We start from the raw sequence: 144,179 nt of genomic DNA on the forward strand, positions 1-144,179 counted from the left end.
CCATAAGTCGGAATCGACTTGAAGGCAGTCCATTTTTTCAGTGACCCCTGAGATGCCAGGCTCACAGAGGAGGGTAAAGAACTCTCTGAAGGACCCCAGGCATGGCCGGATTAAGACGGGCTGAGGCCCTAAGCTACGTCAAAATTCAGAGGGCCCATACCATAAAGAGAAAAGTGCTGGGAAAATAGCAAGGAGGGGATCAGCAAAAACGATGCCTGGTGTGGAACGGGGCTTTAGGATGTGTTGGTAGGCTCAGAGCTTGGAAAAGTTAATTTTTTGAACTACAACTCCCATCAGCCCAATCCAGTGGCCATGGTGGCTGGGGCTGATGGGAGTTGTAGTTCAAAAAAAGTAACTTTTCCAAGCTCTGGGTAGGCTAGCTCCCATTTGAGGTCTGAGATGAGGTTGGGCACCCTGTGGATGATGCAGATAGGCCAGCATCCCTGAAAGGGAAGATGATGGGACTGGGGCATGGTTTGGGGTAGGGAGCTCAGGGTCCTGAATTTGGGTGGTGGGTTTGATATGAAAGGTTATTTAAGCCAAAGTGATTTCAATTACCACAAAACTTCTTAGTGATCTCCATCATATTTTGAGGCCCCTCATAACGTGAGGCCCTCAACTGTGGCTTACTTGACTTGTTCCTAAACCCGGCACTGACCCCAGGGTGCATCACAGCTGGAAATACAGACAAACCAAAAGAAGAAGCAAACTAACACTTAGGGTTAATCGTTTAGCACAAGGAGAAAGGTGGGTTCGTGGTGTTCCATTTTTATAATGAGGAAACGGGACGCTGATGTAGGCACGCACTCATTTCTGACTTAAACCAGTAGCAGTCACTTTAATCGACCATACAGCTTTAGAAAGAAGATGACAATTAAGTTGTGTTGAGATGTGAAGCCGTGAGCAGGACAGAGATCAAACGTTATTGAAGGGGATGAGATTGCAATGGTACAGTTCCCAGAGAGGTGATTACCAAGGGTACCTGAGGAGCTACAATTCTTTAAACGGTGCCCTGTTAGCATTTTCCCACCCATCAGAAGCTGTGTGTTCAGCTGTGAACTATATCTGAGCAACCCAGACATGCGGGGGCGGGGGGGGAAGGAGTCATTTGGTGGGGCTTTCACAGATTACCCATGTGAGTGGCCCACGCACATGACTGGGCCTTCTGCTCGCTGATCAGCAGTTCCTACGTGGCTGGGAGAATGCTGAAAGGGGACCAAAAGATCTCAAGAACAGCATAGTCCTGCAGACGATTCTCCCATACAATGAACACGCCAAGGAGTTGCACCGCTCACAAATGTTCTTGCGCAATCCCCACAAATGTCCATAGGTTAGGGTTGTCCACAGGAAGTTTCTGCTGGATTCAGCCTCTCTATAAACCAACCACCCAGTCTCCACAAAGGCATCAGTTCCCAAGTGGCCACCAGGTTTCAAGGGTTTACCTAAGCATGGCCCAACACCATTTTGAAACAAACAAAAAAGTAGCTTCAGGAGAGGAAAATCTGGAGCAGAGAATCAGGAATCATTTCCTTGAGTACAGCTTCCCTGCCCTGAATGCACATTTCCCAGCATAGGTCAAATGGAGGTCAAATGCACCTTCTGAAACATCTGGTGGTACCGGTGGTGGGTGGGAAGCAGCTGGGAGGTGGGAGTAACCAGCAGAAGTGGCTGGCATGAAACAGGTTAAGGAACTCCACTGTTTCTCCACTCCAAATTCCATCCCACCTCGTGAGACAGCTTTTCTTTTTTAAAAAATGGCATTGGGGCTTTCTATTGTCGTTAGCCTCTTTCACTTCCAACAGAAGGTGGAACTGATCATGCTGATTTTCCTCGCTCTAAGGCTGCCTTGATCCCACGGTCAGTTTCCCCATGTGCACCTGATGTTGCAAGCATCATGTTACTCAAGATAAGACCTTGGAAAAGTTACTTTTTTGAACTACAACTCCCATCAGCCCCAGCCAGCATGGCCACTGGATTGGGCTGATGGGAGTTGTAGTTCAAAAAATTAACTTTTCCAAGCTCTGCGGTCAAGATGGACCAGTCTGTGCATTGACCAAGGTAACATTGCAGCCTGGGGAGAAAGGAAGACTGATGCCTGCCTGCTTCCGAAATCTTAGGAGATGGCACCGACTCAGTGTGGGAAGAAAAGGAATGGCCACTACAGCCTTACGCTGTGCAAATGTGTTTTCAGTGCCACTAGATTGCTAATAGCAAGTTCCTCCATTGTTCTCGCCTCTCCCTCCTCTCCATCACCCACCTCACTGCATAGGATGTGGTGCCCAAATTGTTGCTGGTTCCAGGAGGTATCCTGCATAAATCTAGAACTGGTGATTTTGGAATGTAATGCCTCAGCGACTGGGGAAGAGTGAGATGGAAGTTGTTTCCTTGTTTTCAGTGGGATCTTTGCAGACCTTTATTGAAAAGCATTACAATTTGCGTGCTGATCACAACAGTGGGTCGATGTGGGTGCAATCTTCCAGTTTCATAAAAGACCATTTATAAAGCTGGGAACAAGCATAGGATGTCCCATGCTCCTCCCCTCAGGTGGGTGTTCTTGAAGCCAGAACACCCCATTACATCCAAAATGGAGACGCCTGGTTTCATGTTGGTCGATGATCAGAGCTGAATATCCTGGTGAGCAAACTAACATCAAACTTGCGTCCCCCCATTTTGGATGACGTGGCGAGTTCTGAGTTAAACACACCAGGATCTGAACATGAGGGGAGGGGTGGCGTTGGAGTTTTGGGCCTTCACGCTTGTTTCTGACTTCATAAATCATGGAAGCCATGGTTTACGAAGCAGGGGATGTTACATCCAAAGCAGCCCATTGTCAGGATGTTTCTATATTGCAGTGGAATGTGTATTTCTCTCTGTTGTTTTGGTACTTAAGAGGCTGTGCTGTGTGGATGCTATCCTTATCTGCTGAGCTTCATCGACCACCAACTTAGCGCGGCAGCTAAGATAATGAAAGCAAGGGACAGCAGGGCGACATAAAAACTCTCTCCTAGGTAGCTGAGCAACTCGGCCTTCTTCAAATCATCCTTTCTGAAGCGTTCATTCATTCTCACAAGACACCAGCAACATACTGCTACTAGGGCTGCAAGAAATATGCCTGCAGGGGAAACAGAAAAGAAAAGACAATTAAAAATATGTTAAGGACTGTCTGATCCCCAATCACTGAGATCTTTGGGGGAGTCTCAGCTGGTGATCTCCCATGGCTCAGATGCTCCTAACTCACAACTACTACAAGCTGTGCATTCATTGTGGTGGGCCCAAGCTTGTGGGACTCCCTGCCACCTGAGATTAGGCAGGCAACCTCCTTGCTGAACTTCAGACGCATGACAAAAGCTTCATTGTCCCAGCGGGCATTTTAAGGTAGTGTTCAGCTTTATGAAGCATGTGTTGTATTTTCTGTGCGGTTTATTTTTATGTACATTGCTTAGAAATGCTAATGGTGAAGCGTGGGATGTACATGTCGTAAATAAATAAATAAAATGGCTAGGACAGGATTCTTCCTGTCCATGAGATGGAAGGGATGGAGACAGGGCCGATGATGGGACATGGCTCCTTAGGGCAGCGGCAGAGAGTCCAAACAAGTCTGCTGGTGCCGTTGCTTGCTTTGGCCCTCCTTCCCCTAGCTGTGGGCTTGTCTGATGACAGTGTCTTGGTCTGGAAATATTCTCCCCTTTATTTTGCTATGCCACCTTTCATCCAGAAGGATCTCAGGGCAGTGCACAAGAATACGTGAAACAGCACATAAAATCAAATGGAATGTGGAAATGGACAGCCTTCAAGTCAATCCTGACTTATGGCGACCCTATGAATAGGGTGTTCTTGGTAAGCGGTATCCAGAGGGGTTTTCCCATTGCCTCCCTCTGAAGCTAGTCCTCCGCAGCTGGCTAGGGCCTGCTCAGCTTGCCACAACTGTCTTGTCTGCAACTGCCAGCTGGGGGGCAACTGGGCTCCTTGGGACGATGCAGCTTGCCCACGGCTGCACAGGTGGCAGGGCACATAACCCCTGAGCCACTCAGTGTGTGTGGGATCTTTAGCTGGCCCTTGACACCCAGGAGACACGAGCGGGGATTTGAACTCACAGGCTCTGGACTCCCAGCCAGGCTCTCCTCCCCACTGTACTATACTAGCTATCTATATCAAAACATCAATTAAAAACAATTCAACCCATTAAACAGTTTAGCAGCAAAAAATGTAAACTAAGTCCCATCTACAGTCCTGCACCAAAATGCCTGCATGAAAAGGTGCATCTTTAATTGCTTTCTGTCACTGATGGGGATTGACAGAAGGGAGGAACTCCAGAGGAAGGGAGTTCCGCAGTCAGGGAACCATCATGAAGAAGGCCCTGTCCCATAGCACCATAGGAAGCTGTTTTGCTCTGCATATACAACATACCTTTCCCCTCAGGAATCCTGGGACCTGTAGTTTGTTAAGGGTGTTGGGAACTGTAGCTCTTTAACAGGCAGACTACAATTCCCAGAATTTGGGTTTGTGTGTGTGTGTGTGCATTGAATGTGCCTTAAAGGTATGGTGTGTAGCCAGCCTTATACTGAGTTAGACCATTGTTACATCTTGCTCAGTATTGTCAACCCTGACTGGCAGCAGCTCTTCAAGGTTTCAGGCAGGAGTATTTACCAGCCCTACCTAGAACTGAACTTGGGACCCTCTGCATGCCCAACAGATACTCTACTGTGGAGCCACAGCCCTTCCCCAAACATTGAGCCAAATCTGCCATTATCAGTATACTGAGCCTGCAAAGCTTGTTGACATCACTATGAAATGGGCCTTCCCCAAGGAGTGCAAGGCCCCACTGGATGGATATGGGAGGAGGTGGAATATTTGGCCCTTATGCCATTTAGGATGTACATACTGTTATCACCTTGACTTGGATATCCACACTATACAGTTAAAGCACATTAATGCACATGGCTTCCTCTAAAGGTTCCTGAGAACTGTAGTTTACTCCTCACAGAGCTACAATTCCCAGCACGCTTAGCAAACTACAGTTCCCAGGATTTTTTGGGTGTGTGTGTGAAGACATGTTTTTTAAATGTTTGTTAAAAATGCACTTTAACTGTATGGAGTGGATGTGACCTTGGGCTTGGTAGCAAACAGACTCACTTAGCAGCACTTCAGCGCATTGTGGGAAATGAAAGTGGCATGTGGGTTCTCAAATTTAGCTGTTGTTGCCAGGTAAATTCACAGCCTGGGAGACAGGCACCTATAGGGAGGCACCAGCGTTTGTGTGTGCTTGCGTGCATCGTGTGTGCGCATGCATGCTCTAAAAACTGGAGCTGGCCCTGGATGCAATATATGGGCAATATGGCACTGCTTTAATGCATCCAGCCTAGGAAGCCTGTACACGCAACCATAATATTGTAAATGCTTGTCTCTGCTACCACAAAAGACTAGAGCTCATTTCGAATGTGCCAATTTAATCTCAGCACACAAAAAAGAAAAACAGCCCTAACCCTTGCAGCATTGAACACCAATGATCGTGTTTTGAATAAAGCCTTACACAGAGTCAGACCTTTGATCTATCTACCTCAGTATACTGACTGGCAGCGAACAGGAGTCTGTTCCTAGCCCCAGTGATATCATGGAGGGGAGCACAGCTCCAGAAACTTTTCAGAGCAGGAGCGCTGACATAATCTGCTGGAATGTCAGCGAAATTTATCCGCTCTCTTTGCTGTGGGGAGTGAATGAGGTGATAACGAGGCTTTCAAGTTTGTGTCAGATTAGCATAGACTCAGAAGTCAGAGAATGATGCACATAAACAAGCAGGCTGGATACCCCTTCTCTTTGATGGGATTCATACGGCACCCTAGCAGTTTAAATGGGAACACTTCTTTGCGAGATTGTTTGCATTTCTGATTAAAAGCTAATTTTTGGTAAGAGCTTTATGTGCTTTACAAGTTGAACGTATGCTGACTCCCTGAGATCCATGGAGCTTACTTCCAAGTTAGTATGCACAGGATTGCAGTCATGATGATCCTCATAAATTGGGTATTGTGCTAAGCACTGCTGTCCTTTGGGTGTTTGTAACTAATACTAATACTAATACTAATTTAAATGCTGCTGCTTGCATTTTTGGACTCTCCTTGGAGGTGTGGCTATGGCGGTTGCCATCATGAGCTCCGACACTCCCAGATTTATCCCTCCACCGCTGCTCCAACTCTACCTGGAAATGCCAGGGACTGAACCTCAGCAGTGATAGCTGGTGCCCTTTAAGACTGGTAGGGCAGAAGGCAAGGAGTCAGAGCCAACTAATTCTAGCGTTGTCCCAATCCTCCTCCCAGCTAAGTTTGCCAAGGGCAACACTGAGAGTCTTAAGGTTCAGGAGAAGGTGGCCTTTTGGGTAGCCTGGTCCCAAGTTGTTTGTAGCTTTAATCAGTTTCTTCCTGCTCACTGTGCAATTGGGATCATGAAAAATAAATAAACGAACAACTGCACAGGCTAATTAGGAACTGGTCAGGAAAGCTGTTGCCATGCCGGGTACGGAAAGAAACTAACTAAAGGGACCGAAGCTAAGAAGCAGACGTTGCTTTAAAAGAAACATGCAAGGAGGAAACTACTAATTAAAGGGCCAGTTGCAGGAAGAAGCCGGAGCTTCACCGAACAGAAGTTAATTCATAATAATAAACATATAGTTGGAATCTTGCCCATTGGGATGGGCATTGTCAAATTTTAAGGGGAAAATAGCGCCCTATGAAGTGCTGCGTGTGAAGCCCCTGTTTTCATTCCAGTTCCACTGACTGCAGAAGATAACAGCCATGCTAAAAGTCCTTGGAAGAAATGTCATGTTCCAGCTCACATACTTGTATGGAAGCAGATACTATAAAACAAACACCCTCAGTCTTCTGATGGAAAATTTACTTCATGGATTTAAGATAACACTCATTCTGATTAGATTTAGAAAGCCTTTGCTTGGGCTACTTTGATGCGATTCCTTTGTTTTCCAAGAGTATAATGGAATGTTGCATATGCATTTATAGGGGGTTGTGTGTGTGTGTGTGTGTGTGTGTGTGTGTGTATATATATATATATATATATATATATATATATATATATATATATATATATATATATATATATAAGACAGTTTAGAAAGCAACAGAACTTCACTCAAGCTTGCTCTGGATCCCTATAACGATTCCGTTAATCACCTAATATATATATATATAAACATAATTGTGATTAACCAAACAGAGGTTTTTATTATATTAACAAAACATTTCAGCTTCCGCCTTCATTGGCACCACATGGCCTGAACCTGGAGGACAGTACCAGCACCACTGAGCTTCTGCAAATGAAGCCCCTCTGAGCATTCCATCCTCAAAGCTCTATAACTGCCACCTTGGTAACAGCATTTGTATGTTGGCAGCTGATGAAGGCGGAAGCTGAAACGTTTTGTTAATATAATAAAAACCTCTGTTTGATTCATCACAATTACGTTTATATATATATATATGAAAAATGAAATGGGCTGCCTTCAAGTCGATTCCAACTTAGGGTCGGTTTTCATGGTAAGCGGTATGCAGAGGTGGTTTACCATTATATAGAGGTCTTTTGTATCTTTAAAAGTTGTGCAGGGGGAAGGGAGAATTCCACCTTGTGGTTTTTCCCATTACAGAGTTGCAAGAACACCTGCACTTGGCTGACTTTCTCTTCTCCTAAAGATACAGGATCAGTCTCAGGGATTGAACCTGGCAACACTAACTGCTGTACCTTCTGTTTGTGGATGCATGTGCAATGATTGATTGATTGATTGATTTTTATTTACGGTCATAGACCAAACTGGCATGTGCAATGCAGACCCAGGTATTACACCCATGACTTTTGTTCTCCCACTGATGTCTAAATTTCGATTGTAAGCTCTTCAGAGATTTGGCTTTTGCATGTCTTGTGCCCTGTTCAAGGATGGTGCATTATCATCAGCAACAACCACTACAAGAACAAATGGTAGCTGCAACAAAATATCGCAGCATAGAATGTTCAGGGTTCAAACCAGCCAGCCATGCCCTCTTCTAGGTTTTTCCATTGCACCCCCCACCCCAGTTTTCCTCCCCCCTCCAACAGTCACTCATTGTTTTGTGACAACTGAGCATGCTCAGTCATCACTGGCAGGGACAAGGCAGGCAAAGGCTGCTCTCTGCATGCAAATCAAAGATCCCTCACACACATGATCAATTATGGGTTGAAGCTGCCATATATAATGTCAGTGTTAGGTGCAGAAGAACAGACAAGTCAATGTACAGACTAGACAGTTACCTGAAGAAACATGTAGGAAAGTGGCAACAGCCATTTGGTGCTTGCCTAGGATCTCCATCTCTATGAAAGCCAGGAGAAAAGCCACAAAGCCAAAGAGCATGCTGATGAAACAAGTGCTGATGAGCAGCGGGACAAATATATTGTTGGAAAATAAATGAATTTTCTCTGTTAGAACAGAAAGGAGAAGAAAAGTCACATGGAAAACTGCAGTCTCTGTTGAATTCACATCATATCCGCTCTACCAACATAATCAATTGGTACTAAGAACATAAGAACATAAGAACATAAGAAGAGCCTGCTGGATCAGGCCAGTGGCCCATCTAGTCCAGCATCCTGTTCTCACAGTGGCCAACCAGGTGCCTGGGGGAAGCCCGCAAGCAGGACCCGAGTGCAAGAACACTCTCCCCTCCTGAGGCTTCCGGCAACTGGTTTTCAGAAGCATGCAGCCTCTGACTAGGGTGGCAGAGCACAGCCATCATGGCTAGTAGCCATTGATAGCCCTGTCCTCCATGAATTTGTCTAATCTTCTTTTAAAGCCATCCAAGCTGGTGGCCATTACTGCGTCTTGTGGGAGCAAATTCCATAGTTTAACTATGCGCTGAGTAAAGAAGTACTTCCTTTTGTCTGTCCTGATTCTTCCAACATTCAGCTTCTTTGAATGTCCACGAGTTCTAGTATTATGAGGGAGAAGAACTTTTCTCTATCCACTTTCTTAATGCCATGCATAATTTTATACACTTCTATCATGTCTCCTCTGACCCGCCTTTTCTCTAAACTAAAAAGCCCCAAATGCTGCAACCTTTCCTCATAAGGGAGTCGCTCCATCCCCTTGATCATTCTGGTTGCCCTCTTCTGAACCTTTTCCAACTCTATAATATCCTTTTTGAGATGAGGCAACCAGAACTGTACACAGTATTCCAAATGCGGCCGCACCATAGATTTATACAACGGCATTATGATATCGGCTGTTTTATTTTCAATACCTTTCCTAATTATCGCTAGCATGGAATTTGCCTTTTTCACAGCTGCCGCACACTGGGTCGACATTTTCATCATGCTGTCCACTACAACCCCGAGGTCTCTCTCCTGGTCGGTCACCGCCAGTTCAGACACCATGAGCGTATATGTGAAATTAAGATTTTTTGCTCCAATATGCATAATTTTACACTTGTTTATATTGAATTGCATTTGCCATTTTTTTGCCCATTCACTCAGTTTGGAGAGGTCTTTTTGGAGCTCTTCGCAATCCCTTTTCGTTTTAACAACCCTGAACAATTTAGTGTCATCAGCAAACTTGGCCACTTCACTGCTCACTCCTAATTCTAGGTCATTAATGAACAAGTTGAAAAGTACAGGTCCCAATACCGATCCTTGAGGGACTCCACTTTCTACAGCCCTCCATTGGGAGAACTGTCCGTTTATTCCTACTCTCTGCTTTCTGCTTCTTAACCAATTCCTTATCCACAAGAGGACCTCTCCTCTTATTCCATGACTGCTAAGCTTCCTCAGAAGCCTTTGGTGACGTACCTTGTCAAACGCTTTTTGAAAGTCTAAGTACACTATGTCCACTGGATCACCTCTATCTATATGCTTGTTGACACTCTCAAAGAATTCTAATAGGTTACTGAGACAGGACTTTCCCTTGCAGAAGCCATGCTGGCTCTGCTTCAGCAAGGCTTGTTCTTCTATGTGCTTAGTTGATCTAGCTTTAATAATACTTTCTACCAGTTTTCCAGGGACAGAAGTTAAGCTAACTGGCCTGTAATTTCCGGGATCCCCTCTGGATCCCTTTTTGAAGATTGGCGTTACATTTGCCACTTTCCAGTCCTCAGGCACGGAGGAGGACCCGAGGGACAAGTTACATATTTTAGTTAGCAGATCAGCAATTTCACATTTGAGTTCTTTGAGAACTCTCGGGTGGATGCCATCCGGGCCCGGTGATTTGTCAGTTTTTATATTGTCCATTAAGCTTAGAACTTCCTCTCTTGTTACCACTATTTGTCTCAGTTCCTCAGAATCCCTTCCTGCAAATGTTAGTTCAGGTTCAGGGATCTGCCCTATATCTTCCACTGTGAAGACAGATGCAAAGAATTCATTTAGCTTCTCTGCAATCTCCTTATCATTCTTTAGTACACCTTTGACTCCCTTATCATCCAAGGGTCCAATCGTCTCCCTAGATGGTCTCCTGCTTTGAATGTATTTATAGAATTTTTTGTTGTTGGTTTTTATGTTCTTAGCAATGTGCTCCTCAAATTCTTTTTTAGCATCCCTTATTGTCTTCTTGCATTTCTTTTGCCAGAGTTTGTGTTCTTTTTTATTTTCTTCATTCGGACAAGACTTCCATTTTTTGAAAACTGATTGTTTTTTAACTGCCAAGGCCTTCTCCCCTAGAATCAGAGCTTGGAAAAGTTACTTTTTTGAACTACAACTCCCATCAGCCCCAGCCAGCATGGCCACTGGATTGGGCTGATGGGAGTTGTAGTTCAAAAAAGTAACTTTTCCAAGCTCTGAAGACCACTGGGATACCTAGCTCAATACTGTGCATGCACAGAGGCAGTGTTTCCCCAAGGTTCCATTCAGGCAGTGCTCTTTCCCAGCTCATTTACTTGGAGATGCTGGGGACTTAACCTGGGGCCTCATCGCCAGCTCCAGGCATGACTGGGCCGCTGGGCATCCAGGCCCGTGGCGCCATGGTCCAACTCACTCATACAGGCATCGCGGGGCTAATAAGCCCGCCCGCACATCCCACCTATCTCTCTGGTCCCTGTGAATGATGTGCATGCTGTACACGCATGCCTGCCATCAAACAAGATGGCGGCAGGGGCATTAGCCCCTTAAGGAAGCCTCTGCCGCCATCAGCCAAGATGGCAGCCAGGGCACCAGCCCCTTAGGGAAGCCCCCATCACCATCTTGGTTGATGGTAGGCATGTGCGCATAACGCGCACGTCACTCACAGGGACAAGAGAGGTAGGTGAAGGTGTGCATGCGGGCTTATTGAAGCCCACACTGACTATATGGGAGGGGGCGTCTGGGAGCTCCCTCTTTATTTATTTATTTATTTCATTTCTACCCCGCCTTTCTTTTTCATGACTGAAACCCATGGCGGCTTACAGATGGTTCCCAGGCGGTCTCCCATCCAGGCACTGACCAGTCCTGACCCTGCTTAGCTTCAGCAGGGAGCTGGCCTCATGTGCCTTCAGACCATAGCCTCTTTGTGATCCACGGCAGGGTCAGGAGCTGACCAATGGGAGTGCTACTCTCCCACCCTCAGGAGGAGCCCTTCAGGAGCCTTTCTAAGCCACAGGGGCCCTTGGCCAGGGCTCGACCTGGCCACCTTCTCGCACCGGCCCTGTGGGGCCTTCTTCATGCAAAACAGGTGCTCTACCACTGCACTATGGCCCCTTCTCTGTTAATGATGCTCCAGGACCCCTGGGGAACTGAAGTTCCCAGACGCCCCTGGGAAATAAAAAAAAATTACAAAACCACTTGAACTCTGTGGTGTAGATATGAACATAGAGAGCTGCCTTGGGCCACGGACTAGTGAGCCATCAAACACCAAGACTGTCTATTCTGATTGGCAGGTCTTTCCCAGCACATGGCACCTAGATTCTCTCACCTGGAGATGCCGTGGATTGTTAACCCTTGCCAGTCTGCCTACCAAGTCTCAAATATACGTTTAGAGGGTGGAATCCCCTCATTATGAAGCAGTTGAACAGTTAACCAGGAGAATAAATAAAAATAATATAAGGAAATACATCCATCAAAAGCTAGTCCAGGCTGTTTCCATAACCAAGCCAGTTAGAAACATAGGACACTACCCCTTATATTGAGGCAGATCACTTGGCCATGTAGCTCAGTCTTGCTCTTATGGCTGGGGCTAGCTAGCTACACTTTGGGCTCTTGTCAAAGAGCTGCACAGGGAAGGAGATGTTGAGAGGAAGTCCTCCAGCTGCCACTACCACACTAATCCTGCCCCATTTTATTCCTGGACTTGCGCTACGCTGAGCCCTGTGGCTCCACAGAGTGGAGGAGCAGCTACCAAGGAGCCACACATTCATGCATGCTGCTACTTCACAGGATGACGAGGCTAGACCACACAGAACAAGCATGTGCATGAAGTGAAAATGAAGTTCCTGGCTTTTTACTCAAACACACCTATTTTTTATGCAAGACCATTGCGGCATAAAAATGTGGAGAAAGTGGATAGTGGGAAGAAGGTCTGACACCAGGCATGACTGGGCCCTTGGGCACCAGCCTGCCCCGGGCCTGCACCACTGAATGCCCCAACACCCCCTTCCTGATACAGGCGCTGCGGGGCTTAAATAGGCCCCCCACTTACCTCCTGCATCAGTGCGCATGGCTTGTGTGCTGTGCGCACATGCCTGTCATCACCCAAGGTGGGGGTGGAAGCGTAAACTCCTTAGGGACCTCCCCGCTGCCCTCTTGGGTGATGGCAGGCATGCACACACAGTGCGGAGCGTGCACACTAATGTGATAAGTGGGGCAAGCAGGCTTATTTAAGCCCCGCGACATCTGTATCAGGGGGGTGCCTGGGAGCTCCTGCTTTGTGATCCTTGACAGTGTTGGGTTGCTGAGTCCGACAGCCTGACACTGTCGTGGATTGTGGAGCTCCACCCACCCTAAGGACACAGGGGCCACAGGGGCCCTTGGTGAGGGACCAACTTGGCCATCTGCTGGTGCTGGGCCTTGTGGGAAGACCCTCACTCTCTCTATCATCACATTAGAATCCAGGGTCATCCAATGAAGCTGAATTATGGGAGATTCAAGAGAGACCAAAGGAAGTACTTCTTCATGTAGTACAAGAGTCACCAGTCTTTATGGGTCCATGGGCACATTTGCAAACCAGAGAAAGTGGTGTGGGATCACGCACACACACACACACACACACATTTCAGCAAAGCACACACCCAAAGCTGTTCTGTCAGCTACAATAGAAAAGCCTAATTTCAGTGGGGGAAGGGATGGGGAGGGGACCCTGTAGATGCCAGGGAAGGCCTCTGAGGCTCATGTGTGCCTGTGGACGCCACACTTACAACCCCTAAAAGTGCACAGATGAACTATGGAATTCACTGCCACTTGATGTGGTGATGGCTACCACCATGGAGATCTTTAAAAGGGGATTAGACAAATTCATGGAGGGTAATGTAATGCTATCAATGGCAACTAGCCATTATGATGGCTATATATTACTACAGTGGGAAAGGGTTATTTCTTCTAATCTATGCCCCACTTTTTGGCTCCCTGGAGGCATCTGGTTGGCCATGTGAACAGAATGCTGGATTAGATGAACCCTGCAGGACCCCTTTTATGTTCTTGACTGGTCCAGAGGTAAAGAAAAATGCCTACCAAGCCTGTAAGCTACCTTGCCTCATGGCAACCAGTTGGCCTTTATTTGTATTTCTAGCCTGCATGATCCTAAGGCAGGTGCAGGGAACCTTTGGCCCTCCAGATGTTAATGGACTACAACTCCCATCAGCCACTGCAAGCATGGCCAATGGCCAAGAATGATGGGAACTGTAGTTCAGCAACATCTGGAGGGCCAAAGGTTCCCCACATATCTTCCCTACACTGGTCAGTAAAACAAAAATAAGTCCATCTCCTAATAGGATTTAAACTAAACTAATGACACTCCCCAAATTAACTCTGAGCTCCAAAGACCAGCCCAGACATGTATGTTTTTACAATGCTTCCAACCTGGTGGGATCTTTTCTCAAATCCATAAATCAGTTACAACCATAAGAACGCCTGCCAGCTTTCTGAGCGTTTCGTCACCCCTCTAGGAGACACATATCTTATTGATTAATAAATTATTGCCCCTTCATGCAGACTCCCCATTCATCTCGGAAATGGGGTGGGGAATCCTCTTACGTAAGTCGCTGTTGGTGATGTTCTGCCCTTCAAACACGTCCACCTCGTCGGGCACTCCAAAGCTATAGGATATCCAACGCTTTGGCTGTTGGGTGTATGGGTTTTGAGTCACTGCGACCCACTTGAGCAGAGAAATGGCCACACAAAGGCTGGCCAGACTCAGACACTGCATCAGAGCTGCCAGAATACAGTAGACAGTAGCCAACGACAGCTCATGCAATTGCTCATGGACGGAGCGGGCACTCAGGCCTCTGGCTGCCAGGAGAACATTCAGTAGCTGTGTGGGTTGCGGCAGGACATCACCTTCACGTGCTGAGTGACACTCATGGACCTGCTGTGAAGACAAAGGATGGGGACAGTTCCTTATGTGTCCTGCCCACTGTGCCTCTCAGAGCCTTGCCCTGCACAGCTGGCCATCAGCTGAGCACTCTTCCCTACCCATGCTAAATCCCAACTTACCTTGGCCCCACATATTTTTTTTTATTTTTTTATTATTTCAATTTATATACCGCCCTTAGCAGAATAGCTCTCAGGGCGGTGAACAAACAAGATAAAATACAATATATCATAGTAAAAAATCACAAAAACATGATCACACTTTGAGGCTCAACCTGCCTCCATATCCACCCCTCAGCACCGCCCTCAAGCTTCCTTTCCTCCTTTCCTTACCTTCATCTTTCCTAAAGATCCTCACTGTAGGTCATTCTTGTTTTTCTCCACTGAAAAGCACTCCCTCCTCACAACTATAATCCTTGTTTTCCCAGGGCCCCCAGGTCACATCCATACCATACATTTAAAGCACATGACTTCCCCCAAAGAATCCTGGGAACTGTCGCCCTGGGCTCCTACTGGGAGGAAGGGCGGGATATAAATATAATAAATACATAAAATAAATAAATAATAGTTTGCCTTCACTGAGTTACAATGCCCAGCACCCTTGACAAACTACAGCTTCCAGGATTCTTTGGGGGAAGTCATGTGCTTTAAATGTATGGTTGTGGATGTGACCTTAGCTCAAAAAGTTGGCCTTAGCAACTGGCCAACCTTGCCACCTTCACTCTTGGTTACTCATTTAGGGGTATTTGTTTATTTGAAGTATTTCTATGCTACGGTCCTCTCACAAAATGTCAGGGTGGTGTATAGCAACATAAAAACATTAAAAAGCAACACAGAACCGTCATTAAAATGACCCCTGAGGTCTGGATGAGTTTCCAGGTCTCCCAAGGCTCAGGCCCACATAAAGTGGAGTGTGTGAGACCAGCAGTGGTGCCTGGTGGGTTTGGGCATGGTGTAAGGATGCCCAGGATGTCAATGCATGGCAGGTTAGAAGTGGAGGCAGATGGACACGTGGTCAAGCCAGGCAGCACCATTTACATGTGACTTCATGCAGTTTGCCTCTCGTTCTACAGAACGGAGACGAAGGACTGAAACAGGTCCTGAGGACAAGTGTTTTGCTCCTTTCATTCTGGGCCCTGGCCCGGAGATTTTGCTCTGTTGGCTGGCGATCCTGAGAAGGTGGCTCAGCTCCTGAAACTTTGGCTCAGATCTGGAGACCTGGCAAGTGCTCACTGGGGTCCATAATGCCCAAGCCTCCTACCAGCTTCCACCCTCCCAGCCAGCCACACATCTCCCTGTTGTACTTTGTTCCCAACCCTACAGTGACATCAGAACAGGTTGCTTTTAATGCTGTATTTTAAAATTGTTGTAACCTGCCCGGGGACCTTTGGGTGAAGGGCGGGTAATAAATGTTGTTCAACAGCAGCAACAGATTATACGCTAGGCTAGCCTTGCCTAACCTTTGGGCCTGAAAATGTTGATGGACTACAACTCCCATCAGGCCCAGTCAGCATGGCCAATGGTCAGGAATTATGGGGACGGTAGTCCAGGAACATCTGGGAACCCAAGGGTGGTGATAGGCTGTGCTAGGCCAGGAGTGGGGAAGCTCTGGCCCTCCAGCAGTTGCTGAACTGCAGCTCCCATCAGCCCTTGCAAGCATGGCCAAAGGCCAGGAACGATAGGAGTCATAGCTCAACAAGATCTGGAGGGCCAAAGGTTCCCCACACCTGTGCTAGGGACAAGGCCCTGCGAGAGAAGCCCATTCCTCACGCCAGCGGCAGCCTCATTGGGGGCCCTGACCTCACACTTTGGCCAAGCAGCCTCAGGGCCCAGCCTGACCATAGGCCCTTCCTACTTCCTGGTTTTGAAGCAGCTTCCGACTTCATCGCTTCATCCCCCATATCGGCTCAGCCCAGGCTTCAGAAAGGCCGTCACTTAGCTTGCCCCCCGCTCCCTTCACAACCAGAGCCCGACGGGCCAGCCTTCCTACATGCCCAACCAACAGGCTTTTCGGGCCTACGCCTTGGGCCCAGCCTCAACAGTTGCTTCTTAACAGTTCTGTTCAAGAAACGGTTGCATTCTTCAGCCCCCGCCCTCCCCCACTGGCCTCGCGCCTCTGCGCTGGGCAACTCGCCTCGGTTTCCTTCTGCGATGCCATAGCGCCACCCTCCCTTCCAGTCCCATGCAGGTGCCTGCCAGGGTATGTCTGTGGAAGCGACAGCGGCCAGAGAACTCCTGCTGCAAAACAATGGAAGGGCAACTGTTCTATTGGCATAGCCACCAACATTTAGCACGTTAACTATGAGGATGGAGAATCCGGGGCCTGCAGACATTGTTGGGTTCTGACACCCATCGGCCCCCAGCCAGCATGGCCAATGTTCAGGGGTGATGGGAGTTGTAATTCAGCAACATCCGGAGGGTCACAGGTAGGGTTGTCATATTGCCTGGTTAGCTGGGTTTTACCCGGATTCTTTGCATGCTACCCGGTGCCTGGCTAGCCCCTTAGGTGGCCCGGATTCTCAGCTTCAATTTTTTTAAAAAATTAAGTTTCTAGGTGGTCCGGTTCTCCAGATATACATAAAAACGTCAGCCGCCCCTGACTGTTAAATCTTTCTTTAAACAGTACTATAGCACTTCATAGCTTTAACCCCGCCCGTTCAGGATTGCAGCCAATCAGTGAAGCCAGGGTTGTGCTTCAGTTTGGTTGACCTGAGGCAGTGTCTAGGAAACCTCATGGCGAGGCCAGAAAATGGTGGTTTACCCCCATTTATCTGAAAATCTCATAAATTGGGTAAGTATATACATTTCAGTTTCTTTTCCTCTTGTGTGGTCTTCGGCAGTGTTTTGAAAACCTTCCCAATACTTGCTTTTTGTAAAAGCAGTGCTAATCCCATATGCCCAGAGTAAATCCCGTTTAATTCAATAGGACTTACTTTTGAGTAGACATGGTTTTGAATGTGCTGAAAATCAATGGTACTTTAGAGTGAATGTAAAAAAGAATTGTGTTTGTGTTCTGTTTCTCCCCCCTCCCCTCCAGTCCTATTTTAAAGCAAGTAGGCAGGGCTTACTTAGGTATTACAGTTTTTATTCTGTAGGAAAGTAATACTGATTTTTTTTAAACTAATACTGATTTTTCTGCAATGACCAACTGGTTTGACAATAAACTATTATATGGGCTGTATGTATTTATACATCTGCAGTGTGTGCGTGTGCATGTATGGACTCTTTCCAACAACCCTGTGAGGTAGGGTTGGAAGCCAAGGCAGCTCACAACAAGAAATAAAGCCATTTAAAATCCAATAACCATAAAAACAAGTATAAACAGTTGCAAAACAGTGTAAAGTGGCATGATTCGGAATTTTGGGTTGTGTGAATGAAGTTGCTTATCACTTGAGGTTGCATTTCTGTCCCTGTTTGAGTAAGCTCCACTGAATACACTGGGACTTGCTTCTGAATAAATAAACCTAGGATTGCACTATAAATATCTTTACAGTTTGTGTAAATAATAAATATATTTGATAGTCATGCTTATATAAATATTTCTTCATTTATCATATTTTTGGTTTTTGGTTAGGAATCCTGACTGGTTGTGAGATGCTTAGTTTTCTGCCCTACTCATAGGAATCTTGCTGTGGTTGGTATGGTATTGCATTTAAGAAATCATGGTACAAAATGGCCTGAATCAGTATAAGGCAGATTCCTTGGTTCCTAAAAGTGGCAAGAGACTCAAGGGCCACAGTGACTCCAACATTTATTTATTTTTATTTACAACATTTATATACCGCTTTATTGTAAAAAAATCTCAAAGCGGTTTACAGAAAGAATTAAAACAATAAAATTATTGGCAAAAGCGTTAAGGACAGATACTTAAAAGCATTCATAATAATAAAACGAACAATGAGTTAAAAACGGATTTAAAAACACAATAGCTTCCACATGCCTGGAGAGGCTTTCCTCAAGAAAACTGATTTTAGCAGGTGCTGAAAAGAGGCATCTGCCTAATGTCAATAGGCAAGGAGTTCCAAAGTGTAGGTGCTGCCACTTTACAGGACTGATTTCTTACAAGAGCAGAACAAGTACTATGTGGCATCCATAACATGGAAAGCACAGTTTGAACTTGGCCTGGTAGCAAATCAGCAACCAATGCAGATTTCAGAGCAGAGGTGTAATGTGCTGATAGGATCTCACTCATGTCAGCAATCGTGCTGCAGCATTCTGCATTAACTGAAGTCCCCAGGTCAGGTAGTGCTGCATGGGGATTTCTGTGACCTTGGCTGACTGTCTGCTAGGATTTTTTTAGTTTGGGTTTTTGGTTATGAATCCTGACTGGTTGTGGGATGCTGAGTTTTCTGCCTTACTGACAGGAATCTTGTGGTTGGTATGGTATTACATTTAGGAAAGTGATACTGCCTTTTGTGTTGTTTTTTTCCTATTTGCATTTCACTTATCTTTAACCTCACTCCGTTACAGCCATAGAAGCAACAGCAGCATATGGAAGATAATTAACTCCCATTAGTGATAAGAGCAAGAACTTATAATTATTATTTCAATTAAAACAAGAGGCTTATCAGTACTTTGAAGAGGACCAGATATTTATTTTCTTTCTGAGCCCAGGACTGGGTCTTTCATGATGCCCGGGGAGGGGGGGGGAGCAGGAGAGTAGTCGATGAGACAGACATCCTGGCATTGGTAATCTAATTAGCAAGGTATGTGTGGGGTTGTTGCACACTTCCAGGCCCAGTTTCATTTTGAGTATGGAGGCGGAACCTGTGTAGATGTGGTTGATCAAAGGGAGAAGAAATTTTGAGTTAAGCAAAGCTCTGCTTCTGTAAAACCTAAGAAACATACAGATACTGTGAATGTCTGAGTGCCTGCACCAGTGGAATACTGGAGGAACTTGTAAAACTTGCTGCAACAGTATTTAGAACTGAGCATGTGGTGTGAAAGACTTCTTTTCCTAACATTTTGGCTTCTTGTTTTTCTCCACCCACCACATCTTTGAAATATATCGTATATGGTTAACCGTACTGCTGCCCTGACTTACTTTATGTTTGTTGCTATTTTGTGTTTTTATAATGTTTTTATATTGATTGTGTATTTTTATTATATTTGTAAGCTGTGCTGAGCTCTGTTTTTAACAGCAGAAGGGCAGGATATAAATCCTCTTAATCAATCAATAAATACTCCATAGTGTTGGAAACTAGAGTCTAGGCATTTAAGGCGGAAAATGTTGCTTTTAAAAAAAAGATTTCTCACATCTTTCGTTTTCCGTTTTTGGTGGAAATTCCTAGGCACAAAAACAAAACAACTGGACAATCCAAATATTAATATGCAAATATTTGCACAATATGCAAATAATATGCATATATGCAAATAATTTACATAATATGCAAATTAGCCTGTCCGGATTTGTGGAACTGGAATATGGCAACCCTAGCCACAGGTTCCCCAGCCCGGGGTACATATATATATTTCTTTTTTAAAAACCTCAAGAAACTGAGTTGCCTGTCAGCATAGAGGAGGCAGCAAGTGGTATGAAGAAGCTGATTTGCTTGAGATCCTGTAGGTGCCAACCCCCCAAATAAATATAGCAGCCTTCAAATGTACCTTTCCTTTAACAACTACAGAACACAAGGGTGTTTGAGGATGCTGTATCAGTATCCATCCATCCCGTTTATATCGGACCTCTCCAATGCCAAGGATGGCTTAAAATCCAAAATTAAATAAAGCAACTATTACAAAAAAAGACTTAAAATCACCTAGCCACAGTCAGTTAACCTAACCCAGCAGCACTGAACATTTGTTGCACTGTAACTCTCAGGACCATCCACAGGACCCTAGACATGGGAAGGTGCTTTATACTCATCTAGCTGATGATAGTCTACACTGACTGGCAATGGCTGTTGAGGAGTTCAAACAGGGATTGAGCCTGGGACCTCCTGTGTGCAAAAGAGCTGCTCTGCTACTGAGGTACAGCCCTTTGTCACTCCTTCTAGGGTCCAAAGGCTCGGACAAGTAAAAATGAACTGGGCATGTTTAGCCTGGAGAAGAGAAGACTGAGGGGAGATATGATAGCACTCTTCAAGTACATGAAAGGTTGTCACACAGAGGAGGGCCAGGATTTCTTCTCAATCATCTCAGAGTGCAGGACACGGAATAATGGGCTCAAGTTGCAGGAAGCCAGATTTCGACAGGACATCAGGAAAAACTTCCTAACTGTTAGAGCCATATGACAATGAATGGAACCAATTACCTAGAGAGGTAGTGGGCTCTCCGACACTGGAGGCATTCAAGAGGCAGCTGGACAGCCATCTGTTGGGAATGCTTTGATTTGGATTCCTGCATTGAGCAGGGGGTTGGACTTGATGGTAGGGTTGCCATATTGCCCGGTTAGCCGGGTTTTACCCGGATTCTTTGCATGCCACCCGGCGCCCGTTTAGCCCCTTAGGTGGCCCGGATTCTCAGCTTTAATTTTAAACAAAATTAAGTTTCTAGGTGGTCCGGTTCTCGAGATATACATAAAAACGTCAGCTGCCCCCCAACTGTTAAATCTTTCTTTAAACAGTACTGTATAGCACTTCGTAGCTTTAACCCCGCCCGTTCAGGATTGCAGCCAATCAGTGAAGCCAGGGTTGTGTTTCAGTTTGATTGACCTGAGGCAGTGTCTACTCTAGAAAACCTCATTGCAATGCCAGAAAATGGTGGTTTCCCCCCCATTTATACATTTCAGTTTTTTTTCCTCTTGTGTGCAGGAGTCAGATCCTGGGCAGTGTTTTGAAAACCTTCCCAATACTTGCTTTTGTAAAAGCAATGCTAATCCCATATGCCCAGAGTAAATCCCATTGAATTCAATAGGACTTACTTGTGAGTAGACATGGTTATGAATGTGCTGAAAATCTATGGGACTTTAGAGTGAATGTAAAAAAGAATTGTGTTTCTGTTCTAACTCTTTCTGTGTCCTCTCCAGTCCTATTTTAAAGCAAGTAGGCAGGGCTTACTTAGGTATTACAGTGTTTATTCTGTAGGAAACTAATACTGGTTTTTTTAAAACTAATACTGATTTTTCTGCAATGACCAACTGGTTTGACGATAAACTATTATATGGACTGTATGTATTTATACATCTGCAGTGTGTGTGTGTGTGTATGTATGGAGTCTTTCCAACAACCCTGTGAGGTAGGGTTGGAAGCCAAGGCAGCTCACAACAAGAAATAAAGCCATTTAAAATCCAATAACCATAAAAACAAGTATAAATAGTTGCAAAACAGCGTAAAGTGGGCTGTGTGAATGAAGTTGCTTATCACTTGAGGTTGCATTTCTGTCCCTGTTTGAGTAAGCCCCTCTGAATACAGTGGGACTTGCTTCTGAATAAATAAACCTAGGATTGCACTATAAATATCTTTACAGTTTGTGTAACTAATAAATATATTTGATAGTCATGCTTATATAAATATTTCTTCATTTATCATATTTTTGGTTTTTGGTTAGGAATCCTGACTGGTTGTGACATGCTTAGTTTTCTGCTTTACTCATAGGAATCTTGTTGTGGTTGGTATGGTATTACATTTAGGAAAGTGTTATTACCTTTTGTGTTGTTTTTTTCCTATTTGCATTTCACTTATCTTTAACCTCACTCCGTTACAGCCATAGAAGCAACAGCAGCATATGCAAGATAATTAACTCCCATTAGTGATAAGAGCAAGAATTTATAATTATTATTTTAATTAAAACAAGAGACTTATCGGTACTTTGAAGAGGACCAGATATTTATTTTCTTTCTGAGCCCAGGACTGGGTCTTTCATGATGCCCGGTGGGGGGGGGGAGGGCGGAGCAGAAGAGTAGTCGATAAGACAGACATCCTGGCATTGGTAATCTAATTAGCAAGGTATGTGTGGGGTTGTTGCACACTTCCAGGCCCAGTTTCATTTTGAGTATGGAGGTGGAAACTGTGTAGATGTGGTTGATCAAAGAGAGAAGAAATTTTGAGTTAAGCAAAGCTCTGCTTTTATAAAACCTAAGAAACATACAGATACTTTGAATGTCTGAGTGCCTGCACCAGTGGAATAGTGGAGGAACTTGTAAAACTTGCTGCAACAGTATTTAGAACTGAGCATGTAGTGTGAAAGACTTCTTTTCCTAACATTCTGGCTTCTTGTTTTTCTCCACCCACCACATCTCTGAAATATATTGTATATGTAATGGTTAACTGTACTGCTGCCCTGACTTACTTGTTTGTTGCTATTTTGTGTTTTTATTATGTTTTTATATTGATTGTGTATTTTTATTGTTTTTATTATATTTGTAAGCTGTGCTGAGCTCTGTTTTTAACAGCAGAAGGGCAGGATATAAATCCTCTTAATCAATCAATAAATATTCCATAGTGTTGGAAACTAGAGTCTAGGCATTTAAGGCTGAAAATGTTGCTTTTAGAAAAAGATTTCTCACATCTTTCCCCAGTTTTTGGTGGTAATTCCTAGGCACAAAAACAAAACAACTGGACAATCCAAATATTAATATGCAAATATTTGCATAATATGCAAATAATATGCATAATATGCAAATTAGCCTGCCCAGATATGTGGAACTGGAATATGGCAACCCTACTTGATGGCCTTATAGGCCCCTTCCAACTCAACTATCTATGATTCTGTGATTCTTTGTAGAGTAAGTGTGGGGAATCTTTCGCCCCCAAATGTTGCTGAACTACATGAGCCCCAGCAAGCTGGGCCAATAGCCAGGAGATGAAGGCCAAATCGCGTGATGTATTAGTTCCCCTCTATTCAGCACTGGTTAGGCCTCATCTTGAGTACTGCGTTCAGTTCTGGTCTCCGCACTTCAAGAAGGATGCAGACAAACTGGAACAGGTTCAGAGGAGGGCAACAAGGATGATCAGGGGACTGGAAACAAAGCCCTATGAGGATAGACTGAAAGAATTGGGCATGTTACCTTGGAGAAGAGAAGACTAAGGGGAGATATGATAGCACTCTTGAAGTACATGAAAGGTTGCCACACAGAGGAGGGCCGGGATCTCTTCTCGATCATCCCAGAGTGCAGGACACGGAATAATGGGCTAAAGTTGCAGGAAGCCAGATTTCGACTGAACATCAGGAAAAACTTCCTAACTGTTAGAGCCATACGACAATGGAACCAATGACCTAGAGAGGTAGTGCGCTCTCCAACACTGGGTGCATTCAAGAGGCAGCTGGACAGCCATCTATCGGGAATGCTTTGACTTGGATTCCTGCATTGAGCAGGGGTTGGACTTGATGGCCTTATAGGCCCCTTCCAACTCTACTATTCTATGATTCTATGAAAATGTCCAGCTTGCATGATAAGGCCTCCAATATGGAGGGCACCCTTATGTTTGTTGGGAGGGGGTTCCATAAACAGGATACTGCCACAGAGGAGGATACTGCCACCAAGAGGCTGCCTTGACATACAAATCTACCACCAAATCCTTTAATTTTGAAAAAAATTATTTATTTATTATTTGGGCAGGAGTCCAGGGCAGCAAACAAAAGTACTAAAAACACTTTAAAACATCATAAAAACAGACTTTAAAATACATTAAAACAAAACATCTTTAAAAACATTAAAAAAGCTTTCAAGATCTTTAAAAAAAGGTTTAAAATGTATTGTTTTTTAAAAAAGTTTAAAAACATATTAAAAAGCAATTCCAACACAGAAGCAGACTTGGATAAGGTCTCTACTTAAAAGGCTTGTTGAAAGAGTAAGGTCTTTAATAGGTGCCGAAAAAATAACAGAGATGGCGCCTGTCTAATATTGAATTTCATGTTTAATATTTAACCCCAAAAAATGACAAGGAAATTTGATTTTGTGTGACTCGGTCCAATTTTTGAGCAAGGAAACACTAAAATCCAAACAATCCAATAGGGATTTTTTGGCAGACATTCTTTGTTTTTAAGTATATACGTTCAGTACCCCCCCCCCATAGGCAGATGTAGTGAGAAAAGGTGTATAATTGTTTTAACTAAATACGTAGTTTGCGGGAGGGGGGATGACTATGAAATGGAAGTAAACCTGTTAGAACAGCACGGGACTAAGGCCACATCCATTCCATACATTTAAAGCAACATTAAATCACTTAAAAAGCCATTTTATTTATTTAGAAAAGTATTATTCATGAATTCAAGCAATACTGCTGACAGTGAGAAAGGGGAGTCATGTGCGGTGACAGTGACCAGAAAGCAGCATTCAAGCCTGGCCAGATTATTCTGTAATCTTAAAAGGGGGAGTGGCAGTGACTACCATGAAGGGACCTGCACTTCTGAAATTGCCACAACACTACTGTTCATGAGAGAGTAAATCCCAGTGTTTCTCACCCCTCTCCCTTCCAGCAACATTCACTCAACATTCGGTAGCCACTGATCCTGTTCAGTCCTCTTGAAGTTTTCCCTCCCCCACCCAAGTTTTTTTTAAAGGACTTCTGCAAATTTGAGAGTTTGCCCAAGCCTGCTGTCTCTTTTTCTCTCGTGCTGCAGGCAACATTGTTTTAACTACATACCTAATGACACTCAGGGCTCATCCAGACGACTGCAAAATGTGTGACACACCCGCTATGTGTGTTCATTATTTTTCGGTCATCCAAATGACGTCTTGCGCTGTTACGCATTTTCGCGGGTTAAATCCGCTCCTTGCAATACCAGCAAAAATGCGATTTGCTGTTTAAAATCGGGAATCATCTGCTGGGCCTTCAGGAGTTAGGATGCAATACCACGGACTTTATAGCTGATGGGCGGTTCTTGGGCGTTTCCCTTTATCCCTTCTCATTCCAGCCAATCACGTATCTGCACTTTTGCGCATGTGTGAGAATAAGCCCAGGGAAATTGAACCAATCATCGCAATGGTGGGGTGTTGGGGGGGGTCTGCAAGTACTGCACAGATGCATTTTATTTTTTGCCAGCCTGCAAACTGGGCAGCCGCTCTGGGTGAGATCTGCAATGCACAGCAAGCGAGAAAGGGGTGGTGATGGGTTTCAGCCTGTCCCGGTAAACTTTGTCAATTTCATTCTGCTCCCTGGGGTTTTTGCTTCAAATCAGAAAAGCATACATTAGTTTAAGTGTAATATCGCAAATGCAAACAAGAAAAGGGCTTCTGGCCCCTTTCAAGCCTGCTCGGAAAGCTTTGTCAATTTCATTCTCCATGGGAAGGAAAGGGAGCTCAAGGCTGCCTGGGAACTTTCCCCAAATCCCCTACTTGCAAGAATCTGCTTGGTTTCCCAGTAGTAACTGCAAGGCACATTGCAGGCTCTGGTCTTGGTGGCCTTGAATGTAGGGGTGGTTAGCAGGGAACGGGAAGGAAGGGCAACCTGCCTGCTTCACACTTGCCCTCAGCTCAGAGCACTGGCAAACTTCCAGGGCAAAGGAGATTGGCACAGACCTGGCCCTGGACTCCACGCTCTACCTGGCTTTTAGGAGCAGTTAGGTTTTTTCCCCCTTTTCTCTCCCCCTTCTTCCCTTTTATTTTGCCCCTCTTAAGGATGAAAGGAGGGTTTTTTGCTCTCTGCAGAGCTGCAGAGCTGCTGCTAATGCCTGCTGCCAGTGCTTGTTAATTTCACACTTAAGTGGAAATTGTTTCAAGGGAGCAGATACATTGTATCCAAAACAAAATAGTTGCAAAGCATAATAATCAGATCCCTTTATGTCCATTTTGCAGAACTGCTGCTGCTAGCTGCTGCTTGTTAATTTCACATTTAGGGGGAAATTGTTTCCATTGCTCACTCACCCTCCTCTAGCTCCCTCGCTCGTCTTCCATTACAGCAACTTAAATTCAAATTTCCCGCTCTTGCATCCAAGCACCTGCGTGTGCTTCGGTGCAGGGAGCACACGTCATATTCTGTGGACCAATTGGCTCATAGGGGTGGAGTTAGAGGTTGGACTTTGGGGAATCCGGAAATAATGTTTGATGTGTGGCCGAAAAAACAGCGGTTTTCTGGACATTTTAAAAAGTAAAAAAAACAGGCAAAAAAGAGGGGGGGAAACAGAAGTGAGGACTATCCAAGCACAACGCGAATAGGCAAAATGTGGATTATCCAGGTGAGTTTGGATGAGCTCTCAGTGTTAACAAGTGAAATTGCAGGGATGGCTGTACCACTGTATGCGGAAGAAATCATACTTTTGAATGCTGTCTTACATTACAACAAAGCTCTTGTGCCTGCAGGGTGAGGGCTAGTTTGAAAGGTTTTCCTTAACATGCTACAGGTGCATGTGTTTCTATTTTAAAGTTTTCAGGGAGTTTGCTCAAAAATGGTATCTTCATTCTGGAGCCTCAAGTGAAGCAATCCAGAATGCTACCATCTCATTCAAGGCTCACTAGACTACAACCTGCCTTTCCATATGAAAATTACCCTCTCCTTCAGGACTGTCCGTTTTTTTCGACTGGGATCACCACTGTGTGCCAAACCCACAGAGAATGTTAACGCAGCTAATTACCATTGCTCTTTTGCTGATACTTCACTTTGGGTATTACGACCACTACTGGTGACTGAAAACTTTTGTTGCTATTCAAAGGCACAGGCCTTTCTTCCTGACCTTCAGGGTTGAACCAGCCCAGCAGACCCCGGCAAATGCTGAAGTACAGCAGAGCTCTGTATAAGTCAGAATGAGAGCCAGAAAGCTGGCAGCCCCAAAGCTCTAAAGCAGCTTTCACCAACCATGCACCCTCCAGATGGTTTGGATCATTACTCCCATCAGCCCTAACAGGGTGTATGTGTGGTGCATGGGTGGGACCAAATGCGGCCCTCCAGCCCTCTCCCCAGCCACATCCCTTCTTCTCAGCCGACACCTCTCACCGGCCCTTTTTCGCCCTTTCCTTGAGTATTTTTGCCCACTTAGAACTGATTATGAATTTTGCTTACCTGGATAGAGGGAGGTATACGAGTGTGTGTAGAAAGCAGCCTACTATACAAAGGTACAATCTGCACATTGGTTGCTCAGTTTACTTTTGCCCGTGGACCTGCTCACGACTGGCATGTGGCCCCTCCAGAAGGCAATATGGCCCCCCGGCTGAAAAGGGTTCCCCACCCCTGATGTAGTGCAACACAGTTGGGGTGGAGGCTACAAGTCTTCTGTCCAAAGTCTTGACTGTTTAGCATATTTGTTTTTTTTCTTTCTCTCTCTCTCTCTCACACACACACAGTTTGTTAATTCATTCTTGAGCAAGACTGAATAACTTAATCAAAAGACTTCAGCAAGCATCTGTTCCCATTGTAGTCCTACTGTTTCAACCAAATGTTTTAGAACAAGCAAATATGCACTTGCAATTAGAAAGCCTCATTTCTACAGTTTTAAAGTTCCAAAATGAAGTCGCACTGCCTCTGACGAAAGAGGTATGTGTGATGTTCCTATATTAATGTATATATGGTAAGTGTTGGTTGTTCAGAAGATACATGGTAAGTGGAGTGAAAGAGGAGGGGGAGTGAATGGGCAGTAGAATGCTAGATGATTGGCTGAGTGTTTAAAATGGCTGAACATATAAAAGGAAGAGTGAGAGTGGTGGTGGATGAGGTGAACTGAGTGGGTTGCTTGGTGGGGTTTGGAGAGTTGTTTGCCAGGAGAGAGTGGAGAAGGAGGGGGGTGGAGTTCGGATTAGTATTGAGTAAAACCATATGCTTATGTGCCTTAAGAAGAAATCTTGTTAATCTTGTTAGCTTTGTTATCTTTAATAAATACTTAATTTGGTTTACCAAAGGCCTGATCCTTGGTTGGGGTTTCACAGACCAGAAGGGAGGGTAAGGTAATGACCAAGGCTGAAGGGGAACTGTAACAAATGGTGGCAGCGGTGAAGAGAATAACAATACCAGTATTCAGAGTCTCTGGGAATACTAGTATTAGGACGTGACTGGTGGTTGCCTAGCAGGGGGATCTGTTGAGATCTGTGCTAGAGCGGGGAGAGAAAAAATAAAAAAGGACAGTCCGGACTGGTGGAGTCCCTGGTGGTGCCTAGTGACAGGCAGTAGCCACGCGCAGGTAGGAACCTGACAGGGAGAGCCAGGGAAGGGCGTCACAGGTGGTGGCAGTAGCGGTGGGATACGAACAACAGAGAATCCAGATACGAACCAAAGAGAGTCCCAAAGACACGTGGTGACAAAGGAGACTACGTCACAGGTGTTGGCTGTAGCAGTGAGATACGAATACTAGAGAATCCCTAACAGTGGTGTGGCACACAGAAATAACAAAACAATATTACTTGTGAGAGTGACTGGCAAAGAGTGTGTGGCAAAGAGTGAGTGACCATGGCTGAATATATAAAAATGAAAAGAGAGGAGCTGGTGGAGAAGTGCATAACATTCAATTTACCTCACGAGGGTAAAGGGGTAGATGAATTGAGGGTAGCACTTATAGGATTTGCTACTGCCCAGCAAAAATAACCTGTCAGAGAAGAGACCCCAGAAGGATATTTAAGCAATCCCGCTTATATAGAGTACTTGAGAGAGAAGTTAAGATGGGAGGCTGAGGAAAAAGACAAGCAGAGGGAGTTGGAAGCTGAGAGATTGAGGATGGAAGGTGCAGAGAAGGAAAAACAGAGGGAGTTGGAAATTGAGAGAATGAGATTGGGGTTTGAGGAGAGGGAGAAGCAACGAGCATTGGATGCTGAATTACAAGTAGAAAAGTTAAAATTTGATAGAGAGAAATTTCACTCTGAGGAGACAAGGAAAGACAGAGATGGAGCAAAAATAAAAATTACTCCAAAGGACTTTGCTGTCTATGAGCCTGGTCAAGATCCTCAAATTTACCTCAGCACCTTTGAAAAAGCAGCTCAGTTGTGGGGGCTACCTGAAGATAAATACATGCAGTATTTATCAAGCCTGATTAAAGGGGAATTGGCTGAGGTATACCAATATTTCCCCTCAGACAGGCCCGTCACCTATGCTGAATTCAAAGAAGCAGTGTTTAAAAGATTCAGACTGGGGCCTGATTATTTTAGAAAGCTTTTCAGAAACTGCCAGATACAGACAGGGAGGTCTTTCGTGGAGCTGGGGGCAAAACTGATGGACATATTTGGGAAATGGCTGACAAGTGCAAAAGCTCAGTCTGTGGAGGAGGTGAAAAACCTCATGATATTGGATCAATTATACCATCAGTTACCACCAGAAATAAGGCTCCTGGTCAAAGACCGTTCTCCTACATCGGTGCAGGAGGCCGCAGAGATGGCGGATCACTTCGCCTCCAACAGAACTGGCTGGGTGGGGAAAACATCAAGAGATTTTAAACCCAGACCATATAATGCTGGCAGAAGGGATGTGGTACCACAGCGAGTGAGTCCTCCAATAAAATCTGAAGGGCACAGGACACCCCAGAGTGGATCTGTGTACCCTAAAAGTGAGGAGAAATTATGCTACAAGTGTGGTAGACCGGGGCACCTACGTTTTCAATGTGAGGTTGCCAACCCCATTAGTAATCCTGCTTAGACAAGGGCAGTGAAAACAGAGCCCAAGGCTTTAGAAACAGCGAAAAAGGTTCAGTTCTGCCAGATAAACTGGACAGAAGTAACAGACCTTGATTCAAGTCTGAGAGAGGAAGTGAGTGTACAAGGGGCAAATTATTGGGCATTGCTTGATACTGGTTCCGCTCAGACATTACTGAGGCCAGATTTAATAAAATCTGAGGTAATATTACCTCAGGAAACTGTGACTATCCAAGGAGTGAGGGGTCAACCAGAAAGTTTGCCTGTGGCCCTGGTGGAAATGACTTGGAGAGGCTGAGAGGGCCGATATAAAGTCGGCATTAATGCCCAGCAACAAGAACCAGTAATACTGGGAAGAGATGTAATGGGAGCCCAAGGAAAGATATATGTAGTGACCAGACAGCAAATTGGCAGAGAAAAAGAAGCCATATTAAGGGGGGCTGAAACAAACAGGGTGGAATCTGTTAACCAGCCTCAGGTCACCATAGCAACCACTAGCAGGCCTGCTGAAGGAGACAAACTGTATCAAGTGGTCTCTGGGGAAGAAGCAGATCAATTCAGGGAAGAGCTGCATAAAGATACCAGTTTGAATCAAATAAAGGAACAAGCCCTGACCCAACAGATTCCTTTCACTGACAAACTGAGGAATCAAGTTGTGTGTGAAAATGGGATTTTATATAGACTGTGGATGCCCGCTGAGAGAAAGGATGAATGTGAACCAGTGAAGCAATTGATAGTACCTAGCAAATACAGAACCAGATTGCTAGAGGTAGCCCACGATGTCCCATGTGCAGGACATCTGGGAATAAAAAAGACCAAGAGGAGATTGGCGGCACACTATTATTGGCCAAACATCTCCAAAGATGTAAAACAACATTGTCTATCTTGTGGAATATGCCAAAAGGTGGGAAAAAGTGGAGTAAAGACTAAGGCACCCTTAAAGCCCCTTCCTATAATTGGACAACCCTTTTATAGAGTGGGAATAGATTTGGTGGGCCCTTTTTCCAAACCCACAAGGCATGGCAAGAAATATCTAGTGGTGGTGGTGGATTTTGCCACCAGGTACCCAGACGCAGAAGCACTAAGATCTGTAGAAGCCCCTGTAGTGGCAGAGGCTTTATTAAAAATCTTTATGAGGCTGGGTTTCCCTCATGAAGTGCTGACGGATCAAGGCAGTGTATTCATGGGAGAAGTGATGCAATGTATGTGGAAATGTTGTGGTCTAAAACATCTAAAGACCACTACTTACCATCCCGCCACTAATGGGTTAACAGAGAGATTCAATGGCGTTTTGAAGGGCATGATAAGAAGCTATGTTCAAGATCACCCACAAGACTGGGATGAACGTTTGGGATGCTTCTTATTTGCATATAGAGAAGTCCCTCAAGAGTCAACAGGCTTCTCACCCTTTGAACTCATGTTCACTAGAAAAGTGAGGGGACCTTTGGAACTATTAAAAAATTCATGGGAAGGAACCCTGGGAGAGTACAAAACATCTGTAGTAGATTTTGTATTGGAATTCCGCAATAAATTAACATCAATGATGGAGGTGGTAAAAAAGAATTTGAGTCAAGCACAGGAGAAGCAACGTTACTGGTATGACAGAACAGCCAGGGAACATGTGTATGATGTGGGAGATATGGTTATGGCGTTCATACCCAGGAAACATGACAAATTACAGGCTAACTGGGAAGGACCATATACCATCAGAGAAAGGCTTGACACAGTGACGTATGTAATCACCACAGACCAATTAAACAAAAGCAAAGTGGTTCATGTAAATATGTTGAAGCCTTACCATACCAGGGATGTACAGGTGTTGCAAGTTACCTTATTCCCTGAGGGAAGTGGGCCTGAACTTCCAGATTTGGTACAGGAAAGCAAAGACAAAGGAGGGGTAGATCAAGTGGAATGGTCAGAGGAGGTGAAGGAGGAAGTAAAAGAAGAGATTCTGAGAGTTTTGAAAACCTATAGGAATCTCTTTAGCAACAAACCTGGCCGAACCAGTATAGTTATACATTCCATTGATACTGGAGATCATGCCCCAATCAGATCTGTTCCGTACCGTGTGAATGGGAAAGTTTTGAATGAGATCAAAAAGGAGGTGGAAGATATGCTGGAATTAGGAGTGATCAGGGAATCCATCAGTCCCTGGGCCTCAAGTATTGTCCTGGTTCCGAAAAAAGATGGAACGACAAGGTTTTGCATTGATTATCGGCTAATCAATAAAATTACTGTCCCAGATGCGTATCCTATGCCCAGGGTAGACACAATGTTAGAGTTATTGGGGGCAGCAACCATTATTTCTACGTTAGACCTCTGTAAAGGATTTTGGCAAATGGAACTAGACGAGCAATCCAGAGCCAAAACTGCCTTCAGTACACCAGATGGGTTATATGAGTTTGTGACCTTACCCATGGGACTAAGGAACTCACCAAGTTCATTTCAGAGGCTAATCAATACTGTGTTGCGAGGCATGTCAGATTTTGCAGTGGCCTATATCGATGACGTGGCCATTTTTAGCAAGTCGGTGCCTGAGCATGTCCAACACCTGACAACAGTATCGGAGGCCTTAAGAAAAGCAGGCCTCACAATAAAAGCTAAGAAATGCCAGTTTGGACTAAAGGAAGTAATCTATTTAGGACATAAGGTGGGGAGTGGGAAAATCACCCCCTTATGGAGCAAGGTGGAGGCAATACAAGTGTGGCCGATCCCCTTAACCAAAAAACAAGTAAGGGCATTTCTGGGTGTGGCTGGATTTTATAGGAAGTTTGTGAGAAATTTTGGGGAAATAGCAACCCCCTTGCATGAATTAACAAAGAAAAAGTGTTCTGAGCGTGTGGTATGGACGGATGAATGTCAGAAGGCTTTTGATCTACTGAAGCAAGCCTTGTGCCAAGGACCCATATTAATAGCACCAGACTATGAGAAACCATTCATCGTGGCTACAGATGCGTCAGACCTGGCGCTGGGAGTCGTCTTGCTACAGGAGAGAGAAGGCACCAGACATCCAGTGGCGTACCTGAGTCGCAAGCTGACGCCGAGGGAGAAAAACTATTCGTCAGTCCAGAAGGAGTGCCTAGCGGTCGTGTGGGGACTGAACAAGTTGCGCCCATACGTGTGGGGACGAAGATTCACAGTGACTATGGATCATCGGGCCTTGTTATGGTTGCAGACTATGAAAAACCATAACACTATGCTGCAGAGGTGGTCCTGGGCCCTACAGGACTATCAAGTGGACTTCCACTTCATAAAAGGCAAGGACAATGTACTGGCCAATGGACTTTCCAGGCAAGTGGCTGGGACTGCAGTGACGTGACCAGACGGAGAGACAAAGAAAGACATTTTCCCCATAGAGACTTTTATTTGTTAACGCGACGTATAAATCCTGGAACAGGAATAATACTCTGCCGTTGTTTAAGGGGGGGAAAATGTGATGTTCCTATATTAATGTATATATGGTAAGTGTTGGTTGTTCAGAAGATACATGGTAAGTGGAGTGAAAGAGGAGGGGGAGTGAATGGGCAGTAGAATGCTAGATGATTGGCTGAGTGTTTAAAATGGCTGAATGTATAAAAGGAAGAGTGAGAGTGGAATCGGGAGGGAGAAGAGAACTGAGTGGATTGCTTGGTGGGGTTTAGAGAGTTGTTTGCCAGGAGGGAGGTGGAGTTCGGATTAGTATTGAGTAAAACCATATGCTTATGTGCCTTAAGAAGAAATCTTGTTGACCTTGTTAGCTTTGTTATCTTTAATAAATACTTAATTTGGTTTACCAAAGGCCTGATCCTTGGTTGGGGTTTCACAGACCAGAAGGGAGGGTAAGGTAATGACCAAGGCTGAAGGGAAACTGTAACAAATGGTGGCAGCGGTGAAGAGAATAACAATACCAGTATTCAGAGTCTCTGGGAATACTAGTATTAGGACGTGACTGGTGGTTGCCTAGCAGGGGGATCTGTTGAGATCTGTGCTAGAGCGGGGAGAGAAAAAATAAAAAAGGACAGTCCGGACTGGTGGAGTCCCTGGTGGTGCCTAGTGACAGGCAGTAGCCACGCGCAGGTAGGAACCTGACAGGGAGAGCCAGGGAAGGGCGTCACAGTATGCAGTTTAGGAGTGCTCTCAGAGCCGTATTTGTCCACGGAGACTCAGCGGCCTCTGTTGGTGCAGAACTCTCATCAGCTATGGCTGGTGCGTTGTTTTCTGAGCAAGGATAAAGCGGCCACTGTGGCTTATGGAGTGGTAACCTCACATTTAGAGTTTTGCGATATGCTATAGGTGGGGTTTCCCTTACGGCTGGTCCAGAAGCTGCCCCAGTGCAGAATGCTGCTGCCAGGGTGGCGAGTGGTGTCTTGTGCTAAGGATCTGCATTTGGCAGCCTATTAGGCACCAAGCCAGTTTTAAGGTCATGTTACTAACATAAAAGGCCTTAGGAAACTCAAGATCAGGTTACCTGAAAGCCCGACTTCCCCTCTGTTGCCCAGGAAGGGCATTAAGATACACAAATTGAACCTGGTTAGTCTTACAATAGCCTGATGATGTGGTGATATGGAAGTGGGCTTTTTCACTGGTGGCACTGGTGCTGTGAAGTGCACTCCCTGCTGGAATATGAGACCACATGTGTAATGGCATATCGTTGGCTTTAGAAGATGGAGGTGTTGGCATAGATTCTCTTGATCTCTTGGCCCGAGCCTCCTGTGTTGTTTTAATGGGATTGTTATGTATGTTAATTATGGTGCATTTTATTATTCTGTATTCTAACAACGTTGTGCAATTGGTTTTTATGTTTTATAAACTGCTTAGAAGCCATCTTGGCATTAAGAAATATATAAATGAACAACAACAACAATAGGAGACTTTACCCATTCCATAACTATGCTTTATTTTCCTCCTATCCATAAGAGATTGCCTTCTTATGCCACCCCCTTGGCTTCAGGTTGTAGGTTGATGAGAGAATTGCTTTGTTGAGCCAGTTCCATAATGGAGACACGTCCCCTCTGGCGAATAAACTCAGCCACGGCGGTCATCTCCTTTGGGGTGATGTAGATGAACTTGCCTCGATCATCGATTACGCCTACAGACAAGGCCAGACTGGAATTAAACTCCAAAGCCTGCAGTCACATCAGTGTCTTTCCCTAATTAGGATTTCTTAATCAGCCCATCTCTAAATGTTTGGGCTGGCCTACAAGATAGAAATACTAGGGCTGTAACTTTTAATTGATTAATTGGTGCTATTAGGATCTCATTAAGGTGTCTCACTAATGGGGTGTGTGTGTTTTACTCTTCTTGGCAGGTTTTCCTGCACCACTTCATCATCGCCAGCCAAGGGTGGGATGGGATCTCTTGTCCAGGGTATGCCACACTGAAGGAGGGGTACAGGAGCTAATAGCTCCCAACAGAAATTCATTCAGCCATGTCTCTCAGCATTCACCTGGTAGCCACTAGCAACAATTAATTCCATGCAGGTGAGTAAGCAGTCTGAAGCCCCCTCCTCCCCACCCACTACAGAAATGCAGTGGACTGCTAAGGAGACAAATAGAAATGTTTGTAGGCTAGTTAATTTGGGGGGAGGGGGCTTATTTAACAAGGCTGAATTCATTGACAAAAATGTAGATGATCAATCACCTAAAAATAAATTAGTTGGCAGACTAATACGGACAAAATATTTAAGAAAAAACAGGCTATACAAAGCAGATGCTTAAAAAACTTCATGCCCTACTAAGAAGAGTCCTTTTGGCTCAGACACACGGTCTGTCTAATCCACAAACCTGTTCCCAATGGTGGCCGTCAAAAGTTTTATTGGGAAGGCCACAGCAGAGCACAAAGGCTCCTGCCGTCTGCCATCCTGCCAAACAACTGGTGTTCAGAGGATACGTTTATTACATTTCCGGCCTGTCCTCCACAGATCTCAAGGCACCATACATGCTTTACCCTACTCTACCTCTTTATCCTCACAACCCTGTGAGGTAGGTTAGGTTGAGATGCAGTAACTAGCGTAAAGCCACCCAAATAAGCTTCACGGCTGAGAGGGGATTGGAACTGGGGTCTCTCCAGCCCTAGTCCATAACAGCACATTAGATTGGGGGTGGGGAGTGGATCTCCCCCCCCCCCGCAAGTTGAGTTTGATAGCGGTCATCAGATGTGCACTGCGCTTTGCAGGCCCCAAGAATCAGCTGATCTTTGCAGCTTGCAAAGCCAGGGTCACATTCCTCTGCAAGCACCACTGGTAAGCTGATCGGCAGCGCCTGTGAAACAGCAGCAACCTTTTGGCCCAGTCAGGTCTTTACCTGGCAGGTGGACATGGCTTGGCCAATTGGGGAGCCAACTGTGGACCAGTTGGGAAAGCCTGGCCGCTTCCCCACCACTGCTTTATATATGCAATTTCTATCTCCATGGGGAAAGCTAAGGAGGAAGCCCCTCACAGTTGTTATGCTTCCCCTCCTGTACTGCCATCTATCCCAAAAGCAGTGAAAGGCCCAGTTGATCCCAATCTGCCACATGGGTGAGCATCGGGAAGGTGAAGGATGCTCTTGAGTGGCCTCTTTTCCCCCTTTACACCCCCATCCTACCCACCCGCAAGAGCCCCCAGTCTCATTTAGCTTCATTTCCTACCCATCTCCATTTGGTTCCAGGCCATTTTTATCAACTGACGACCATCAAATGCGAGTTTTCTAACCTTAAACTTCGCATTCCGTTTTGTTATTTTGAACCCATCTGCAATTTTTTTTACCCCAACAGCTGACATTTTCAACATTGGGGTGTTACTCGGTTGAAACTGCGGCCAAATATTAAAAAAAAATCAACCAAAGATGGTGCAGCTATATTGTCATTCAGGCATCTGTTTCAATCTAAACAAGGCGATGAAACCCCAGAATGTTTTCCTTGCTACCTGTTAGCGTTCCATCTGCCATCAGGTCTTGTACTCTATTAATTGCATCCTGTTGAGGGAAAACAAACCGTTGTAAGCAGCAAATCTCATATCTCCAGGTGCACTGGCAAGTTTTCAGACGACACCACAACATGCCAGCCTTTCCACAAAGGCCTGGCAAGTGTTTGTTTTAGAGGACATTCCGAAAGAAGAAAAGCCGGCTAAGAGCATAGGAAGTGACGCTATACCAAGGTAAACCATTGCCCCCGAGGTGGCTGGTGGCTCCGTGTCAGTGGAATCTACTCCGGGTTTTAGTCTGAACTTCCAAGGAGCTGTCCAAGGTGCTCCACTGCATTGCCCCAATTAGCTCAGTATTGTCCATACTTAATGACAATGGCTTTCCAGGGTTTTAGACAAGGGTATTTCCTAGCCTGAACTGATGCTTGGGACCAAAGCTGGGGCCTTCTGAACATAGGAAGTGCCTGCAGAGTCAGATCATTGTTCCTTCTAGCTCATCATTGTGTACGCTCACTGGCAGTGGCTCTCCAGAGTTGGGGAAGGGCTATAGTTTTATTACTACTGTTTGAGATTTTAATGTTTTAATGTATTGTATGTTTTTATTCTGTACGTCGCCCAGAGTGGCTGGACAACCAGCCAGATGGGCGACTAATAAATCTAATAAATAAATATTATTATTTGATTTATATCCTGCCCTTTCTCCTGGCAAGAGCCCAGGCAGTTCAGAGGCAGAGAATCTGCTTTGCATGCAGAAGGTCCCAGTTCAATTCCCGGCATCTCCAGATAGGGCTGGGAATGTCACCTGCCTGAAACCCTGGAGAGCGGCTGCCAGTCAGTGTAGACAAGACTGATCTAGATGGATCTTACTCAGCATAAGGCAGCTCCCAATGTTCCTAGTTTCAGACAGGGACCCATGCCAGCAAGTGCTGGAGATTGAACGTGGGACCTTCTGCATTTCTCTTTCTCATCAAAAGAAATTAAAAGTGACGCAGGAATGTCTCAAAAACATTAAAAAAGGGCAACTCTGTGTCAAATTCTCCCATTACATGTAGGAACCCTTCCTCTGTGTTGTAATGTCACACAGTGGTGCATTTCCCTAGCTAATGTCACGGGATGCTGCTAGTGGGGAAATGCAATCCTGATGACACCTTCACATGAGTGGGGCCCTCAGTCGAGGGGACTGGGGCGGTGGTGTCACATTCAACAGCATCCCCGTGTCACTGTTGCTCTGCCTACGGCCCCACTTGCAAACATGTACCTGTGTCCTTATGCCCAGATGCGAGGCCAGGTCTTCCAGAAGAACTACTTTGGCACTCTACGAGGAAGGGAGAAAGATTTGAAATTAGTGAATTAAAAGGTGAACATTTAGCTTTTTTTTTTTTTACACTAGCTGCACTGAAGTGCACTCATCTGTGCATTTATTTTATTTTGTTAATGTAACACATTTATAACACTGAAGATATAGATCAGCCTCCCCCAACTTGGTGCCCTCCAGAGGTTATGACCACAACTCCCAGGCTATGGTCTGAAGGCACGAGGCCAGCACTCTGCTGAAGCTAAGCAGGGTCAGGTCTGGTCAGTGCCTGGATGGGAGACCGCTTGGGAACCATATGTAAGCCGCCTTGGGTTTCAGTCATGAAGAAGAAAGGCAGGGTAGAAATGAAATAAATAAATAAATAAACTCCCTGTGATCACTGGGGCTGATGGGAGTTGTAGTTCAAAACATCTGGAGGGCAACAGGTTGGGGAAGGCTGATCTAGAGGGCAGCAAACTTTTGCGATACCTGATAAGACAGCATCCAGATTTTGGAGAGTTTTAATAACCAACCTTAAAGACATATCAGTGACTGTTAACCCCAGATCCAAAGTTTTGTCTCCTTATTTTTAGTGAGAAAAAAAGCACCTGTAAGCATACTAACCTCTCCTGTAGATCCAACAGGAGCTAGGATAATACTCTCAAGACGCTGGTAGGCAATAACGAAACCTCAGGGCCCCTCCAGACTGAGGTGGCTTTTTGTTTGTGGATGTATTTGGCAACTTGTCGTTGACCCAATAACAATGCATTAATGGTGGATTTATGCAGGAATGTTCACACATCATTCAGCTTTATTCGTTCTGTGATGCTTTCCCCAATGTTTCTGCATGATTGTCATCTAGAGGGGCACTCCAGCTTTATAGCACAACAAAAGCATGACAAAAAACCAAACTGGAACGTTTGTTGTATAAACAAATTACAGGACATGCACTGATTGGAAACAAAGCAATACATTTGTCCTGAAATATTTGCAGGTGCAAACCGTAAGGAAACTGTGACAGCGTATAACCACCCCATACCATCAAGAGAACAAATCATCATGAATGCAGAACAAAAAGGACATCTGGAGGGGCCTGAGAAAACCAAATAGCTGAATAAAGCTTGGAAATGACTTAAAATGGGTTAACTTGACATCAATCTGTACAAATTTAGACAAAAAATTGTCAACAAATATGGAAAAGAAAACAATGGCCCAGACTGGAAGTGTTCAATGTACATCCCAATTCCAAAGAAAGGGGATCCCAGGGAATGCAGTAATTATCGAACTATTCCTTTAATATTCCATGCAGGTAAAGTAATGCTCAAAATCCAACAACAAAGGCTCTTACCATATATGGAGCGAGAAATGCGAGATGCCCAAGCTGGATTTAGAAACGGAAGAGGCACCAGAGATCATATCGCAAACATACATTGGATAATGGAATGGACCAAGGAATTTCAAAAGGAAATCACCCTGTGCTTTACAGCAAAGCCTTGGACTATGTAGGTCATGAAAAACGATGGAATGCTTTAAAAGAAATGGGGATGCCACAGCATCTGATTGTCCTGATGCGCAACCTATACTCTGCACAAGAGGCTACTGTAAGGACAGAATGTGGAAAAACTGACTGGTTTCCCATCGGAAAGGGTGTGATACAGGGGTGTATTTTATCACCCAATTTGTTTAATCTATATGCAGAACATATCATATGGAAAGCGGAAATGGACCAAGATGGTTTGAAAGTTGGAGGGAGAAATATTTTAAGATATGCAGACAATACCATACTCTTAGCAGATACCATACTCTTAGCAGAAACAGAAATCAGTAATGATTTGAAATGAATGCTGATGAAAGTTAAAGAGGAAAGCACAGAAGCAGGACTACAGCTGAATGTCAAGAAGACTAAAGTAATGACTTCCGGGAAGGGTGACTTCGCTTGTGCCTGCTTTTGGGACGGGCTCCCGCCTCAAAAGAAGCTTATTCAGATATAAATCAGTCAGAACATTTTTTTTTTTGGACTGATGAAATTTCTCCCGGGCAGGCAGAAACGTACAGATCAACCTCAAAGCCTGTTTTTGTTGGGAGGACTGGATTTCATTAATTTATGAGATAAGGTCCAGCCAACAATGCCGGACGGACTTCCTAACAAGCTCTATCTGCTTAAGCGATACGTTTATCTTTTCTTTAAAGAGAGAACGGACTAACAGGCAAGCACCCTTCTTTCTATTATTTTTTTTACTTGGTTTAAATTGTTGCAGCAAAAGGAGATTTGTCAGATTGATCGGCTTTGGACAACTTCTGGGTGAGATATAGCTCTTCTCTGTTATTCACGAAATTAACAGCTTATCTCTGTTTCTGTCGCAAAAAGCTGTCCTGGAAGTGCATTCTAAAGATAATAAACAGAAGAGGGATTTCTATTCCTGATTTCTATTCCGAGGAATATTATATTGTCTGGGACTATTCTCTTTTTGGTCTATTTTATTTTGACGAATCTGCTTCTTCACGACGCCACTAACTGTTTTGATGCTGGGAACTAAATTTGTTTTGCATTCTTGAACATAGAGAGATAAGGCAGGTTGCTCTGTTTATACTGTGATGTCATCAAGCCCGGAATATTAACCCAATTGTTGCTGAAATAAGAAGTGGTTCTTCTTTATTTTTGTTTTGCTTTGTTTTTGTGGTTTTAAAAATGGCAATCAAGAAAGTGGCTGAGAATCTGGAAGTAATTATGTTTCAGAAAATAATGGATGAGATTGAGATAACGAAACAAACCCTGCGACAGGGTAGTAAGGAGCTGAAAATTGAACTGAGCAAAATGACGCAGGAGCTTAAAGAAATAGGGGATCCTGTGAGAGAGGAGAATGAGATCAGAGATGAGAAAAGAAAAAATAAAGGGAAGATACAAGCCCTGGAGATTGGAACAAATGTGGAATTGGAAAAAGATCTGGAGTTTATGGATTTTAGAAATAAAATCTACTGTTTGGAATTTAACGTTATCTCTGAAGAAATTAATGAAGATATTAGAGATAAAGTTATCAATGGCTTGGATAATCTTCTGGACTGGAATGATGTGATGGAGCTTGATATAGAGAAAATCTATGGAATTAACTGCAGCCATGTGACAATGGAAAAACTCTTAAGAGATGAGCCAGTGCATTTTGTAAAAAAGAAGAACACAGATATGACTTTACAACAGTATTTCAGCAACTTATTCAGAATGGATGGCAAGAAAATATTTGGGATAGAGGAAATTCCCATCAGACTCTTATTATATGACTATGGCTACAACAGCAAGATTATTATGGAATACTGATAATGGAAGATTGGACACTGAAATTACTGGACTTAACAGGACTATTGAAGATGGAAGATGGAACTAATAGGGATAATGGAATAATGGCTATTGAAATTATTGGACCTAACAGATTCTGATGAGATGGATTAATCGAAATGTTTATTTGGACTATGGTTATGACAATAAGATTATTATAATTATTAACAAGATGGATTAATTGACATGTTTATTTGGAGAAAAATTGATAGATATATTTCTTGAATTGAAACCTCTCTTTGACTTTTTGTGGAAAGAATAAAGTAATGTTTATGAGATTTGATGATTAATTAAGATAACTACTGGAGGAAAGTGATTTTATAATATGATTTAAGAGACAGGATTGTTATATATTGTAGACCTATAACTGATTTGATATGTGACAAATGGGAAGTCAACATTTTATTTTTTTTTGTTTAATCATTTTTGTTTTGTTTTGTTTTTTGTCTTTGAATGTTTTATGATTTTGTTTTCTATGTTTTATGAAAATTTGAATAAAAATTATTGTAAAAAAAAAAAGAAGACTAAAGTAATGACAACAGAACATTTATGTAACTTTAAAGTTGACAATGAGGACATTGAACTTGTCAAGGATTATCAATACCTTGGCACAGCCATTAACCAAAATAGAGACAATAGTCAATAAATTAGAAGAAGGCTAGGACTGGGGAGGGCAGCTATGAGAGAACTAGAAAAGGTCCTCAAATGCAAAGATGTATCACTGAAGACTAAAGTCAGGATCATTCAGAACATGGTATTCCTGATCTCTATGTATGGATGTGAAAGTTGGACAGTGAAAAAAGCGGATAAGAGAAAAATCAACTCATTTGAAATGTGGTGTTGGAGGAGAGTTTTGTGCACACCATGGGCCATGAAAAAGAGCAATAATTGGGTGTTAGAACAAATTAAATCAGAACTATCACTAGAAGCTAAAATGATGAAACTGAGGTTATCATACATTGGACACATAATGAGAAGACATGATTCAGTAGAACATACAATAATACTGGGCAAAACAGAAAGGAGTAGAAAAAGAGGAAGGTCAAACAAAATGGATTGATTCCATAAAGGAAGCCACAGACCTGAACTTACAAGATCCGAACAATGTGGTTTACAACAGATACTATTGGAAGTCGCTGATTCATAGGTCACCATAAATTGAAATCGACTTGAAGGCACATTACAACAACTTGACATTGTATCAACACACTTCAAACACTCTCTGAAATCTGGAGGCCAGTGGTTGATTATTTATCTGGTGGTCTAATGGTCCAGGTTTGTATTACGGATGACAGGTAGACATGATTAGCAAACTGTGTTTTATTTACAGTGTATAAGATTTGGATTTTACCTTTTTCTTCTATATTACACATGCAGAGTACCTCTGTATTATTTTATGTCCTAATAAAATATTTGATTATGAACACATGAAGTCAAATCATTGGTCTATATAGTGCAGTACCGTCCATCTTGCTGGCATTCATATGAGAACCAGCTTCTCCCTTGTCTTTGCTGCTTATTACAGACCATGGTATTCCCGATCTCTAGGTATGGATGTGAAAGTTGGGCAGTGAAAAAGGCGGATAAGAGAAAAATCAACTCATTTGAAATGTGGTGTTGGAGAAGAGCTTTGCGGATACCATGGGCCGCGAAAAAGACAAATAATTGGGTGTTAGAACAAATTAAACCAGAACTGTCACTAGAAGCTAAAATGATGAAACTGAGGTTATCATACTTTGGACACATAATGAAAAGACATGATTCACTAGAAAAGACAACAATGCTGGGAAAAACAGAAGGGAGTAGAAAAAGAGGAAGGCCAAATAAGAGATGGATTGATTCTGTAAAGGAAGCCACAGACCTGAACTTACAAGATCTGAACAGGGTGGTTCACGACAGATGCTCTTGGAGGTCGCTGATTCATAGGGTTGCCATAAGTCAAAATCGAATGGAAGGCACATAACAACAACAAACATAGCACACTTTTGTTTTGTTTTGAGAAGCTCATCACACAGCCTCACTGCAAATGGGATCTCATGCCACATTAGAAGAGCCTCCCCTTGGATACAAGGCATGTGCCAATTGCTCATCTTGTAGCAGGGTGGGGTAGGATTCGTCTTTTTCATAGTATTATTGGATGAGCATTTTTGGAATTTTATCTTTACAATGGATGTAACTTGCTCGGAGACTTGCCCCCGAATGAAAATAAATGCAATAATTTATGTATTTAAAGATCACCATTATCACCACCTGCTTAAAACGTACTTCTTTGCATAGGTGTTCCCTGGCCATTAACAGTGGGCTGGCATAGGCTGCCAATTGCTGCAGAGGCTGAATTATTTGGACTTTATATTTTTGTTTTAACCTTTTGTTGCTTACGATATATTTTATTACTATTTGTGCACTGCTTGGAGGTTTTCCAATACACATAAAGCAACATAAAAGTGCTTTAAATAAATATATAATAATTTTTTTAAAAAAGTTTGTTGTTGCCCCAAGAGGGGAGAGGGCATGTCTGTTCGATTCCCTTAAAAAAAAAAAGAAGAAGAGTATCTGGGGGAGAAATCTAGAATCCGGGTTTTTATCCTCAGGTTGGGGTGAGCAATTTTATGCCTTCTACGTTAAATTTTCCCCTTGTAGTCCCCTTTAGTGCCACTCCCTATATATATGTATATGTGTGTGTGTGTATATATATATATATAGTATTTTATGTATTTTAATATATTTTAATGTTTTGTCATTTTATTTTTGTAAGCCGCCCTGAGTGCCCTATTACAGGGTAGAAGGGTGGGATAGAAATATTTTAAATAAATAAATACATAAATACATGTACAGCAGCTCCCTTGTGTTAGCTTTCACAAGCCATAGCAAAAGGGGTGGAGAGGGTGCCTAAAATACCAAATGTTTCCTGTTTGCCCTGCCAAAATTCTGATTTTTTTAAAAAAATATATAAAATATATACTAATACTAAGTTTACAGTTTACTTCTAAATCAGCATACATTAAAATTACAACTTTAACGTAATGCAGCACAAATGTAGTATTTTCTACAATCTTTTTTAAAAATATGTTAAGGAAAGCTTTGAAGGACTGGGCCCCTCCCCTCAACCTGGAATACACAGGCATACTGCCCCTGAATATGGAGGTTCCAGCCATCCCGTACAAAGGGGTCTTAATTGGACAACCCTTTGCCTAGCTACTCAAAATAAGTCCTGCTAAGTTCAGTGGGGCTTATTCCAAGGTAAGTCTGCACAGCACTGTAGCCTAATTAATTTTTAAAGTCATCTGAGCTAGTAGCCATACGCATTTTCTTTTGATCATGAATTCTAGACGTTAATAGTGCATTTTACTTTGATGATTATTCACACATTTACTTTTCTTTGTGAGTTACTGCTATCTATCCTGAGCTCCAAAGGCAACATTGGCTAAAATTATATAAATAATGTGAATAGCAGCTTAAAAAAGGAAAAAGAAATGGAAATAAGCCTGTCAACATCTAATCTGATAAAACCCAACCCTTCAAGTCCCCTAGTTATGAAGTCAGATACAGCCAAGCTAGAGAACTGAGTATTATGGACTGAACTTACTGAACTGGAACCAGTCCATGAAAACCAGTTCTCAGAGCTTGGAACTGCGAGGGTTCTGCATATCTTCTTTCAAAAAGGATATGGGATAAAACACCCAGGCCAATAATACGGACCTGCTGTGCCAGGCAACAGCTTTGCCAGGGCCAACATCAGAGCAACATAGTCACGATCCTCTGCACTCCCAGTGCCACAAAGTCAGCTGCATAAAAAGAGCTGCAGAAACAGAGGCTAATGTGGAGACACTGCCAGGTTGCCAGCATCCATAGAAAGTCCACTTCCACCTAGGAATGGGGGTCCGTTGGCCGATGATGGTTTGAAAGCATTCCATTGATCTAACAGGCTGGTGTCAATTTGAGTCTGTTCTTTGTCTGCTAGTCGCTGCTTTTACTGATCCGACTTTTCCCTCACAAAAAATATTGATATCAATAGCGATATTTTTAAAGGAAATATTGATAAATAAAAGGAAACAAATACAATTATTGTTCTTATTGATATTTTAGAGGTGAAATTTTTTTTTAAAAAAATCTGTTTTTGAAAATGGCTGCAGAAAATCACCACATAAAAACCCAAACAGCAACGATAGAGAATAAGCAAATTAACTGAAAATTAGGTACCAATACCAAATTGCGTAGAATTCCAGCACACCCCTATTTCCACCCACCAATCATGGCACTGCACTCTGATGATGCCCCCACAATACCTGTGCAAGGAAAGGGCCAATTGGGACACAGCTACTAGGCGGAACCCACAGTGCCTCCTCTATCAGAGGCCATGGCCTGGCCGTTCAGAGGGCAGCAACTGATGCCTACTGCTGCCACCAGCACCAAGTTTCCTCCTCCTAGGCAAGAATGTGAAGTCCTTAGAAACCCAAACATAGTCGCCAGCAGCCTCCAAACAGCCACTGTTTTTGCCAGAGAAAAAGTCAAGGCCACATAAGGAAGGAACTGGGGACTTTCAGCTATGCAAAGGAAGATTGTACATCTGACCAAAATGGGGCATGTATGGTTTCACAGCAGGCTTATTATTACACAACTAAGTCTTGATGCACCCATTATGTTCCTTTGCAGCTGCGTCCACCTGCCAGCCCTTAGATTCACTCAGATTCCTGCTATCTCCGTTCATTTGTCCTCCCAGCACCCGATCACATGTGTAGACACACTTGGCACTCATTTACTAGGCTGCAAAGATGCAGCATTTAGTACCAAGTGTATGCCCTGCAAATGCAGCTTGGGCTCAGTGGGCTTGCAGTCAACAGATACAGATCCAAGTTCAATGAGGCAGAGTGTCAAGGAAAGCCAATGCAGTTTAGTGCCCCTTACTCAGTGGTCATGCTGAGTAATGAACACCAGCAATCTGTGATACAGATGCGGTGTAGATAGCAACTTTCACTAGACACATTCTCTTTGGGTCATATTTGCCGCCCTGGGCTCCTACTGGGAGGAAGGGTGGGATATAAATAAATATTCTATGCTAATCCTACTCAGCGTAGACCCACTGAAGTTAAAAGACATGGCAGACTAGTTTCACTAATTTTAACGGGTCTACTCTGAGTGGGCTTTAGCTGAATACAGCCCCTTTGGATTACAGCAAAATGCTTTGATTGCTCAGCAACAGATCTGTAGCGCCAAAGGATTGTATTTATTTTTAAAAGGAAAGCGTAGAAAGAGGGAAGAGTGACATACCTTAATGTATTCAAGAAGTTCTGTTAGGAAGCTACGGGACTAGGTAGAGCAAAAGAAATTATTATTAATCAGATACTGCTATAGTGAGAAAGCAAAGAGATTATAAAACCATTCTGCTCTGTCTGCAATTCCCCCAAAAGGTGGTGTCAGTACAAAAAGATCCCCACTGCTTAAACATACTCAGCCCTCTCTGGGCTATGACTGGGGGTTAGGAATGACTGGATGGATACTTCCACTTTTGGAAAAACTTCCTTCTTGCAGCTAACCACCCACCAGCGTCTCATGGATTTTACTGAAGTGGCTTAAAAACCTTCCCACCACAGAGAGCCAGGTGAAGCATTCTTGCTTCTACGTGTCATGAAATCGGCTCAAATAACTCCTGGGGGAGATTCGCAGATGGTCACATGGGGAAATATCCTGCATTCAGTTAGAAACTGATTGTGCCTGGGGCTTCCTCCCAGAACTCCTACACGGCATCACCTCCACCACCCTCTTCAATTTTCTCTATAAGACCCACCGCTGAAACGCTCTGTGTAACTGCATCTCTGCACATTCATCACTTCATTACTGTTCCCCTTCCACCCTCTGTGAGCTCCTCAACTGGTGAAAGTTAGATTGTAAGCTCCTTGGGGCTGGGACTGTTTCCATATATTGATTTGTATAGAGCCACATGTACATTATTGCAGGGTTGGCAGAAGACAAATCTGTATCTACTGGTAGATTTCTCAATGATTTGCAGTGGATCGGCAACGGCTTCTGATTCCCAATCACAAACGTTTAAAAGCTTCCACCCTGCTAAATTAGGTTGCTGATGAAGAGTGCTGGGGGGGGGGGGAACCAAATATGGTTGTGGTACTGATCACAAATTCCTGGGCTGAGTATATGCTCAGAAACATCCTGTTTAATTATTACTGTATGTCTATCTACCTAAGCTGCTATTTTGGACCAGGCTCTGGAGGGTGGACCTTGGGGTTCTAGTAAAAACCAATGTAAATTCTGCAAGCCCTGCCTTGATTACATTAATGGCACTAGACATATAGTCATTTAATTGCCTATTGGAATCAAAACTCTGATCTGCAAAGACTGGGGGTTTTCTGTGTTTGATTTTTCTGTGCTTGTTATACAATCATCTGCTTTTAAAAAATATTAAAAATTATGTTAGACAGACACAGAAGACCGCAGGAAAATCTAACAGGCATTTTTATGGACAGCCATTTTTAACTATTGCATGTACATGCAAACATTCTTGTATTCCACATTAAATACATACAAAAGAAAGGATACCATCCTGGGGGCTGTCTTTGTAGCCATTAATTTGGATCAGAATCTATAGCCTAAAAGTGTCTGTCAGTGTAATCCTATACATATCTATTCAAAAGTATTTACCAGTGAGTTCAATGCAGCAGGATTGCAGCCTAAGTGCTAAAACTGCAATAGTTATAATGCTCCTTATTCATTTAGTTTTTGCATGCCTGATAGGACTCTATAGGTGTTTAGAAATATGGACCAAAATGCAAGGGATCAACCACAAAATGAGGAGGTATAAACCTACTCTAGATTCTAACATTGTGCTCTTGAGATATTTGCAGTTGATCCTAGTGATGGTACTTTTGTACCAAATTTCCTCATCCCTACCCCAAATGCCATTTGCTAAGTACTAAAAATCATCAAAGATGCCAAATCACAGGCCACCACAACACTGCAGGATATCACCCCACACCCTCGCGGAGAGAGAGAAGCACCTTTACTAATTTGCTGCAAGGAACTTAGTAACAGTGGGGATTTCGATATTAAATAGTCAGAGCTTTAGGTACCAGAAATGTGACAACATGATCCCTCACCACTTTATTTTATAAATATATTTAGGTGAAATCCAATGTAGTCATACTCTTGAGTAGACCCACTGTAATCTATGGATTTAAGTTTCTGAGTAGCCTCCTGAAATCCACTGATTTCCATGGGTCTACTCTGACTACACTGGATATCACCCTTTGTAAATACGCTATACAGAAAGGACCATCACTTGACCTACAAGTATGTAAGCTCCTTGGGGCAGACACTGCCCCTCCCTTCAAAGTGAAGTGCTTGAAGCTGACAGAAATGGATAAGCTGATGGATTTGGTACATAAGAAAAATGGAAGCATCCATAATGTAAACTTTACTGGAAAGGGGGTCTGACTTTGTAAACTACTGGAATGTGAACTATGGAAAAAATAGACTTGAAAGAACTTTATTTCTGTAAATCATGAAGTAAGAATAAAAGAAAAGAAAAAATGGCCGTCATGTGAAGTAGCTGTAGAAAGTTTCCACACATTGAAGATTCTGCTTTGCTTCTAATGGAGGAAACCATCTCCTGCCCTGCCTTCCAGTACATTCTGTTCAAGTTCCACCCAAGAGCAGAATTTAGCCTGCAGTATTGATGGGCTGCAACAATCAACATAAAAGAGACTTTGGCTGACATTATACCTTTTGTTTAATGATTCAACAGGAGTGGCGACTGAATAACTAAGACTTGACAGAGCGTGGGAGTTGAATTCGGAACATTCTGTATTCCTAATGCTTTTTAAAATCAACATATAGCCTCACAGAAACCAGCTCTGAGTAGGGTTGGACATTTGGCCAGTCCAACCCCCCCCCCGGGCCAATTTGGTCAATCAAATATTATCAAAGTAGTGCCAAGTAATTTTAAAGTATTTAGTATTATGACAGTAACAAAGAATATAATCCTCAACAGGTTTGAATCTTAATTCCAAACAAAAAACAAATCAGATAGCTGTTATTGTGGAGTAATACTGCTAATTTTAAAAAACATGTAACTATTGGGTTATATTCAACTAAGTCCTTCTCACAGTAGACCCACTGAAATGAATGAACCTACTTTCAATGGGTCTACTCTAAGTAGGACTAGCACTGAATACCATCCATTAATTTTATTGTGGAATAATAATGTTAATTTTTAGAAATATGTAATAATTAATTTTATTATGGAATAAAACTATCAATTTTTAAAAACACGTATTTCTTTATTAATTCATTCTACCGCATCCTTTCTTGAAGGAGCGCTGGGAGAATTATATAGCCCTCACCCCCAGTTTAACCTCCAACAGTCCGGTAAGATAGGTTAGGTGAAGACTGGCCAAGCATCACCCAATGAGATTCTGATCCTGACTTATTTGCTGATTTGTTAATTGACATTAAGGCAAGGTTTCCTGATTTGGACATAATGAAGAAATCTGACTTCATGCAAATGCGGATCTTCATGAAGAAGCTTGTATGCAAGGGAAATATATGCTTATTCTTTTCTCCCGAAATCCAGATTTATTAAGCCTGGAATGATTTTCCAAACTGAGGCAGTGGCATTCTTGGAATATCTGATAATATTTGACTGCGGTCAAGTGATAGGTGGTCAATAAACAATATTCGACTGATCAACCGATTGACATGCAACTCTAGCTGAGAGTCACTCTGGACAGAATTGATCGATTTTGTGTATCTTTGATTTTAGGAAGTTTAATTCTTCCTAACACGCCTTAACCCTTCATTGACTGGGATCTTTCAAATATTATTCTGTGCCCATCTAATGATGCCATTTCCTTCGGCTGAAGTGGAGTAACTCTCTCTCTCTCTCTTATATGACACACACCCTTCATGCCCGTTTCACTTGGAAAAGAAATCTCCCAAGCCCCAAATTCTTTGGGTTGAATCCATCCCAGTCTGCATCTGTATCGGAACTGCTTTTTAAGATGCTTTTAAAATGTTTTTAAATACGTTTTCAAGATGCTTCTAGAGTTTTATCGCTTGTTGTTGGCCACCCTGGGCTCCCTTTGGGAGGAAGGGCAGGAAAGAAATGTAATAATTAATAAACAATGGGTCATGCTCCGAACAGACTCACTGAAATCAATGGGTGCAACTAACTTAAGTCCATTGATTCCAATAGGTTTGCTCTAAGTATGACTTAGCTGGATTCAACCCTTTGCATCTACTGCTCAAGGCAGCCCTCCAGCTGACCCTCCAGCCCCTTGCATCCGCGCCCAGCCGAACCTACCTCCTCCTCTGTCATGGCTTCATCCAGCCCTTCTTCTTCCACCACAAAGCTCTCCTTCAGCTTCAGATATTCCTCGTGCTCCCGCTCCTCCTCCTCTTCTTTTGCCTTCTTCTTTTCTTCTTCCTGCAAGGTGGGCAGAAGAGGGTGGGGGGAGGCAGAACTGAACTATTTAATCCTGCCACTTGGATACATCTCAGGGTGGCTTATGCATCATCGGACATTAAAGCAACAGCAACAAATGAAACTGATTGCTACAAAACCAAACTGAAAGTCGACAAACTGCAGACAACAGTGTTAAGATCAAAACTCACAGGGAAGCAAGAATCTACCTTGCACTCAGTCTGACCACTGGGCCCATCTAGCTCAGTGTTGTCTACCCTGACTGGCAGCGACTCTCCAAGGTTTTAGGCAGGGAATCTTTCCCAGCACTACCCGGAGAAGCCAGCAATAGGACCTGGGATCCTCTGCACTCAAAGTGGATGCTCTGCCACTGAGCTATGGCCCTTCCTCAAAATCTCCCCTGAAAACAGCACTTGGATAAATCTGTTTTCAGCAGCTGAAAGGTGAGTAAGAGGCCAGGCCACTTCAAAAAGAAGAAAAGTCAGGCAGTCGAAAGAGCTGTGGCTCAGGGGTAGAGCACTTGCTTTGCGTGAAGAAGGTCCCAGGTTCCATCTGCAGCCTCTCAAGGTGGTGCTGGCCCTGCTTGAAACCCTGGAGAACCGCTGCCAGTCGGTGTAGGCAATACTGACCTGGATGCAGCAAGGATCTGACTTGATAAAAGGCAGCTTCCTAGGGTTTACTGTCTCATAACGCAACACCTGCTTACCTTGCTAAAGAGACCGTACGCGAAAGCCCCATGAGGAGAGGCAAACAATGGAGACGGCTCCAGGGAATGCCCCTCCGATTGGCACTGCTCATTTTACAAGCTGCCCCTTGAGCAGTTCTGCTTCTGGAACTGCTAACCCACATGCGATGGCTCACACTGAAGAGGAAACCCACGGTCTTATACAGCACACAGTTTTGCCAATTTGCATAAGCCCATCTCATGAGTCACAGAGAATAGCAGTCCCCACCCCTCAAACCAAGATATCCTTTTCTCAGTTATCAGATTTGACCACAGTCTGGTGCCAGATCACAAGTTAATTTCTGTAATCCACAAACATGCAACCTCTCTTCCAATCAGGAGACCAGTGTGACTTAATGGACATGATTAATCTGTGAAATTCGTTGCCACAGAGTGTTGTGATGTTCAGCACCACAGATTATCTTCTAACTTACTTTTTTTAGAGGGATCGTTAGAAAAACAAGTCTATTAACATATATTAGCCACAACAGGCAAGGACAATCATTGTGTTGTGTAGTGGCTAGTGCTGGACTAAGAGAAAGGAGGCCTGGGTTCAAATACCCCTCAACCATGAAGCTTACTGGATGACTCTGGGCCTTTTACTCTCTCTGATTAACCTCATAAATATTGGGTGGTATTCAATGCTAGTGCTACACAGAGGAGAGTCATTGAAATGGATTATCTTAAGGCTCATTAATTTAAGTGGGTCTACACCAAGTAGGACTTAGGTGAATACAACCCATTTTATATATAAAAGGGTGGTGGGGAGGGGATGGCCATGCATTCTGCCTCAAACTCCTTAAGATCCGGGCTGGCCCTATGACCTTCCAGATACCGTTGGGACTCCAATTTTCATCAGCCCTAGCCAGCATTGCCAATGGTCAGAGACGATGGGAGCTGCACTCCAGCAACATATAGAGAGCACTGGCCTCCAATCTTGTAGACCATCAACATCTGGGGACCCAACTCCCATCATCCCTGAGCACTGACCATGCTGTCTGGGGATGATGGGAGTTGTAATCCATCAACATCAAGGTTGAAGACCAGAGATCTAGAGGGCAACAGGTTCTCTATCCCTGCCTTAGAGGAAAGGTAGGAAATAGAATAAACCATGTATTGTGGAAGGGAACCTACCTGTGGCCCTCTAGATGTTGTTGGACTGCTACAACTCCCATTATCCCTGATCACTGGGATACGCTAGCTAGGGCTGATAGGAGCTGGAAGTCCAGCAAGAGGAGGGCACCAGGTTTCCCAGCCCTGCCATGAACAAGGAAGTTCCCCTTGTGCAGTTCTGCTTCCGCACTTCCTAGAGGCGTCTGCTTATGCAGACCTTTGATGTAACGAGAGCAAACTCATTCTTACAGCAGGGACCGACTGGGCCTTCAATAGTCATTCAATGAATGAATAAAACTTTGTTGTTTGAACCCGTAGGATGCCATATTAATAATACAGCAAACAACCCATTGAATACATCTGGCAATTCCAACAAAAATAAATGTAACTGAATGCCTAGCTTTCCATAAGTCAACTACCTACCAGGGCTGTGGAGTCGTAGTCGTAGTCGTGAGCAATTTTGGGTGTAGTCGGAGTCGATAGAAATGTACCGACTCCGACTCCTTCATAAATGGCAAATGTATATTAACTAGTAATAAATTTACTGTAGTAAAATGGTAGCACAAGGCATTTCATCACCACCATGTGAATCCAGAGCTTGGAAAAGTTACTTTTTTAAACTACAACTCCCACAAGCCCGATCCCTGGGGCTGATGGGAGTTGTAGTCTAAAAAAGTAACTTTTCCAAGCTCTGGATTCACGTGGTGGTGATGAAATGCCTTGTGCTACTATTTTACCACAGTAAATTTGTTATTACAAGTTAATATACATTTGCCATTTATGAAGGAGTCGGAGTCGAAGTCGGACAGTAGAAAAATAGAGGAGTCGGAGTCGAAGATCTGGCATACCAACTCCACAGCCCTGCTACCTACCATAACCAATGGTGGTATTTTGAGATCTTTTTTCCAGCCCGGCTAGTTGAGAACTTAAAAACGAAACACCATCTGGAGATGCCAGACTGTGATCCTGGCGCACCCTGCATACGTACCACTGAGGTACAGTCCTTTGTAGCTGGAGTGGGAGAGAGAGGAGCAAGGGGCCTTTGAGTAATTGCCACAGGCCCATCACATTTGACAAGCAAGGCAGGGGCAGGATGTTCTAACCTTTTCAACCACTCTCCCTTCTCTCTTGCTTCCCCTTTCTCCTTGGCATCCATCATGAAGGGTATAGCCTCAGGCTTACTCAATCCAAGTATGGCTGTGCTCCTGTTTGCTCAAACCAGGCTCTGAGGATGAGGCGAGGCACTTTTCCCACATCCAGAATTTGTGTTTGGAATGGGGGTGAATAAAGAGAGCCAAAATATTGACCTGGTTTGCCCATGCTAAGCCATGGTTTGTTTAACAAACCATAAGTTAACCATGAGTTGTCCCACAGATGATTAAACAAGCCATGGCTCATTTCTCCAAAGTTTGGCCTGTTCATTGGCTGCCCTTGCCTCGCGCCTTTGTAGCTTGGTGTCTGGGGTGCAGTGGACAAACAAGCCATGGTGAAGGAAGGGTGGTGAACGCAATGCCAACCCATAGCTGAAACAAACCAAAGTTTGTCAGCTTAGTGTCATGTGCGAAACTGTGCCTTCCTGCAACTCTGGAGCACCCTTACGGAAGGGGAGAAGGGGCTCTCATCCACCCACCACCACTGGAATCCCTATCAGTGGTGGCCAGGCCATCAAACCCAACAGGAAGCATAAAAAACCATGCACGCACCCCTCTGCATAGCCTGCCATGTATTCTGTTTCTCCGTCACAACATGTTGGGGAGAGGGCTGAACTCTGGTAACAGACTCGTGTATACATTATCTAGCTTGTTGTAAACCGCCCAGACAGCTTCAGCTATGGGGTGGTATACAAATGCAATCAATCAATCAATCAATCAATACATTATCTAGCTGCAGGATCAGTTTCAGAGTTAAGTTGTGACATACAGTATACACATAGGCACCAAAATCCTATGTCTTATAAAACTGATATAATGGGCTGTAGCTAACTTAATTCTACTCAGAGTAGACCCAATGAAATAAATGGACCTAAATTAGTCATGTTAATAATAATAATAATAATATATCCTGTCTTTTTCCCAGAACTGGGACTTAAGGCAGCCTACAAAAATTAAAACAAATACAGTTCAAAACATAAAAATAAAACATACAAAAGTAAATTAAAATGTAATTAAACTAACTATATAATTAAAACCAATTAAAACATAGTGATAAAGAAAACCACAAAATACAAACCAGTAAAAGCCCCTTGCTTCAGGGCACGGTGAGAGAAGAGAGGAAATTGGCACTGCCAAGCTTTGGGTTTGTTTTGGGCAGAAGCAGCACATGCGGATGCCAAGTAACCGAGGGAGCTGGACACCAATGGATGTTCTTTGAGCACATAAAGAGGTTCTGGGCCATGTTAGTCAAGAGACCTTTTCGCCCAAGGTGTGGAAGTTTGGGAAGGAAGGAATTCAAGAGCATACCATCTCAAACCTTTATTTAGTAGTGAGCCCTTACTTTAGTGTTGCCCCCAATCCTGCAGAGGTCAAGGACTGGGACTGAATAACCAAGAGAACGCTAACACAGTGCGCAAGTTTAGGCAGAAGGGTTGACGTGCCATTTCCTTTTGGGGGGGGTGGGGGTGGAGGAGCACGAGTGAATATTTATTTTTATACTGCTTAATGCCAAAATAGGCTTCTAAGTGGTTTACAAGCTATAAAAACCTATTGTGCAATCATTTAAATAAACATCTATAATTAAAATATTACAACTGAGGCTCCAAATATCTGAGACACTGCCTCCTTCCCTGCAGACTCTCTTGGGTGTTAAGATCAGTAGTTCCACTCCCCTTTGGGAAGGATGCACCAGCCCACAAGAATTCCCTCCCCACGGCTGCACATCTGACAGTCTGCATCATATGTTGAAGATGCACCTTTTTACCCTGGCCTTTGACACCTGAGAGAGATATTTTTAGGATCCCCCCATTCTTGTGACTGTAGTTTTAAACTGTTTTTCATGTTGTATTTTAAATTGTTGCAACCTGCCCTAGGATCTTAGCGTGAAGGGCAAGTAATAAATCATTTTTTTATATTACTGCAACTATGACTACTACTACGACGACTACTACTAGCAGTAAAACAATCCCATTGAAAGAGGAACTGGGAACCTGTGCTGTTAGACACCAGCTTCCACCATCATCCCTGACCAACGGCCATGCTGGCTGCAGCCGAAAGGAGTTGGAGTCTTAACAGCATCTGCAGGGCCACAGATGTTCCCTATCCCCATTAGGGGAAGGGCTGTAGCTCAGTGGTAGAGCATCTGCCTTGCATGCAGAAGGTCCCAGGTTCAATCCCTGGCATCTCCAGATGCTGGAAATATCTCCTGCCTGAACCGCTGGAGAAACCACTTTCAGCCAGTGTCAGTCCTCAGCTACGTGGACCAATGGTCTGACCCGGGACAAGGCACCTTCCTGTGTTTCTATCCTTACCTTAAAACAAGCCAATTAAAACAGGAGACTCAGGTTGCAAGATGAAGGGGATGCCTAAGGAATCTGTTAAGAGTCTTACCTCTCAAACTGAAAGCCACATTCAGAGGTTATTGATTTAAATTTGGGCTTGCTTGCAGAAACAGGGAACGTGTGTAATGCAAAGGAACGGCCGTGCCAGCAGAGGAAGGCAGGGTGTTTTTTTTACAGCAAAGTGTTGCAGGCCGTGCACGAGAAGATGCAGCTCTGCAACGTGAGATCTTTGCTCTCGCTGATAAGGTGTCTGTGGTAAACCATATCCTCCACCCAAAAAACTCCACAGGCAAAAAGGGAAATTCCCAGGGCCGCACAAGGCTGAAGCAAAGAGCACTTGCAGGGTGGGAGCATCTATTGGGGCCGCTGGGACTTTTGAGAGGAAACAAAGCAATTTATAAATATATTTTGGGGGGTTTCAAATGCTAGAAACACTTGTGGGGCACTTGCACTGTGTGTGAGTACATAAATGCCCCAAATTGACACCCCCTCCCTCTAATAGTCTGACTACAAAAATGCAATGTTTGCTGTGAGAATAATATAAGCCCAGCCTAGAAAATAAGTACAAAATAATTACTTTTTTATTTTAAATACTAGACTTTTGCCACTAGATGGGAGAATGTTTCAAAATTAAGAACGCTGGTGAAAACAGCGGTAGCACATCCTTTGCCAAAGAATGGATACTCATCACACCACCTTTAGCATCTACTATGTGCATGTTTTCTCAGGTGGAAGCCTCACTCAGTTGTGCAGGGACAGATACGTTTGTCAGTTTCAATTTATCTCAGTTTCTCATTTTTCCAGTTTTAAAATTCAATTCACATTTCCACCTTTGCATTTTTTTAAAAAAAATCCTCATGAAAAGTTGGCAGGATTTTAGTGAGAATTTCTCCTAACAACACATTTTTGTATGCAGTTTTAACCAACATACACATTTTCGCAAGCAAACAAGATTGAATTTCTTCCTCACCCCTAGCTATATGGGATTCACTCAGAAGTAAGTGTGCATAGGAGGACTGCAGGTTAAATGAGGCCATGTCCCAAGATTTCAGAATATGAGAGGCCCACAGGAAAAAAGGGCCTCCTTATATTTCAGATCATGGGCACTCAGAGCAAGAACCAGAGCTCTAGGACAGATTGATCTACAGATTAGCTCCCAGGCTAGTGTCCTGAAATCCTACATTAACCTTCTATGGCTCTGCCCACTTTTCTCATCCCTTGCATCCCAGCGTATTCCTGCCCCATGAATGATGGGCAGCCCTCTAGCTCCATCAGCCTCAAATGTCTGAAAGTCCCCTGATCCCTTTAATGTCACCTGTTTTCTTCCTCCTTTGCTGCCTCCCATCTCAAAAACTCCCTACAGGAATATCCATGGGGTGCCTCCAGGCTCTCTCAATATTGCAGGAGGGATTCAAGTGCGTGCCTGAATTTTAGATTTGCCCAATGAAAGCACATCTCTGCCCTATTGCAGTAAAGCCACCTTTAAAAAGAAGAATCAAACTTTTTGCAGCTTGGAAAAATGGAACTGGACTGCCTTCAAGTCGATCCCGACTTATGGCGACCTTATGATTAGGGTTTTCATGGTAAGTGGTATTCAGAGGTGGTTTACCATTGCCTCCCTCTGAGCAGCTTGGAAAGTGACAGGGAAATGCATTGAAAAGTGCGAGATGAACAAACAATTAACAGGCAGATGTGCAAACACGCGCAAACAAATCAGGATGAATGCAGGACAAATATTTATTGCTGTATAACCACCTCCCTAAACAAACCAGAATGAATGCTCAATGAAGACCCAAAGTCTAACCACTGTGTCAGCTTTGTGCAAACAAATCAAGATGAATGCTAATTAACAAGGTCATCAGGTCAACAGCCAGATGCAGTGCTGCAGCCTCTCCCTTCAATTATCTCCTTAAAGTTCACCTGCTTCATGAAGCGTTTGCCTTAACTCCATATATATCCTCATCCCCAAATGAAACTAAGGTTGTAATCCAATACATATTCACTCAGAAGTAACCTCCACTGAGTTCAATGGGATTTACTCTCCAAGTATGTGTGTCATGGATTGCAGCCTATGGCTACATACACACCATGTTTAAAACATTTGAATTCCCCCAAAGAATCCTGGGAACTGTACTTTGCTAAGGGTGCTGCGAATTGTAGTTCTGTAAGGGGAAAATTACAGTCCCCAAGATTCTCTGGGGGGAAAGCCATGTGCTTTAAATGTACGGTGTGTACACAGCCTAAGTCTAAGGCTTAAACACATTTACTAGGGAGCAAGCCCCACTGAAAACAGCAGGATCTACTTCTGGGTAAACATGATTAGGATTGCACTGGCAAGATGTATAAATGAACTTTTTGCTCTCCCCTCCTCTGTTGCCTCCTCCTGTGTCAATTCTAGACTGGATGCCTGTTGGGGCAGGCACATGTCTTTTAGTAAAAGGTAACTACAGCTCACTAAGAATATCCTTTGTTTTGGACATTTTAATCAGGCAAAACTTCTCCTTCAGAAATAAGATCTTGCAATCAAGACCTCTCCTTTTATGAGCTTTCATTCTCCTACAATTTTTTTAAAAAAATGTTCCCATTCTTTGCTAAAAAAAAAACCAACCCACTGCTCCTGGTCTATGGGCTGATTTTTCAAATAAATAAACAAATAAACTTCAAAGTTTGGCTGACCCTAAGTACGAAACAGAAACTTCTCTTTGACACTTTGCTACTGGTTGGCCCCTCCCTTCTTAGTAGGAAGCGGCAAGGAATCCAAACTTTGCACTGCAAAGAGCCACTTAAAGGCTTTTGCAAAAGTGAACAAAGAAAGAGGAACTTAGAAATATATTTCTTTTGCTTGGCAACAGGGGATTTTGTTTTGTTTTGAGGAAGATAATAAAATAGCACAAGACAAATCAATGCAAAGTTGCAGAAGGGCTCAGTCTGAAGTAAAAGATTGCTGCAGAAATTTAGGCAAAGCAAGCAGGTTTGCCAGATGAAAGGATTCCTCACTTCATCACCAGCTACCAGCTAATCCAGCATCTCCTCTATCATGCAACCTTCTGTAGTTTGCATCCCGCTAACTTAATCTGTTAAAATCACAACCCTAGAGGTAGAGGACATGTTTTGCTCACAGAATGTCCCTGGTTCAGTCTCCGGCATCTCCAGAAGACTCCTCTGCCTAAGGCCCTGAAAAGCTTCTGACAGCTGCAGTATTGTTCGTTGGGATGATTTCCGCACTGCTTTCCCAGTACTGGGATTAGAACACGGGGAGCCAAAACTGATTCCATCGGCCGCAGCCAGCAGGACCAATTCGCAAAGATGATGGAGGGTGTAACCCAGCAACATTGGCTACTGCTGGCTTTGAACAGCCAACTGTCTGATTCCATGGCGCTACCCTCTCCTATACAGTACACTGCATGCATACCATTTCATTTATTTATTTATTTAATTTATACCATCTCTGCTATCTTTTCGGTGCCTTTTGAAGACTTTTCACTTTCGACAAGCCTTTTGAGACTTATCCCAGTCTGCGTCTGTGTTAGAACTGCTTGTTAATATGCTTTTTTAAAATAATAATATGTTTTAAACCTTTTTTTAAAATATGTTTTTTAAACTTTTAAAAAATGTTTTTAACGTTGTTTTGTTTTAATGTATTTTAAGGTCTGTTTTATGATGTTTTAAAGTGTTTCTAGCGTTTCTGTTTGCTGCCCTGGGCTCCTGCTGGGAGGAAGGGCGGGACAGAAATCAATAATACATAAATAAATACCCCGCCTTTCTTTACATGAGAGAAACCCATGGCGGCTTACATATGGTTCCCAGGTGGTCTCCCATCCAGGCACTGACCAGACCTGACCCTGCTTAGCTTCAGCAGGGAGCTGGCCTCATGTACCTTCAGACTAGTCCTGCAGTCTTGCTAGGGTAGAGAAAGAGAGAGAAAGAGATATGGACCAGAGATATGGAAGAGCTTCATGGTAAGGGGAAGACCAATATATCCTATTCATCAACCAGAGACGTTGCAGGGAGCTTGCTTCTCCCCTCGCTAGCAGAAAGAACACAGAGAGTTTCAACTGCTAGTTGTCCTGGGGACTACAAGAGGGAACCATCCTCTGACCCTATCGGCCAGAAGATTATGGGCTGTTGGACGGTCTGAGCGCACACGCGGCCTTTTTGTTTTCTGTTAAGATGTCTTGAGGATCATTCATTCTGGGCGGAAGGGTGGGATATAAATTTAACAAATAAATAAATAACAAAAGTCTGGGAATATAATAATAACTGGATCTTGAACCAACAAACCTCCAACGGAAGGGCAGGAAGGAGAAGTGCACAGGCACACAGGAAGTTGCCTTGTGCTAAGTCAGACCACTGGCCTAGCTCAGTATTATCTACTCTGACTGGCAGCGTCTCTCCAAGGTTTCAGGCAGGGGACATTCCCAGCCCTGCCTGGAGATGTCAGGGATTGAACCCTCCTGTGTGCAAAGCAGATGCTCTACCCCTCAGCTATGTCTCTTCCCAGCATATAAGGAAACGGATTGGGAAACGAGCAGCCGTTGCAAATATTAACAGCAACAGCTGATCATCATTGTGAGCCAAGTGTTACTCCTCACTAGCACGGGAGGGATTGTTCATTTGTAAGGCCGGACTACTCAGAGCATGTGCAGAAATACTTTTCTATACAGGCTTCCACGCTTCATCCTGCATAAATAGCCAAGCGCACCCGGGGCTCTGCTTCGAAATACATCCCCACAATTTAGACGATTTTACAGTTTAATAAGTAGTTCTTGACTGTCCTGCCCAAAAGCAATCCAAAATCATGCTTGAGCTCTGTAAAGCCCACAGGTATCGTTCTAGTTGGACCAATGGTCTGACTCATTATAGGGCAGCTTCCTTTGCCCCTATGATCTTCACATTGCAGAGTGGGACAGGGGTGGTGGCACGGAGCCACCTCTAGTGAGTCCACGGCCAAGCTGAGGTTTGAACAGGGGACATGTGTTATATGGGGGGGAGCCTCAGTTAAGGAGTAGAGCATCAGATTTGCATGCAGAAGGTCCAAGGTTCAATCCCTGGCATCTCCAGTTAAGGTGGGAGAGACCCTGGTCTACACTGACTGGGAGCGGGGAACCTTTGGCCCTCTAGATGTTGCTGAACTGCAACTCCCATCATCCCTTGCTACTTGCTGGGGTTGATGGGAGTTGTCGTTCAGCAACATTTGGAGAGCCAAAGGTTGCTCACACCTGGTGGGGACAACACAGAGCTTGGAAAAGTTACTTTTTTGAACTACAACTCCCATCAGCCCAATCCAGTGGCCATGCTGGCTGGGGCTGATGGGAGTTGTAGTTCAAAAAAAGTAACTTTTCCAAGCTCTGGGACAACACTAGCTGGACCAATGGTCTTACTCACTAGAAGGCAGCTACCTGTGTCCCTAATGTGTGTGTTTCTCAGTTCAGTTCAAGGTTTAAGTGCTAAAACGTTCCATTCAAATGTAGTTTGCCGTTAGTCAACTTCTATGCAATGCAGTCTCTGTCTGTCTGTCTAAACAGACACCCACACAGGAAACCTGAGGTATCCTACTGGTGAGGCTAGGGTACAGGCCCTACTGCAATGATGTGGTGAAGGCTGAGCTGCGAGCAGGAAGTGCCCAATCCTACTGCACCTCCCTCATAAACCCGCTAGATGGTCTTACACATCCCACTCTCTCTCAAGCCTCCCCTCTCCCCACCACCACTTTGCAATATGAGGACAATAAGAATGACTTTGTTTTATTTAACAAAAATGTATATACCACTCAATTGTGCAAAAAACCCCAACCCCAACTCCAATTGGTTTACAAGAAACATTTAAATTATCAATAAACATAGTTAAAATCAAGTAATTAACAACATTTTAAAAACGATTAAAACAGCAGTAAACTAAGAACAAAGATTAAAACACATCAAACTTCTTTGACTCTAGATAGGCTTGCCTAAAGAGAAATGTTTTAAGCAGGCATCAAAAAAGAATACAGCAAAGACACCAGCCTGCCGACATTCTTTACAGGGCTGTAAACGTTAAGTAAGAAGCATAGTGGCAAATTAAGAAGTGCAGAGTTCCTTCATGGTAGTCACAGACACCGCCCCCTTTTTTGCTGTGGGGTTGAGAATGAGATCCTTGTTAATGCTTTCTCCCACAACCACAGACATCCCTAGGAGCCAAAAAGCATGAAAGGGGGGAGCGTTGGCTACTGAGAAGAGTCTTCTCTGGGGCTGACTCACCTCTGTTCGCTCTGATTGGTTCCAATCAGCAGGAACAGACAAGGAAGCATGTTAGAAGTCTCTTCTCAGTGGCTAACACACTCCCCTTTTGTGCTGATTGGCTCATGGGATGCTGGAGACATAAGCACCCTGCTGGGATCCTGCTCTCAAAAAAGTAAGGGGTCTATGACCCCCTCAAGACCCTGGACCACTACACCCCTGTAAGTATGTTGAGAGTACTATGAAGTCTCTATAGCTTCATAAATTTATATGACTTTATGAAAAATTAGTGCCTTTTCATGTTTCCCCATTTTTTTTTACCTTTTTTGTAAAGACTGTAAGCCTGTATGTTGTTTTTCAATCTGTGTGCAGTACTTACAAAACATTAGGTGCTTTATAAATAATAACAGCAATCATTGTTATTAGCGTCTCCCAACTTATAAATTGGCACTGTTACACGTAATACTCATTCTGCACTTGTAAGAAATGCACCTACAGTTTGCAACTCCCTGCCTATTGACATCAGGCAGGTTCCCTTCGCTGTATTCTTTTTGGTGCTTGCTCAAAACTTTTTGTCTAGGCAAGCCTATCCAGACACATAGATACTGATGTCTCCTTAGTTTACTGCTAATTTTAATTGTCCTTTAAATGTTTTTAACACCTGTTTTTAATGATAATTTTAATATTTCTTGCAAACTGAGTAGAGCTTTAGTTACAATCAAGCTGCATGCTGTATAAATTGTGTTAAATAATTAAATGAACTGCTTCTCCAGTTGTAAGCAAAGTGCTTTTTTAAAAAACCTACAAGAAAATAAGAGGAGCCAAATGCCTCTACTCCAGCATCATGTTCTCACAGTGGCCATCCAGATGCCTCTGGGAAGACTGCAGGCAGGATCTGAGCGCAATAGCGCTGTCTCCACGTGTGGGTATCGTGTAGGTAGAACACAGCCATCATGGCTAGTAGCTATTGATAGTTCCATCCTCCATGAATTTGTCTATATCTTTTGAAGCCATCCACGTTGGTGGCCATCACTAATTAAAATTATGGCATTTTTAATGTTTATATCCTTGCCTTTTCTTTGGAAAGCTCACAGCGGCATACTGGCAGGTTCCAATCAGTCTCCCATCTGGGCACTGACCAGCCCAGACCTGCTTAGCAAGGTCGCTGTATCAGACACCTTCAGACCAGGCCCCCACATGGGATTTTTCTAAATTCAGAGCACATCCGCATGAAATGCCCATCCCCCAGGCCAATGACAAATCCCACCTGCTTCTCCTCCTCCAGGCGCAGCCGTTCCTCCTCTTTGCGCCTCTCTTCCTCTCGCTTCTGCTCAAGCTTCTTTCGTTCCTCACGTTCTGCTTCTTCAGCCTTTGGAAATTGGGGAGATAAGCCAAAAATTATTCTCCAGTAGTTCATACATAAAATGTATCTATTTACTATCAGCAGTGGCAGCTGGTACCTCCATGTCAGTGAGGCAGTGGAATCTGCTCCAGGTTTTAGTCCAAACTTTCAAGGAGCTGTCCAAAGCCCGGGACGGATTCACTACCCCACTGACATTGGAGCCACCAGTCTACACTGAAAGATGTTGTTGGACTCCAACGGAAGCTGAAGCACCTTTGACAGCTCCTTGAAAGGTAGGACTAAAACCCGGAGTGGATTCCACTGCCTCACTGACATGGAGCCACTAGCCACCACCAAGTCAGTCTGTCTGTCTCTCTAATCCACACACACACAAAAAGTATTTATATACCACCCTCTCACAGAACATCAGGATGGTGTACAGAGAAACAAAAAACCCCTATTTAAAAGCAATACAGAACAATCACTAAAATGACTGGCTACTCAAGAAAAATTTTAAACAACTGCATAGGCCCGTTGACATAAAGAAGGCTTCAAGGGACACCTGAAAGTCCAAAGTAAGGATGCCAGTCTGAATCTCTGCTGGAACAGTATTCCGTAGCATGGGAGTCGCAACGCTAAATGCCCAGCTTCTGACTGAGGCCAGCTGGGCCTCCACAATGCAGGGGACAACTAACAGTGCTCCTCTAGATGATCTCAGTGAGATCATGTACAATATAGAGGCGAGAGGGGAGAGGACAGAGGGCTATGAGAGCTTGTGTAGAAACTAGCCTCTGTACAAAAGTAAATTTTATATTGCTCCTCCCAGTTTTGCTTCTGGCTCCACCCACCACTAGCATGTGGCCCCCAGAAGGTTGCCAAGAAGGGAATGCGGCCCTCTGGCTCAAAAAGATTTCTGTAAAGAGGAGAGATTTTGGCTCAGTGGTAGAGCACTTGCTTTTGCAAGGAGAAGGTCGCAGGTGCAATCTTGGCATATAATAATAATAATAATAATAATAATAATAATAATAATAATAATAATAATAAAATAATAATAAAATAATAAAATTTTATTTGTGAGTCGCCTATCTGGCCGAATTAACGGCCACTCTAGGTGACGTACATGTACATGATAAAATACAATAAAAACCAATGAAAACCACCAACAATAATTAATATACCAATATTAAAAGCAACCCACCCCAGAGGTCCCATAGGCCTGCCCGAACAGCCAGGTCTTTAAGGCCCAGCGGAAACCTATCAAGGAAGGGGCATGGCGGAGGTCAAAAGGAAGGGAATTCCAGAGGGTGGGGGCCACAATCAAAAATGTCCGCTCTCTGGTCCGGACCAGCCTGGCTGTCTTAACTGGTGGGACCGAGAGAAGGTCTTGTGTGGCTGATCATGTCCCGTTAAAAAAGAACCGAGAAGCAGGTGATATGGAAGAACTTTTTCGGCCTTAGATTCTGGAGTGCAGGTTAATTCAGCTTCTCAGCCTTCCTTGGAAAAGTTGATGAGGCGAGTCTATCCTTCTGGACATCCTGTGATTTTATATTGGGTGGAACAACAGTTATCACACTTTGGGCACCTCTTGTAAATTAATGGTGTTTATGTACTTTGGCATACAGGTGAGTGCAACATCGGTGCCTCTTTGCTCCAGTAGTTCATATGTAGAATGTATCTTTCTACTCTCAGCAGCAGTAGCTTGTGGCTCCACTGGAATCCGCTCTGAGTTTTAGTCTGAACTTCCAAGGAGCTGTCCAAGGTTCTTCAGTTCAGACTAAAACCTGGAGCAGATTCCACCGCCCCAGTGACATGGAGCCACCATCTGCCACAGTAGAAAGATACATTTTACATATGAACTACTGGAGAAAAACTTCAGGTTATTCGGGTAGCATGCTTGCTTCTGCATACAGATAAGGGGGATTTTTTAAAAGCGGTTAATTACAGTAAGTTCAGTGCTGCTAATGTTGGTAAGCAGCCTTGCAAAAACCTCAGGGAGGAGTGAATATTATTATTATTATTATTATTGATCCCATCCTTCCTGCCATTTTTAAAACAAACAAGCCAACCAAATATCTTCAGAATTAATAACTTTAGAGTTGTTCACTTACCAATGTTTGAGTGAACAGGACAGTATTTAAATTCCACCAAAGTGTTAATAATGAGGAGAGCAGATGAACCTCACCAGAGAGAGCATTCCATAAGGGGGCCCGGATGGCATTCAGCACCAGCAATGGGGCTTTCCTGAGATGGCTTCCCGAAGGCCTGAGACAGTCGATCCTGGGCGAGGCTATCTTTTCAGCCAGAGACAGGGAAGGCAGGCTGGAGGCAGCATGTGGCCCTCCACGCTTCTCTGTCTGGCTCTTGGAAGTCTCCCAAGGCCAGATTTTACCTTTGCACAGCAGTCTGGTTTCTACACACATTCACAAACACCCGTATCCTCCACTGAGGCATTATCAGCGCTCAAGGACACATTCCGGCCAGGCAAAAGCACTCAGGGTGGGAAGCAGAGCCAGGCGGGGGTTGGCTGGGGAAGAGCCGGGCAAAAGCACTTAAAGATGAGGTCAAGCAGTGGTCCCCAAATCCCCCCCAACCAACCTCTAGGAAATTGATGAGGGTCTTAGTGGACCACTTAATGGTTTTTCTGCCCCACTGCAGCTAATGCAGCGTCCTAAATGCTGTACGCTTCTTAACTGTATTTTTGCAGATTACATCATGGACCACCTGAATGCTCACAGACCACTGGTGGTCCATGCAGCAGACAGTGCAGGAACCCCTGATGTAAAGCAAGGGCAGTGAGGGGCGTGGCCTAGAAGAAAGGGGTGTGGCCTGGGGAGAATCCTGGAGCGCTGCGTTTGGCCTCTGGGCCTGAAACCCTCCCCACCGCCACCACTTCACAAGCTGCAGCGCACACTCACCTCTCGCTGAGCTTTTCTGGCTTGCTTCTCCTCTAACTTGCGCTGTTTCTTTGCTCCAACCTTCCCAGAAAACTGGGGTTCAGCCCCTTCAGCGTCATCGTTCTCCTCTGCATAGCGATATTAAATTATCAAAAATTAAAAAAGAAAATGAAAATGAGAGAGAGAAACATTATCAAAGGGAGTGACAGTCTGGGTTGTCACGTTTTTGTGTGCTTCAAAGATGCCCAATATGAGAAACTGAACTGGTATTGAGTATGGCCCTACCTGGGTGAGAGTCGGGGAGCGAGTGGTTGCACCAGATGCTATGTATTTTGTGGGTCAAGCATTTGTTCCTTATGGTGGGTTGGCTGGAGATAAGTTATCTGTGTGGTTTGTGGGAAGGAATCAGAGTGGGATTTAGACATGGAGGACTGCTAAGGACATATTTGGGAGGGATTATTGGGGGGGGTGCAGCTCCAAGTATAGTTGTTTTAATTAGTTTACTAATGATGCTGTTTTGGGAGTTTGTATTTTGTATTTGATTCTTAACTCATAATGTTTATTTTTAAGAGAACATTTTTATTTTTCTGTTAATTATGCTGTTTTGAATGTGTCTTTTATATTTGGCCTGAATTTGTAATGTTTTCTTCTAATATTTTGTGATGTTTTGTTTAATGTTAAAACTGCTTTGAGATTGTTTTCCAAATAATATAAAGCGGTATAGAAATGACTTAAATAAATAAAGGGATCACACCACAGGAGGCCAATCGGGCTGATTCCTACCTGTCTTTTTTTTTTTTTTTAAACACCTTCTTAAGTCTTTCTTGGAGGCTGGAATCTAATGCTGTTTGTGTTGTGAACAATTCTGGCTGAATTTAGGCTACTTACATATGCTAGTTATTAACTGTTCAGCTAGTTCAGTATACTTTTATTGTAAGCTTTACTCAAAGCGTTTTAACATACAAAATATTGGGAGTCTGGTTGCACACAGGCATGTCAGAAGATGGCAAAGACAATGAACTGAATCAGGCAACCAAGAAAACTGAAACTCCCATTCATCCCTACAGGACATTTATTTATTTATTTTATTTATACCCTGCCCTTCCTTCCAGCAGGAGTGCAGGGCCGCAAATAGAAACACTAAAAACACTTTAAAACATCATAAAAAGACCTTAAAATACATTAAAACAAAACATTAAAAACATTTTAAAAAAACTTTAAAAACATCTTTTTAAAAAAGGGTTAAAGATATTAAAAGACATATTAAAAGCAATTCTAACACAGACACAGACTGGGATAGGTCTCAACTTAAAAGGCTTGTGGGAAGAGGAAAGTCTTTAAAAGGCGCCGAAAAGATAGTAGAGATGGCACCTGCCTACTATTCAAAGGGAGGGGATTCCACAGGGCAGGTGCTGCCACACTAAAGGTCCGTTTCCTATATTGTGCAGAACAAACCTCCTGATAAAATGGTATCTGCAGGAGGCCCTCACCTGCAGAGCGCAGTGATTGGCTGGGTATATAAGGGGTAAGATGGTTTTTCAGGTATCCTGGTCCCGAGCTGTACAGGGCTTTGTACACCAAAACTAGAACGTTGAACTTGACCCGGTAGCAAATGGGCTGCCAGTGCAGTTCTTTCAGCAGATACCCTGCCCCAGTGAGCAGTCTCACCGCTGCATTTTGCACTAGCTGCAACTTCCGGGCCAACCTCAAGGGCAGCCCCACATACAGCGCATTACAGTAATCCAGCCTACAGGTTACCAGTGCGTGCACAACAGTGGTCAGGCTATTACGGTCCAGAAACTGCTGCAGCTGTCTCACCAGCTGAAGCTGGTAAAAGGCACTCCTAGCCGCTGAGGTCACCTGGGCCTCTAGCAATGAAGATGGATCCAGGAGCACCCCCAGGCTACGGACCTGCTCTTTCAGAGGGAGTACAACCCCATCCAAAGCAGGCAACTGACATGAGACTCTTGAACATGCTCAGGAGAATCTGGGCAAGTTTGGAAGAGTCCAACGAGTCCTCTCTGCTGCTGTCACCCTACTACTCTTTCTCAGTGTTAAGTTGGCTTGAGAAGTGGAACGGGAGGACTGGCAGGGAAGGCTGGCTGGCCTGAATTTGGAGGAGTTTGCACCTGGCTCATAAACAGAATGTGGCTTCCTCAACTGAAGGAATTCATATCCTGAACCCCCGATTCTAAAATATTGCAATTTGTAACCTGCCCCACTGTGAGGACCACTTGTGTGTTATGAATTTGGTTATGTGTTCTAGTCCAGAGATTCTCATGGTTGCAACAGAAGCCCAAGGTGTGGCTTCTGTGTGTGCGCGCGCATTTGTCTGCTGAGGATGAAGGATGCATTTGTGTGCGATTCTGACTCTTGCAGGGTCTGAGTGTGAGGGGCCCTCACTTTTGCCATTGCTATCATCAGATGACTCCACAGTGCAATCAAAAAGGTAGGCTGCCACTTACTTCCAAATGAGATCCTTATGCAACACTAAACCATGGTTTAGCTTGGCATGTACAAGTCTTCTGCCTTCCCTGTCCTCTACCAGCACAGCCGTGAGGAGATGGGAGGCACTTGCTTCCATTCTCAACTAACTAATGTTTGTTACGGCAAAACCAGGAACTGTGGTTAGTGTTAACTATGATTTATCCAACTGTAAACCAAGGTTCAAAGTTGGCTTGTTGAACAACCTGCGGCCAAGTGAAAATGTGTGGCGCCTCTGTTGTGGCAGAGTTGGAAAAGCAAGGGGGGAGTGTACAAGCCCAAGGCTCATTTATGTAGCATTAAGCCATGGATGGGGAAGTGGCCCTTCAGATGTTTGATTCCAGCTCCCATCAACCCCAGTCAGTACAGCTAATGGCCAGGGATTGTGGGAACTGCAGTCCAACTATATCAGGAGGGCCACAGATTCCCCTTCAATGCACTAAACAATATTTTGAATTCATTACTTCTGAATGCAGTCAGAATATTTTTGCCTTCGTGATATATTTGGCAGTATCAAATAGCCATGGTCAAATAGCAGGCATTCAACTAACAGTATGTGGCTGGTCAACTCAGAGGTGTCTCAAGGCTAAGGCAGCCTTGACTCATTCAACGATAGTGCACTCCTTCACTGAACGGAAAGATTCAAAGCAAGCAGCACTGTGTCTCCGAGATTACTTCAAGGGGCTTGTAATTTGACAGAAATAATAAGCAGCCTGGCCTGAAAACATCAAAAGCACTTTTCTGCTTTCATTCTTCACACTTCAAAGAGATGCACCCCAAGTTGAAAAGTTCAGGGCTGTCAATTTACCATCTGCACGCCGCTAAAATGCAATCATGAATTCAGCGGGTGCGCAGGAAAGGCAGATCAAACACAAAGTTCTACCACTTTCAAAGTGGAAAAGCACAGTCCTCTTTCAAAGAGGAAAGGCATTCAGGGGTTGCAAAGCTTATTATGTGCTACCAGTTTCACAGCAAACAAAACATCCTTGCTTTGAGCAGTTATGAAATTCCCACCGATGGGGAGAATTGCAGGCCATATGAGGGGCCACTGATTCAGTGCAGAGCCCAGACATGAGAGATGTAGGACCCAAACATACTGAGGGGCCATAAACACAGTGATAAAACACATGCTTCCCGTGAAGGTGGCCCTGGGTTCAATCTCTGCCCAGTTGAGGTGTGTCTCAGCGAGCAAGGCTAGGAAAGACCTCTGGAAAGGTAATTTCAAGAGGAATAGATGGCTAATTTAGGGGTGCCTTACAGATGCTGCTGGGCTGCAACATCCATCATCCCTGACCATTGGCCATGCTGATGCTGATGGGAGTTGGAGTCCAACTACATCAGGAGGGCCACATGTTCCCCATGCCTGGGCGAGATGGATTAATGGCCAGACCAAGTATAAAGCCAACGACATGTTCAAAACACAAAGAAGTCAAACTGAAATGTGGTTAGAAACTAGGGGAAAAGCTCTGTGTAGGTAGGATCATCAGTGAGTGAAGTCAGATTTGTTGAAAAAAGAAACGGACTGCCTTTAAGTTGATCCCGACTTATGGCTACCCTACGAATAGGGTTTTCATGGTAAGCGGTATTCAGAGGGGGTTTCCCATTGCCTCCCTCTGAGGCTAGTCCTCCCCAGCTGGCTAGCGCCTACTCAGCTTGCCACAGCTGCACAAGCCAGCCCCTTCCTTGTCCGCAACTGCCAGCTGGGGGGCAACTGGGCTCCTTGGACTATGTAGCAGGTGGCAGGGCATGTAACCCCTGAGCTGCTCACTGTGGGGGTGATCTTTAGCTGGCCCTTGACATCCAGGAGACATGAGAGGGGATTGGAACTCACAGACTCTGGAAAGGTTAAAAAAGAGAGACCAAGTCTAGATTCTAGATGTGCTGATGCAGAGACAACTTTAATCTCCTGAAGAGAGGGGCATCTAACATAGGAAGCTGCTTCATACGGAACCAGATTAATGGACCATTTAGCTGAGCACTGTCGGCACTGACTAGCAGCACCTCTCCCAGGTTTTCAGACAGGAGTCTTTCCCAGCCCTACCTGGTGACACTGGGGAGTGACCTTGGGATGTTTTGCTTGCAAGCCATGTGCTCTGCCACTAAGCTACGGCCACTCCTCAAAGGGCCAGAGAGTTAGGGATATGGCCCTTCCTATGAATTTCTGTCCAAGCTGCTGTGAGGAGGCTGTATTGATATGAAGACCAGGTGCACTCCCTGTCCATCAATTTGGCTGGGGAGAATCCACCCCCTTCGCTCCAAGGAGTTGTCCATTGCTGATCTACATCGGGGTGACTGTGCTATGCATCGCGCATGGATACGTTTATTACTTTTAACTTAAAAAAAATAACACTGAAATCATACAGAAATGTAACACAATAGTATAACAAATCCATTATTCTAAAAATATTATTATACATACAGTTTAATATATCATTTCATCTAATTATCACAATGGCGACTTTAATAAATTTACAAATCTTAGAATAAGAATAAACGTCAGTAATACCAGTGACCGCTTCCAAACTTGCCTATTGTTAAATTACAATCTTACTTTTTCAAACCTCCCCTAGCAGAAAATATGGATTCACCCGAGCACAGAACTTTATTATTCCAAGAAAAGATAAATAAACACTTTTCTATAAGAAGATTTTCTCACTGTCTGCTTTTTTGATTGCCTGATCCTACTGACCGTGCGAACAAATAAGCTGTGGGATTGAATCCAATGACCTGCCTGTAGGGTTGTAAATATCTCCAAGACACTGCACCAATGCAGCTATAGGGCAACTGCATCAACAGGCTTATCCTGCGGGACCCTGATCTTTGTGTATGAATCCACTGAATCTCTGCTTTGCTTTTATACCATCTTATTGCTTTTAGGCTGTACTTTTCCTTTAACGGATATTGTTTTTATATTGTACATAGTGTCCATCACTTTAAAGAGATTTAAAAAACACTAGACGGCTTAGAAGTGCTTTTAAATAAAACAATCTACATCCAGATGTGGCACGACAGTGGTGTGCCAACCCCTTACACAGCTAGGGCAGGAGTGGCTACAGGGCCGCAGGAGCGGAGCGAGGGCAGGAATGGAGATGACCCATGCTCTGTCCTCAAGGCTTTAAGCCACCATGCTGCATTGACATAACCCACGGCTCCTGATCTACAGTAGCCCAGGGCTCTTCCACCTTGATTCCTTGTGCCCCCATGCATTTGCATTGTTTTTACTGCTGTAGTGAACCCAAAAAGTAAACAACCAACATGGCCAGTCAAAGCCTAATCTGACAAGGAGAAGCTACTCGCATCACTTGCCTTCCATCACCTCCTCTGCCTGCTGTGAGCGTCTCTGAGCCAGCATCCTGCTCCCCATGGTCCTCCGGCGTCGGGGCATCCCCTCTCCCCGCTCACTGGTGTGGGGCTGAGGCCTGCCTGCTGCAGCAGCCACCACATTTTGTTGGTGTTCCTCATCACCTAGAGAAAGAGAACATATCTGATTGTCTCTCAAACGATGACTGGAAAAACACCCCATAAAGTAATCCAAATCATTCCTATTACTACAGAGTTTAGAAGCAAAACACTTAAAAAAAATTCTATATAATGTGCACATATGAAACATGGAGTTAAATGCTTACAGAATTCACAGCTCACTGGCACCATCCACAGGACACAGGGCTATCCTGGAACAGCACAATCCTATGAAAGTCTACTCAGAAGTAAATACAACTGAGTTCAGGTATATGTGCACAGCATGGAGGGGGAACCTGTGGCCCTCCAGATGTTGTTGGACTACAACTCCCATCATCCATAGCTATCGGCTACGCTAGCCAAGGCTGATGGGAGTTGGAGTCCAACATACCTGGCACAGGTTGGCCAGTTCTACTGTATAGCATTGCAGCCTGAATGCACAAGAAAGCATTGCTCAGCAAAGATCAAGAAGGTGGTGCCTCTGACAATCTAATTTTCCTTTCTGCCTATTAAATGAAGAACTCACATGGTAATATTTAGTTGCTGGCTTCAAATAAACCAGGAGTTTGAAATACACCACAAGGTTTCTCAGAGTTGATGCTATCAAGAGAAATGCAAGATGCCCCCAGGAGCAAATTACACCAATACTTCAGGACCTGAGGAGGTACCCAATGCCATTAGCACAAGGATTTCCATTTGCGCAACGGACCATCCCTCTCTTCCCAGTTTCCTCCCCAGATTTGCTCCAGAGAATTGGGGGAAAACTTGGAACAGATTTAGGGGATGCACAGGGAGAGTAGAGTTGGGGGAGGGAAGTTCTGTTGTGCAGCCCAAAGCCCTTGCACAGACCAAACAGGTTTGTTAAATATTGCCCCTAATTAATGGGACAATGTATGTAAAACCCTTTGAACTGGCCCTACTCATCAAAAGACATGATGGAGAAGACTGCCTTATGTGTTCTGTTGAGGGGTAACCATAAAGTAGTGGTGCAGTTAGGTAAATTTAGACTTGTGACTTAATGGGTCTTTTAGATAGGAGCATGTATGATTGTGCTTATACGGCAGGAATTCCTGCTGCAGCACATCAATGCCCATGTGCGTCTGTGGACTGGAAAATTTCCCCACTATCTATTTCTTTGTCCTGTGAATCCCCATCCACAGAAATGTCACCTGAGTAAAGCAAAGGCTTCTACAGCAGATTGGGCTTCTGGGTTTACATTAATATATATTTTAGGCGCTTCTGATCCAGCCATAATTTTAAACATAGCTTGTTATGCCTGCATCTATATTCTACATCTAAAATTCAACAAGCAATTTTACTTTTACTGCTGCCAAGAAGATAAAGAGTATGATTATGATTACTACAGCAGGGCTAGCATTGAATACCACCCTTTATATTGGAATCAATAGAAGCCACAGTGGGGAGTATCCTCTCTCTTTCCCCGTCCCCACCCCCCACTTTAGACAACGTCCCATCATTAGGTGAAAGTCATCGCCCTTCCGTTGTAGGGTTCCCCTCCTGTACAACTAACTTTGGCACTTTGTCCAACATGGACAACTTTGTCTAACTTTGTCCAGAGTAAAAAAAAAATGCAGGCAGTGGTGTTGGCCCCTTACAGCCCCCCCAAAAAACAAAGGTACAATATCATAATACCTTTATGGGTTCAGAATGGCAAGTTATAAATATTTAAATAAATAAATAAATAGAACCAACTAAAATTACAAAGCAGCAAGCTACTTTCTGAGTTCACTGGACTTTTTCTCAGCTCAATGTTAAACCAAACTCTCTCTGAGAAGGGGGTTCCTTATATAATCCTGTTTTTATTTTTAGACAGTATCTTAATTTTTTTCAGGGCACATTTTAGCATGTGTTTTAAATTGTTTTAAATTTTAAAATTGTTTTAAATTGTTTTTAAAATATGTGTTTTAAATTGTATATTTGTTTTAATGTTTTTAATTGGTGTAAACTGCCCAGAGAGCTTCGGCTATGGGGCGGTATACAAGTGCAATAAATAAATAAATAAATAAATAGAGGGACGATGGGAGATAGGAACCCACGAGGCTGCCGTGATCCTTCTACCTCAATACTGTCTACACGGATTGGCAGTGGCTCTCCAGGGATCAGACAGGGGCAACCTGGAGATGCCAGGGAACAGTTTTTCTGCATGCAAAGCACCACTGCACTATAGTCCTTCCCCCAGAGTTATACGCAGATCTCGCAAGTGTAGAGGTGGGCTGAATTGTGCAATTACACTTTAAAAAGAAGAAGCTAACTCCCACATCACATCCTGAGATGCCTGCAATGCCTGATTCAAATACTAACCCAACCCAGCCCGTCTCAGTTTGTGAAATGTTAGGTCTGATGTATGACAGGATGGCTGGGGAGATGTCATTAATGATCTGTCGTGAAATGCCACAAAAAGGCTGCTGGATGAATCCCACAGAAAGGGCCAGATGCTTCTTCTGGTCTCTGTATCCCAATCTACGTGGGGCAGAGTCCAAATGGGTGCCTGCAAAGGGGTAATGTGTCTCTTACAGTTTAGGGTGCAACTGCTTACAAAAACTTACCCCAAGAGTTAGTGGGCAGATGCGCTCCACACCTGATTGATGCGCTCTGAACTGCAGCAACATCCATAGTGCATGTGTGTATGTAATCAGTGTTCTCTGAATGCAAACTAAGGTTTTATTCTTTTCTGTGAACACACCCAATGCAACAAAAGCACAGTAAGATGTGGAGTTGCATGTTCGTAGGCTGCAGGGGACACTGTAATACATACAGGCAGAAACACATATCAAGAATGGCAGCAGTAGCAGCAGATATTTTGCATTAATCTGGATTAAAGTTGATGCAGCCTTGCACATGTCAGGGAATCCCTCTCCTTAGGTATCCACAGTCAGAGGTTTGGGGGCAAGGAAAGGGGAGAAACTCCTTCCTCCTTGTTCTCTTGTGCCTCCCAACATGTTAAGTGCCTGCTGAAATTACCTTTCAGTAGCAGTGGAGGAAAGGCACTTTGCGCATGGTTAGAGGCAGTTATTTCTTTCCTGTGGGCAATAAGTCTAGAGCAATGAAAAACAGGTTCTGGTATGGCTACATCATATAGCACTGAAGGAAACAAGGGGCTGTGGGTATTGACCGGCTTCTATAGTCCAGCAACATCTGAGGGCACTAGAATCATAGACTTGGAAAGGGCCTATAAGGCCATCGAATCCAACCCCCTGCTCAAGGCAGGAGTCCAATTTAAAGCATCCCCAACAGGTGGCTGTCCAGCTGCCTCTTGAATGCCTCCAGTGTTGGAAAGCTCACCACCTCCCTAGGTCATTGCCTCCATTGTCATACTGCTCTAACAGTTAGGAAGTTTTTCCTGATGTCCAGTTGAAATCTGGCTTCCTACAACATAAGCCCATAATTCCGTGTCCTGCACTCTGGATGATCGAGAAGAGATCCTGGCACTCTTTTCAAGCACTTGAACAGTGCTATCATTTCTCCCTTCAGCCTTCTTTTCTCAAGGGTAAACATACTCAGTTCTTTCAAAGCAAGTTTTCCCTAATGTTCAGCCAAAATCTGGCGTCTTGTACTACACTTCCCCTTTACAATACTGCGCTAATGGACAATCGTCAGACTCTCTATTAGGCAGCTTCCTGTGTGAAGGCACCCTGCCCATGGTCAGAGGCAGTCACTAATTCTGAGACGCTTACAGTGAAGCGAAAAACAGGCTATCGGCTGGGGGAGCCACGCTGTGAAAGGCAAAGAGCCCTCGGGCCAGTACGAAAGGAAAAGGCACTTTGCACACGCTCAGAGACACTCTTATCTCGACCTCAAAGGGGGTAAAGCTCTAGAATCGAGGGCAAAGAGTTTTTTTGCTTTTTTTTAAGGCTGCCAAGCTCGCCTGTCCCAAAACCCTTTTCTTTCCCCAACCCCTCCTGGCAGGCGAGAAGCCCCCTCCTCTCCCAGACCACGTAGAGAACTTGTGCCCCGCCCCTCCTACCCGCGCGCGCCTGTCCCCTGACGCGGCTGACGAAGACGAGAAGCGCCACCAGCAGCAGCGCCGCCACGACGTAAAGCACCGGGTCCATCTTTACCACGTGACTTCCCCTCCCTGTTTTCAGCCACGCCCCCTTCTCGCCTTCGACCGCTCTTGGGTATCCGGCCAATCCAGAGCGAGCCCGGAAGCAAAGAAACCACGCCTCCCACGCTTCTACCCGTCCGGAGAGGGCGGTTCCAAAGCCAACCAACAAAGGGAGGGTTCCGAGGGTAGAAGAGAAAATAGTAACATTTTGGTACGGTCCCTCGTGGCGTAGCCTAGCAACCGGGATGGACCCCACACTCTGACAGTTTGTCCCGCCCCGCATTTTTACAGCTGACTAATGGGCTGCCCGCCGGGAAAGGACGTCTTTTCTAGTTCCTCCCCTTGCAATAAAAATAGATTAAGACCTTTATGGACGAGAGCAGTGGCACTATTGGAGAACATAAGAAGAGCCTGCTGGATCAGGCCAGTGGCCCATCTAGTCCAGCATCCTGTTCTCACAGTGGCCAACCAGGTGCCTGGGGGAAGCCCGCAAGCAGGACCCAAGTCCAAGAACACTTCCGGCAACTGGTTTTCAGAAGCATGCTGCCTCTGACTAGGGTGGCAGAGCACAGCCATCACGGCTAGTAGCCATTGATAGCCCTGTCCTCCATGAATTTGTCTAATCTTCTTTTAAAGCCATCCAAGCTGGATCCAAGTTATCTTACCATAGTGATTTGTGTAGGGTATTTTTAAAGGTCCTTTGATATGTAGGGGCCAAGGGGATGGCTAAATAGTTGCGGTGGAGATTTGGGCTGCAATCCAATACACACTTACCTGGGAGTAAGTCCCATTAAACCCAATGGAGCTTACTTCAGAGAAGAGATGTATTGGATTGCAGCCTTGGTGGATTTTGTGTGTTGGGTGGGATGAGTGGTTGCTGGTGCTAGTGGTTGGGAGTTTGGGAAGGAGCTGTAGATTATAACAAGATTATTATTATTATAATTTTGAAACTTTTATTTTCTTCTCCCTTTTATAATTTATCTATATATGTGTGTTTTGATTGTATAAGCTATATGTCAGTACACTGTAAGAGGCATTTAAATTGCTACCAAGATTTTGATTTGTACACTTAAGAATTTGATTTTTAAAAAAAGAGCTCAAGAAACGCAGTAGACAAATTTTGAGGATCTTGGTTAAGTTTTATTGCATATGGGGTTATGTGAGTGAGTGTGTGTGTGTGTACATGGACCACTAGGAAAACTCTGGAAAAGATAACAATTACTAAAATAGAGCAATTAACACAAAATTGACTTCTTTTTATGTAACAATGTGATAAATGCTTCTTTTTCCTTTTTTTGTTGTGTGTTATGTATTATTTTATACTGTTCCAATATTTGTATGGCAAAGAAAAAATAATATATATATATATATTTAAAAAGATCTCTCTCACACACACACATAGCCTCCGAGACGTTCCTTCCTTAAATCAAGTGATAACTGAATAAATATATTTATGAGTTTTTTTAAAAGAGCGCACTTTCCATTATTACATCTGTCACGTTGATGTTGCATGTAATTTGTAAATAAAATCTTTTATTTATTTTCATACTGCCTTTCTATGATATATTCAAGGATAGCTTACAAATATTTATTTATTTAATTAATTAACTAATTAATTAAATATATATTCCGCTGTTCCTCCCAGAAAGAGGCCAGGGCAGCAAACAAAACACTAAAAACATTCTAAAACATCTTAAAAACAGACTTTAAAACATATTAAAACAGCTTTAAAACATATTAAAACAAAATGGCTTCAAAAACATCTTAAAAAGCAACGTTAACTCAGCAGACTGGGATAAGATCTTTCCTTTAAAAGCTTGTTGAAAGAGGAAGGTCTTCAGTAGGTGCCGAAACGATAACAGAGATGGCATCTGTCTAATATTTAAGGGGAGGGAATTCCAAAGGATAGGTGCCACTACACTAAAGGTCCACTTCCTATGTTGTGTGGAACGGACGTCCTGATAAGATGGTATCTGCAGGAGGCCCTCAGCTGCAGAGTGTGGTGATCGACTGGGCATATAAGGGATAAGACAGTCTTTCAGGTATCCTTGTCCCAAGCTGCATAGGGGTTTGTGCACCAAAACCGGAACCTTGAACATGGCCTGGTAGGTAACAATAAACATGATTAGCCAAGTCACAGGATCTCAAAGTGGGCTGTGTATAATGCAAAAAGAAAAATAAATAATCACGTTCTTTAAAAATAGAAGAAATTCACCATATAACTAAACTCCCAAAGGTTTGTGGATTTTTAAACTTTTTTTTTAAAAAAATAAAGCTCTTGAACATACGCTTGTAAAAATAAAATTTAGCAACCAGAACAGAGAAAGAACAGTAGGAAAAAAATTAACAGCCGTTCAAAAGCCCTGAGAAAATGAAGGTTTTTTTTTTTTTTTGGCATGGTGAACAAAAGGCAGCAAGTACGGACCAGGCCAGCCTCTCTGGGGGTCAGTTCCATAAATAGTGGGCATTCCCCACTGATAAAATCCTCTTTCCAGTTGGATCACCCATCTCACCTCAGAGGGCAGGGCACCCAGAGGAGAGCCTCCAATGAAGACTTCTGCTCCCTGGGGAGGCTGATGTGGTGGGTGTAGAACGGATGATCCTTCAGGCAGCCAGGGCCCAAGCTGTGCAGTGTTTTAAAGACTATATACATTTTATGTAAAATCTTAAGCAAGAGATGTAACTTTAAAGTGTGGTGCATTTTTGTTCTGTGATCTCCAATGTTAGTCATCATCCTCAGAGGTGACCCACTGAAATCAATGGACTTAAGTCAACTCTGAGCGTGACTAATTGGACATCACCTTTTTCCTTTGAGTGCAATGGTATGCAACATTTTTACTGGCTGCGGAAGGGGCTTAGCTCAGAGATCTGCTTTGCCTGCAGAAGATTCCAGGGTCAATCTCTGGCATCCCATAACCGGAGGCAGTATGCTTCTTTAGAATCATGGAATAGTAGAGTTGGAAGGGGCCTATAAGGTCATCAAATCCAACCCCCTGCTCAATGCAGGGATCCAGCTTACAACATACCCAACAGGTGGCTGTCTAGCTACCTCCTGAATACTTCTATCCCAGAGGCATCTGGTTGGGCACAGTGAGAACCAAATGCTGGACTAGAAGGGTCACTGGCCTGATCCAGCAGGGTCTTCTTATGTTCTTATTTCCCACCAGAATGGCAAACTTGCAGTCCTTTCCTAATGATACAGATTATCCAGTGCTGTTGGCTTTATCACTCCCTGCCAACCCAACCCACTTAACTGGCCACCATACCACAGTTTAATCAGGATACAGCAGGAACATAGGAAGTCACAGCATTGGTCCACCTTCATTCATTCATTAATTCATTCATTAATTCATTGGCCGTCACTCATGGCCAAGTAAGATTGTCTTCCAAGATAATTTGGTTGGAAGACGCCTGTGCGTGAATTTGTTCTATGTGGGGAGATCAGCGCACAACGATCAACACACAATCTTGACAGAAAAAGGCTTTGATCCAATGGCATGGATACCATGACGATTGGAAGCCTTTTATCTGCTGCAGCCTTCATCCACCTTCACAGCCATTGGAACATACAGGTCCTCCCTTAGCCTGTGTGGGGCCCAGGGCAAAAGCATAGGTGCCCCCCCCACATTCTTTCTCTCTTTCAAACCTCCCGCCCAGAAAAAGCCGGCAAGCGCTGCCTGTAAGTGCGCTGCACAGCTGATGAGCAGGCAGCACAAGGAAGCCACTCAGGCAGGGGATTCAAACCTCCCGCCTGAAAGCATCACGCACATCTGCTTCACAGCTGATGAGCGGAGAGGGGAAAAACCGCTCAGGCACGCAGCTGAAGAGTGGGAGATTCCCCAAGAGCGGGAAGCGGCTGGCGAGACTGCATGGCTTAAAAGGAAAAAACCCGCCGCAGCCCAGCTTTTCATCGCCAAGCACGGGGGCCCCCAAAGTGTGGGGCCTGAGGCAACTGCCCCCCTTCCCGGTGCCTAGGGGCGGCGCTGGTAACATACATGTTGTTATCCTCCGACTGTTCTGCCATTGAGGACATTCTTGGATCGTTCCTTGTCTGGTTCCTCTCCCTTGACCTTACCACCATGGGTGACCCTGCTGGGAGTACATGACTCCTGACGGCATCGCTCACAGGGTTCACTGGAACACGCAAGCCCAGCTCGCCAAGGTTTGAGACAGGATTCTCTCCCAGCCCTAACACACAGTTTTGCAAAGCAATTATCCTAATACAAAGCATTTTTTGTGTTACTTTTACTAATATATATTTTTTTTACTTGGCTGGAGAACTGCATTGCACAATTAGAAGTGTAAATTTAAATGCAAATTGAATTAAATTTCGCCCCCATCCCTACTTGCCTGTACCAATAAAGCTCCTACCTGTATAGAAATTACCTTGGTCGATTATGGTTACAACAACAGAAAGTGGCTAGCATCCAAACCAGGAAAAAATAGAGGGCAAAAGCCAAGATGCTAGAAAAATAGGAATTTATGTGTTCAAACCCGACGCGTTTCAGCTTATAGGTTTTTAGGCCTTCATCAGGGGATTGCAGACTATCGAGAAACTCAAATAAGCAGACCGCTTACACCAATATAAACGCCTCCAGTATCATAATCATTCCCAATCCTTCATATTTCTGTCTGAGGCTCTGCAAAGAGAGGTGGGTAGGCAGCACTGGAGCACTTGGAGATTCTCAGTGTTGTTTGGTCATACCAATATGTATACCCTGTACCAATTTGGTATTTCCAGCCAGCAAGTAGAGGCCTAAAGCAAGCTGTTATAGCCTTAAGTTAATCAATATATATTCAATATGTATTTGTTAGCAAAGCCTGGAGGCTTGTATTCCCCTTTCAGGCCCCAGCATCTTTGGGTATGTCAGATCACCTCATAGCCACCTGCAGTCTAATCTAGGTGTTTTAATGAGGATATGATGGCTTGCCCAGTATGATGCTGGGAATGTATCTTGTTAAGTGTAAAGGCATCAAAGGAGCCCAATTAGGCATAGGTTCAAGTATATGTTTATTAGTAGGCAGTTTATAGTTGGCTTGCCTAGTATGATATTGGAAGGCACCTTGTTAGACTTCAGAGAGTCCTGATAGGCATAGATTCAAGGATACAATGGATGGGTCGAAAGGACGGTCAATGAGCAGATAGTGCAGCTGTGGCTTGTTAGTACACAAGTCAGGTAACGGTCAATGATAAAGTATAAAGATGATAGCTATGAAGTTTGCCAAGGGAGGATACTAAGGTGCACCTGGAATGATACTATAGTTTTTAGCAATTAGTTTGCTTTGAAGATGTTCTGTGAAAAGATCAGAACAGCCAATTATATGTCATAATATGTTACTTCAAAGTGTATAATCTCATTAATCATATATGTAACCTCATGTGTATACCAATGATATGTGCCAAGATTTATGCTATATAACCATGACCTGTGCCCAGTATGGGTGTTCAGTCTCTGACGTCCACTACTGCAGAGCGGTGGGACTGATCCACTTTTATTGGGCTACTTGGCTGAATGCTGTAAGTTACTCAATAAATTTTAACTCTTTGTAAGCAAACCTCTTGTCTGCATTTCATCTCTGGTAATCCAAAGCAACCCTGAAGGTACACACAATATGATTCACAGCAGCATTAATGGAGAGGTATATATATCTCCACTTGTACATTTTTCTCTTTAAAGAGAAGTACATGATTACATACCTCCACTCCTCTGCTTCTTTGTAAGAAAGCCTGCTGCTTGTTGCATAAGTGGTAAAGAATGAAATCTTACTTTCTAGTGAATACACAGCCTCTTAGTATGGTTGATCTTTGTTGATGTGAGCACAGCCTCTCTTCCAGGAAGATAGGGAGAAATAACTGGAATTCACTCTGTATTCATGGAGACCAGGCATGAACCTAACAGTTAAAGAGATTTGCTCTTACCACCAAGAGTGGCAGCAGGATAGTTACTTTAGTAGAACTAGCTCAGAAGTCACAAAGGAGGAAGCAAGATCTCAAGTTCAGCAGAGCAGGGGCTTCAAGACTGTTGTTATTTTGGGTGGGAGTCACAAACTGGCATATTCAGGTTGCACAATTGGACTTGGTTTGGAGCTCATACACAACATACACACACATCAAACCTTTTGTGGCAGGGAAAGTGTTAGGAAAATGCACGGGAAAGTGTAGGATAACATTTGCTTGTTGCAACATCGTCTAACCTTCCCCTAAACAAATCAGAATGTATATCAATACATGACAACATTATCTAACCCTCTCTGCAAACTTTGCACAAACAAATCAGGATGGTGAATACTCAGTAAACAAGTCATCTGGAAATGACCATCATGGGGCTGCAGATCAAGCAAAAAACAACAACCCAAAACAGAAAAGGGGGTAGGGGAAGATACGGAGACAGAAGGTGGTTGTTGGGTGAGAGTGGAAAAGCTCAGTCTGCCAATTGTAATTAAATGGAAAGAAAGAGTGCTACTTAAAACTTATTTAGGTTAGGCCTAACTATGTTTGGCCTTATAGAAGAGACTGCTGGATCAGGCCAGGGGCCGATCCAGTCCAGCATCCTGTTCTCACAGCAGCCAACCAGATGCCCATGGAAAGCCCGCTAGCAGGACCTGAGTGCAAGAGCGCTCTCTCCTCCTGCAGCTTCCGGCAACTGGTTTTCAGAAGCATACTGCCTCTGACTATGGTGGCAGAGCACAGCCATCATGGCTAGTAGCCACTGATAGCCTTATCCTCCATGATGTCGTCTAATCTTCTTTTAAAGCCATCTAAGTTGGTGTCCATGTGGGAGTGAATTCCACAGTTTAACTATGCGCTGCACCAATTCTGTTGGAACTACAACTCCCATTATCCTTGACCAGTGAGTAAGCTGGCTGGGGCTGATGGGAGCTGTACTCCAAAATATCTGGAGAGTATCATCAGGTTGGCAAAGGCTGCCCTGTTGTTACTTTTGGGGGTTTTTTTGCTAAGGAGCTGTCTGCAATTTTTGTCTTACCACTAGATGCCACTGCAGTTCCAAACATGATGAATAACACAAGGGGAGATACTTAGCCCCCTGATATAACGTAACATTTTCCTTCATTTTCTTCCATGACCCCAAAGACATGCTAGGAAAGTCTGGGTAAGGTAGGATGCATTTCCTAAAATACTCAGGATACAAACAATCCTTTACAAGGATTGACTGAAAGAACTGGGCATGTTCAGCCTGGAGAAGAGAAGAAGACTGAGGGGAGATATGATAGCACTCTTCAAGTACATGAAAGGTTGTCACATAGAGGAGGGCCAGGATCTCTTCTCGATCGTCCCAGAGTGCAGGACATGGAATAATGGGCTCAAGTTGCAGGAAGCCAGATTTCAACTGAACGTTAGGAAAAACTTCCTAACTGTTAGAGCCATACGACAATGGAACCAATTCCCTAGAGAGGTAGTGCGCTCTCTGACACTGGAGGCATTCAAGAGGCAGCTGGACAGCCATCTGTCGGGAATGCTTTGATTTGGATTCCTGCATTGCGCAGGGGGTTGGACTTGATGGCCTTACAGGCTCCTTCCAACTCTACTATTCTATGATTCTACAAAGCTGGTGCTCCAAATATTCTTGTAGATACTTAAAAAAAAAGTTACCAAATATAACCTACATGAGCACCCCAGTCCACAAACTGGTTATACTGAAAACAACAGCAACAACCCAGATTTATTTTAAGGTTTCTCATGCAAAACAGGAATGCAAGAAACCAGCAAGTGAACATAAGTAACTTCCCTTGATTTCCAGTAGAACTTACTCTGGCATATTGTATAGCTTGGCACTGCCTACACCAGTCTTCCCCAACCTGGTGTCCTCCAGATGTTTTGGATTACGGCACCCATCACTTGGCTGGGGCTGATGGGAGCCGTAGTCCAAAACACTTGGAGGGCACCAGGCTGGGGAAGGCTGGCCTATACCACAGGTTGGAAAAGTTACGTTTTTAAAACTACAACTCCCATCAACCCCAGCCAGCATGGCCACTGGATTGGGCTGATGGGAGTTGTAGTTCAAAAAAGTAACTTTTCCAAGCTCTGGGCAGATGCTATTGGAGGTCGCTGATTCACAGGGTCGCCATAAGTCATAATTGACTTGAAGGCACGTAACAACAACAACAACAACAAGCTCACTGACAGCCAGCACAGTGCTTTCACTGGTCTGACTTGGTCTACGGCAGCTTCCTTTGTTCTTATGGGAATCCAGGGACCCATTGTATTGATAACCTTTATCAATTTGATATTCTGTAAGTCAATAAAACCGTTAACCAGGCAGTCATCGAGTTATGAGAATGGGTACCTAATGGTCAGCCACTCCAAATGGGGGCAAAGGAGGGCTGCGATCTAGCTCCTTCTTAGCAGGTAATGATTCAGGTATGAAAGCAGTACCCTCTTGGCCAGATGTTGTATTTTCCATGTGAAACATCCAGTCCAGCGTATATCCTGCAAAATTGTATTGGAGCATTTACTATTTGGAGTCAACAAGGGCAACTCTGGCAGCTACAAAGCCCTGAGTGAGGCTGAAAGACTTACATTTCTTTATTTGTGTAACCTGTTACCTGTAGCACCTAATACAGATTTATTCAGCCTTCAGACTCCATCTTGGAACTCAGTCTACAACCTGACCTTAGAGCTACAACATCCAGTCTCAGTTTTGTATTTTCCCCTGTTCCTCCCTACCACCACCACCATTTTGGGTAACATCTTGCCTGTCGAAGAGTTCTGAAAAACTCAAGAGCTTGCGACTCTTTGATGCTATTTTGGTTGGCTTTCACAAAGGTACTGCCAGAGCTTGGACACTTTATTTTTTTTTGAACTACAACTCCCATCAGCCCAGTCCAGTGCCCATGCTGGCTGGGGCTGATGGGAGTTGTAGTTCAAAAAAGTAACTTTTCCAAGCTCTGCATCTGCTATAAACCACCCTGTTCAGATCGTGTAAGTTCAGGTCTGTGGCTTCCTTATGAAATCCATCTGGACCTAATTCAAGGTGTTAGTCCTACTATATTAAGTCCTGAATGGCTTGGGACCCAAGTATGTAGAAGAGCACCTTCACCAGTATCAATCGTCTTGGACCCCAAGATTGGCAGGTGAGGTCTTGGTGGTGGTGCCACCACCAAGCACTGCCTGGTGGTGCTGATCTGTGACAGAGCCTTTTCAGTGGTGGCTCTCTGTTTGTGGAATACCCTCCCCAGTGAGGTGCATCCGTCCCCAACATTAATGCCTTTTAGGAGGAATTTGAAAACATTCCTGTTGACTCAGGCATTTGATGGTTGAAGGAGACCGTTTCTGGCAACCCAGATGTCACTCCATGGAAAAACGTCTCTATGGTGCGGCCGCATCTGGAATACTGTGTACAGTTCTGATCACTTCAACTCCAAAAGGATATTGTAGAGCTGGAAAATGTTCAGAAAAGGGCAACCAAAATGAGTGGGGGATTGGAGCAACTCTCCTATGAGGATTGAGGAACGAGTTGCAGCATTTGGGGCTTTTTTGTTTAGAGCTGCCTTAAACCTTTGGGACCCCAGATGTTGCTGGACTACAGTTCCCATCATTCCTGACCATTGGCCATACTGGCTGGGGCTGATGGGAGTTGTAGTCCAGCAACATCTGGGAACCCAATGCTTGGGAAAGGCTGGTTTAGAGAAAAGACGAGTGAGGGGTGACATATCCACTTCATTTATGAAGACAGAGGGAAAAGAAAGTTACCTGAACCACTGGAGGTGTGCCTCTATTAGATACTGTTTGCTAGGGAACACAAGAGGGGAGAAAGCTGTTGCCCTCGTGTCCTGCTTGTGAGCTCCCCATAAGTATCTGGTTGGCCACTGTGAGGACAGGATGCTGCAAGACCTCTCCTTATGTTCTTAGGTGTTTCTCAAGAGCTGCTGGGACTGAATTGGGAGCCGTTGGGGCGCTGCCTGCCCCCGGGTGGTGAGCCACTACACACTGCAGCATCTGCCTAGGCAGCTTAGTATACTCAGGAGCTGGATTGCGCCCACCCACCAAGGCTGTTAATTCGATTGGCCTGTACAGGAAGGAATATAAAAGTGCTTCCTGCTCCAGTTAACCCTTGCTTGGCCATACAATCATAGAATAGTAGAGTTGGAAAGAGCCTATAAGGCCATTGAATCCAACCCCCTGCTCAAGGCAGGAGTCCAACTTAAAGCATTCCCAACAGGTGGCTGTCCAGCTGCCTCTTGAAGGTCTCCAGTGTTGGAGAGCCCACCATCTCCCTAGGTTATTGCTTCCACTGTCGTACCGCTCTAACAGTTAGGAAGTTTTTTCTGATGTTCAGTTCAAATCTGACTTCCTGTAACTTGAGCCCATTATTCCATGTCCTGCACTCTGGGATGATCGAGAAGAGATCCTGGCCCTCCTGTATGTGGCAACCTTTCAAGTACTTGAAGAGGGCTATCTCCCCTCAGTCTTCTTTTCTCAAGGCTAAACATGCTCAATTCTTTCAGTCTCTCTTTGTAGGGCTTTATTTCCATTCCCCTGGTCATCCTTGTTGCCCTCCTCTGAACCTGTTCCAGTTTGTCTGCATCCTTCTTAAAGTGCGGTGTCCAGAACTGGACGCAGTAGACAAGATGAGGCCTAACCAGTGCCAAATAGAGGGGAACCAATACTTCACACAATTTGGAATCTATACTTCTGTTAATGCAGCCTAAAATAGCATTTGCCTTTTTTGCAGCCAAATCACCCTGTTGGCTCATATTCAGCTTGTGGTCAACAACGACAACGACAAGATCCTTCTCACATGTCGTATTGCTGAGCCAAGTATCCCCCATCTTATAACTGTGCACTTGGTTTCTTTTTCCTAGGTGTAGAACTTTGTACTTATCCCTGTTAAATTTCATTCTGTTGTTTTCAGCCCAATGCTCCAGCCTACCAAGATCACTTTGAATTTTGTTTCTGTGCTCCAGAGTATTAGCTAACCCTCCCAATTTTGTATCCTCTGCAAATCTCGTAAGCATTCCCTGGTCAACGAGGTCTAAAGTGTTCTCCACGCTGTGCCAGAAGTGCCAACCTCCTTTTTGTGGTCCGCTTTGCAGGCTGTGAAAACAGAGCAGCATTTTCGGCAAATGTTTTGGGGAGCAGAACTTCTTAAATTTTCCAGCAGCTGAAAGGGCTTATCTTGGCAAGCAGTGGCAATGGAGCTCAACTGCTGTTTGTATAGACAGAGCTGCCAATTGGCACCCTGGTGGGCTGCCTTGCTCACTCACAGTGCCTCTGGAAGGCTGATGTGTCGTGATGCAGTGCCATTTCATTGCTGGGGAGGGAGGAAGAAGGCAGGCCCCAGCAGGAGGAGGATGTTGGTCAGTAGTGGCCAGGGGCACAGTCATACGGGATTGCAGAGGGGCCGTAGACCCCTTTCTTTTTTGGGAGCAGGGTCCCAGCCAGGTCCCTATATAGAAGCCAAGCAGCATGAAAAGGGAGCGTGTTAACCGCTGCGAAGACTCTTTGTCCCTTTGTGCTGATTGGAGCCAATCTGAATGAAAGGAGGCGAGTCAGCCCCTGAGAAGACTCTTCTCAGCAGCTAACACACAGTCTCCCCTTTCATGCTGATTGGCTGATAGGGACATCTGTTGTAGCCAGAGCTTGGAAAAGTTACTTTTTTTCAACTACAACTCCCATCAGCCCCAGACAGCATGGCCACTGGATTGGGCTGATGGGAGTTGTAGTTCACAAAAGTAACTTTTCCAAGCTCTGTCAGAGTGTGGACTCGCAAGGCAACAGGGAGAGCAAGGGAGGTGAATGAACGTGGATAAGGGGATGTGGCTGTGAAGGGGTGTGGTGTGACTACCCTGAAGGGATCCTGCACTTCTGAATTTGCCACTATTATCTGTTTATTTATTTGATTTATAACCTGCCCTTCCTCCCAGCAGGAGCCCAGGGCAGCAAACAAAAGCACTAAAAACACTTTAAAACATCAGAAAAACAGACTTTAAAATATATTAAAACACAACCATACTGGTAGCGCACTGTATGGTGGGACAGAGCCACCCTCCCAGCGCTGGCATTGCTGCATCTTACCACAACGGGTCGGTGCAAAGCAGGACGGCGGCAAGGTCAGAGGGGCGTGGGCACACTGCCATGCATGCTGGATCCACATTGTCCATGCCCCTGCGCAGCTGCAAACTCCCCGTCTCCCTGCCCCAGCTCTGTCCAGGGTTGCCAGGCTCAGGGCCTGAGAGTGATTCTGTGTCTTTAAGAGAAGAGAAAATTCAGCCAAGTGCAGGTGTTCTTGCAACACTGTAAAGGAAAAAAACACAAGGTGGAATTATTTCTTCCCCCTGCACAACTTTTAAAGATACAGAAGACCTCTTGGAGGCTGGGCCTGGCAACCAAGATGTCTTCTGTATCTTCTTGTGGTGTTTCCCATTACAGTGTAGCAAGAACACCTGCACTTGGCTGACTTTCTGTTCTCCTAAAGATACAGAATCATTCTCAGGCCCTGAGTCTGGCAACCTTAGTCCAGCTGAGATGCAGCGACGACAGTATCAGGAGGGCGCAGCCATGTTGCTCCTCTCCAACACATGGGCTGCTCCTGTAGCTGATCCTTTGAGATCTCTCCTGATTGGGACCACCCGCAAGACTGCCAGGAACCAAGTGGTTTGGGGAAATGGAAACCTGCATATCTGAAACCTGCAGTTGGCTAGCTTAAAAGGGTGGCTGGGTGGGAATCCCCCTTGTTTGTGCATCCATATTAGTCCTTTTCGTGAGCACATGAGTAATGAGCAACTGACAGTTGTTGCCCAGGAAAACTGATGATATTTCAATAGGGTGGTTGAAGAGAGAACCGGGAGTTCTGTGCATGGCATGCAGGTGGCAACGATATCTGCAGATAAGAAGGGCCAATCTGTCCGTTTGCAGAGTGCTTTCCAGCCTGGCTGTTTGTATGAGGTTCATACAGCTGAAATGGCTCTTTTTTGCGCCCACAGCTAAACAAACCTCCATTAAGTCCACCCACGTGTGTTTGCTTTTCAGCTGGAGCGGCTTGTTTTTGTAGGTAACTTGGGAGAGCTAGAAAGTGGTGTACCTTTGATGGGGTATACCACCTCCTTCCCCCACCCCACTCCTCTTCTTGGGGGGGGGATTGAAAGAGCACATTGCTTTAAAAATGGTGAAAACTAAGGGATGTTCACTGCTGCCCTGCAATTCTTGCGACACTTTAGATGGCCGCCAGCTCAGAGGATTAGACTAATTCTTGGAGTATTAGGCTAAATCATGAATGATAAGGCTATCGGTGGCTACTAGGCTTGATACCTCTGCTCTGCCTCCACGGTCGGAGGCCATAGGCTTCTGCATACCGGTTGCTGGAAACAGCAGAAGAGAGCTCTTGTGCTTAAGTCCTGGTTATGGGCTTCCCATAGGTATCTGGTTGGCCACTGTCAGAACAGCACGATCCAGCAGGACTGCTGATAGACAGGATAGCCACAACTTCTATGGGAGACTCATGTGTTGGAAGGCTGAAGCTGGACGCCACCCTGTTCTCCCAAAGAAAGAATTTTGTTTGATTGTTGAGTCCAGCCAGTGTGACTGCAACTCTGCCAATGCTTCTTGCATGCCTAGACAGAGAGGAATGTGTGACTGTGTAGAAACTAGACTACAGCGCAAGGGTAAAATTTGCATTTGTTGCTCCGTCCACTTTTGATGCTGGATGTATCCACCACTGGCATGTGGCCCCTGGAAGGTTGCCCAGAAGGTAGTGTGGCCCTTGGGATGAAAGGTTCCCCACCCTGATATAGATACTGAACCAGAGGCATTGGCGGAAGAGGAACCCATTGTGCCAATGCATTTCTGGCCCAAGGAAGTCATGTTGCCCTCTTCTGACTGAGGTCTTCAGCTCAGACGCTCATTTCCTATATTAGTGTTCAGATGCTGTTTCCAACAGTGTATTGCGTTGCCACTTATGTGCTTCTGTCCCAGAACACACTGTGGACACAGTTCCAGGAATAGAGATCCAGGATTAGAGAGAGGGAAAGAATAGTACCACATTGCAGCTGGTGCAAAATGCAGCGGCGAGACTGCTCACTGGGGCAGGGTATCGCCAACATGTCACCCCGCTGCTGAAAGAATTGCACTGGCTGCCCATTTGCTACCGGGCCAAGTTCAAGGTTCTAGTTTTGGTGTACAAAGCCCTATACCTGAAAAACCGTCTTACCCCTTATATACCCAGCTGATCACTGCGCTCTGCAGGTGAGGCCTCCTGCAGATACCATCTTATCAGGAGGTTCATTCTGCACAATATAGGAAATGGACCTTTAGTGTGGCGGCACCTACCCTGTAGAATTCTCTCCCCTTAAATATTAGGCAGGCGCCATCTCTGCTATCTTTTCGGAGCCTTTTGAAGACTTTCCTCTTCCCACAAGCCTTTTAAGTTGAGACCTATCCCAGTCTGTGTCTGTGTTAGAATTGCTTGTTAATATGTGGTTTTTTAAAATAATGTTTTTAACCCTTTTTAAAAATATGTTTTTAAAGCTTTTTTTAAAAAAATGTTTTTAACGTTGTTTTGTTCTAATGTATCTTAAGGTCTGTTTTTATGATGTTTTAAAGTGTTGTTATCTCTTCTGTTTGCTGCCCTGGGCTCCTGCTGGGAGGAAGGGCGGGATATAAATCAAATAATAAATAAATAAATAAATAAATAAATAAATAGTGACCTCTCTAGCCTCCTCTCCATGATTGCTTGCAGGACTTGAAATGGGAAGCTTGTTGATCCATTTAATATTCCCTGTAGTTCTCGCTGTCCGAAGGGGATGGATGCAGATATGGGATGGGGTTGGGGGGGGAAATTTGATTCGCCATCCCCCCAAAAATGAGAACTGAAACACTGCCATCTTTTGAAATGTACACTTATTTGAACAGTGTGATGCAGTTTTCCAACCAAGCAATGCTTACAAAAATGCATATATTAGGGGAAAGTGTGCATCAAAAGGAACATATTAGTGGAAATTGCTTTGCAAAAATGTGCACGCTAGGCAGAATTGCGGGCAAAGATGTGCAGAGCTTGGAAAAGTTACTTTTTTGAACTACAACTCCCATCAGCCCCAGCCAGCATGGCACTGGCTGGGGCTGATGGGAGTTGTAGTTCAAAAAAGTAACTTTTCCAAGCTCTGAAGATGTGTATGTTAGAAGAAATTCACACTAAAATGCGGATGATTTTCATGATGACTTTTTTTTTTTTTAATCACAAACTGATGTGGAGAACTGAGCTTAAGATTGGGGGCGAAATTGAGAAACTGAACTTGATGGATTCGCCCATCCCTACCAGGCAGTCTGTAAATTGGAATAGATGAAAATGCCTTTGCCATCGTGTTGCCCTCCATATGTCTTGGACTACAGCTCCTATCAGCTCCCATCATTCAGTGTGGATCAGTCAGAAATGCGATAGCATTCAGAAAACAACAAGCCTTTTAAGTTGAAACCTATCCCAGTCTGCATCTGTGCTAGAATTGCTTTTAATAGGCTTTCTTTAATAATATGTTTTTAACCCCCCCCCTTTTTTTTAAAAAAGATGTTTTTAAACCTTTTTAAAAAAACGTTTTTAACATTTTGTTTTAATGTATTTTAAGGTCTGTTTTATGGTGTTTTAAAGTGTTTTTAGCATTTCTGTTTGCCGCCCTGGGCTCCTGCTGGGAGGAAGGGCGGGATATAAATCAAATAATAAATAAATAAAAACAACTGCTCCCCCTCAATCTAAGGCAAGGATGGGGGGTTTCAGGCCCAGGGAACAAATGTAGGGCCACCCAGGCCTCTTTGTCTGGCCCTCAGGACTTTCTCCAGGCTACACCTTCCCTCCCCAGGTCATATCACTCACTATTCCTGCATTGCCCCCTCCTTGAGGGCGTTTGCCTGGCTGGAACTCTGCTCTTGCCTTTTGCTTGCCTGAATGGAGGACAGATGAAAGTGTGTGAGTGTGTGTAGAAACTGTGCATACCAGAAAGTAGTCTTCCGTAAAAGGTACATTTTACATTTGTTGCTCCGCCCACTTTTGCCTCTGGCCCCACCCACCACTGGCATGTGGCCCCCAAAATGCTGTCTAGAAAGGAATATGGCCCTTGGTCTGAAAAACGTACCTCAGCCCGGTTTGAGGGTTTTTCTATTACCACCAAGACTGATAACATATTTTTGCCTCTAATACATGAGTAGAAAATGGCAGAGTAGAGAAGGAGAAGGTGCGTTGTGTCAGATATGTTCCTTTTGTGGTTCATTTCACATCCATGCGGCCGTTTCATAAGAAAGCCCTGCCAGTTTGTATTACTCATTTTATTCTGCAGCATTCGCGTAAGAGCCTCTGAAAACTGTGTGTTCCTTTCCACTTTGTAAGATAACCGAACATGAACTCTCCAACTCCCAAAGGTCACTTATGCATTTGATCTTTTGTTCTAATGTTCCAGGCTGGATGGAAATGCTTAGAGCCGGTCATTTGCATTCAGCTGGTTGGAAGCAAATGTTTACCTGCCTCCATTTCCCTTTGGAAGGAGAGCTTGCGTTTCCAAAAGATGCACTGTAGTCATGGATTGGAGAGAAATTCAATTCAGTTCACATTTAACAGCGAATGTGCATATTCTGCACATTCCAAAACAATGTTGTTATATGCCTTCAAGTTGATTTCGACTTAAGGCAATCCTATGAATCAGCGACCTCAAACAGCATCTGTTATAAACCACCCTGTTCAGATCTTGCAAGTTCAGGTCTGTGGCTTCCTTTATGGAATCAATCCATCTCTTGTTTGGTCTTCCTTTTTTTCTACTCCCTTCTGTTTTTCCCAGCATTATTGTTTTTGAATGTGTATCAGTGGAGGCAGGTGGCCCCATGTCAATGGGGCAGTGGAATCCGCTCTGGGTTTTAGTCTGGGTTTGCTGAAGCACCTTGGACAGCTCATTGAAGTGTGCTCATCAGAGTGCTAACCGGGTCTGGTTACAGGGACCATACAACTCCCCTGTTACAACAGCTCCACTGGCTGCCAATTTGTTTCCGGTCACAATTCAAAGTGCTGGTTTTGACCTACAAAGCCCTATATGGCTCAGGTCCAGACTATTTGACAGATCATATCTCCCTACATGAACCTGTCCGGGATTTGAGATCTTCAGGTGAGGCCCTTCTTGTGCTCCCCACACCTTCGCAAGCACATATGACGCGGACACGAGATAGGGCCTTTTCGGTGGCTGCCCCTAGGCTGTGGAACTCCCTTCTGAGTGAGGTGCGATCAGCTCCCTCCTTGCCGTCTTTCCGGCGACAAGTAAAGACTGTTTTATTTCAACGGGCATTTGGGATAGAGAATGACCAGGATTAAGCGTCATACGTTTGGTGACTACATTATATGATTTTATTATTTTAAATTGTCCGCTGTTTTTAACCTATATTTTATGGTTTTAATTTTTCTCATAGTTTAATTCTTTTTTAATAGTATACTTCTGTATGTTTTAATTGGTGTTGTTTTTAGTTGTAAGCAGCTCTGAGTCCTATTGGAAAAAGGGCAGGATAGAAATAAAGTTGATTATTATTATTATTATTATTATTATTATTATTATTATTATTATTATTATTGAAAGTTGAGACTAAAACACAAAGCGGATTCCACTGGCCCACTGACATAGAACCACCAGCCACCTCTGGTGTGTGCAGAAACTACTGTACAAAGGTAAAATTTACATCCATTGCTCTGCCCACTTTCATCATAGTTCGGTGGTGGTGGCACCAGAAGAATGTAACATCACCTTAAAAGGGCCTTTGGGTGCAGTCTGTGGTAATCTACACAGGGTTGGAATTCTGTAACGGAAAGCAACAACAACAACAACCAGTTGTTGCACTCTTTGCCTTCCTGCAGTCAAGCAGGACAAGTCTCTGGTCTTTTTCTAGTTCACTAGTCCAATCCTTGAAACAGCTGACCTAGCACAGTGGGGAGGAGAGCCTGGCTGGGAGTCCAGAGCCTGTGAGTTCAAATCCCCGCTCGTGTCTCCTGGGTGTCAAGGGCCAGCTAAAGATCACCCTGCAGTGAGTGGCTCAGGGGTTACGTGCCCTGCCACCTGTGCAGCCGTGGGCAAGCTGCAGAGTCCCAAGGAGCCCAGTTGCCCCGAGCTGGCAGTTGCAGACAAGAAAGGGGCTGGCTTGTGCAGCTGTGACAAGCTGAGCAGGCCCTAGCTAGCTGGGGAGGACTAGCCTCAGAGAGAAGCAATGGGAAACCCCCTTTGAATACCGCTTACCATGAACACCCTATTCGTAGGGTTGCCATAAGTCGGGATCGACTTGAAGGCAGGCCATTTCCATTTTTCAGTCCAGTCCTCACCTTGCTGTGTGGGCACTTCTCATACACTCACACAATGTCATAAAGCTACAAATTCCTCCCAGGCCCCAACCGCCCCCACCCCCAGGAACCTAGGAAGCTGCCATACTGAGTCAGGCCACTGGTCCATCTAGCTCAGTATTGTCTACACTGACTGGCAGAGACTCTCCAGGGTTTCAGGCAGGGAATCTCTCCCAGTCCTATCTGGAGATTCTGGGGAATCAACCTGAGACTTCTGCATGCAAGATAGATGCTCTACCACTGAGTTATGGGCTTTCCCCTGCGAATATCCTTTCCTCTCTAGGCCACAGGTGGGCAGAAGGTAAACTGGGATCTGTCAGATTGCTGGGTCGTTTGCAATAAATCGGTAGTGTTTCTGTCTCTCTCTTGTTTACAAAATTACTTTCACTACCTAAATTTGGCTACAGAAATGTAGAGAGAGGACTTCTGTGTGAAAGGCTTGTGAATTCAGTTCAGTTCTGGTACTGATGGGGATTTTGGGGGGGATTTGATTCAGTTTGCTTTTATAGGCAAACCTACTAATTTGCACTTTCTGAAGCAAGACTCGAACCAAAACACAGCTGTCCTTTGAAATTTGTGCTCCTCCACATTTTGCATGCACTTCTCCAGCCCCGTAATGTGTACAAAAATGCACATACTAAAGTAAACTCTTCATAAAAATACATATATACATGAAAATAGCATACAAAAATGCATGATAGAAGGGAAAATTGCTTTGCAAAAAATGTGTATATTAGGCAAAATTGTGTACAAAGAGTTGTATATTAGGGGGGAAATGCACTAAAATGCTGCTCAGTTTTCATGTGGGCTTGATTGCAAACTGACCTGGAAATGCTGAAAGCTAAAGGTAAGAGTAGAAAAATGAGAAGCTGAAATTGACAGATTCGCCCATCCCTATGTACTGAAAACAAATCCCTAGGGTCAGAATGTCTTAGCAGGCACCCAGCTCTTTAATTCTATGTCTTTTGCAACTGGTTGGTAAATCTTGGGGATGAGGTTAAAAAAGGCAGTCAGTCCAAGAAGCCTGAAGTCTGCCCATCCCCGCTCTATACTATGTATTCAACCCACTCCCCTCTTCGTTTCCCTGTGCTAATGGTTCCTGCTTGATTCCCTTCTCCCAAGCTCCCTCCCTCTGAGGGTCCTTTATGTCTTGTATCTCCTCTTCCCCTCTGAAGACCCTTCTTAGAAGTACCTGGAATGATCAAGGTAGGAAGGTGGTGATAATCCTATTTCCTTTGAAGCTGAGATGCAACCTCAAGATGGAAGGCAAATACATGAATGAAATGAAACCTGTGTAGACGATTTGGAGGCAGCAGCGTTAACAGCCAGGATCCCGTGTAGCAGTTATGAGTTCTACGCTCATCTAATTGCCATCCTTCTTGCGAAGTTGTCTTACACTCTCCTCCACCAACAAGGATGCTGGATATGATAGCCAATCTGCGTCTGGGAGATGATGCACTGATATTCTGAGGGCACACTAGCTCCAGAACTGTGAACTGTTTTCTCCTAGGTTGTGGTTTGCTCCGCTGAGGACCAGAATTGTGTGGGTTTGGGCAAAGTGGTTAGAGATTCCAGCTGACAAGAGTTTGACCGCCATCTATGGTGAAGGGTGAAGGGCATCCTCCTAGGACATGCTCTCAACCATGGTGGGCCTTGCACATCTCAAGAACCAGCAGGCTTCCATTAGACACTCTCTGACTTTTCTGTAGCCAAACACCACAACATATGAACTGGCCGAGTAATAAATGGAAGACAATATGCCATAGAGAGCATTGAGGACACTGTTTTCAAAGCTGCTCTTGATATATCCCGAGACAATGGCAATCCAGACCATATCATTGGAGATCCAGCAGACCACATAGATGGAGAGCAGCGACAGCAAGACTTTTGTGGCCTGGGCTGTATGCTTGTTCCAGCCACTGTTGCTGACTGAGGAAGCAGCCTTCACTTTCCTGCTGTGCTTACAGAGAAGGTCAATGATGAAAACATTGAGGACAATGACTAGCATAATGAAGACGAGGTCCAAGCTGACTGATGCGTAAGTGGTGAACTTCATGGCAAAACTCCCTGTGGATCTTAAGCAGGTTGAAGTTGCCAGGAAGGCGATGGTCTTGTTCCCTCTCCTTCCTGCTGTTTTCTCATACTGCAAATAAGGGATCTGTAAGAGGATGCTGACTATCCAACAGCCGGCAAGGGTGCTGTTGACATATTGTCCCTGGTGCCTGTAAATGAACTTTGACCACCGGTGGTTGGGCCTCCGAATCTTGATGAGGTGCAGGAAGCTCAGGTTCTCCACTGACCAGATGCTGATCAGCCTGAGTGTATGATACGTGTAAAGAAGGATCCTGCAGCCCGTTTCACCAAAAACCTTGGCGCTGCTGAAAACGAGTAGGCCGGGAATGGTCTTGTAGCAGCAAAGAAGGAAGTTCACCAGAGTCATGTTGACGATGATCCGATCCAAAGGCTGGAGAGCTTTGTGCCGTATCGCATTGCTGATGAAGGCAAAGAGGACGATGAGGTTGCCGATCATGCCAATGAAGGATGACAGGTATATGAGGATGGATGAAGCAAACATGAGATCGCACACCATGGTGAGGCAGGTCCTTGTTCATGCATTCCCTTACCGAATTCCAGACACCTTACACCTGCAGTTGACTTTATTTCAGTAGCTTTCTAGTCTAACAGATGACTTTTGCTTCTGTGCAACTCTGTCAAAGGAAGGCTTCTGGAGGGTGATTTCCCCAGCTTGGGAGATTCAGGAACTCTTTTATATGGGCACTCACCCGCCCCCCTTGAATTAGTCAGGGACATGATTACTCAGTTATTTGCCTAAGCATCGTTATCTTGTGTTGCTGAAAAGGGTCAGGTGTAAAGCAGATTAGCCAATGACTGATATGAAATGTGCTAAAATGGAAAGTAAGCCAAGGGAGGGGGTGGGGAAGGGAACCTGAGGTCGTATGCATGACCAAAACAACTCTCAGATGCAGTACGTCAGGGGTAGCCAACGTGGTGCCCTCCAGGTCTTGTTGGGCTCCAATCAGCTCTGTCCAGGTTGGCCAGGGATAATGAGAGCTATATTCCACAACATCTGTAGGGCAACAGGTTGGCTACCTCTGCATTGGTTACTCAATGCAATTTCTAATTTCTTTGTCTTTGAATTTATGCCCCATTGTAGGACTTGCAGCAGTTAAGATCTATCTATCTATCTATCTATCTATCTATCTATCTATCTATCTATCTATCTATCTATCTATCTATCTATCTATCTATCTATCTATCTATCTATCTATCTATCTATCTATCAACACACAGGCTGCAGTGCATATACACCAAACATTTAAAGCACATGACTTCCCTCAAAAGAATCCTGGGAACTCAACTTTTTTAAGGGTGCTGGAAATTGTAGTGCTGGGAGGGGTAATCACCAGTTGCCAGGATTAGGGGGAAGTCATGTGCTTTAAATGTATGGCACACACACACACACAAACACATATGCAGGTAACATGTTGGTCTGTTAGGGAAAAAATCCAAAAGTATTAACTGAATAGTGACACACTTCTTAGGACCAATTGATGTCACCCACTATAATTTTCTGATACTTTCAGATCAGTCACTTCTTTGTGTGCCCTTTTTAAGTTTCTGTAGCCTGATTGGTCCTCAGGTTTAGCGTTTCCAAGGTGTCCAGGGAGAATGGGGGGCTGTGTGTGTGTGTGTATGTGTGTGAAGTAAGAAAGATAGTGGAAAGAGAGGGTAGGGAAATTGCTAATGGTCAACAAATGGATTTTTTTTTTGCATTTCAGATCCTGCATATTGTGATCTATTCCAGATGACCTGTTTATTGAGAATTCATTTTGAGTCATTCGTATAAAGTTGTTAGGAGGTATACACTGCTGGCTGTTTGCTGAGAAATCATTCTGATTTGTTTGCAAGGAGGTTATCTGACATCACATTAAGGAATTGTTTATTCCACACGTTTCCAATGCATTTCCCCATCACTTTCCTTACCTCAAAAAGTCCAAGGGGGGGTTAGATTTTTTTTGAGGGGTGGGGATGGTGATGTCACCTGAACAAAATATGGTGCAGCAGACAGTTAGATTTGAATAAAGGAGCTCTGAGTTCAAATCCCTGTTCAGCCACGACGCTTTGGCTAGTAAATCTCTCTCAGCCTAACTCTCCTCGCAGTGCTGTTGTGAAGGTAAAATGAGAAATCCCATATGTGGCACATTGAACTCCATGGGCCTTATGGCAGATGGGAAGGGTGAAATACAAATGTCCCATGAAATAGAAAGAAGAATCCCACCTTTCTGTAGGACTTCCCTCTGTTTGGGAAAATGCAGCCACCTGAAAGGATCCCTGGTGCCAGTAGTGGCCTGTATGATGCGACAGAGGTGCAAAGCCTCCCTCCCAATGCCAGTGTTGCTGCTTCTTACCTTCTATAATATAACCATGCATTTAAAAAAAATGTGGTTAGGTCCTTAATAAATGCTTCTGTGTGAAACTTGTAGTGAGCGCCACGGCCATGATCTGGTGATAGTGGTGAGTTTGTGTTTTGCTCTTTGCCTGTCTCCTATGGACAGATGCTATGAGAACACACAGCTGGCTCCTGAATTGTGACAAAGGAACAACACGGGGACTCTCTTGGAAACAGGGCAGAGTCTTTGTTGTTAGTTGCTGGGAAAGCAACGGAGGATGGAAATCTTTATTCAGAGAGTCACTTCCAGTAAAAACGAGCGTCATTCAGCCAATGTTGCAACAAGGGGAGAATACCCCAGTAATTTGTCATCAGTCCTGCTCAGATTTGGTTTTTTTCCAAAGGTTACTTTCTCTAGTAACCTATGTTGGATGGGATCTGGGGGAACAGATTGGATGGGGGGGACCTACTGTGTGAGGCATGTTGGGCCAAATAACACTCTGAAGGTAAGAATCTAAGAAAACAAGAAAAGTCGTCTGGATCAGGCCGGTGGCCCATCTAGTCCAGCATCCTGTTCTCATAATGGCCAACCAGATGCCCATCATGGGAAGCCTGCAAGCAGGACCTGAGTGCAAGAGCATTCTCTATGTACCAACTAGTATTGAGAAGCATACTGCCTCTGACTATGGTGGCAGAGCGCAGTCATCATAGTTGTTGTTGCTGTTGTTGTTGTTATTATTATTATTATTATAATATCCTGCCCTTTCTCCCAATAGGAGTGCAGGGCAGCAAACAAAAGCACTAAAAACACTCCAAAAAGTCATAAAAACAGACTTTAAAATATATTACATTATTAAAACACGTTTAAAACATTTTTTTTTAGAAAAAAGCTTTAAAAACATCTTTTTTTAAAAAAGGCTTTAAAAACGTATTAAAAAGCAATTCCAACACAGACGCAGACTGGGATAAGGTCTCTATCTAAAAGGCTTGTTGAAAGAGGAAGGTCTATTTTAGGTGCCAAAAAGATAACAGAGATGGTGCCTGTCTAATATTTAAAGGGAGGGAATTCCACAGGGTAGGTGCTGCCACACTAAAGGTCCGTTTCCTATATTGTACAGTACGGAGCTCCCTATAAGATGGTATCTGCAGGAGGCCCTCACTTGCAGAGAGCAGTGATCGACTGGGTATGTAAGGGATAAGACGGTTTTTCAGGTATCCTGGTCCCAAGCTGTATAGGGCTTTGTACACCAAGACGAGAACCTTGAACTTTGCCCGGTAGCAAATGGGCAGTTAGTGCAATTCTTTCAGCAGCGGGGAGACATGTTGGCAATACCCTGCCCCAGTGAGCAGTCTTGCTGCCGCATTTTGCACCAGCTGCAGCTTCCAGACCAACCTCAAGGGCAGCCCTGCATAGAGCGCATTACAGTAATCCAGCCTGGAGGTTACCAGTGTGTGGACAACAGTGGTCAGGCTGATATCATGTCAGCCATTTTGTTTTTTCATGCCCACTATATCCTCACAAGACAGCCATTTTGTTTTAGTTAGCCTTGCAAGTATATCCCCACAGCCTAGGGATGTAACATGAGTAATAGGGCTTGTAGGCCAGAGACGGGGAAGCGGTTTGGCCCTCCAGATGTTGTTGGACTCTGACTCGCATAATCCTTAGTCAACATTATTATTATTATACATGTTTTTAAAGATTTTTTTAAAATATATTTTAACGTTTGTTTTTATGATGTTTTATAACATTTTTAGTGTTTTTGTTTGCTGCCCTGGCTCCTATTGGGAGAAAGGGCAAAATATAAATTTTAATAAATAACAACAACAACAATAATAATAATTTGTATCCTGCCCTTCCTTCCAGTAGGAGCCCAGGGTAGCAAACAAAAACACTAAAAACAGTCTAAACCATCTTAAAAACAGATTTTAAAATATATTAAAACACAACATCTTCAAAAACATTTCAAAAACATTTTTTAAAAACTTTGGAAAGATCTTAAAAAGCAATTCCAACACGGATGCAGAGTGGGATGAGGTCTCTACTTAAAAGGCTTGCTGAAAGAGGAAGGTCTTCAGTAGGCACCAAAAAGACAGCAGAGATGGCGCCTGCCTAATATTCAAGGGGAGGGAATTCCACAGGGATGGTGCCGCCACACTAAAGGTACGCTTCCTGTGTTGTGCAGAACAAACCTCCTGATAAGATGGTATTTGCAGGAGGCCCTCACTGGCAGAGCGCAGTGATCGACTGGACGAATGAAGGGTAAGAGGATCTTTCAGGTATCACTCCCTGGCTCCGCCTGTGGCTGCATCTCCTGCTCTGCAGACACATCAACTACAGGAGGCAAAGTAGGAACAGGCTCAGGAGTCTGGGAGTCTGCCAGGGGTGGCGTAGGGGAATGGGCTGTTGCAGATTCTGCCTCAGTAGCTGTTGGCACCTCAGAGGAAGGGCTGTTGGCCAGTAGGTCACTGAGCTCCTCCCCAGCCTTGTTGGCCACCCTGTTCAGACCACCAGGCCCTCCCTGGGACCCCAGTAATTCCGCTTGTCCAAACAGCTCTGCCAAGAGTTTTCCACGGGCTCATGACAGTTCCTTAGATTTCCAACTATGACTCCAGAGCCCATAATTTTGGTGTTCCTGGGTCTAACGTGTCATCTCAAATTTTCCATCTCCCATCAGCAGTATGTTAATGACAGAATGTGCTTTGCTGTGTTAGGGTGTAGGCACTGGACTGGTGACATGGGTGCTGCTCTACTTGACTCACTGCACTCACTAAATTTATTTATTTATTTATTTATTTGATTTATATCCCATCCTTCCTCCCAGCAGGAGCCCAGGGCGACAAACAGAAATGCTAAAAACATTTTAAAACATCATAAAAACAGATGTTAAAATACATTACAACAAAACAACATTAAAAACATTTTTTTAAAAAGAAAAAAGCTTTAAAACATCTTTTAAAAAGGCTTAAAACATATAAAAAACCATGAAGAAGCAATTCTATAACACAGACGCAGACTGGGATAGGTCTCAACTTAAAAGGCTTGTTGAAAGAGGAAAGTCTTCAAAAGGCGCCGAAAAGATAGCAGAGATTGTGCTTGCCTATTATTTAAGGGGAGGGAATTCCACAGGGTAGGTGCCACCGCACTAAAGGTCCGTTTCCTATATTGTGCAGAACGAACCTCCTGATAAGATGGTATCTGCAGTTAGGATTATTTTGATGACTGGAAACATATTACAGGAAATGTTGATGCTCATTTTGTGGCTATACCCAGGGCTGAGTCTCTACTGCCCCATCATTGTCATGCTCAGTCACTTGCCACCCATTTTGAGGATCCTGGCTCTATCTTATTATTTATTTTTTTTATTTTATTTATATCCTGCCCTTCCTCCCAGCAGGAGCCCGGGGCAGCATCATATCTTGATGAAATGACTGGGGTTGTTAGAAAAGAAGAACTTGTAGTTAGTAGTTGCAGAACACGTCTGCAAGAAATATTGTTGTGCTCCGAATCTTTCCATGCATTTATCCCCCTCCCCCTCTGCGTACTCCCAATCTTGTCAAGATCTGCTTGCGACGTGCGAAATTAATTACTTTGTGTTGAGTTGCATTTGGAAAATGTGATTTTAATTAACCAAGTGTGCGTCACAAAAACATATGGTAGAAGTCAAAAAAATATTAGCACGTTAGCAAAAGGGGGTGAATCATTGCCAGGAGAGCAGCAGAGCTGGCAACCTGCAGAAAGCAGCATGCTCTCTCCGATCACTTGCTTTAATGGACTTGGGATACAGCTGCAATGGTTCATCTGTGAGCTGGGCCATGGGAATGGTCTCAAGTGAGCCAGGATGAAAAAGCAACTGAAGGACAACCGAGGATACAAGCAGTGAGGACTGGTGGCTCCGATGTCAGTGGGGCCGTGGATCCACTCCAGGTTTTAGTTAAACTGTCAAGGAGCTGTTCAAGGTGCTGAAAGCAAGGTTCAAAAGGAGTAAGAAGTGCTTTTATACTCCTTCCTTCCCCAGGAGGATGCAATGGTCAGTGGGCGGAGTCAATCCAGATCGTTGAGGAACGTCACTGAGAAGCCGTTACCTGCAGTTCAGTCAGTCACATGAGGGAGTGGCCCACAGACCCAGCAATTCCTGAAAGACTGTGTGTGTACTTTAAAGCCTATTAATTGCCTAAGACGGTGCCGCTGATGAATAGGGCAGCATTACTAACTATGCTGTATCGAAAGATGCTGTATTTTAAATGCATTCATATTTGTGACTTCTAATTCAAGTGCTAATGTAAAGTGTAGATGGCAAAAGGCATTCTCCCCTTCTCTCTCACACACATATAGAAAGGAAGGCCTCTTCTAAGACAATGCTATGCTACAACACCGTCAGATGCCATCAGGCCTAAAACAAGGGCCAGCGCTGAGTGTGGCTACCCCAAGGGAACAGCCACTGCAACGGCATTGTAATTTTTTTTTCTGGGTAGACTCGGGTTTCGCAGGAATTGTGAACTTTATTCCTGCATTGACACTTTGAATAATTTGACATTGCTGCTTATTATGTATTGTGTATTGCTTAACATTATTGTCTTTATATGCCTTTTTTTGTAATTTGTGGGTATTATAATACATATGTACATTGTTTGTTTTAGGTGGTATTCAATGCTAGCCCTACTCAAGAGTAGATCCATTGAAGTTAACCAAGATAGTGAGTTTAGGTTAATTAATTTCAATGGTCTACTCTGAGAAGGAATTAGTTGAATACAGCCTTATGATACAAGTTGTAAATAGCCCTATGACCTTTGGGCAAAGGGCAAAGGGCACAGGGCCAGCGCCAGAGGATGGCCAGGTCAGGCCCTGGCTGAGGGTCCCTGCAGCTCAGAGGGGCTCCTGAAGGGCCCCTCCTTAAGGTGGGAGGGTAGCTCTCCTATTCCACAATCTGCGGCAGCATTGAAACCCGACCCTGCTGCAGATCACACAGACGGAGCTCCCAGGAAACCCCCCCCCCATACAGACCATGTGGACTTCAGTAAGCCTGCACGCATACCCCACCTACCTCTCCTGTTGCTGGGAATATTGTACGTGCATACCTACCATCAACCAAGATGGCGGTGGAGGCTTCCCTAAGGGGTTAACGCCTCTGCCGCCATCTTGGTTGATGGTAGGCATGTACATGTGCATAGCATCATGCTCATGTGTGCCATCAACTAAGATGGTGGCAGGGACAGCCATGAGAGCGGTAGGTGGGGCCTGCGTGTGGGCAATGCAGGCCCAAGGCAGGCTGGTGCCCAAGGGCCCTGAAAGGGCAGTGTACGAATCTCTCAAACAAATATTTCATTTTTTTTTAAAAAAAGTAATTTTTATTGAAGTTTTTTAAAAAAATACAAATGAGAAAGAATACAAAATTATTGTGCAGTCAATCTGAGCAAAATGGGGAGCACATGATCATATACAGCAGGGGTTCCCTAACTGTGATCTGCAAGCTTCATTCAGGTGGTCCATGGTGTATCTGTGGATCTGTGATTGAAGGCAGGGATTGGCACATCCATCATATTAAATATCCATATTGGTTTTAATGCTTCTTTTATTTCTCATATATTGTGTTTTATTGCATTACAATTTGAGTCACATTCTGTGGAATTCAAATTGTAATAAAAATACAATATGTAAGAAATAAAAGACGCATTAACATTACAATTAAAAATTGCACAGCATTTAGCACTTTACAACAGGTGGAAGAATCATGAAGTGGTCAGCCAAGACCCTCAGCTGTTTTCAAGTGGTCCATGTAGAATAAAGTTTGGGAACCAGTGACAGACGATACAAAATAAGGCAAAATAAAGAAAAATATATATTTTATCTGGTCTTTCCACAGGACCAAAGGTGCCACACGTGTTGTTGTTATGTGCCTTCAAGTCAGTTATGACTTTTGGCAACCCTAGGAAGCAGTGGAGAGCCAGTGTGGTGTAGTGGTTAGATGTTGGACTACAACCTGGGAGACCAGGGTTCGAATCCCCACATAGCCATGAAGCTCACTGAGTGTCCTTGGGCCAGTCACTGCTTCTCAGAGGAAGGCAATGGTAAACCACCTCTGAATACTCCTTACCCTGAAAACTCTATTCATAGGGTCGCCATAAGTTGGGATCGACTTGAAGGCAGTCCGTTTCCATCCTTTTCATGAATCAGTGATCTCCAAGAGCATCTGTCATGAGCTACCCTGTTCAGATCTTATAAGTTCAGGTCTGTGGCTTCCTTTATGGAATCAATCCATCTCTTGTTTGGCCTTCCTTTTTTTCTAGTCCCTTCTGTTTTTCCCAGCATTATGGTCTTTTCTAGAGAATTGTGTCTTCTCATGATGTGTCCAAAGTATGATAACCTCAGTTTCATCATTTTAGCTTCTAGTGATAGTTCTGGTTTAATTTGTTCTAACACCCAATTATTTGTCTGTTGCTCTATAAACCTTTCGTCTGTCACAGCTGAAGCAAGGATTTATTCCCATTCCCCATTTCCTTTTAATAACAGCAAGGCCAATGAAGCCAGTTCATACTCTGCGGCCGAGTTCCATCACCTTGCTGAATGTTGTGATGGCGGCAGGGGTGTCACTTCATGGCCTTTCTCCATGATCATCTTGCCTGTGGAGCTCAAGACCAGCACCATCTCCTCTCGGAGTCAAATCTAACTTTTGCGATTGTGCTGTCGCAGGGGCAGGGAACCTTTGGCCCACCAGATGTTGCTGAACTACAACTCCCATCAGCTCCAGCCAGCATGGCCCATGACCAGGAATAATGGGAGCTGTAGTCCAACGACATCTGGAGGGGCAAAGTTTCCCCAGCCTTATGCTATGGGGAGATATGTAAGAGATATACATCACACACATTCTGTCAATGCCACAAGGGTTGGGCCAATGGCAATGCCCAGTTAAAACCCAGCCTGACTTAGCTTTTATAAAACCAGAGTCACCAAATACTGGAAAAAATAGAGTGAAGGGCATTTGAACCTGTTTTCCTTTTACTGGCTTTGTTTCTGCTGCCATCTAGTGGGCCTGTCCAGGTGTTAGCTAAATAACTATGGAAGGAGGAAAACTGATGGATCAGGAAAATAAAAATCAAGAAAGGGCTGGAGGTATTTCTTCCTGTCGGTCTGTGGGCAGAGATGCTTGAAGAATTCGATCCTTGTAAAGCCTGATATGAATCGACCCGATCTGCACTTCTCAGACTAATGTGCAGATTGGGAGATAGCAACTCATCATATTCTGCACTTCAAATTGGAATGTTTGTCTGCAGTTAGCTAAAAATATGTTTTAGATTACAGTACATATTATGAGAGAAGATTCATTATTTTTTAATTATATTTCTATCTTACCTTTCCTTCAAGGAACTTAAGGTACCATACATGATTAGGGATGAGCTAGAATCCCACCCAATTCATATATGGTACCGATTTTTCCATTAATTCACTTATCCTCAATAGCTGAGGACTTCCTCGGCTATTTTTGAAAATGGACTTTAAAAATAAATAAATCTGAAACATTGATTGTAAAAATGACAATTTATCAATATTTTCTTTTAAAATATTGATTTCCTTCAAAATATCAATATTTTAAGGGAAATAGTGATATTTCCATTTAAAATATCGATATTAATATCAATATTTTTCTGAGCGAAGACAAACACGATAAAAGCAGTGGCTAACGGATACAGAATGAACTTAAATAGATGTCAGCCTGTTCGGTCAATGGAATGCTTTCAAACCGGCACTGGCCAACAGATCCCATCCCTACTCCCCTTCCTAATTTTATCATCACAACAACCCTGCAAAGTTGGTTAGGCTGCCAGAGAGAGTGAATTTGCCCAAGGTCACCCAGTGAGCTTCATGACTGAGTGGGAATTTGAACCCTGGTCTCCCAGGTCCTAGTTCAACACTCTAACCACTATACCATCCTGGCTTACTATGGTGTATATCTCCATTAACGTAGAATTTTCATGTGGATAAAAAATAAACAAGCAGAAATAAAGAGGATGAAACAATGCAAAGTGACACAGGCCAAAACCAGATCCGTTCATCTTTGTCTAAAGATGATCTAATAGGCCTTTGAAATGCAGAATTAATTATTTAACAAACAAGTTTTCATAAACAAGCAAGACATGCTCATACAATTTGCCATTCCTGAATCTGTTAATGAGTTATTGGCCTTGTTATTGTTTGTTTGTTTGTTTATTTATTTATGAGATTTGTTAGACGCCCATCTGGCAGAGGTTAATCTGCCACTCTGGGCGACTTACAACCAAACACAAGTACATTCTATATAGACATAATCAAAATCCTAAAAATTAGAGATTAAAAATTAAAAGCTTAAACATTTAAACCCCCCAATATCTGCAATCTGTTGGGTTCCAAAGGCTTTGCTCTGCCAGTTTGGGCCTCTAAGGTTGCTGTACTATACACCTGGGGTGGAAAACCTCATTCCCAGGGGTTCTGTGTGGCCCTCCAGGCCTCTCTATCCGGCCCTCAAGATTGTCATGACACCATACCCTCTCTCCAGGTCACACCCCTCTCCCGTCCAGCTCTGTTGTCTTCTCTGAAACGTTTGTCTGGCTGGAGTGTGCCCTTGACCTTTGATGATGCCCCTTCCTTGCCTGAATTAAGGGTGAAGAGATGTGAACGAGTGGGTAATGTAGCTGTGCATGGCTAGACTGTTGTGTGCTGTGCACAGGGAAGAGGAGGGATGGGGAGAAATTTGACTCAGTTCACATTTTAAGCCAAAATGATCAGACTCACGCTTTCCAAAACGATACGAGAACTGAAACATAGCCATCCTCTGAGATTAGAACGTATCCAAATTTTGTGATGCAGTTCTCCAACCAAAGAATATTTACAAAAATGCATATATTAGGGGCAAATGTGCATAAAAATGAATATATTCGTGAAAATGACACACAAAAATGCATTACATTAGTGAAAACTTGCGTAACCTGGACTTCCAGCAATGGATGCTCACACACAAGCAAGCATATCTCTTCCCCTCCACCCCCTCCCCAAATGCAGGTACAGGATGCTGGTATAGGGCTTTGGAAAGGCCAGCTATCATGTTTTCTTACACTTGGCTCTCAGAGAGGAAGGTCATATTCGGGGGCAGGGGGAGCATGAACTCCCAGTAATCTGTGTCAGATTTGTTTAATATGTTTTTAATAATGTTTTTAACCTTTTTAAAAAGTTTTTAAAATGTTTTTAATGCAGTTTTGTCTTAATGTATTTTAAGATTTATTTTTATGATGTTTTAAAGTGTTTTTAGTGCCTTGTTTGCCGCCCTGGGCTCCTGCTGGAAGGAAGGGCGGGATACAAAATAAATAAATAAATAAATAATAATAATCTCTGGCCACCTGTGAGTGTGGCGCAAGGATGCACATGACACATCATATGTTCTTCCCCAAACTAGAGAATAGAAGAAATATTTATTTATATAAGTAACGTTTCTAGCCCACCCTTCCTCCCAGAAGGAGCCCAGGGCAGCTAACAAAAACACTAAAAACAATCTAAAACATAGAATCATAGAATAGTAGAGTTGGAAGGGACCTCTAAGGCCATCAAGTCCAACCCCCTGCTCAGTGCATGAATCCAAATCAAAGCATTCCCGACATCTTAAAAACAAACTTTAAAATATACTAAAACAATCTTTTTTAAAAAAAACAAAACTTTAAAAACATATTTAAAAGCAATTCCAACACAGACGCAGACTGGGATAAGGTCTCTACTTAAAAGGCTTGTTGAAAGAGGAAGGTCTTCAGTAGGCGCTGAAACGATAATAGAGATGGCACCTGTCTATAAGGGGAGGGAATTCCACAGGGTAGGTGCCACTACACTAAAGGTCCGCTTCCTATGTTGTGTGGAATGGACCTCCTGATAAGATGGTATCTGCAGGAGGCCCTCACCGGCAGAGTGCAGTGATCGACTGGACATATAAGGGGTAAGATGATATTTCAGGTATTATTAAGAGATGCTGGCATGCAGGGCTTCACAAGAGCTCCCTCAAATTGTCGCAGTATCTATGTTATATGTGCCAGGAGTGAATATGTCACATCACATTGGCTTCAGCCATGTTCCTTATGGCATAAACTGTTCCTATAGCAAGGCAGAATTAGTTTTCAGAGCTCCTGAGCTGGGTAAAGCTATCAAATCGAATCAGATTTCATACTGTATGTAACAAGAAATATTTCTGCTCCAAATGGACACAAGGTGTAACCGTCTGGTACCTGATGACAGAGGATGGGAACCTTTCCCAGCCCAAGAGCTGTAGGCCATCACAGGTAACCTTCTGGAAGCCTCATGCCTGTGGGCAGAGCCAGAGGCAAAAGTGGGTGGAGCAACAGATGTGACTCTTACTTGGTTTGTTTTTGTGTTTTGTTTATTTATTTGTTAACATTTATTCATCACCAAGTGATCTAAGGGTGTGACATAACAACAAAAGTACATCATAAAATCAATCAAAAGCCAACAAACCAGCCTGATAGGGAACATCCTGTTCACAGAAGAAAGAAGACGAAGCTGTAGTGAATTTTGTTATTTAAATTGTCCAGTTTTACTTCGAGAACTTTGTTGAAAGCTGAAGAAAAATACTGCAAATCAAACAGATAAATAAAGCAGGCACAGGGGATCTCAAGCTCATGACCCAAATGTGGCCTCCTGGACCTCTCTATTTGGCCCTCAGGACTCTCTTGAGGCCACACCCCCTCTCCCCAGGCCGCACCCCCTCACTGACCCTGCCCCGAGCCCTCCTTGAATGGCGTTTCTTGGCCAGAGAGTGCCCTTGCCCTGAGATAATGCCGCTTGCTTGGCTGTGTGGAGCACAGAGGGGTGTGTGAGAGTTTGTGTAGAGAATTGCCTTGTGTAGAAAGGAAAACTTTATATTAATTGTCTCTGGCCCTGCCTGCCTCTAGCATGTGGCCCCCAGAAAGTTGCCCTGAAGGGAATGCGGCCCTTGGGGAGAAAGAATTTCACTACCTCTGCAGGATGGAAATATAATCCATCCATTAATAACAGGCATTTTTCTATCTGTTTTTAATGTTTGCAAGTGGCTTTGAGTTCAGTTTTGAAAAAACGCAAGTAGCAAACAACAACACAGCCAAATGGTAAATTTAAATACAAAGGGTTGCATTCAGCTAAGTCCTAACAGATCCACTGAAATGAATGGACCTAAATTAGTCCTATCTGTTAACTTCAGCAGGTCTACTCTGAGTAGGACTAGATGGAATACCACCCAAAGAGATTAACACAGCCGACCAGAAACCACTTGTGTTTTCTGATGTGTAAGTGTAGAAACCGCTGGCTTCTGCGTGGCTGGCGTATTAGGGATGGGTGAGAATTTCAATTCAGTCTGCATTTCAAGCAGAATTTATCAAATCCGCAATTTCTGAATCAATGTGAGAACCGAAACACAGCCATCCTTCGAAATTTGCATTTATCAGAATTTTGGGATGCAGCTCGCCAACTAAACAACATTTACAAAAATGTATTTATTAGGGGAAAGTGCATAAAAATGAATACATGAGTGAAAATAACATGCAAAAAGGGATGAAATGTTGAAAAACGGCTTGCAAAAATGTGTACCTTTGTCGAAGCTGCCTCCAAAAATGTGTTTGAGAAATTTGCACTAAAATGGTGGAGAATTTTCATGAGGATTTTTAAAAAACTTTTTGTGTAGATTGCTGCAGAAATGTAGAGGACTGAATTTAACACTGGAAAAATGAGGAACTGAGAGAACCGAAACAGGCCGATCTTTCCATCCCTGCATATAGCCTCTGGCCCTGGCCATCACTGACATGTGGCCCCCGAAAGATTACCCACAAGGCAAAGTGGCCCTTAGAACAAAAAAGATGCCCCAGCCCTGAAATACAACACATGCCGGATCAATGTTCACCATGGCAATCCAGTGACACAATTTAATTTTTAAGGATGCTTCACACATGTATTTAACACATGGGAGCTGCCAATTTTCTTTCTACATGCTGTCTTCCACCATGCAGAAAAGTGCACTCATGAAGCTTCACTGGGTTGGCACCCATCTGTGATGAACACTAGATTATGCGTCTTTGAGCCCAGTGGTGGTGAACCACGCAAGTGAGGACAGCTAAAGAGACGTGCAATGATGCCTTTAGGTGCAGGACTTGGAAGAACTTGCTGCTATGAGCAATATGATGAAATAGTACATGGTTATTAAGCCTAGCAGAACTCAGTGTTCATTACTAATACTGGCAATGGGACAGAGCACTTAAATGATCATTAATGACACTTACATGGCTTATTAAACGATGTAATTCTATTGAACTGTCATGGAGGAAAACACAATTCAAAAGTCAGGCAGCCATTTATCTTCTCACAAAGTCAATAAATTGTGGCAATGTTAGTAGGATGATAGCAGTTAGGAGACTTAAGAAGCTAAAAACAAGCAGTTTAAATCATCATCTTCTTCTTCTTTCAAAACTGCAAAACAGCCTCCAAAGATCTTAAACAAGTCTCATTTTGCCTTTATGGCTCATTTAAGATGTAATGGAGTAGTTTAAATGAATTGATTGTTGGGATTTTTACGGCCCCGGTGATCCAATGTAAAACTGTTCCAGCAAGACGTAAAGGATTACAACTGCAGGGTGATGCTAGCTAGGGAAGAAGGAGACATGCATTTCGGTTCAGATTATAATGCAAGCCAACTTAATGCACACTTCCTGAAACAAGACGTCAACTGAAACACATCTATCCTCTGAAATTCATACTTCTCTGAATTTTACGATGCAGTTCTCCAACCCAACAAAAATGCATTTATTAGGGGGAACTTGCTTTAATTACTTGGAGGAATTAGCAAAAACCAATTCTGGATTAAACATAGAAAAAAAGTTTTTAATAGGTAACATGGCTTCATGGCTTGGAGCACCAAATGCAATATTTGTGATATTTGGGTTGTGAGGGAAGGCAGAAGCCATCAGCTCCATAAGAACATAAGAACATAAGAAGAGCCTGCTGGATCAGGCCAGTGGCCCATCTAGTCCAGCATCCTGTTCTCACAGTGGCCAACCAGGTGCCTGGGGGAAGCCCGCAAGCAGGACCCGAGTGCAAGAACACTCTCCCCTCCTGAGGCTTCCGGCAACTGGTTTTCAGAAGCATGCAGCCTCTGACTAGGGTGGCAGAGCACAGCCATCATGGCTAGTAGCCATTGATAGCCCTGTCCTCCATGAATTTGTCTAATCTTCTTTTAAAGCCATCCAAGCTGGTGGCCATTACTGCATCTTGTGGGAGCAAATTCCATAGTTTAACTATGCGCTGAGTAAAGAAGTACTTCCTTTTGTCTGTCCTGAATCTTCCAACATTCAGATTCTTTGAATGTCCATGAGTTCTAGTATTATGAGAGAGGGAGAAGAACCTTTCTCTATCCACCCTCTCAATGCCATGCATAATTTTATACACTTCTATCATGTCTCCTCTGACCCGCCTTTTCTCTAAACTAAAAAGCCCCAAATGCTGCAACCTTTCCTCGTAAGGGAGTCGCTCCATCCCCTTGATCATTCTGGTTGCCCTCCTCTGAACCTTCTCCAACTCTATAATATCCTTTTTGAGATGAGGTGACCAGAACTGCACGCAGTATTCCAAATGTGGCCGCACCATAGATTTATACAACGGCATTATGATATCGGCTGTTTTATCCAAATGTTGGCCTGAGAATATTTTGTTTGTATTAAGATTTTAAGTGGGTGCAGGTAGGCAGAATATCAGGAATGGGGAGCCTCTGGCCTGAGGGCTGAATGCTGCCCTCCTAGCTGCTCTGTCTGGCCAAGGCATGGGGAGAGTCCTGAGGGCCAGACAGAGGAGGCTGGAGGGCCACCCCTGCTTTAAGTTAGATCAAGCTGTAATAGGCAGTCTCAATCCCAAGGCAGTCCCAAAGAGGAATGGTTCCCAAGACAGGTGGACACTGGGGCTAGGTGATCATCTTGGGGAAGGGCTTTTTTTTTTTTTTCCAATTAATTTTTATTCCAATTTTCAAAACCAAAACAATACAAAAAGAAAACAACACAAATCAATAACTAGTACAATACAAAAAGAAATATATATATATATATATATATATATAAAAGAAAGAATATTGACTTCCGATTTGTCATAGTTCAGCTATAAATCTATAATATATAACAAACCTATCTCTTAATAGATTATAAAATCACCTTCCTCCAACGGTTATCTTAGTTGGTTTCAAATCTCATTAACATCATATCATTTTAATCTTCCACAAAAAGTCAAAGAGAAGTTTCCAATCCTTGAGATATATGTCCATCAATTTTTTTTTCTAAATAAACATGCCAATTAATCCAACTCATCAAATCTACTAAGTCCAGTAATTTTAAATCGCTCTTCTGTCATTATCCATATTGGGTCCATCTTCCATCTTCCATCTTTACGCACCCAAAAATCTTGCTGTCATAGTCATATAATAAAAGTCTGATAGGAATTTCCTCCATCACAGATATTTTCTTGCCATCAAATCCAAACGTACCACTGAAGTATTGTTGCAAAGCCGCATCTCTGTTCCTCTTTTCCACATGATACACTAGTACATCTCTTGAAGGTTTTTCCATTGACACAAAACAGGGATTAATTCTGTTAACTTTCTCTATTTCAAGTTCCATCAAATCCTTCCAGTCGAAGAATTTTTTTGAACCGATAATATCTTTATCTCCAATCTCTTCAATTCCTTCAGGGACAGCGCTGAATTCCAAACTGTAATATTTGTCTCCAGGATCCATCACAGCCAGGAAATCCAAATCTTTTTTCATGTCCATAATTAAGCCAATCTCCATAGTTTGAACCTTGCCTTTCATTTCTCTTTCATCCTTTTTTTGTTTTCCAGATCTATCTTTATTCTCCTTTCTCATAGAATCCTGAGTTTCTTTCAGCTCCTGTCTCATTTCGTGAAATTCAATTCTCCATGCTTGTCTATTATTTCTCAGTTCTTGTTTTATTGAGTTAATCCCATTCATTGTTTTCTGAAACATGTCTAGAGATAAAGTCCCTTCTTGTACATCCATGATCTTCTTAATTGTCATTCTTAAAGCCAAAGGAACAAAACTCCTTCAATTTTCTATGTCCCAAACAAAGAGCAGCTTATTTCTTTAACCAGTTACAAAGGAGTTAATCTTTCCAACAAACTAACGTCACACGCTAGACAGCCCTTATCTCTTATCTGCCCGGAAGTGTAAGAACGGCTTTAGTTCACAGCGTCGAAATAGCTAGTAGCAGAGAGAATGAGCAGATTCGTCAAAAAAAAAGTAGATCAGGAAAAATAGTCCCAGCCATAAATCAAAAAGATTTCTTATCTCTTCCAATCAGAAATCTTTAAAATGCTATTTTCCATGTCAGCTTTTTGCAATAAAAAAAAAGATAAGCTATTTATATTTTCTTCCCCCTTAGTTCCGTGAATAAAAAAAGGAAAGTCTTACCTCACCTAGGTTATCTCAATTGCTGTTACTTTGACAAATCTCTTTAGCTGTATAGATAAGAAAATGATGAATGTAGACAGGAGGATGTTTGCCTGTTAATCCGTATAAAAAAAAACGGGTCACTTATCCAGCTGAGCTAGCATAAAAATCCTCGCTCTGTCTGAGCTGCTGGAAGACAGACAATTCTGACGAATTCCAGACTCCAACAATCAAAACAAAGCTATGTGGGAAATCTCACGTTTCTTCTTTAACCAGAAGAAATTATTCCCAGTCAGAAAAGAGCCTTCTGACTGAATTTAAACTGGATAAGTTTCATCCAAGACGGAACTCGTCTCAGAGGCTGCACAGGCGTAGGGATCCTCCTGGGAAGTCCTGGGAAGGGCTTTCCACAACATCGGGGCAACTACTGAAAAGGCCCCGCTTCAGATGGGAGCTAATCTTCCATCCACAAATGATGGTACTTCATGGAGGGCTTCCTTGGCCATTTTTAAAGCATTGGGTGGGAGGGGGCTCGGTCTGGTCATATCGCATTTCCCTGAGCTTTAAAAGCTGCTTGCGCTGTGGTATGTGGGGTTGCTGTTTGTGAAAAAAAACCAACACATGTACATGCAGCTATCTCCATAACACTTTGCATGTGACCAGGGCTGTTCCGAGTCATTTTGTCACTTGAGGCAAAGGACCAGAGCTTTGAAAAGTTACTTTTTTGAACTACAACTCCCAGTGGGGCTGATGGGAGTTGTAGTTCAAAAAAGTAACTTTTCCAAGCTCTGCAAAGGACAAGGTGATGCCCTCCTCCAACACCATGCACAGAAAGAAGCCAGCCAAATTGGCAGTTGTCACTCACTTCAGAAGCATCCTCCTCCACCCCAGAGGTCAGCAAGCTAGCTTAGGGGGATGTGCGGCAGTGGCACACACAGCTCAGTCCTGCAACACCTCACCAGCGCTCCCTGGCCTCCCAGCATCTGCCACCTGCAATAACTGCCTCCCTCTGGCAAATGGAAGGGCCGGCCCTGCAAGTGGGTTCAGAACCATGGACAGGTGCCACCTCGAACTCTTAAATGCCGAGAAACATTCACGCACACAACTAAACCCGCACATTTAACCATCATGAAAAGAACTGAGCGTCTTAATTCACATGCAGGGCGCATTCATTCAAACTTTAGGTCATATTCAGGATAAGGTAGCGATTCCCTAACTCCTTCCCCTCCATCCCAGGAACCTCTTGAAAATTGCCGAGAGTCTCAGTAGACCGCTTAATGTTTTTTTCTTTCTTTCTGCCTCTTGTAGCAATTGCAATGGACTGGCCTAAGTGCCATATGCTTTTTACTTGTATTTCTATTATTTCTTATGTATTATATTTTATTGTATTGCAATTTGGACCCCATAGAATTCTATAGAATTCAAATTGTAAGTGTTCTTCACAGACACGCCGTTGACCACCTGACTGAAGCTCATGGACCACTGGTGGTCCATGGACCATAGTTTGGGAACCCCTGGAATAAGATGTCCTTCTTTGGCGATCACTGGAAGGTTGCTGAGGAACATAGGAAGCTGCCCTTATGTATAAGATCAAACTGTATGTCCATATAGTCCAGTGTTGTGTACTCTGACTAGCAGCATCTCTCCAGGGTCTTGGGAAAAGAGAGACCTTTCCCGCCATACACAGCACAGTGGGGAGGAGAGCCTGGCTGGGAGTCCAGAGCCTGTGAGTTCAAATCGCTGCTCGTGTCTCCTGGGTGTCAAGGGCCAGCTAAAGATCCCACACACACTGAGTGGCTCAGAGGTTATGTGCCTTGCCACCTGTGCAGCAGTGGGCAAGCTGCATAGTCCCAAGGAGCCCAGTTGCCCCCCAGCTGGCAGTTGCGGACAAGGAAGGGGCTGGCTTGTGCAGCTGTGGCAAGCTGAGCAGGCCCTAGCCAGCTGGGGAGGACTAGCCTCAGAGGGAGGCAATGGGAAACCCCCTCTGAATACCTCTTACCATGAAAACCCTGTTCATAGGGTGGCCATAAGTCGGGGTCGACTTGAAGGCAGTCCATCCATACACAGCATTTGAGATCCTTTACACTGGAGATGCCACGGTCAATTTTCCACGCACTCGTGCCCCTTTCCCAGTTGTTCATCTCCTGATGGGGAATCAGATCTATGGGATTCTGCCTGAGATCAGTCGGAAATCTGGGTCTTCCAAGGGTGACTTTCTGAAGAGTGTCCAAATCTGGTGAATTTTCAGCTGAACATCTGTGCATCACCCAGGGATTGGGGGCAGCGGGAGTGGCAGGGGAAATTTGATTAAGTTTGCATTTAAAGGGGAGTTGACCTAATTCACACTTTCCAAAACAAACTGACACGCAGCCATCCGTTGAAATTCACACATCTCTGAATTCTGCAGTGCAGTTCTCCCGCCAAATAATGTGCAGAAAAATGCATAGAGCCTGTATTAGTGAAACTAATGTACAACAACACGTTAGGGAGAATTGCTTTGTAGAAATGTGTGTCTTACGCACAGCTGCATACAAATGTGTTCATTAGGATAAAATTTGCACAAAAATGCTGATTGAATTTTCATGAGGACTTTGCAAACTGCTGTGGAAATGGTGAAAACTGAACGTAAGACTAGAAGAATGAGACACTGAGAGAAATAGAAGGAAATATAGAAGGAAAGAGAGAGAACCAACCCACAGGTTTGTTGGGGGTAGCCTGAGATGTTTCTGCCACTCCAGGTGCCTGCACCACCCTGTATTTTCACTGGAAGTTTTGTAATCGCTGTTTTTTAATAATGTTAATAATGTTATTTGTTATTTAATTTTGTAAATTGTATTGTTTTATGGATATATTTTTGACGTTGCTTGGTTCTTGTATTGTTTGTCTGTTTTTGGTTTTTAATTCATTGTATTTATTGTATTTATATATTGTACTTGTTTTTATTTTTTATGTACACCGCCCAGAGAGCCTTCGGGCTTAGGGCGGTATATAAATTAAATAAATAAATAAATAAATATATTCCTGTATTTTTGGTTTTTTTGTAAGCCGCCTTGAGGGCCTTTTGGCTGAAAGGCGGGTTATAAATAAATAAATAAATAAATAAATAAAACCAAAATCGCCCCTAATGTCAGCCACAGCTCCGCATCCTGAGGATGCTACTTAATGGCAATTTGCAGCCTGTGGTACAATATTCTGAATCTGAAGTGTGAACTCATCATTCCTTTAATGGGAATTCCTTTAATCCAGTCGTCGTAAGGAGCTTGCTTTGACTTGGCTGTTGGGGAGCTCTTAATTTCTCCATCTCCAGGGAAACACTTGTCAATACAATTGCGTGGCGCTTTGCTTTTAGGTTTGGCTCTGTGTGGGCAGGGAGTGACGCTTGCTGAGGACTGTGCTGGATTTGGCGACTCCCTTACACCAGGGAACCATCGCCAACATTTTTGTTTTTACTGTCATGTCCTGCCCCTTTGCCATTCACAGGAACTTGATCCACAGGCATCAGCGAGCGATAACAGCAATCTCCTGCACATGGGAGGGTGGGGTGGGGTGGGAAGCATCACCTGATGTTCTATTGGTCACTATAATGACTTACAGCCCATCATGCAGGGAAGGTTCAATCCTTGGCACTTCCAGGCCCAGGGAGGGAGAAAACCCTGGGCTGAAATCCTCATATTGTTTTGGAAAGTGTGGATCTGATAGATTTGGCTTTCAATGTGAACAGATTCAGATTTCTCCCTTATTCCTAGTTCCTCTCGACCCGGACATGAATATTTCCAAATGATGCATGGACTTAACGCCTTGCTGACAACACTCCTTTCCTTGTGCTCCAGAGACTTCTGCCTGTTGTCCAGTTGTTCCTCTTACGTTGTCTTGTTAACTTGGTCCCTTCCCTCACCAGCCTTCCCGTTTGGCTCTACCTGAATTCTCCTTCCAGCCCCACTTGAGAGAGACCCCTCAGCTCAAAGTCTGATCTGCAACTGACTATAGCTCTACAGTAGTTCTCCTGTGGAGGAGCTCTAGGGCACTGTCCAACTTGGGCCTACTGCAATTCAGGCCCCAGGCTCCAGCTCTCTGGCAGCACATGGAAGGGAGAGAAGTCATCAACTTTTGCATTTTTATTTTTTTAATCGTGGAAAGGGTCTTTAACTGCAAACCAAGAATGCCAAAGCTCGCTCTCCCACTCCTTCAGCACTGGAAACGACGCCACTTAAATCCGACATTTTGCAATGTGTTGGTGCGAGAGAAGCTGTAATCTCTCCCCGGTTACTGTCAGATGCCAGCTCTGCAAAAGAAGGGAAGACTGGCTGGGTGCTGGACAAATAGATAATAAACCCAGCGTGGTGCCCTTTATGAGGGCTTTGCCAGCTTCATGGGGAGGTGATGACAGGGAAACAACTACCTTGGGACCACTCGCCTTTTGACAGGACAGTGGAACAGAATTAGAAACATGCAATTAGGAGGCAACTCCCTCTGAAGGCAGAGATGGCTGGAGAACATGCTTCTCTAAGTGAAGACATCTCTAAAACCTAGTGGGGACCTGTAATCTTTTAGGGATTGGTGGCACAGTAAAAAAATAATAGGTCCTGTATGCTTGAGGTGTGCGTTTCTTTTTTCTCTTAAATCTTAAAACAAGCACAGACCTGTGTGGGAAAATGTTGCTTATATATTTTGTGCCCAATCTTGCCTTTTGTTAAATCCTTTTGGGGGGGTGTAATCAGAAGCAGCTGGAAGTGTAGGGTAGTGCTGCTGTGCTGGCTTCCTGCCACGTGGGGCGCTGTTGCTTATTTGGAGGGGGAGGTGGGAGGCAGTGTTGAGGTTGATGTAGTGAAAACGCACTCGTAGGGGCGCCGGGTTGGTTCTGCTGGTGCATTTGCACCACGGCGACCTCTCCACCGCCTGCCCCTGCCCCTCTTGTTCGCAGGAAGCAAAAGCCACCCACTGGCAGGAAGCTAACATAGCAGCAGCTCAGCCCCACCCAATGAGCCGTTGCTGGGGTGAATGCCAGGCCTGTGTGGCGCCCCGTGCACCCTAGCTAGGGATAGGGGAGAAATTTGTTCACTTCCTTTATGAATGTGAACCTACATCATTTTCATTTCCCAGAACAATACACAAACCAATAAGATAGCGATCCTTCAAAACATGCACTTACGTGCATTTTGCAATGCAAGCTCTCCAACCCCAAAATACCTACCAAAAAAGGGTAAGTTAGGGGAAAGTACAGACAAAAATGATGTTAAAAAGCTTTAGGGAAAATTGCTTGCAAAAATGCATCTGTTAGGGGAAATTGCTTACATACATTAGGGGAGATGGTAAACAAAGATGTGTATGTTAGAATAAATGTTAATTTGGACTTTTTTTAAAAAAATCAACTGCTTCAGAAATGGGGGAAACTAACTTGCACATTCCTAGTGATTGTCAAAAGGCAGGACTAAATCAAAAGGGTAGAGGAGAATAGATTTTGATTGAACATTATGAGGAACTTCTTCATGGTAAGCAATGAGACCAATGATCTAAAGGGGTGGTGGGGATTCTCCTTCAAGCATAGGCTGGGCTGCCATCTGTTGAGGATGCTCCAGTTTAGGTGTGGAGAACTTTGGCCCTCCAAATATTGCTGAACTACAACTCCCATCATCTCTGGCCATTGGCCATGCTGGCTAAGACTGATAGGAGCTGTAGTTCAGCATCTGGAGGGCCAAAGATCCCCCACTTCTGCTCTAGTTCAAAGGATTGCCTGCGCTGGCCAGGGGGTTGAACTAGACAGCTTACAAGACCCTCCAATTCTAGGAATCTCTGAAATGGAATTAGCTACTTTGAGGATACAACTAGATGAAGCCTTGGGAGACTCACTATTAGATCTTCTGTGTGGATCTTCAGTGACAAAAGCAGCTCTGTATATATGTGCGGGGCTCCAGATTCAGTGTGACTGTGGTGCTGGGAGGGTGTTAACCCTTTTCCCCAGTGCCATTTTCTCACTTGAAACTCCTACCCTTCCCCAAAAGCTACAATTTGTCCTGCAGGGAAATCATACAGGTATAAGGGTTTTCTGTGCCTAGATCACCCATGGAGGACAGAAATGTGGTGCACTTTTTAGGTTTACCTTTAATAGCTGGGAAGTGAGCAGGATTGCTTGTCTTTAATGGGGCTGATGTTTATTTTATATTTTAAATGCTGGCACTGTTTGGGCTTGAGTGCAGCCAGAGATTTTGGAGGAAGAGGTGTGCCTTTCACTCCACCATCAACTAAATTGATGATGATAAGTTTAGAGGGCTCTGTCAGTTGGACTCACACAAACAGCAGAGCAGGTAGCACAAAATGTTCCTGGACTATGTTGTATTCACCAATATATGCAAGTTTAGGCATGCTTCAGCATATGCACATTCCTTGGCTGGAGAACTGCATTGCAAAATTCAGAGAACTGTGAATTTCAAAGAATGTCTATCTTCAGAAAGTGGAAATTAGGTAGGTTCGCCTTTAAAGATGAACTGAATGAAAGTGTCCCCCCATCCCTGATTGTGATAATGGCGCTTACAAGCTCCTTACTTTATGCTAGTCATTCCTCCCTGCCCCCCTCTTCTCGTTTGAACTCATGATAATGAGGAAATGCTCACCTACATTTCTCCCAGACTTTGGCAGGAGAGAACGCTTTCTTGCACTCTCCCGGGCTTGTGTTTCTCAAAGCTTGAACTCTGCAGGAGTCTTCTAAGGCATTGAAGCAGAGCGCACTGTGGAAATGAGAAACGACAGATTCAGGGTGCCTTTCACCCGCAGCTAAACTATTTATTGTATCACTTTCTGTTCTACCCTTGCGCTCCGAGAGGAAAATAATTTAGAAGCAACACGTGTATACAAAGACCTATATACAAACACACACTCCAAACTATGGCAAAATCCTGGCCTCTTTATTGCAACGGAAGTCCAGTTGCCAAATGTCACTTTAAATAAAACTCTAACGGAAGCTTGCCAACAATTCCCAAAGATGCTCAGGTGGGGGCTTTAGTGAGAGCAGTTCTGCAGGATTTTAGGTAGGGGTCTTTCCCAACCTTATCTAGACATGCCAGGGTTTGAAATGTGGACCGTCTGCATACAAAGCAAAATGGTGGGCCTTACACTAAAGATAAGGGGTTCCTGCAAATGTCCATTGTAATGGGCATTCGTTGTGCTCATGATGGTATCAAGGCAGTTATACGTGATCCCACGTTCCATATTCTGTTCACACCTTCAGGTTTCGGGACAAACTATACTAGGGTTGCCAGGCTCAGGGCCTGAAAATGATCCTGTATCTTTAAGAGAAGAGAAAATTCAGCCAAGTGCAGGTGTTCTTGCAACACCTTAATGGGAAAAACCAACAGGTGGAATTCTCCCTTACCCCTGCACAACTTTGAAAGATACAGAAGACTTCTGGGAGGCTGGGCCTGGCAACCAAGAAGTCTTCTGTATATTTAAATGTTGTGCAGGGGGAAGGGAGAATTCCACCTGTTGGTTTTTCCCATTAAGGTGTTGCAAGAACACCTGCACTTGGCTGACTTCTCCTAAAGATACAGGATCATTCTCAGGCCCTGAGCCTGGCAACCCTAAACTATACTATTCCATTGTCAAATGGTGCATATCTTGTAGCTTCTTGCTGAAATTCTGTAAGCGTTTATTCCATAAATATTCTGTTGTTTATTTTTTTGGCCTGCTTCTGTTGCACTATGCCCCTCCAGACACCATAAGAGCTGCAAAATTGGGAAAGCATCACAGAACAACTAAAAAAGCGGAATGATGTGTGGACAGTCTAGTATAAATCTGCCACTAATGTGCTATTGTTGCATCAGTGACAAGTTGCAGAAATCCCCCCCCCCAAAAAAAGACACCAGTCTGGAAAGGCCTAAAGTAAGATTCCAGTCTTCATGGTTCTGAGTAAGGGGTGGATTTAAATAGGAAGTTTTCCTATACCAGGTTAGACCACTGGTCTACCTAGCCCCAGTACTGACTGGCACTTTCCAGGGTTTCAGGCAGTGGTATCCCCCAACCTATCTAGAGAGGGTGGAAATTGAACCTGGGGTTTTTGTATGCCAGGCAAGTGCTTTGCCACTCAGCCATGGACTTTTCCCTCCATGCTACCCTGGGAAGATTTACACCCAGTAGGGTTGGGAGAGGGGCATTCACTTGCTTCAGGAGTGGAGTCATACAAAGAGGCAACATCAGCACATCAGATGTTGTGCCGGCAGCTGGAGTGGATCAATGGACCCTGCAAAGGCAAGGTTCCGTATTGAAGACCTGCTGTTCCTGCCTCTTACATCCAAAAAACTCACAGGAAACTAGGGTTGCCAGGTTCAATCCCTGAGACTGATCCTGTATCTTTAGGAGAAGAGAAAGTCAGCCAAGTGCAGGTGTTCTTGCAACTCTTTAATGGGGAAAACCACATTGTGGAATTCTCCCTTCCCCCTCCACAACTTTTAAAGATACAGAAGACCTCTTGGAGGCCAGGCCTGGCAACCAAGAGGTCTTCTGTAACTTTAAAAGTTGTGCAGGGGGAAGGGAGAATTCCACCTTGTGGTGTTTCCCATTACAATGTTGCAAGAACACCTGCACTTGGCTGACTTTCTCTTCTCCTAAAGATACAGGATCAGTCTCAGGCCATGAACCTGGCAACCCTACAGGAAATGTCTGTCCATGTGTGTGAAAGGAATCATGGATCCATCCACCTGGATTTCTTTATGCACTATAGGTTGCACATGTAGAAACCAGCGCAGTGGTGATGTAACGCAGGCCGTCAGGAAGAAGTGGCCACACTTACCTTCATGGGGGTGTTACTGTATGTGTGGAGAAAATTTGGCCTTCCAGATGTTGCTGAACTACAACTCCCATCATCCCATTGGCCATGCTTGCTGGGGCTGATGGAAGCTGTAGTTCAACAACATCTGAACCAATGTGTATTGCTCTTAAATGTTTTTATGTTGCTGCACACCACCCTAATGTTTTGCAAGAGGGTGGTATATAAATACTGTTATACATAAATAAATGAAAATCTGGAGAGCCAGAGGTTTTCCCCACTTCCTGTATGTGGTCAGGAGCTGCTGGAATCTCTCTGGTTGTCCCATGTGGTGATTCACGGAATTGCGGCTGGCAGCCTTTTCAGTGGAAAAAGAACCTTCCATACTGAGACTGCGCCCAGACAGGATGATCATTTGGTTCCTTCTTGGCAGGAAGCAATATAAGAGGACTTCCTGTTCTGGTTGACTTCCTGTTCCAGATTCAGCAACAAAATTTCCCTCAGCTCTGGTGTGTTCTCATGGCCTGGTTTATTCTATGGTCCTGATTTGCTGTTCATTCCTGATCCTGACATTGCTCTAAGTGGTTGTATCGTCACTGTCATGGCCCTGTCAGAGGACTCATCAGACGAGGATGACTCGGGAGTAACAGCAGCAGACCCAGAAGCAGCAGACCCAGAAGGAGAAATGGAGGAAACTCCTGAGAACCCAGCTCCTTCTCCCCCTCAGCAGCAGAGCACCCCAGACACAGCTGAAGCCCTTCAGCCAGACGCAGACAGTGAACAGGATACTCCCCCCTCACCTGCAGAACATAGACAGCAGAAGGTCAGGCAGAAGAGGGGCAGGCCTGTCCACTTAAGGCCAAAACGCTTATGGCTCACACCTGCTGACAAACCTGCTCCTTAAAAGTCAAACCTTGGCTTCAGCTTGTTGCTGACTACAACGTCAGGCATGACCACTGTGTGTCTTCCTATCCCCTGAACCTTGACTTCGACTGATCTCTCGGCAAACTATACCCGGACCTTCACTGACGTCTCTTCTGGATTTCTGGCTTGACACATAAGCTTTGAACGGCCTCTGCCCTTATCTTGCTTCCTCCTTGCTAGCCTGGCAGATTTATAGCCAAGCTGCCGGCTGAGGACTTATGGCCTGGCAATTACCAAGGAATCTCCAGCCCTGCCTGCACCCCCACCGACACTGCTGTCTCAGTGAAGAGCTGACACTGGCAACCAAGAAGTCTTCTGTATCTTGTGCAGGGGGAAGGGAGAATTCCACCTTGTGGTTTTTCCCATTACAGTGTTGCAAGAACACCTACACTTGGCTGACTTTCTCTTCTCCTAAAGATACAGGATGAGTCTCAGGCCATGAACCTGGCAACCCTAATCCCCCTCCAAGCCTCCCTTCCCCCTGCACAACTTTGAAAGATACAGAAGACCTCTTGGAGGCTGCAACCTTCAATTGTTCCTCATCAGCCTTGGTTTCCAGATGCCTCACCATGCTGGTCGCCATCCTCTGGACATGCTCCCATTTGTCAAGGTCCTTCTGAAAAGCACAGCATCCTTGATAGACTTGTCTTCTGTGAGTCCATCTCACCTCCTTTTCAGTCAATGGGCTATTACCAAAAGGGATGAGCAAATCCTACTATTTTGCTGAGACAAGCTGAGCCTAGCATTTCCTTCACGTACCATTCCAATTTCTTATTTTTCTAAACTTCACTTCGGTTTTCCACAGTTTGCTTTAAAAATAATGAAGCGTTTTAGTAGACGTTTCTCATATGCACATTTCTGCAAGCATTTCCCCCTAATATAATGCATTGTTTAATGTTTTCACCAATATATGCATTTTAATGCCCACTTTATCCTAGCGCTCAGTGGTGGCTGGTAGCTCCATGTCAGTGGGGCAATGGAGTCTGCTCCAGGTTATAGTCTGAATTAGTCCAAGGTGCTTCAGGAAATGTGGGCTAATACTCGGAGCAGATTCCACTCCCCCACTGGCATGGAGCCACCAGCTAACCACTGAGAGTACGTTACAACATAAAACAGTGAAAACAATCATTAAAGTGACTGGCTAATGAAAGAAGGAAAAATTTAAAAAACAGCTGCAAAGGCCTGTTGGCATAAAAAAGCCTTCAAGAGACGTCTGGAAGTCAGAAGTGAGGTTAAAGTCAGACGACTTAACCTGAAGCTTGTGCCTGACTTGTACAGTGCTGAGGCAAGTACTGGTGTAACTTGGAAACCAATAAATCTGGTGGCATCACAGAATCATAGAGTAGTAGGAAGGAACCTCTAAGGCCATCAAGTCCAACCCCCTGCTCAGTGCAGGAATCCACATTAAAGCATCCCCGACAGGTGGCTGTCCAGCTTCCTCTTGAAGGCCTCCAGGGATGGAGAAGCCATCTCCACCCTAGGTAACTTACTTGTTTCCGATTCTTGTTTTCTGACCCTAAAGATGGAGTCAGGGGAATAACCATCCCCTCCCTTGGGACTAAAAGACAAGGGTATTCTGGTTGCCTGAACAAAACACCACTGCAGGTTGAGTGCCACCAGGCTCTGGAGGAATGCTTGAGAGGGAAGTTGCTAAGTGTCTCATCGTGGCTGTTCACATTAGAACCAGAAAAAGAAGGCAATGTTGCAAGTCAGAGTGATCATGATTTTAGGATGGAGGAAATGAGTCCCGGTTGTTGTGCCATGTTTGAGAGCTTCTGATCTCAGAAAGGCCTGCTGCTCATGTCATCTTGTCACAAGTATTGTCCTTTCATTATAGAATTGACACCTTGCTCTGATTTCATTTTGCATCTCTCTCTCTCTCTTTTCTGGGATAAGCCCGTGCATTGTATCCCACAATCCAAATTGTTCATTGTATGTGTCATTGCTGAGCACTTTGGACAGCTCCTCGAAAGTTCAAACTAAAACTTGGGGTGGATTCCACTGCCATGGAGCCACTGGGCACCACTGGTTCTGCCAGATATTTTGGTCTGGTATGGAGCAGTGTTGGCCGCCAAGCTCACAAAGATTTGGGTCTAGAGATATATGCTTGTTCTTTCCATGTATATTTGGGAAAGATAAGTGTTAAAAAAATTGGGTCAAGACCCATGTCGATTATATTAATAGCTCAGGAAGAATGAAAATGCAGGTTTGTGAGTATGGCGTCTTCCCACAATGGATGCAATCCAGCAGTGATAATTGTTATGTTTAAGAAGTGTGAAATTAGATTGTTATATTCCGACCTGAAATGGCAAGCCTTACTTAGCGAGAGTGGAAGAGAGGTTGTGAGGGAGAGACCTCAGAAATGGGAGCAGCAGCCCACGATGGGGAAAATACTCATCCTTGATTACTTTTTCTTTTCTTTTCTTTTTTCTTTATTTGCCACCACATAACAAAGGAGCACAGGAGTCTAGAGTTTCAGACAAATCGTTCCCAGCCCTACCTGGGGATGCTGGGGGTTGAGCCTGGGACCTTCTGCATGCAAAGCAGATACTCCACCCACTGAGCTACAGCCTTTCCCCTAAAGGTATGTGCTAGAGGTAGTAAGAACGTAAGCAGAGCCTGCTGGATCAGGCCAGGGGCCCATCTAGTCCAGTGTCCTGTTCTCACAGTGGCCAACCAGGTGCCCATGGGAAGCCTGCAAGCAGGACCTGAGTGCACAGAGCACTCTCCCCTCCTGCGGTTTCCAGCAACTGGTATTCAGAAGTATGCTGCCTCTGACTATGGTGACAGAGCATAGCCGTCATGGCCAGTTGCCATTGATAGCCTTGTCCTCCATGAACAGTATGGGGGCATGCTGGGGGTGGACTAGAGGAAGAGATGAATCTCAAGGATCCAGTCCCTTGCCATTGTTATGGAAATATGTATATATATGCAGAGATTGTCAGCGGTCTGAGCTGCGTGTGTGCCAGCGTGTGTATTTACCTTAGAAGCAGGCTTTTGCCCTGGATTTGGATCACTGAGACGTAAGACTTAGTATAATAAGAAAAGCTACTTTACTTATAGAAATACATAGTAGATAGGAAAGGCATACCTTGTTCTAACTAACTAAGTTGAAGGTGCAACGCCCAGATGTGGGTATCGCCCTCATGGCTCAGGAGAGAGGGCAAAGGCAAAGATGCCTCCTCTCTCCTTGGACAGTCGAAGAAGATGACAAAGGAAGGAGGGTCAGCCTCCCTGAGCATATCAATTTACAATGAAAGGAATTTAGGTAGAGAAGAGCACAGGTAAAGGTAGGCAAGCCTAGCCAGCTGGAGGACCCTAACACTATCTTCCTTCTGGAATACAAACAAAAGAACCCAAACAAGAGTTGCTCTTGCCCCACTTCCAACACCCCTTCTCAACAAGTGTTTGGTTCAGCCCACGAGATTCATCTTGTCTTGCAGTTTGCAGTATCTGACTTTGCCCAACGCCTTCGTCAGAGTGTCTACAGTCATGTCTTCCGTTGGACAGTACTCCATCTTGAGTACTGCGGTACTCTGCAGTAGGTATCTCTAATGAAATGGTGCTTCACGTCTATGTGCTTGGTTCGTGAACTCACCCCTTCTGACTCCATGCGTCTGATGCATCCTTGGTTGTCTTTCATGCATCACAACAGGCCCAGGTATAGAGATACCTAAATCTTTGAACAGTTCAAGTAGCCATGTCAGCTTGCTTCAGAAGCTGACACATACTCTGCTTCTGTGGAAGAGAGTGCTACAGTCTCTTGTTTCTTACTTGCCCAGGTGATCACTGAATCTCCATAGCAGAAGATGTTTCCACTGGTGGATTTTCGATCTGTAGTGTCTTCAGCCCAATCAGCATCTGCATATCCCACTAGTCTGGGATCTCGGGTAGCCGTTAACTCATGTTTCATGGTTGCAGTGCCCTTCAGATATCTTGCCACTCTTTTGTTTGCCTCCCAGTTTTTCTTGGTTGGCAAGCAAGTTTTTCTGCACTGGTATCCCAGTCCTGCCACCACATCTGGCCTGATAACAGTGCTGATATATAGAAGTTTCCTGAAGGTTTGTCTTGTATCTATCAATGTTTCCTTCAGCATCTGACTTTTTCTTGAATATCCACTTACAACCTACAGCTTTTCTTCCTTGAGGAAGCTTGGTCAGTGTCCAGGTTTTGTTCTTGTGTAGAGCTTCCACCTCTTCCTTGGCTGCCTGCCTCCACCTCTCAGCTTCAGCTTTGGGTAAGGCTTCAATCTCTTCCAGGTCTCTGGCTCTGGAAGTTTATCTCTCACGAGGTAAGCAAGTCTTTTTGGTGGTACACCTTTGTCGGTGCGTTCAGAGCATCTGGCTGCTGGTGCTTTGGCTCCCCCTTCCGGCTCTGATGCCTCTTCTGGCTCACACTCCTCATCTTCCTCTGCTGGTGTATTATTGTGATCCCTTCTGTTGTGGAAGAATAGCTCAGTTTCTTCTTCCATTTCACTGTCTGTTTGGTGTGGCGCCCCTTCTGGTTGGTGTGCATACTTTCCTTCATCAAAGCGGACAGCTCTGTATACTCCAATTTCACCAGTTTTGGGATCTATGACTCGGTATCCCTTCTGCATTGAAGAATATCCAATGAATATTCCTCCCTTGGCAGTGTTGTCAAATTTTGACCTCTTTTGTTTCAGGATGTGCACAAAGCCCTTGCAGCCGAATACATGAAGGTGAGACACGGTTGGTGTCCGATTATGCCATAGCTCAACAGGTGTTTTGTTGATTGCAGCTTCCGGAAGTCGGTTCTGCAAATAGGTGGCAATAACCGCTGCTTCCCCCCAGTACTTCTGTGGTAACTGTGCATCTTCCAACAAGGAACAAATCATCTGTCCAAGAGTCCATCTGTCCATTCCACAACCTCATTTTGTTCTGAAGTATAAACAACAGTAGTCTGGTGCTCTGTGATTTAAGATATGCAGGCAATACCATACTACTAGCAGAAACTAGTAATGATCTGAAACAAATGCTGATGAAAGTTAAAGAGGAAATCACAAAAGCTGGACTACAGCTGAACGTCAAGAAGACTAAAGTAATGACAACAGAAGATTTATGTAACTTTAAAGTTGACAATGAGGACATTGAACTTGTCAAGGATTATCAATACCTCGGCAAAGTCATTAACCATCAGAAGAAGGCTAGGATTGGGGAGGGCCGCTGTGAGAGGACTAGAAAAGGTCTTCAAATGCAATGATGTATCACTGAACACCAAAGTCAGGATCATTCAGGCCATGGTATTCCTGATCTCTATGTATGGATGTGAAAATTGGACAGTGAAAAAAGCAGATAAGAGAAAAATCAACTCATTTGAAATGTGGTGCTGGAGGAGAGCTTTGCACGTACCATGGACTGCGAAAAAGACAAATAATTGGGTGTTAGAACAAATTAAACCAGAACTGTCACGAGAAGCTAAAATGATGAAACTGAGGTTATCATACTTTGGAAACATCATGAGAAGACATGATTCACTAGAAAAGACAATAATGCTGGGAAAAACAGAAGGGGGTAGAAAAAGAGGAATGCCAAACAAGAGATGGATTGATTCCATAAAAGAAGCGACAGACCTGAACTTACAAGATCTGAACTGGGTGGTTCATGACAGATGCTCGTGGAGGTCACTGATTCATAGGGTTGCCATAAGTCGTAATCGACTTGAAGGCACATAACTACAAGAGTGGACCCAACTAACAACAACTAAGAGTGGTCTTAGTTGTCAGTGGCTCCCATCATTTCCTCTGGGAGAAAGCAAATAAATGTTTGTGGAGTTGAGAGAGAGGCAAAAGCTTCTCTCTTCCCAAGGAACTGGAGTCACCAGGAAGAAACAGCAGGTCACTGAATATTCTGTGTGATGACCAGAACTCAAGGAATCCAAGGCAGTTGATTTTGGAGCTAGTGGAGAGAGTATGGATGGATTGGGGAAAAACTGGGTTCAGTTCACATTTAAAGGTGAACCTACCTTGTTCATACTTCCTGAAACAATCCGGGAACAGAAACACAGCCATCCTTCAAAATTCACACTTCTCCAAAGATTTCAGTGACGTTCTCCAGCCAAGTATTCTGCACAAAAATGCATGTCCTGGGGTAGGGTTCCATCAAAATGGATATATTCATGAAAATAACATTGAAAAATGCAGTATTATAAGGGGAATTGCTTTGCAAAAATGTGTATAAGGCAAAACTGCATTAAAAACGTGCTTATTAGCAGAAATATAGATGCCAAGTAGGCTGCCAGAGGAGGAAAGCCCCTTCCTCTATGCCCTCTGTGCACATTTTTGCAGGCTAGTAACTTTTGCTGGCTTATTTACAAGGCCAATGTATGCATGTTTCATCAGGTTACTTGAATTCTGCATGATCATACAGATAATGAATTTTCATGAGGACGCCTTTAAAAAAAAAGCCAACAAACCACAAATTGATGTGGCAATGTGGAGAACCAAACTTAAGGCTGGGACAATGGGAAATGGAGAGGAACTGAAATGGACAGATTCACCTGATCCTAGGGGAGAACTTGCTGCCAGTGACAAAGCCAAACCGACCTTCCTTATCGTTTTTTATTTATCCAGGAAAACAGAGAAAACAATCCTACGCTGGCTTCCATTTATTCAGTGGACACCATACTACAAACTGATGTGTTTGCAACGTGCAGAAACAGGAAAAGGAAAAAAGGAAAGCACGATTGACATTGCAGAGATGGATTGGCATGGCATTTACAAATTACGATGACCTTTCTGTAAAAGAACATTTGCACCAATCGTCGTCACCCTTGCAGCTCCATTTCAGAAAAGAAAGCCATCCTTTACTGTGCTGATTGCATTTCTAGATTAGGAGATACAACATTAACTCTGTTCTATGAGCTCGCTCAAGGCTCGAGACAGTCCCCCCAAATCAGCGGAACAGAGCTGGTACAATCACATCTTCTGTTTTAGAAAAACAACAACCCAATCTTCTGTGTTTTTACGGCTATAGAAGCAAGGTCGAAAAGTAATGTTCCGAGTATAGCTCATATGGTGTTATCATTCTGAGTACACAGAAAGGTTGGGGCAATAATTTCAGAATGGAAGAATTGCATCTGACTTGTCAGCTCAATTTCCCCTCTCTCATTCCAAGTGCAAGATAGCTTGTGTCTTTATTTCTAATGACGTGCACCTGCACTTGTTTTTAAAATGGCAACGAGGGATGGGCTGAGGAAAGTGCAATGTGGCTGGGCTGGATTCACAGTTCTTAGGGATGTAGGAAGCTGTCTAATAGTGAATCAGACTCATTGGCCCCTCTAGCCCAGTACTGCCAACACTGACTGGAAGCGGCTCTCCAGAGTTTCAGGCAGGGGTCTTTCTCTACATAGAGATTCTGGGAATTGAATTTGGGACCTGCTGCATGGAAAGTGGATGATCTGCCACTGAGTTGTGGAAGGCACTGACTAAGACTTTCAACAGACTGAGCCAGATCCATGGTCCAACTAGCCTAATACTGCCTACACTGACTGGCAGTGGCTCTCCAGGGTTTAAGAAGAGCCAGCTGGATCAGGCCAATGGCCCATCTAGTCCAGCATCCCGTTCTCACACTGGAGCAACCAGATGCCTATGGGAGACCTGGTTCAGATGGGGAACAACCCAAGCCCTACACAGAGATGCCAGGGACTGAACCTGGGACCTTCTTCATGTACACCTACCATTGAGAGAAACATAGGGAGCTGCATTATCACAAGGCTATCTCGCTCAGTATTGTCTACACTGACAGGAAGTGGCTCTCCAGGGTTCCAGATGGGAGATATTCTGCTCTCTACCTAGATATGCTGGGAACTGAACTTGGGACCTTCTGATTCAGAATGTGTGCTCTACCTCTGTGCTATGATTCTTCCCAAGTGGATGAAAGATAATGTTCCCATCTACAACTCTTCTCCTAGTGCCAACTATTGATGTAAGAACAACTGCTAAATCTCCCATCATTTTTGAAAACATTAACCAAGAAGTGCAGTCCTGCTCGCCCCAAATCCATAGAGCAGAACATGGAGCACCACCACAGAAGCTGGTCTTTTCTATGTTTTCCTGCTTAGAAGGATCCAGTCTGGGTGGGCAGAGCCAGTCCACGACCTCAAGGTACTTCACTGAGAAGGCCGCCACCTGCAGTTCAGCGGTTCACCACAAGGGGCAGCCACACAGAGATCCAACAGCTACTGATAGTCAGGATGACATACAGAGTCCTTCCCACCACTTTTATCCTCACAACATCCCAGTTGGGTTGAGCCGAGACAGATGGTGGTGACTGGCCCAAAGTGAGCTCATTGGTGAATGGGGATTTGAGCATGAGTTTCCTTGGTCCTAGTCAGACACTCTAATACTGGGGAAACTAACATGGTGTCTTCCAGATGCTTTGGAATGCAACTCCCAGGATCCCTGGCCATTGCAGAGCTTGGAAAAGTTACTTTTTTGAACTACAACTCCCATCAGCCCCAGCCAGCATGTGCTGATGGGAGTTGTAGTTCAAAAAAGTAACTTTTCCAAGCTCTGGGCCATTGGCCATGCAGAGTGGGGCTGATGGGAGTCTGAGTCCAAAATACCTGCAGGGCACCACATTGGCTACCCCTCCCACTCTAACTGCTGCACATGATTGCCTCTTGCTGCTTGTGGTGGCTGACAGTGCTTCATGTCTTTTTGCCTTTTTTCTTTGCTTCATATTCTAAGAAATGTGTGCTCAGGACAGCCACTTTGAGCAGCAAAGAAAGGTGCAGGACCACCAGAGTGCAGAAGAAATGGTTTAAAAATGTGTCTGGCCTCCCATTGAGAGACAAGGCAATAGATGGAATGATTTCTAAACCTGCTTACATGTCCCCCTATGGGGTTGAGGACAAAGAAAACAAACTGGATCCTTGAAGACTCTCTTATAAAGGGGGGGGAATCACTTGTGCAGATCCCATTTGCTTTCAAGTTCCATATCTGCTCTTTCAAAAAAAAGTTTGGTGTGCCAATAAATGGAGGGGGGGAGAGAGAAATAGGTCATTTGATGAAAGGGGAAAGCACCTTCCTGAAAACAAAGAGTAGAAATTCGATTCAGTTTGTATTTAAAGCTGAATCTTATCAAATTGCACTCTCCGAAACAATACAGGAACCAAAATGCAGCCATCCTTCAAACTTTACTCTTCTCTGAATTTTGCGATGCAGTTCTCTAATCATAACAATGTTTTTTAAAAATGCATATATTAGGAGAAAGGGTGATTTAAAATGGATGAAGTAGGGAAAATAGCACACAAATATGCATTTTGTTACGCTTGTTTTTTTTTTTTACAATAATTTTTATTCAAATTTTCATAAAACATAGAAAACAAAATCATAAAACATTCAAAGACAAAAAACAAAACAAAACAAAAATGATTAAACAAAAAAAAATAAAATGTTGACTTCCCATTTGTCACATATCACATCAGTTATAGGTCTACAATATATAACAATCCTGTCTCTTAAATCATATTATAAAATCACTTTCCTCCAGTAGTTATCTTAATTAATCATCAAATCTCATAAACATTACTTTATTCTTTCCACAAAAAGTCAAAGAGAGGTTTCAATTCTTTAAGAAATATATCTATCAATCTTTCTCCAAATAAACATGTCAATTAATCCATCTCGTTAATAATAATAATAATCTTATTGTCATAACCATAGTCCAAATAAACATTTCGATTAATCCATCTCATCAGAATCTGTTAGGTCCAATAATTTCAATAGCCATTATTCCATTATCCCTATTAGTTCCATCTTCCATCTTCAATAGTCCTGTTAAGTCCAGTAATTTCAGTGTCCAATCTTCCATTATCAGTATTCCATAATAATCTTGCTGTTGTAGCCATAGTCATATAATAAGAGTCTGATGGGAATTTCCTCTATCCCAAATATTTTCTTGCCTTCCATTCTGAATAAGTTGCTGAAATACTGTTGTAAAGTCATATCTGTGTTCTTCTTTTTTACAAAATGCACTGGCTCATCTCTTAAGAGTTTTTCCATTGTCACATGGCTGCAGTTAATTCCATAGATTTTCTCTATATCAAGCTCCATCACATCATTCCAGTCCAGAAGATTATCCAAGCCATTGATAACTTTATCTCTAATATCTTCATTAAGTTCTTCAAAGATAACGTTAAATTCCAAACAGTAGATTTTATTTCTAAAATCCATAAACTCCAGATCTTTTTCCAATTCCACATTTGTTCCAATCTCCAGGGCTTGTATCTTCCCTTTATTTTTTCTTTTCTCATCTCTGATCTCATTCTCCTCTCTCACAGGATCCCCTATTTCTTTAAGCTCCTGCGTCATTTTGCTCAGTTCAATTTTCAGCTCCTTACTACCCTGTTGCAGGGTTTGTTTCGTTATCTCAATCTCATCCATTATTTTCTGAAACATAGTTACTTCCAGATTCTCAGCCACTTTCTTGATTGCCATTTTTAAAACCACGAAAACAAAGCAAAACAAAAATAAAGAAGAACCACTTCTTATTTCAGCAACAATTGGGTTAATATTCCAGGCTTGATGACATCACAGTATAAACAGAGCAACCTGCCTTATCTCTCTATGTTCAAGAATGCAAAACAAATTTAGTTCCCAGCATCAAAACAGTTAGTGGCGTCGTGAAGAAGCAGATTCGTCAAAATAAAATAGACCAAAAAGAGAATAGTCCCAGACAATATAATATTCCTCGGAATAGAAATCAGGAATAGAAATCCCTCTTCTGTTTATTATCTTTAGAATGCACTTCCAGGACAGCTTTTTGCGACAGAAACAGAGATAAGCTGTTAATTTCGTGAATAACAGAGAAGAGTTATAGCTCACCCAGAAGTTTTCCAAAGCCGATCAATCTGACAAATCTCCTTTTGCTGCAACAATTTAAACCAAGTAAAAAAAAAATAGAAAGAAGGGTGCTTGCCTGTTAGTCCGTTCTCTCTTTAAAGAAGAGATAAACGTATCGCTTATACAGATAGAGCTTGTTCGGAAGTCCGTCCGGCATTGTTGGCTGGACCTTATCTCATAAATTAATGAAATCCAGTCCTCCCAACAAAAACAGGCTTCCGGGAAGGGTGAGGGACTTCCGGGAAGGGTGACTTCGCTTGTGCCTGCTTTTGGGACGGGCTCCCGCCTCAAAAGAAGCTTATTCAGATATACATCAGTCAGAACATTTTTTTTTTTTGACTGATGAAATTTCTCCCGGGCAGGGAGAAACGTAGAGATCAACCTCAAAAGCATTTTGTTACGCTTGTAAAGATGTGTCCATTAGTCAAAACTGCAGGCAACAATGTGTTTACTAGGAGAAATTTACACTAAAATGCTGAAGAATTTTCATGGGGATTTTCTTTTTAAAATACACAGATTGTTGCATAAGTTGCAGACTTATGGCGACCCTATGAATCAGTGACCTCCAACAGCATTTGTTATAAACCACCCTGTTCAGATCTTGTAAGTTCAGGTCTGTGGGTTGCTTTATGGAATCAACCCATCTCTTGTTTGGCCTTCCTCTTTTGCTACTCCCTTCTGTTTTTCCCAGCATTACTGTCTTTTCTAGTGAATCATGTCTTCTCATTATATGTCCAAAGTATGATAACCTCAGTTTCATCATTTTAGCTTCTAGTGATAATTCTGGTTTAATTTGTTCTAACACCCAATTATTTGTCTTTTTTGCAGTCCATGGTATCTCCAAAGTTCTCCTCCAACACCACATTTCAAATGAGTTGATTTTTCTCTTATCTGCTTTTTTCACTGTCCAACTTTCACATCCATACATAGAGATCGGGAATACCATGGTCTGAATGATCCTGACTTTAGTGTTCAGTGATACATCTTTACATTTGAGGACCTTTTCTAGTTCTCTCAGAGCTGCCCTCCCCAGTCCTAGCCTTCTTCTTATTTCTTGACTATTGTCTCCATTTTGGTTAATGACTGTGCCAAGATATTGATAATCCTTGACAAGTTCAATATCCTCATTGTCAACTTTAAAGTTACATAAATCTTCTGTTGTCATTACTTTAGTCTTCTTGACATTCAGCTGTAGTCCTGCTTCTGTGCATTCCTCTTTAACTTTCAACAGCATTCGTTTCAAATCATGACTCGTCTGCATGTCTTACATTATTGCTGTTTCTACCTCCAATTTTCACACCTCCTTCATCTTGGTCCAATCCCGCTTTCCGTATGATATGATACATTCTGCATATACCTTCCATCCTTATCACCTACCTCTTGTATGAGTGGTCCCTTCTAGCTTTGTTTTGTCAAGATGTCGCTCTTGGCAATGTTCCTCCACTGTTTCTCTGCTTTCCTGAGCTGGCTGGTTCAGTTCCATCCACTTGTTCCTCCCCTCTTTTCCACCTTCTGCCCTTTTTCTCCAAGTCATTTATCATCTCTGTCTTTTCTCATAATCAGTTCTCCAAATGCAGAGTTACCAAAGGAAGCCAAACTTTGTGAGCTCATTGCAGCACTTCTAGTGGGCATGATTAAATAGCCCTGATATGAGTCACTGATTAGGTAGGTTGAGTTGATGGCCCAGGCAGGGTTGTGCATATGATGTGATTGGGGGGGGGGATATGGAATTCAGGGTTGTACTGAATTATTGCCCAAGTCTGTTTCAGAGCTTGCACTGAATGGTATTAAAATGGTGTCTTCAATCAGCAGACACTCTTCACACCATCTGAGGACACCCCTGAGCAGTTTGGAAATTGCTGATAAAAATGGAAACCTGAGGCAGTTCGGATACCCCAACTTTTTTTTAAAAAAAGGTTTCTAGATCTCAGAGGTGCAAAGAAAGGTGACTGGCCCTCTTGTTTCTATACCTCCCTTGGCTTTGCCAAGGTTCACCCTGAGAAATCTTGATCTTTTAATAATTTTTGAGTGTCAATGCTGAATGTGTATGGAGGGCCCAGTGGTGGCTAGTGGCTCCATGTCAGTGGAGCAGTGAATCCACCCCGGGTTTTAGTCTGAACTTTCAAGGAGTTCAGACTACATCCTGGAGAGGATTCCATCGGACCCACCAGCTGCCATGGGATTGTACCCTAGTCATCCCCAGACTATTGTGCTATTGCAAGGGATCTATGGATACATTTCTTGGACACTGCTCAGTGTCCTTTTACCCCCTTAAAATACTGCAAGCCCCATGCAACTTGCAGGTTGCTTGTGCAATGTGACTGAAATCAAGGGAAGGATCCAATAACAAAAACAGGGGGGATGCTTCCAGACAGGGATTTAATTTGCAAACAAGTTGCTGAGATTTATTTATTTATTTATTATTTGATTTATATCCCGCCCTTCCTCCCAGCAGGAGCCCAGATATTGCAAACAGGTTGATGGCAACAGCTCCACCCCCCACCCACCCGGGTTTTAATTGAAACTTACTTTCAGGTACATACATTTGATAATTCTCAAACGACATAAGGAAGAAAAGGAAAAGGAAATCCAATAATTATCCTGTATAGCTTGATCATCATAAATATAACATCTCCTGACCTTTTCAGGTATCAAGTACAAAATAAATCTTTGCTAAAGATTAACTGCCTAATGGAGGTATGGAGAACATTTGGCCCTGCAGACATTGCTGAACTACAATTATGATCAGCCCTAGCAAGGAGAGATGGAAGCATCAGCCAGTTTTGATTCTCTCCATTTCTGCAGCAATTCGTGATTTTTTTTTTAAAAAAACCTCTTGAAAATTCTTCATCTTTTGAGTGTGAATTTCTCCTAATAAACACATTTTTGAATGCAAATTTGAGTAATATACACATGCAATTTCTCTTAATATAATGCATTTTTGTATGTTATTTTCACAAGTGTATTCATTTTTATTATTTATTTGTTTATTAAATTTATATCCTGCCCTTCCTCCCAGAAGGAGCCCAGGGCAGCAAACAAAAATACTAAAAGTGCATTAAAAGATCTTAAAAACAAAAGACTTTAAAACATATTAAAACAAAACACCCTTTAAAACATATTAAAACAAAACATCTTTAAAAACATCGTAAAGAGCAATTCCAGCACAGACATTGCTACCTCTTGTGACAGCAAATTCCATAGTTTAACTATGCGCTGCCACTGCTACCCTTAACTTCTGCCACTGTGGTTTGCTTGAGTGGAGAATCTGTGGCCCTCTGGATATTGCTGGACTACAGCTTCCATCATCCTTGTCCATCATCCATACTGGCTGGGGCTGATGGGCGTTTAAGTCCAAGAATAGCTGAAGGGCCACAGGTTTCCATCCCTCTTAAGGTCTAGAAACCTGATTCTCCCCCTATAAAATATGAAAACAGAAGCTGTTGAGGGGGAGGGGCTTAATTTTGCACCCCCATGTTCACTGGGTGACCTGAGAGCCACCAAACATACATCGCCTCCTTGTTCCAAAGCCTCCACAAGGAACAGACTCTCAAAGGAGTGTCCTTGGCAGATTCTGGTACCTGGTGTTAGGTGGAGACATGATGTCAGGAGATTCATTTGATCCAATTCTGCCCTTCTGGACAATCTTCCAGAATCTAGTCTTGTGCAGACGTCTCATTATTAAAATGATTTTTTAATACAGACCAGAAGGCTTTTGGGTACATTAGAACAGGAAGATTTTCAAAACTATGTCTGGCCTCCTATCAGATTAACCTTTTGGTCTGTTCAAAGAAATCTGCGGGATGCAAAACTGCAAAGGCTAATAATTGAATTTGTAGCCTTGCCTTTTTATGAAGATGCCGTGGCGCACCGTTGGGTGATGCTGCCACCGTGTACTTTTCCGAATAAGTGTTTGGAGGAGAGAAACCCTTCAAAGGGAATATACATTTTTAGTCATTGAGAGAGGGAACAGCTATACAAAAAAGGTTCCCTGTTATTTAAATTAACTGGCTGCAAAGACATAAAAGACTGCTAAAGGAAGTTGGATTATTCTCCAGTAGTCATGACGACACCTTAAATAACTCTTGGCAGATGACAGAAGAAAAGGAAATAACTGATCTGGCGCACAAAGGGGCCCATTAAGGCTCCTACGCCTTTCGTACATTGCTACATAGCACCAGAGCAAATGGATTTGTGTTTACTGGCATCCTGGGAGACTGGATGGCGCGGGAGTGTGCCACGCCAAGAAAAACATTCAGTAAAGACAGAGTTCAGGATGTTATCGAGCGAGCCAGTCATGAACAAATGGAAGTCCTCTGTGGCTTGGATCCAGAGCATTCATGAAGATAGGGAGATAGAAAGTTTTCTTCTACTGAGTGAGGCCCACTGATCCATCTAGCTTAGTGTTGTCTACTCTGGCTCTCAGCAGCTCCCCAGGATTTCAGACAGGTAAACTCTCCCAGCCCTGCCAAGGATTGAACCTGGGACCTTCTTTATGCAAAACAGATGCTCTACCGCTGAGCTATGGCCCTGCTGAGCCATGGACCATGTTCTCTTGCTCACCTGTTGATATTGCCAGCAGAGGTCCTGCTCTGCGCTTAGTTTTGTAACTCCATCCCCCAAAACATCCATCTGGCCCCTACTTGAAAGGCCTCATGCTGATTGATTTAAACACTGTTCTTCAAGTTTGGGTCCCCAGATGTTGTTAGACTGTAACTCCCATCATCCTCAGACAGCTTAGCCAGTGGTCAGCGATGATGGAAGCTGTAGCCCAGCAACATCTGGGGACCAAAGGTTGAAGAAAACTGGGCAGGGAACCTGTGGCCCTCCAGATGTCGCTGGACTACATCTCCCAACATCCCTGGCCAGTGGCCATGCTGGCTGGGACTGATGAGAGTAGGAGTTCAAAAACATTTTGGCAGTGGAGATTGGTGGCTCCAATGTCAGTGGGCCATAAATCCGCTCCAGCTTTTAGTCCAAACTTTCAGGAGTCCAGCTGCTTGAAAGTTCAGACTGCAACCCAGAGGGGATTTGTTGCCCCACTCACGTCAGAGCCACCCATCTCCACTGACATCTGGAGGGCCACAGATGTTCCCCATCGCTGCTACAATACACAGGCTGTGCCACCAGGGCCAGCCCTTCCATTAGGCAGAGAGAAGCGGCTGCCTCAGGCACCACATGCTGGGAGTGGGTGGGGAGTAGCAGGGAGGTGTTGGAGGGCGGAGTCTAAGTGTCACATGGCCTGCCCTCCGGTGCAGCAGGGGCACAGTCTTCACAAGGGTGACCAATAAGTCTCAACTCTCCTTTCGGTTGGCTTCTGTATCTGGACCGGGGAGGAACCATCTTGTCCTTTGCTTCAGGCAGCACGATGCCATGGACTGGCCCTGTCTACCACCGAGCGAAGGCCCTCTCCTGCAGCCACTCCCTAAGCCAAAGTGACTTACAAACATTAAAAACAGATCTTAAAAAATGGATAGATTGCATTGATATCTTGCAGGGGTGGGGAACCTTTTTTTAGCTTGAGGGCTGCATTCCCTTCTGTGCAACCTTCCGGGGGCCACATGCAAGAGGTGGGTGGGGCCAGAGGCAAAATGTGGGCAGAGAAACAAGAAATGTAAATTTTACCTTTTGTCCAATAGGCTAGTTATCTACACCCCCACACATCCCTCTCTGTTAGGGTTGCCAGGTTCATGGTCTGAGACTGATCCTGTATCTTTAGGAGAAGATAAAGTCAGCCAAGTGCAGGTGTTCTTGCAACCCTGTAATGGGAAAAACCACATGGTGGAATTCTCCCTTCCCCCTCCACAACTTTTAAAGATACAGAAGACCTCTTGGAGGCCAGGCCTGGCAACCAAGAGGTCTTCTGTAACTTTAAAAGTTGTGCAGGGGGAGAATTCCACCTTGTGGTTTTTCCCATTACAGAGTTACAAGAACACCTGCACTTGGCTGACTTTCTCTTCTCCTAAAGATACAGGATCAGTCAATCTCAGGCCCAGAACCTGGCAACCCTACTCTCTATCCTCTATCCAAGCAAACAAGAGGCATTATCAGAATTCTAGGAGACATGCCAGCCAGGCAAAAACCCTCAAGAAGGTGAGGCAGGGCTGATGTGGGGTGAGTGAGGGGGAGATATAGCCTAGGGAGAGTCCTGAGGGCCAGATTGAGAGGTCTGGAGGGCCACACTTGGCCCCTGGGCCTGAGGTTCCCACCCCTGCCCTAAATACTGGGAATATTAGGTAGCGATGGTGAACGTCCTTGGAATTACCTAACCGTGCCCCCTTTCTCTACCAGGGGAGAGGCATAACAGTTGTACCGTGCGAAAACTGAATCACGTTTGTATTGCTGACCCTGAGCCTGACAATGTCAGAGAAGCCTGGAGCAAGAAACTGGCTGAAGGCCAAGACTGTTGCTGGAAGAGTAAAATGCAATTCCTTCCCTTCCATGGAGGTTTCTCGGTCACTTGTTCTGTCGCTTATTTCTGTTCGCTAGAAGACAAACGATTCCTTCCGAGTTGTTCCTGGGCCCTGCCTAGAGGTGTTCTGAGCAGGAAGCCGGAATCTGCTTCACTAATGCTCTTCCAAGCGTCTGATGGAATTTGTGGTCGACAGGTAGCAAAGCAATTCTATAAATATGAATGTGTCACGAGAAGGGCTAATAATGCAAGCACATTTCTTGAAGGCAGTCATCATCAGGATACTGGTTATGATAACGACTGTCATTCTGAAGAAGGGGAAAGAAGAATTGTTTAGGGTGAAGAGGAAGTTATTTATTAAGACAGAGATGGGGGGGAAGGGTGCCTGCAAGGATGAGAATAATCCTTGGACAGCTCTTTGAAAGTTCGGACTAAAACCCGGAGTGGATTTGCTGCCCCACTGACATCAGAGCCATCAGCCGCCACTGCAAGTTCCTGAGGCAAAATGTTGAGAAGCAAATGCAGAATTCTGAAGGAAGCAAAGAATTTTTGACTAGAGCTGCATACACACCATACATTTAAAGCACATGAGTTCCCCCAAAGAACCCTGGGAATTGTAGTTTACCCCTCCCAGAGCTTAGAATCCTTTTGGGTGTGTGCGTACTTTGAATGTCCTTTTGAAAGTATGATGCACAGTGCACACAGCCTAAGCATAATAACTTTTTTTGAGGGAGGGGAGGTTGGCGGCACATCACAAAAACAGTACAAATGAACTGCATCTGGAGCTCAGGATTCAGTGTGTAACACAAGGGTGGGGGAACCTGTGGTGTTGTGCACACAACATACATTTAAAGCACATTTAGTGCACATAACTTCACCCAAAGGCTCTTGGGAACTGTAGTTTACCCATCACAGAGCTGCAATTCCCAGCAACCTTCAACAAACTACAGTTCCCAGGATTCTCTGGGGGAAGGCATTGCTTCAAATGCACTTTAAATGCATGGTGTGCACTGTGTAGGCAGCCTGGCTCTCGCCAGATGATGTCGGACTCCCAGCAGCCCCTGTCAGCATGGATGGTGGTCATGGAGTTTCCCACCACTGGTTTAACATAATGCTCCATAGCATGATGCTCCGCAGTACTTGCAGCGGAGGCGTTCCTCCTGCACGCTGCTTATGGCACCTGCTCCTCTTTATAAAAAGCATTTTCTCTCCATGACTTGGAAGAGACCAACCACACAATGGAGGCTGGTCCATTAGGACAAAAGGGCCACTGCCCCACCAAACTGCCTTCAGCCAGTCTCCACTTGCCTTCCTTCTTAGGACCCGCCAGGCAGTGGCTCTGCCTGTCATTGGCTGTGGCTCCAGCTACTGCGGGTCTCCCTGTCTTCTGCCCCACTAGTCCCAATGGGCGCCATCCAGCACTGTGACAAAGCTCCTGATTCAAGGGGGAGAAAAAAAGCAGGATTACTAGTGTCACATCGGCAGTAAGGATGGGGATACGGGACATTCCTGTGATTTCAGTACCTTCACAAGGGCTAGAACTTTATGAAAGCTTCCAAAACGCTGGGAGCTTTCAGAATAGTTACCCCAGCCAGCATGCACCACAGTGGATCCAGGGACATTGATTTAGTAGCCAGAGAGTGCTGCTGAGTGAAGAATCAAACCCTCTGAGAGATCTCTGCGGCTTCAGCTCCAGAACACGCCAGTTCCTGCCTCTTTGACAAATGTGGAGCCAGCATCTGTTTCAGCAGCCATGAGCTCATCATTCAACTTACTGTGTTTTAAATAAAAGGGAAGGATATTCTGGGCTCAGTGTAATGACAAAGGGTCGATAGCGTAGTTGGAAGAGGATTTCTTTGGATAACCCTCCTGACAACAACAGCAGAGCAGAGACCACCAACGGGCAAGGCATTTTAGGCCCTGATCCATTCCAATCCCTTGCCAGAGACCCTTGTAAGGAAGACCTTCTGCCTGGGGGATTTGGGGGACTGGCCTCTGCCTGCAGGCAGGAGGGAGGAGAGATGTATTTGGCTGTCATTTTTAAAGATGATGGGGTTTTGTTCCTTACCTTTTTCTTTGGTAAGTCATATTAACATTACAATTAAAAATTGCACAGCATTTAGCACTTTACAACAGGTGGAAGAATCATGAAGTGGTCAGCCAAGACCCTCAGCTATTTTCAAGTGGTCCATGTAGAATAACGTTTGGGAACCAGTGATAGACAATACAAATAAGGCAAAATAAAGAAAAATATATCTGGTCTTTATCTGGTCTTTCCACAGAGCCAAAGGTGCCACACATGTTGTTGTTGTTCTGTGTCTTCAAGTCGATTATGACTTATGGCGACCCTATGAATCGGTGGAGAGCCAGTGGGGCGTAGTGGTTAAAGTGTCAGACT

At 44.0% G+C, this 144,179-nt stretch overlaps 3 protein-coding genes, 1 long non-coding RNA gene and 1 other non-coding gene across 7 annotated transcripts; 2 read left to right on the top strand and 3 right to left on the bottom strand.

The window, feature by feature from the left end:
• Nucleotides 1–811: 811 nt before the first annotated feature.
• LOC133364417 (uncharacterized) lies at nt 812–26,334 on the bottom strand. 2 transcript variants are annotated; one of them, XM_061584899.1, is made up of 5 exons: nt 26,255–26,334; nt 16,643–16,743; nt 14,173–14,506; nt 8,284–8,448; nt 812–3,112 (listed from the first exon to the last, which is right to left on the bottom strand). In XM_061584899.1, the coding sequence occupies exons 2-5, from the start codon at nt 16,664–16,666 to the stop codon at nt 2,916–2,918; spliced, it is 720 nt and encodes a 239-aa protein (XP_061440883.1). In that variant the 5' UTR covers nt 16,667–16,743; nt 26,255–26,334; the 3' UTR covers nt 812–2,915. The 2 variants fall into 2 exon arrangements, with proteins under 2 accessions (XP_061440883.1, XP_061440884.1); XM_061584900.1 differs by having other exon boundaries at nt 16,643–16,746.
• A 94-nt stretch (nt 26,335–26,428) lies between these two features.
• LOC133363880 (uncharacterized) lies at nt 26,429–41,032 on the top strand. The gene is made up of 4 exons (XR_009757788.1): nt 26,429–26,565; nt 35,223–35,394; nt 36,917–37,049; nt 39,104–41,032. It is a non-coding gene; the product is annotated as an uncharacterized LOC133363880 (long non-coding RNA).
• DDRGK1 (DDRGK domain containing 1) lies at nt 34,787–76,725 on the bottom strand. 2 transcript variants are annotated; one of them, XM_061583515.1, is made up of 10 exons: nt 76,583–76,626; nt 75,165–75,360; nt 72,445–72,603; nt 66,676–66,782; nt 63,686–63,787; nt 50,754–50,876; nt 46,709–46,747; nt 38,074–38,130; nt 36,819–36,867; nt 34,787–35,003 (listed from the first exon to the last, which is right to left on the bottom strand). In XM_061583515.1, the coding sequence occupies exons 2-10, from the start codon at nt 75,229–75,231 to the stop codon at nt 34,843–34,845; spliced, it is 864 nt and encodes a 287-aa protein (XP_061439499.1). In that variant the 5' UTR covers nt 75,232–75,360; nt 76,583–76,626; the 3' UTR covers nt 34,787–34,842. The 2 variants fall into 2 exon arrangements, with proteins under 2 accessions (XP_061439499.1, XP_061439498.1); XM_061583514.1 differs by lacking the exon at nt 75,165–75,360 and having other exon boundaries at nt 76,583–76,725.
• Nucleotides 55,982–56,050, top strand: TRNAA-UGC (transfer RNA alanine (anticodon UGC)). Its single transcript has one exon. It is a non-coding gene; the product is annotated as a tRNA-Ala (tRNA).
• A 1,982-nt stretch (nt 76,726–78,707) lies between the features above and the next one.
• Nucleotides 78,708–97,695, bottom strand: LOC133364418 (olfactory receptor class A-like protein 1). The gene is made up of 2 exons (XM_061584901.1): nt 96,167–97,695; nt 78,708–78,765 (listed from the first exon to the last, which is right to left on the bottom strand). The coding sequence occupies exon 1, from the start codon at nt 97,562–97,564 to the stop codon at nt 96,599–96,601; it is 966 nt and encodes a 321-aa protein (XP_061440885.1). The 5' UTR covers nt 97,565–97,695; the 3' UTR covers nt 78,708–78,765; nt 96,167–96,598.
• Nucleotides 97,696–144,179: the final 46,484 nt, after the last annotated feature.

This window comes from Rhineura floridana, chromosome 9, assembly GCF_030035675.1.
Source record: "Rhineura floridana isolate rRhiFlo1 chromosome 9, rRhiFlo1.hap2, whole genome shotgun sequence".
Lineage (NCBI taxonomy): Eukaryota > Metazoa > Chordata > Lepidosauria > Squamata > Rhineuridae > Rhineura > Rhineura floridana.

Excerpts from the sequence above, each read along its gene's own strand:
- LOC133364417 (XM_061584899.1), bottom strand. The coding sequence starts at position 16,666 with ATGGCATCGCAGAAGGAAACCGAG. Across the intron at positions 14,507-16,642 it reads CATCGCAGAAGGAAACCGAG|CAGGTCCATGAGTGTCACTC; the intron begins GCGAGTTGCCCA and ends TTGTCTTCACAG. Across the intron at positions 3,113-8,283 it reads TTTCCTACATGTTTCTTCAG|GCATATTTCTTGCAGCCCTA; the intron begins GTAACTGTCTAG and ends TTTCCCCTGCAG.
- DDRGK1 (XM_061583514.1), bottom strand. The coding sequence starts at position 76,670 with ATGGACCCGGTGCTTTACGTCGTGGCGGCGCTGCTGCTGGTGGCGCTT. Across the intron at positions 46,748-50,753 it reads AAGCCATGACAGAGGAGGAG|TCCCGTAGCTTCCTAACAGA; the intron begins GTAGGTTCGGCT and ends TGCTCTACCTAG. Across the intron at positions 38,131-46,708 it reads AACTTCTTGAATACATTAAG|AGTGCCAAAGTAGTTCTTCT; the intron begins GTATGTCACTCT and ends CCTTCCTCGTAG.
- LOC133364418 (XM_061584901.1), bottom strand. The coding sequence starts at position 97,564 with ATGGTGTGCGATCTCATGTTTGCTTCATCCATCCTCATATACCTGTCA.